This window comes from Crotalus tigris, unplaced genomic scaffold (genome assembly GCF_016545835.1).
Source record: "Crotalus tigris isolate CLP2741 ecotype Arizona unplaced genomic scaffold, ASM1654583v1 scf7180000024437.13266115, whole genome shotgun sequence".
Taxonomy (NCBI): domain Eukaryota; kingdom Metazoa; phylum Chordata; class Lepidosauria; order Squamata; family Viperidae; genus Crotalus; species Crotalus tigris.
This window is the reverse complement of record NW_024100606.1, coordinates 4,206,546-4,328,441: the sequence shown is the minus strand read 5'-3', so window position 1 is coordinate 4,328,441 and position 121,896 is coordinate 4,206,546. Positions and strand designations below refer to the sequence as shown.

Here is a 121,896-nt window from a genome sequence, read left to right as displayed (position 1 = left end):
GTGACAAGCACCCAGAAGCCCTGCATCCAGACTCTAGACAGCTACAACAAGCAGCGTCTACTCCTCCTTCAACCAAGGAGTCCCAGTATGGCGCCGAAAAGTGCCCAGAAGCGCCTGCCAAGGCCATCTGCACATCAGTGTGTACCTGCACATCAGTGTGTACCAGCCCACCATTCCCCAATGAACCCCCAAGCAAAGAATTGTGCTCTGTGCCACAAAGCACAGGGGTGGAGAAAGCCACTGGACTACACATCCAGCCATTAGATGGGAACTTACAGTCCCTAAATCCTGGGTCATCTCAGGAACGTTCTGTGTCGACCAGCTCCCCCCAATTGCCTTATGGTTCCTAAATCCTGAACCCAAAATCTTGTCTCCATTGAAAGTAGACTCCCCTGTCACCTTTGCCTACCACAGAATGGTCAGAGACCCAACAAGCTCCTCAATTGCCTTTAAGATAGAACCTGAATGGGTCATCCCAGGGACGGTTTGTGTTGATCAACCGCAAACTCCAACCCAGGTGAATATCTCAACAACCTCCATTCCCAGTAATGGAAGAGATTCCCACCTAAAATCACGCCAAGAACACTTCACGTTTGTGACAACCAAACCTGTTTTGGAAGCAACAGTGTTCCAGACCAGTAAGAATTACAACAACTTAGCTTTGTCCATAGAAGACAAACAATGTCTGCAGCTACGCGCGTTTTCCCTGAGCACCACACACTGGGATAAGCCACGTCTGCCAGAACAGAAACAAGACTGGGAGTCGTGGAGTGCACTCCCAAGATGTCTCCAAAGCATACAAGAAACATCTCTAAGCACTGAACAATGGCAACACATGCCAAACAGATAAGAACCTTGTGAACCAAGTTAAGTTAACCTTACCACACAGTTAACAGAATTGATCTGGCTAAAAGGTCCTGAGTTCTTGGCTTGTCCAGATAGCCTGATGCCACAGAGACCAAAACGTTATATGCTTCCAGTTCCAGATCAACATGCCAACATTCAACCTCAGGCACCCAGTAAATTTCAACCAATCAGATTCAAACCCTCCTCTAAGCGGAGACACCTGAGATTGGGCATAGTACTGATCGTCTTGATCACTTATCTTAGCATCCCAAGAACTAGCTTTGTAGAAGCCCGCAAAGACTTACAGACTATTGAAGGTATTTGTTATGACCCAGTGATAGACAAATGCCCGAAGGCCAAAAATTACCCTCCCCATGCATCTCTCATGGGCGAAGCGTGAGAGCGCATGATTGGTGTACCCTGCAAAATCATGGACTCTATGTCGACAAAGACACCCATGCCCACACATGAAGTCCTCACTACCCTCATGACAACAGTAGCAGCCATCTTCAATGCTCCACTGGTGGTTCCAGATCCTTTGGTTCCTGAGTGTTCTGCTCCTGTTGTTCCTGATTTTCCAGCTCCTGTTGTTCCTGATTTTCCAGCTCCTGCTGTTCCTGATTTTCCAGCTCCTGCTGTTTCTGAGTTTCCTGTAGTTCCAGGTTCTTTGGTTCCTGAGCATCCTGTGAATCCAGGTTCCTTTGTTCCTGAGAAATTTTGGGTTCCAGTTTTTCTGTTCCAGATTTCTTCAACAGGAAGAAGACCTTGTCTTGCTGAGAAACAAGAATGCATACCAGAACTATTGGCCCATGGGACCTGTGCACTGGGCCCCACCCAGTTTTGATGAACTAGTTCGCCAAGTTGAGGTCCTGATCATGAAGCCACATGAGTCAGATGCACAAAGACTCTTGCATCAGGCTGATCACCGATTTGGTTCTGTTGCTGACGAAGATCAAACTAGAAGATTGAACCTCAAACTATGTATTTGTGTTTATGCATTGTTTGATGTAACACTTGTTTATCTATGTTATAATTGTGCATGTTTTCTATTTACTTTATAGTTATGCATGTTTTGATGCTATGTTTTGCCTATTTTAGTCACTAGTTAGTTAGCAATAAGAATTGCATGCTTTAATGCTACGTTTTTTGCGTATTTCAGTTAGTTAGTAGTGGAAATTTATATTTCCAAGCAGGGAGTGTTCTGGACCCATCAGTTAGATAGATCTATATGTTAGAATGTTTGGCATTTATTGGGTTAAGCGCTGTCTCCTTAAGAGATGGCTTATGGGTAATGTAGTTTAGTTATTCAGTGAATCCCATTGTTAACAAGTCTGTAGGAGGAGCCACTAAAGTTCATCACAGGATATCCTGGCTACGTGCCAGCTCATGTTTAATTGTCTTTGTGCAAACCAACCATGCAGCATGCATGGACATAATCAGGCAAAAGTGAATATGGAGGAATTATTGACTTTACCGACATAATGGACACATCTTCAGGAATGTAAGTTTCTGTTAAGGATTCCCGGATTAAATATTTGTTTAAATCCATTTTGTTGCATTATCTATCTGGGTCTGAATTGGAAGGCAACTCAGTTCAAGATCCAGGATAGAAGGGAAAAAAAAATATCTAGTGGCATGGTAAATCAACTTCATTGTGGCAATGATGTATATATAGTTGGAAGACCTGAATGGCCCGGGTGAGGGCCCATCATCTTGGAGAATTTCTGTCTATGTGGTTGTAAGAAGTTGACATCAATTTGATGGCATATAATCTTAAAAATAGTGCTGGAATACAGAAAGTTAATAATTCACTAGTGACAAATAAAAAAAGAATAGTTCTCTTGTATGAGAACAGATTATAAACCTGTTACTAATTTAAGTTAAAGGAACAAATGTTAAGGTGATATTCCTGAGAAATATAATTATTAACTGGGGACAAAAGATATGCACAGGGATTTAATACCAGGGATAGTAATGAGTCTTCATATTTTTATATTCCAGTCTCATTTATAACTTCATAATATCTGGTAGTAAGAGATAGAAATTCATTTTTATAGGGAAAATATATTGTATGAAATATGTTATTTTTTGTGGTTTCCCCTTCAACAGGCAAATTTGTTATCTTATTAAAAGAAGAGGATGGAGCTGGGAATAAAGACTGAGATTACCACAAGCACAATGATATCCATCACAGTTGCTACAAGACTTAAACCAAATGAAGGGGAGAGGAATCTGCCCCTGCATTGTTGCCGGTAATATCTAATTAGATACATCCAGAAGCTTGCAACTACATAAGAAGATAATAAAGATACAGGCAAAGTTTTCTCCTGTCCCATTGTGTCTGACTCTAGGGGGTGGTACTTTTTCTTAGTCGAGGGAGCCAGCATTGTCCAAAGATGTTTCTGTAATCATGTGGCCAGCATGACTATATGCCAAGGTACACAGAACACTGTTACTTTCCCACTGAAATGGTAGCTATAGCTACTCATATTTGCATGCTTTTGATAGTCCTCTTCCATTCTTGAGCTGAGCAATTGATATTTAAGATATTATTGCCTTTAATTCAAGAGACAATGTGTGGTTATGAAGTATAGTAACCATTTATATCTCTGTTCTCCGCAGATTTGTTCAGTTTTCTTATTGTAAATGTATAGCCATCACCACATCTGATAACAATGTATAATGTTAATTAACAATGCATTATGCAAAGAATGCATTCTATAGGTTCTGAATATCCCTAAACAATGGATGATCCAAAATTCTAACACTTTGTGAAAAGAGGAAACATTTTTCTCTATCCATAGTTTCTATACCAGGCATAACTTTTATCAGACATATGTTTATTATGTTTCCCCTTTTCTCTAAGCAAAAAAACTCCAATCACACACTCTTTTACTATTCCAGAATTAATTCCAAAACTATGAATCTTTACAACATTATCTGTACTCAGGAGCCAAATCATTTGCGGTATATATAAAATTGGAAAAAAAGGGGGGGGGGTATTTGTTTCCAACATTGAAGCTCAGCATTGATTGTCTTGTCCCATCCTAGGTTAACTCAGTATAATCTTCCCATCACAATATATATCTCACCTCAATATAATCTGCTTAGAAATATGTTTGCAAAAAATCCTTAAGGAGGCCAAGTAGCTTGATTGTTCACAGATTTCTCAGCATTCACAGCACTGGTTCCTTATTTTCTTGCATACCACCCTCAAAGCTGACACCAGTCAGAGCATAGAAAAACTCAAAGAAGTAGTGCAATACTGGAAGATGTGAAGAGATCTGGCCCATAGTATCACCAAAAGTTGGACGTAACTGAATGGATAACATCATTTCTTGCAAAGAATCTGACAAATGTATTCATGCTGGTAATTTCAATTTATGAAAACAGCTAGGATTGATGTAGTTTTAGGGCTACCAGATATCCAGCAAAAGGAGGACATATTCTCATTTTGGTCTTCTGTCTGGCAAGCCTAGTCTTAAAATCAAATATTGCCCAGCTTGCTTTTTGAGTACTGCATCTCTTTCTGAACAATCCACACCCCCACAGCACTTCCCTAATAAGTGCTAACTACAAGTTAACAAGCTTAGCTCTGTGACCTTAATTAGGTCACAATGGTTGGCTTATCCTGCTATCTGGAATTGACAAAATCTTATCAATTACACAGGGAAGGCAAACCTAACCAGCTTTAGCACATTCCAATATCTGAAAAAAACCAATCTTACCAATGTTGTAAAAGTAATTTAATATATAAGTAGGCTTAAATATTCTACTTTTTTTTTTTTTGCAATTACTCCCTGTAATTTTTGTTGTGGATGCCAAGAATGTTAAACAGTTAATGTATCCTCTCCTCTTCCCCCTCTCTCCCCATTTCTTCTTCTTTCCCCTTTCAGATATCTGGTAGCTATCTATGTAGGCTGTTCAGACTTTTTGTACAGTATTGAAACTATTCTCTAGTAAAGTAGCTTGAGCAAATGGAGTAGAAATGAAGCTGATAAAACTTCTGTTTCTTCTTTCTTTGCAAAACATTAAGTTATTGCTTAAATTATGATTTCAAGATTTGCCTTGTGGATAGAAAGAGAAGTGTAACGATTTTTTTATTTCCTTTTTGCACAGGTGCACAGGTGGAGGGGTATGTTTCAGCTCTAGGGGCACCTCTCTCTATTTTGCACTATTTAGACCTCATGATGGTGGCCTATAAGCATTCTTATACTGTTTTTCTCTCCTCTTTTTCTCCAGCAATATGCAACCTAGGTCTTCAGCTACTGAGAAAACCTTGCAAAAAATGTTGGCAAGTTGCTTTTTTCATTTCATAATTAGCAATAGACTTTTAAATGCCACATAGGAACTGTGAGTTGTTAGTATCACAGTTACACTTTACAACAATCATTTGGACTTTTTGCATGGATTGGAGGAACAGTAGCATTAAAAAAAAAAACATTGTGCATGGAGATGGTAGATCCACTAAGTTTGGATCAGATTACTATCTAAATCATGTTTTTTGCATTTTCCTCTCAGTTGGGATGTAATCACTGAACGACTTTAGATATTCCATGCCTGTTCTCTGTATTCTGACACCTGCAAAATGAAAGTGATTACACAGCCAACCTTATGATTTGGATGGATTGGGGAACAGAAACTAAGAAAATACTGAGACTAAAGGCCTTTTTCCAGATGTATCTAATCAGGGCACAAAATGCCCTGACAATGTCTTCTTGTTGTTGTTCTATTTGATGCTGCTGCCTTGGTCCCCAATGTCTTGCATCTAAACATAGAACAAATGTGTATGGCGATCTTTTTCTGCTAAGTTATTTGCATGCTGCTGCCTTGGTCCCCAGCCCATGAGTGAAACAACCTTGCATCTAAACATAGAACAAATGTGTATGGCGATCTTTTTCTGCTAAGTTCTCATGATGTTACCTCTAACACCATTTTTACTCTCCTGATAGAACAAGCTGGGCATAGCTGCTTCTAGTCCTTCAACATACAGAACAGCCAGGTAAAGATGGAAACTTGGCATTCTTTGCTGAGTTTTGAGAATTAAGTTATTTCATTTCAGAACCTAAGCAGATTCTAAATTCTAGCACCTGAACAGCTGTCCAGCAGATTTGTAAAGTTGATAACTGGACCTATGTGTAATAAAACAGAAATGGGCACCTGTCCAAATTTACCCTTTTGATTTCTGCTGAACAACTGTTCAGTGAACACATGGAACTGGTGAGCTTTGACAGGTGTGTTATGTTGCTTTGACATGCATGCTAAAGCGAGAGATGTGGCTGGGCTGTCTGTCAAAACACCATCTTCCAAACCCATTCCTGTATTATTGTACTGACTGGTGGGTATTTTATTACTTATTTATCACTTGATTAGAAAAGGAGAATGTACCAAAGCTAGAGAGTTTAAACTTTCCTTAGCCAGTTTGTGAGTCTATGTATCTGTTTTTATCTGTGTGTGTTTGTATGTGCACCTTTGAGTCATTGTTGATTTCTGGAGACAGCCTGGACAAGTCCCTACAGAAGTCTTTAAGTCTTTGAAGACTTTCTTCTTCCTAGGACTGAGAGAGCATGACTGGACCAAAGTCTGGCTCAACTGATTTCATATCTAAGGCGGAACTAAAATTCCCTGCTGTAACCTCTACACCAGACATGTCAAACACAAGGCCCGGGGGCCGGATGCAGCCTGTGAAGTGGTTTCATGTGGCCCATGAAGCCATCCTGGAAACAGTGAGGGAACGGCCCCCTCTGCCTTGGCCCTGGCACAAGCCGGCCGGGAGCCAATGTACAATTTTGTGGTGGCCCTCTATACTGAAACGCATTCAGTCTTAGCTCCATAAGCTCCCCCCCCCGCATGGCCTCAGAGGGACAGTGAGGCTCCTCCAGTGGACCATGCCTTGGCACTTGCCCCAGCCCCACCCCTTTTACCAGAGACCCTCAGATCTATCACACTCCTACCCAGGCCCCCACAGTCACCCTTGACGCGAACGATATAGAGCTGGCCACAACCACCCAGTAGGCCACACCCACTCCATCCACATCTACCCAGTAGGCTGCACCCACCCTGGCCACACCCACCCGGCCCCCTGAGGGCAACCGCAATGCTGATGCAGCCCTCAATGAAATTGAGTTTGACACCCCTGCTCTATACCAAACTGGCTCTAAAATAGACTTAAATTGAGATTCTACAAGATAAAATGTTTCTTTGGGCTTGGTTATGTGTGTGTGTGCACACATGTCTTTGATTCAGTATTGACTCCAGGTAATTGCCTGGACAAGTCTCTACATTTTTCTTGGCAAGATTTCAGAAATGGTTTGCCCTTTTCTTTCCCAGGGCTGAGAGAGATTGACTGGAATGATAGAAAATATTTGTAGCTTGGGTGGTAAAATTTGACTAGCCCTAGGTCACCAAGCTGGCCTTGTCCCTAAGTCAGGCCCAGAACCTATGGTCTCCCAGCTTCTATTCCAGTGCACTCTGGCTCTCTAACATGTCTTACAATTGCAAAATCAGGACATCATCTTTAGGCAGTAAGCCAAAACAGAAGCAATGGAAACCAAATAGGATTGGCAAATAAGCACAATAACATTTACAGAAACACCATGTACTGAAAGACAAGTGATAGTCTTTCAACTCACCAATGGAGTAGGATAAAGTATTTTATGCCTTGCAAGACAACAGTTGTGAGACAGTGACAATAAGTCCCAAACAAAGGAGAAGAATCTTTATTGTTTATTCTCAAGACATGGCAGTTGGATTTGTTTTACTGTTTTTTTTTCTTATAGTATATACTAGGATTTACAGAATTTTGTAGGAATTCAGATTTGAAAATATTGGTCCTTATTGTACTGATTACCAGGATTCCAGGGTCAGGAGAAAATGTAAATTAGTCTTTTCATTTTAATAAATATTGGTAGGTAAGTAGGTGTGCGGATTTGCAAGAAACACAAAAGAAGAAGGCCTAGCATTCAGCTATTGCCATTTGCCCAAACCAAAGACCAAGAATTGTTCCTTATTGGCACATCCCTTGCTCAGCCTTCAGCATGAAGCATGTGCAGTGAAAGTACAATATATTTCTACAAGAATGCCCAGAAGTGGCATTTGAATTAGTCTTTGGACACGTTACAATAAATAGACAAGCCTATATATATATACACAATCCATGAGCAATAGCATTCTGAGTTCTAGGTGCCCACAAACTGGAGTACTAGGAGATGGCTGAGTCCAAAGTGAGCATGTTATAAGGTAAGCTTCTTCTGTAGTTGTGCTCTTTGTTGCAATGTTGCCTCGCTCCTCTTCTCTGATTTGCCTTGAAGTCTTAGGAGCCTTGATCCTTGCTACTGTGTGAATGTTAAAAGAAAAAGAAAAGATTCTGGTTGCCCATTGCACTAAGAGCACAGAGGTTTGTACACATTCACTCACACTGACAACAAACACAGGCATACAATTGCATTCACAGCAGTATGTGCACATACTGCAAAGGCAGCTACTGTCACCCTTAAGCTACATCATTCAAATGGGGCTAAAGTAACCAAACTTTCTGGATAATGTTAAAACTTGATTTTTTCTGAAATAAACTATCTCTGGTGCCATAAGAAAATCACCTTACCTGTTTCAAATGTCAGTTTGCCAGCTGCCTGTCCTCACTGTAGCCAAAGGAAACTACAAATCCCTAAATCATTTCTCTAGCTGTAACTTTAAGGATATGGGAGGAAGAAAAGACTTGCAACAAAAATAAGAAGGCAAGAAAGGTTGCAGTGTAATCCATTTGGTTCTTACCTGACCAGGAGACTTAATAGTATACTATGGAGCTCACATAAAAAGAAGGGGGAATGGAAAGAACAGTTCGGACAAATGGTTGAGAAAGCATGAAATGAAATACATTGCTTTGTTTTTTGTCTGAAAAGAATGTTTAAAAGAATCTGCTCACTATGACCAGCTATTGGCTATGAATGAATGAATGAATCCAACATTGTGCAAGTGGATTTCTGTCTACTGAGTGAGAGTTTCCCATCCCCTTTCCATTTGCAGAGAAGCCCTGGCAGCTATTCTCAGACAGGAAAATGATTGTGTCTGTTTTGCTGACAGAAATATATTACTAAATTATAATTCCTTATTTCTTATTAATTGAACCTTGTATCATATATTTAAGACTGAGGGTTTGAACTTTAGTCTCCCTTAGGAATATGTTCTTCACCTTGAGTTATTTGTAAGAATAATAAAAGATAGAAAGTTAATTAATTAATGTCCACCTTCTTCATATAATGAAATGATACTCATGTGGAAAACACTAGCACTGTCACTATACTATTGCAAGGAAAGGACAAGAAAGGGAAGGGGAAGGGAAGGGAAAAAGGAAAGGAAAACAAAAAGGAAAGGAAAAAATAAGGGATGGCTATAATTCATCACGCCAAAGGCAAGATGCTCTGTAATGAAACCACATGATTGAACAATAAAGGCTTTATATGCCTAGGACTGGAGAACGTGATAGGCAATACATTAGATAGTTTTCTACACAAAAGGTAACTCCTCTTGGAATCAAGCAAGTTGAGAACATAAGAAATCATTGAAACTTCTACATTTTCATGGGATCCTTATTCTAATTGTAAAGTATCATTGAATAAAGAGATATTTTATTTTTCCCATATTTCTCCATTCTAATGTACGGAGTCTCCCAAATGTATAGTTGCCCCATCTCAAAAAACATACAAATACTTATGGGGACTTGTAAATTTCTTTACACAGAAAAACATTTTAAAAGAGCAACTTAAAACAAAAAAGACTGTCTTGCTCAAATTCTTGAATTTGCACCATTCCTTTCCTCTGCTTTTAAAATTCCCCTAAAACATGTCTATTATCAAATTTTCCAGCATCATATTAAGAGGGATTCATATGAATCAAGACTCTAAAGAATTACAGCAGAACAGTGGCAACACCAAAGAGTAGAACAGTTGTATCTTGAACCTGTGAGTTCCTCATTAACAAAGATTATTTCTAGAAAAGTTTTCACTCCTATGAATAACCACCAGTAATGTGAAATGGTACAGTTAAGATAATATAATGAACATTATAGTCAGGATGAGAAATTTTGATTTGATTCACTTCCTATTTTTTCCGCTGTTGTTTGTTCTTCTTATTTCTAATAGCTAGAGATTTTTTTCCTGTTTCACCCAAGATTTCGTTGCATCACTGCATAACATTTTGTATTCAGAGTTGGGAGATGCAGATCTGAAGTGAATGAATTCCATTCCCCAATCCTACCCCTTGACCAGCCTAGAATTTCACTTTTTATTATCAAGTGGAAAGTAAAAATGTTATACATTGCATGTTAATATGCCATTATTTCTCCATTTTTTCTTTCCTTATTAAAAACAGGAGAACTGGGTTTTCTGGCTGTAGCTTGGGAGAGAAAAGATTTATGGTTTCGTGTATTTGAGACCCCCACACACAAACTTTCATATGCAGCCAGAAGATTTAAAGTAGGGGGGGGGGAGTGGTAGAAGAACTGTTTGGCACTTTGTCTGCAAATATTGGAGAGGGATGTTTGCAGAGAAGCCTCTGCAACTGATTATTAGCCATGCTAAGATACTAATTTATACTTAATAAGGCTGTAATTTTCACTCTGAAGATTTAAGCCTACCACTTTCTCTTTAGTTTTATAAATGGGGAATCATGGAAAAGTGTTACATGGCACAGCTGTGCTTACATTTTCCTGCTTGCCCAAAATGCCTTTGGCGTAAGGAATTATAATCTCACACATCTGGGAGACATTAAAGACACTTAATATCAACAATATCAGCTAATTCAAAATAATATGATCTCACAAATTAATATAAAACTGGTCTTAACAAATTCTAACATTTTAGAATACCAAGATATGATGATATTGGGCACTTTCAGTTCTTTGCAGTGTTTAAAGAAGACCGTTGTCAGTTATTATTCCTTCTTGGCCAACTGATAAAGTAATACATTTTAGTCCAGGAGTCTTCAAACTTGGCCCTTTTATGCCTTGTGAACTTCAACTCCCAGAATTCCTCAGCCAGGCACGGTGGCTGAGGAATTCTGGGAGTTGAAGTCCACAAGTCATAAAAGGGCCAAGTTTGAAGACCCCTGCTTTAATCAATTATCATTAAGAAGGACCTCAGTTTCCTATCAAAACACAATCCCTTGCCCTGTTCCCAGCAAAAGAAAAGAAACTACAAGCTTCTCATCTGGCATAGCCTATGGCATAAGTTGGCCTTCTTATATTGCCATGGTAGGGAACAGAATAGTTGCCTGTCCTCATATACTCAAGATGGGCAGCTATATACATGTTTTAAATAAATAAGTAAATAGCTATCATATTAGGGATCCTGCCAAATGAGAAGCTTGCAGATAATTTCCCTGCAGAATTGGATTGGAGAATTATCAGATGCTTAAATAAGGCTCCAATCCACATTTTCAGGGAAGCTCAATGCTTGCAAATGGTAATTTGCATAAAACTTTCCAATTTTCCTCAGGAAACATTTTGGACCAAGCATGATAGTCATAATCAATCAAATTTCCAAGAGCTTATCAATTACTCTGTGAGCAGTTCTGTACCTACATCTATTCAAGTGGTATGTTGAGAAAATTTTAAGACATTTCCCAATTTTCTGAGAACTGAGACTCACTTTATTGCAACTTTTCACCTACTCTTGAGAAACTTAAAGGATAAAATTTTCAAAGAATCCCCCCCTCTTGTATTACTGTTTGAATTATCAATGTGGACATGTGTCTTCACTGGAAGAAGGCAAACTCAAGGAGACAATTGACAGTACTCATTGAAATTAGAAATTCTGCTGCGGTTGCACTGGGGAAAGAGAACACAGTCACTTCAAACATAACATTTTGAAAAGGCACAAAAAAGCAGCAATGTGTAGTTCTAGAAGCTATTCCACATAGAAGTGTGCTGGGGGAGGGTATGTGTGTGTCTGGAAGAATCCAAGCTATAGTTGTTTTTAGAAATGCTGAAGGTCAAAATAGATGTGACAGTTTGAGCACTGCTCTCTTGAGAGCTTCTCTCTCTGAAGTTAAATAATCTGAGTTTAATCCTAGTTTATTGTGTGTAGCTAAGTGGATATGTAACTCTTCTCTCTGTAGAATCTGCTTACTGAGAATTTTCCTGCAACCTACCATGATGATGGTGGGATAGCTTTTATTTAGGGAGAAAAACTTTTGATCCAAGAGATGAAATATCATTCAATCCTCTGCTACTATAGGAGATCCACTATGATCCAAAGGGGACTTCAAATTTTTGGTTTAAAATCTCTACTTCAAAAAGACTCAGCACCTTCTGAGATGGGCTGGTTTTATGTTGACTAGCTGGTCCATGAAATGGACCATCCATTTAATATGGCGGGCTTTCTACCACAAAGGTAAAAAGGGACAACAAAATTCTTATAATCCATCTGGTTTTCCTTGACCCTCAAATTCTTTAAAACAAAATACCTGCCAGCAAACACCTGCTGTGCTATTGTAGTATGGCCTCCTAGCCAATTTCCTTATTGTACTGAAACATTATTGAAGAAATTTTATCTCATCACACACAACACTTCCCACTCCTTTTTTAAAATTTACCCATTGCTATTAACTTTTCTTCTTATGCCACTCTCTGAATTCTTTCATGTTTGGTTCAGCATAGAATTAGTTCCCATATAAATCTAATTGTTCTGAAAGACTGAAAATAAATTTAGAAGCACTTGCTCAACTACAGAAATTTCCTAGTACGCTACAGGCGTAGAGAATAGGGATGTGAGAGGAGGAGGAGGAGGAGGAGGAGGAGTCTTTAAAAATCACAGTTTTATGAATGATTGGCTTCTGGTTGACTGGTGACTCCACTTCTAAGGATGGTGTATTATTATTCCAGTTTTGGAACTTAGAAGCTGGCCTAATTCCCCTCCATTTGTGCTGATGAAAAAAAAGTTTCAAATGAAAGAAATAAAATAAGGGTGAGATCAACCATAAATAAATCAAAAGTGTCCATTCTCACTTTTGACAGGACTCTGATACACTTACGAAACTTGTGATATGAGATCTGCCCTCACTCCCCGACCAAGAAGCCACTTGCTGCATTTTGTTATGAGCTGTCACTATTTCCAACATTGGTTTGCCACTGTGGCACTATTAGCCATTACATTCAAAACAGAAAATATAACCTTTGGAAGTAGGAGGAGAGGGCAAAGGTAATAAGTCTGGTCTATTTAGAGTGCTACTTTAGCATGCTATCATCTTGTCTCTGTTACTTTCCCTTAAATCTAGAATGGCGCAAGCTCTTGCATTTAGGCTAGAGCAGTCAGCATGATAGAAAGGCTTAACTCACAAACTTTTACAAACAAAAATATGGAAATAAAGGGCATGGATATAATTGATGAATACATGTCATTTCTTCATCCCAATAATTTTATAAGCCTTAACTATGAACACACAATTCCCTGATTTGGAACCAATTTTAGCAGAATCTAAATATCCCAAATATCCACTTTTGCTCAAACTACTTTCATGGAAAGGAACAGGCTTGTATGTCTTCCAAGTAGCATCTTCCAGAAGTTGAAGAGTGTTGTTATACCCCTGAGCTGCATGTAGTATTTTGGTGGTTCCAAGATGGTACAGTCCTTGGTGGGATTAGTAAAGTGAGGCACATATGTAGACCTGCACAGGTAGAAAAAATGCTGTTTTGGGGCTCTCTTTTTTCCAGACAATGTTAGAAGGAGAGGAAAAAGTGCATCTGGCAAGATATAAAAGAGTTGGAGGTCCTTCATGAAGATCTTTTCCCATACAATGAAGCAGAGCAATGTGGTACCCCTTCAAAGGAGGGCTTCATTCCTGCCCTTGTCTATCCAGGAAGCAATGGAAGACTTGGTAGATTAGGGTGTTGGTTATTTGCTGGCCAGGAAAAGAAAAAGGAAGAAGGTGCTGTTTACCTTCTTTTCCACCCTATGGTGAGAATACTGACCCAGAAGCACAAAGATCAAGTTATGATTTGGGGCTATGCCCCTCCAGACCTGTAACACAGAAGCAAGGGGGTTGTTTAAGGTCAGAGTACCAAGAGGAATACAAGATGGTGTGGGAGGGGAGATGGGGGAGGATGAGGTTGTTGTGATGATTCTCTAGTGTGGTTAAAAGAGCCAGATGAATACTTCATTTCTCATTATCTTGTGAGCTCACTAAATCCAGAAGAAGCAAAACCTGGAATTGGTGATGTAAATTGGTGTTTTTTTTAACATGATTGGCTAGTGAATTCTGGAAATTGGAGTCCATGCATCTTAAAAGTTTCCAGGGTAAAAAAGCACAGCCACAGATAATGAAAAAATGTGTTTTGGAACATTGTACCCATGGCAGTTGTATGGCATCATTAGATGCTTGGTTGTTATCCTCCTCAAGATTATGCCACTGCTTTATAACAACCCAACCCAATGAAAGTGGTCTTTTATTATGAATACCAAGGTGGTGAGTGATAGTTAACATACTGTTTTCCCAATGTAAGAGCAAAATAGACACTGCATGTTTTATATTTTGAAAGAACATGTTTTCTCTTCCTACCACTGATATTAGGTCAGACATATAGCAGCCATTTCATAACTTTAAGTTTCTAGAAACTGTAAAGTTTCAAAAATAAATAAACGTAATGGAAACCCCATGAACTGTAAGATTTTTTAAAAAAAATATGAAGGCCAGGTAGTAATCTGTTCTCACATCTTTTGAGTTGAATGTCCATTTCTAAACGAAAGCAAGGGTGCACACAGGCTGCATTTTGCTCTCGCCTGGATTTTAGGGGCTCTATCTCTACTGCACCATCAAATTTTAACAACATTTCCTTGCTGGAATTCAGCCTCACACAATTTGAAAGGGGGGGATTTTAATAAGTATAATTCCTTGTCAGATGGTATGCCTAACTGGTTTTATCCCTGATTTTTATTTTCTTTTTTCTGAGCCTTTCTGATTGTTACGTCAAAATCTTCACTGATTAAGTGCAGCCATGTCAGAAAAAACAAAGCAAATTTGCACCAGGTTATTTGCTCTGTTTATACAGATTAACAAAAGCTACTGTGTGTTGTAAATAATATAGAAATATTCAATTATTTTTAACTCAAATTTGCTTCAAAAATCCAAATATTTTTCAGGATATAAAGAACTCAGTTTATGGTTATCACACTTTTCATTATTATTATTTTATTCCACAGACATTACTAAGTTGATGTTCCACCACCCGGTTACCACTGGTGATAAATTTAGGAATGAATTGGCTCATTTTTTTAAAAAAAAAAACTTTCTGAAACTAACATTTAAATATACTTCATATAAAATTATCCAAGCCTTTGTTCCAGATTTTTATTTATTGATTCCATATCTCCCAATATAACTAACATAAATCTCTTTATAATTGAATCTTACTACTTTCTGGCAGAAGAATGAATTTTGAGTTACTGGTAATATCAATTATAGAATTAATATTTGAAATATACTTTGGGAGAAGTTGAAGGATCTTATACAGTGAAAACTTGTTAACTTATAAAAAATAAAGGAATAATTAATGTTTAATCTTTTCCAACACAAAAGTTAAAAAGGTTTATTTAAATATCTGAATGTCTTAGGTCCTGTATTTCATAGGACTGTGTCCTTTTAATACATATTGGGGGAAAATCAAATATGTGCCATATGACTATTTCTTCTTTAAAAATAAATCTATTTGTTTCCTAAAAAGAACCCTTGGAAGATCTACCTTTAATACATGAATACTTTTATTATGTTGGGAAGATTTAGTTCATACTGAAAGGCACTTATCTACTGTACAATACAATCCATGACTAACAATGGAAACAGAAGTTATATTATTCCAATATAGAAAAAGAAATGCTTTTTAGATGTTTTTTCCTCCAGAAAACTGACTTGGTAGTATGCCAGTAATACAAACCTTTTCATTATATAAGTCACTAATGTTTAAATCAGTTAAATGTAGTTGACAATCTCTTTTGCCATCCCCAATATTCTGGCTCTTTTAAGCTTTCAAAGAAGAATGACACCATGGAATGGGAACAATGCCAAGCAAGCAAACAACCAAATGACATTCAAGAAAGTAATGCACATTACACAGAGCAGCAGAAAAGCATGGGTGTGTGTCGTATAGCATATACTGGGGCAGACCATCTTCCCCAAGTTCTTCAGAAAGGAGAATCTTCATAAGGCAAGATACACGATCTCCATTTATTCATTAGCATGATAAGGATATAATCACCCTACATGTAGACACATCAAAACGATTCTAGTCAATCTTCTGATGAGTCAAGTGATATTTTTCTCTTCTTAAGTAGGCTTTTATATGCACTGTTTCAACATGAAGAATATGGATATTTTGGTCCCCACCTCATAAACTGGGTGAACTGCAGCCAGTGAATGTTCATAAACCAAAGCCCTACCCTATTAGTGTCATACAATTGTTAAATGGGCCTTTTCTATTCTACAGAACTTAGACTAAAACTATGCAAAAGTATCATTATTGTTATTATTTTCATAATCATAGAATTAATTATGCTGTTTAATTCTTTTTTTGCTGGCCACTTTTCCTTTTAAAATTGCAAATGAACAGCATGTGCTTCATTAGCGGTGGGGAATCCCTAATTTCTAAATGCCACCATATAAACATGTATTTTGGAACTTTAAAGAACACAGGAAATGTAACCAAACATTTGTGAGTCTATGTATGCACTCCAAGAAGTTTTAGCATTTACACCAGGCTTTGTGCATCTATTTCAACTTAGAAGCAGATTCAATCAAGTGTATCTTCTTTTAGATTCCTTTCAGATTCCTGGGAGTCTTAATTATACCTCAGAACTGCAGCAACTCTTAGGGTTCCCCAACATGGTGAACTCCAGGTATCTTTGAACTATAGATTCCAAAGCTGGCTGGGAATTCTAAGAGTTAAAATGAATACACTCCTTAAGTTTTAGAAAGCTGTTTTATAATATAGCTTGATTCTTATTATTCAGCATTGTGCCTACCTTCTTCTGTAACAGAATGTGTGTAGGCCCAATTAAAATATACCCTCTCCTTGGCAATGTAAGTGTATATTATATTGTATACATGTGTAGGTGGAGAGGTCCTTGCAGAGATGTGTTGAGGTCTTTTGCATTTCAAAATCAACACAGTTCACTGCAAACTGTTTCCATCTGCAAAAAACGTCCCACTGTGAAAATGATATAGTAAAATCCTGTGTTGACTTTACCATAACATGAAATAAAGGATTGTTACTTGGGCCTTAAACTGGAGAAAAATTAATTCCCAGCCCTATCATCCACTGAGCAGAACCAGAGGTTCATTAGATGCCTGGATAGAACACCTGCTGCCATTTACTTATTCACTAGATATCTCCTCACGATAGCAACTGAAGAAATGGAGAATGAGGTGGATACTGATGGATGTGTGGAGAGAACTGATGGCACAGAGGAAATTCTCTCCGTTGAGACAGGCCTCCACGAGAGTTCTGGGCCTTCTGCACCAATGATCATTGCAAGCAGCAAGAGTGGGGAGAAGGCGGTGAGGAGGATGGGATGAAGGCGGTAGGTGATGGAGAGATGTGCTCAGGGAAGCTGTTACATGCTCTGCTGAGCTGGGTCGTACCTTCCTCTGCGAATGTTCCTTTGCAAGCCGAAGAGAGAAAAGGAAAGAGAGAGGAGGAGCAGGGGTTAGCAGATAACTTCAGCTGTACATCTTGGCCTGACTGCCTTCAGTCTTCGTGCCACATGCTATGGTTGGTAATGCAAACTAGCTTAACATGCAATTTCTTCTTACCATCCGGGACAACTTTTGTGCAGAGATCCAATTACCATCATCGTTGAAGAACTCCATTAGATCATGTAGCTCCTGTCAGAACTTAAAGGGAGGCTGGAAATATCACAAAGAAGAGCACCTTCATTTCACTCTCCCTTGCAGCACATTCTCCGAGGCAAGTGGGCCTCACGTTCCTAGTCTGTGTTAGCCTGCATTTCTTCTGGAAATACTACATGTCAGTGTTGTTTGCTTGTTTTAAAGAAAGTTTACTGCACACCAAGAATACCACATGTAGAACTAGAGGGAATGTAGAAGCTGCCAGGGAAAGGGGATTTTCTGCAGGGCAGAGGGCCTCCATTTTCCTTATCCTTCCATTAAGTTCCCTCTGCTACTTTTTTCATTCCTTGTATCACCTTTCTCAACAGATGATAAAAATAAACCAATGACGAAAGAACTCAAATTTTGCAACCAAAACAACATTCCAAATGCCTGGCACTCATGTGATTGGGGAAGCAAGAAAAGTTATTTGTGATTCCAGAACTGTTACAGACCTAAGAAACTAAAGTGATTATTCTGTCTTTGACAAAAATTGAAGGTGTTTTCCTCATCTTCATTCCTCAAATGTCTCCTTCCTTCCAGCCTCCCAAACTGTGATACTGATGAATTTATATTCCACCCCCCCCCCAGTGCAACAGACCAACCCATACAACATGTCATACCAGCAATAAACCCTGCAAGGAAGCAAGAGATCTTGGGTGGGGGGTCCAAGTGGGATATAGTTAACGTTATAGGATTACCTCAAACTTTTGTTATGAGCAGAGTACCCAAAGCAGCTTCTCCCACTTCTTATGCATTAAATATATTGGATGACACTCCTATCATCTTCCACCAATAAGCTGAGAATTGTGGAAGTATAGTTTAAGACTGAGTTTTACAAGGCTGTTTTGGGGGATGGAACAGATATTTAAGGACTATTGTTCCCCACTCCACCTCCATGCCAATGTCCCCATCACCATCAGTATCTGATTCATGCAATCCCAGGTCAGGCGCTCCTTCATTCATGCAAGTGTCAATCCATGCAAAACATAATAGGAAGCCTGATGTGGATCAGAGAGGAAAAATAGCCACCCCCAGTCAGTCTGCAGCTCTCCCCATTTCTCTCCTATTTCTGCTTTTCTTTCCCAAGGTGAACTGCTTCTCCTGCCAAATAGTTCTTCTTCTCACTAAGCCAAGAGTATTAACCAAACTTCATGAACTAAAAACTAAATAGCACTTTTACCAAGGCCAAAAAAAAACAAAAACCCCTCAAGATCCTTGGACCCATTTCTTTCACAGTGATTCTGCAACCAAATCACACAGATGAAACTGAAGGCAGTCCATTTATTAAACTGACAGTTTGAAAGAGGACATGTGTGGCCCAATTCAAAGCAATGTCAATTATAAATACGACAAGAATAGAAAAGGTTCTGGCTGAACTTTAATAAACCAGCAATATTAATATTTAGGAAACTGGTGTGTGGGTGTGGGGAGGGGGAAGTAACGAGAACACTTTGTAGTCCCCTTCCAGCTATACTTCTCAATCATATGTTCAAGCTGAGAAGGAGAAATCCTGTGTTGGACCAGAAAACTAGGAAAATCATCTTAAGAGGAGAAAAAATTATATGACAAAATTGCAACAATACTAGCCAATCCTTGCAAGTAGATTGCTATGAAATATTTCCAGTTGAATTTCTTGTTGCTCTCTCTAATCCCACTAGAAATATCCTAAAACTTACCATATTTTCTTTTTATTAGTGGAAAAACACTACAATGCAGTTTTAATATATCACACTTCTGAACTTTTTGTTCCAATATAACTTCTCATGATAAGGACTGGAATTTACCACCTTTAAGCAAATACCATGTTTGTATTTTCCTCACCTCTATCCTCAGATATGTTAAATACGGACACTCACCACAAGAGGGTGGCTTTGGTCTGTGTATCAAGCACCATGCATGCCTAGAAATACAACTAAATATCAATTTGGGTCTCCAAAATACTACATACCTTCTGTCTCTCTTCACTTTTTTCAGATATATATCTCAGCTTATCACATTATCCTAAAGCAGCCAATCCTTATTTTCTGAAGTGGATTCAGACTATTGATCAACACCTTATTTGCATATACTTTCCTTTGCCATCCTTCTCTATCCACTGATGGTTCCTTCCGGTGATTCTCAATACTAATTTCAAATTAAAATGCAGTAAAGACTCAATCCATCAGCCAAGCCTGCTCCCTGTTTTCAGTCCAGGCATGTAGTCAGACATAGATAGCTCAAGAATATCCATGCTTTTACTGTACTATCATGAGAAAGTTTTGCATCATGGAAACAAGCTTGCCAATACCATTTTTGTTGCATGATACCTTTAGTACAGGTAGTCCCTGATTTACAACTATAATTGAGCCTGGAATTTCAGCCAGAAGTCATTGCATTATCTGATCAGATCTGGTTGTTGTTGTTGTTTTACTCTTTTTGCATTGGTCATTAAGTGAATACTGTGATCATTAAGCAAATGTGGCTGTCACTAATCAAATCCATTTTCCCCAATGGGTGTTTTTTTGCTGGAAACTAGAAGTAAATGCCAGAAATCAGAAAAAAAAGGTCACAAATCATGGTCATGTGACTGGGGGATGGTGCAAACAGTCACAAAGGTGAACTGGTTGTCATGCACTCAAAACTGCAATCACATGACTGTGGGGATGAGTGTAGCTTTGTAAATTTTAAAATGAGTTATAAGTAGCTCCTGGAAAGCTCATTGAAACTTCAAATAGTCATTAAGTGAATAATTATAAGTCAAGGACTATCTGTGGAATACTCGTATGACTCCACTCTGAAGAGGATCCTCCCCTTCAGCCCAAAACTATATCTGGGCTCAATTCCCCTTTTCACAAATAAGTGCCAAAATGCAAAAGGCACCTGGAATACATGCAACAGAGAGAAAGTCCTCAAGACAAATTAGCCCAAGGGCACAGCGATTTGAGAAGCACAACATGTGCATATTGATGCTGCTTACTTAAATCCCCATCCGGTGCCACCAAGAACAATAGCAGCCACCAAGATGGCTCCAGCAATGGAGCCAATAATGATGTTGGTACCACTGGGACCTGTGGAGAAAGAGGGGACAAAAAATAAACTGTGTTACATTGGTTTGTATTCTTGATATGCAGCATAATGGGCAGAACCTAGTTGTACAACAGGACTATCCTAATTTAATAATTACAGTGAAAACATATAAAACTTCTGGAAATCAAAAAAAGGGATTGTTTTTAAATAGGAAAATAGGAACAGGGGAATATTAGAACAGTTCCCAAGAAGTGAAGAAGAAGGCAGAAAAGAAGGCTATTTGAATATTGCCACATCAAACTCATCTTGCAATAAATATTGCAAGTTTCTCCAGTCCTGGAAGATTCTTGAATTCTTCACTCCTTTTCTCAGAAAAATCAGGAAATACCAGGACAGATAAAGGAGTTGATCCAAAATGGAAAATGGCTGAAGGGCTTTTGGATAGACATAAGGTTTCTGCAAGAAACCTTTTTGATTACTTATTTAATTGGTTGAGTGTTCTGGCTGTCTGCAAAGTAGTTCCTTCCCACAAACTTACCCTTGTATTTTTCTGTTTCCCCAGTAGGCTTAGGCTCTGGGATAGGATCATAGACACTGCAGTCTTTTCCTGTCCAATCTGAATAGCAGATGCACTGGCCCTCATTGCTGCAGACCTGTAATTAAGCAAGAGGCTTTTTGTGGGGCTCCTCAAACCCATTCCTGTGATCTTTTTCCAGAAACTTTTATGTGTTCACTTTCTGCAATAAGTACTATTACACAATGAGATGACAAAAATGAAGCTTTCAAGAGAAAAATAGAAACTCCCACAATGCACCAAAAATAATTCAATATTATTTAATAATGCTGAAGAATGACTGTTTTGCAATGGAATAATCATTTTGTTTTATGTTGGCATCCCATATTACTGTAGATGAATGTTAACTGCATGTAATCATTAAATCATAATTGGCTTTTTCTATGACCCCTGATTACTTGCCAACTTTGGCAATATGGGTGGCTAACAAATAAATAAATAAACTTCAGGAATATTTAAGAAAGACATGCTCCTATTTTGAGTATTCCTATTTTTTCTTTAATATTTAATCCACAAGGAAATAAAGCCAAGAAACAAGTGCACAAGTGCACAAAGTTGGCATTTATATAGATCATACTTGGCAAATTAGTTGCTAAATGATAAATTTCTTTCTCTTTTTTGCATTATTATTAAATGGAAGCAGAAAACACAACTTTATTTATAATTTTTACCCCATGGTCGAAGCAGATCTGGCCACCCCAGCTGCCTGGGCAGATACTGAAGTTAAAGGCAGAGACAGGAAGGCATTTGTGATCAAGACACAACATGTTGGGTCCACAAGGTGTCCCATCTTCTACGTAGCTCAGATCTGTGCCATCCACTAGTTGCACATGGCCACCCCTGGAGGGGGGAGGAAGAAAAGCTCCATTGAGTGAAGAAATATTTCAATGTCCTTTAAAATCTTTTTGTTCATGCCTACATTGGTGAAACATTTGAGGAAGAAAAGATAACAGGCACTTTTTTAAAATAGCCCCCTTCATTCTATTGCCTTATATTTACATCCCTGATACTTTCAGGATTGTGATTGGCAGAAGGACATTCCCCAAAATTATTTGGAAACTTATTCTATGGTGAGAGGGGATCAATCTGCAGCCCAGAACATTCCTATTGTCATCTCTCCAATTCTCCAGCAAGTTGGCATGAATGAAGAAGCTGGGTCTTAAAGTGCAAGACCCTCCACTTACCGGCAATCAATATATTTCTTCTGGTGATAGAATGTCATTGTTGTGATCTCGCCTAGTAATTCACCAATACGTGGAGATCCTGTCGCATTGGCACAGAGAAGATATCCACACAATACATCCCTAATTGGAATGGGAGGAGAGAACCATAACATATTTTTAAAAAGACTGGCTTCTGCCTCAGCTTATAGTTTGTGGCTTTCTAGTAACTTCCCCATGTGGTGTGATTCAATATACTATGGGAAAGGATATTATGGAAAAGGGAGAAATCTCAGATTACTCACTGCTTGACACAGGGCATCCAGCGGCTCCCCTCATGCCCACAGTTCCCACGCTCAGTGCCTTCAACATTGAGCTTCTCATAGCAAAACCTTTCAGCTGAAGCTTGATTTACAGGAAGGAAAGTGAGAAAGAGAATAAGAGCAAGCCAAAGAGCATAATAGCCATGGATTTCACATATTGAATACAGAAGAATATTCTATATTTGATAATGAAAGAATAAATTCTATCACTAGATCAGCAATTATGCTGGTGCATGGAGAAGCTTAGGAAGGAACTTAGTTAATTAAATAATTTCTTTATTATACATCTGGATGTTTTCTACTTGCCTAGCTTTTTGATGTATAACATTGGTCAATTCCAAAAGTGTTTAAGATTTTTAAAACACTATTTTCAAGTAAAAGATTTCTATCCTTAAAAAGGGAAATGTGCAAACAATGCCAGAAAAAAAACCAGAATATTCATGCTATGCCTTGTGCAAACCTGGTCTATGGGGCTTTGTGTTAACATTTAAGGGTTTAAACTTTCAGAATTGAAAAGTCAGATTCGTTAGTTGGAATTATTTATAAGGTTCATTTTGCTATCTAAGATGAAAACATTTTGTTTTTTATTGCATTTCAAACTTCCCAAATCTTTTCAGTTTGAAGAACTGAATAAAAATTGCTTCGGTAAATAATGGATAAATGGTGCCAAATCAAGTTCCTATCTTTTTCTGCTAATTGGTGCTATGAAGACATCATCTTAGCTATAGCTATAGCCAGGAGAAAAGGCTGGATTATCTAGAATCATGAGGCAATCTGGGTGGATAAAAAGGCAGATTATCCAGTAATCCCTAAGGATTGGTGCTGATGTGGATGGAATGTATTTTGTCTCCTGTCCCCCCCCCCCTTTTCTTCCTATTCTTCTGTTCTGCTGTTTTTGTGTTCATGGTATGTACCCTCTTCTGTTTAAATCCATCTTCAACATTTCCAGATTCTCTAATTGCTATATTTTATTCAATCTATCATAATCTGAGACCCTCCAAATATTGTAAATCAAAACTAGTTCCTGTCCTCTCCTGACAAATGGTAGGAATTGGTATCCAATTCATCTGGAAGTTATTGGGTTCTGGAAGAAGCCTTATCAAGGCAAAGTAGACGTCACTGAAATAATCACATATTCTTCCCCTGCATATTTCAGTCCTTTCTTTGTATATGCATAGGTGTTTTAAATTAGATTATTGCTGGAATACGTAGAAATTCTAGTTTTCTATAAAGCACAACATACGTACACGATGTTAAATATGGTAAATACACAAATAGATTCATTTGTCTTCTTGGCTATGTTTGGCTATGTTTCTGTTTGTAGTTAAAATGGTTGGCAGAAGTTGAAATAAGCAAAGGTAATGGTGAATATCTCTGGTGCACGCAAAGAACAAGGCTAGGATCTTCCAAGATTACAGTTCAGTTGGGAATTTCTGTGTTAATTCAGAATAAAGCAACAATGCATAGCAGTGCCAATTTCAATTAGTAGCCAAACTGAGGGACCCAAATTGTTAACTTCAAATTAAGTCCATTAAAATTATATCTATAGCTGTGGTATGGTTATGGACTTTTTCTTTAATTACTTCCATAAGATTCATTAAGCAGCAAGGAAAATTTAGGACCTTTTCCTCTTGTATGTAACTGCAATATAAATAAGCTCTGACAACTCTTTTTATTGCTTTGTAGTCGTGCTATGGTCTTCATTTGATCCCCAGCCCCTATTCTAGGCAACATTCAATTTTCTTTAACACTTCTGGTATTTAAGCTGTACTTTCCATCATATCCTAATACTTTTTTTGCCATATATACAAACGACACACTTCACAATTAGGTGTGGAATCAGTGAAGCTCCTTTTGGTCACTTCAGAACTATGCATATACAACATATGCGCATGCACACAAACACACAAAATCCCTATTCCATTGACACTGTCCTCCTTATTCTGGTCTGAGCAGTCAGTATCTTTTCCTGTTATCACTAGATACAAAAGAACAAAATGGATTTTAATACACTCAATTAAATTATGTGGAATTCCACTGTAAGGGAAATTAATGGGAAAAGAAGCACCAAATGAACATATGTTCCTAAAAAGGATGTATTCAACACATAACTGCAAACAATTCTAGTAGTCTGGTACCCAAGAAAGTATGTTAGGAAAGCTAAAACTCAGAATATGCTGAGGTGAATGAAGAAGTCTGAGAATAAAAAAAAAGTTTCTTTAGCTATGATATTTTATATTTCGGTCCTGGGAGCACGCTCATCACCACCTTCAATGTTTAAAGCTTTGGAAGTGAAGGAGGGAGAGCAGTTGGCTGAAGATGCTGTATCAATGAAAGCTGGAAAATTACAGGCTGAGTGGTTACAGCAGTCTGTTGAGATGAAAGAACAGAGAATGACCCGAGCAGCTTATAGAAGAAAAGAAAAGGAGCAACAGAAGAAGGAAATTAAAGAAGTTACACAAGAATCTGCTTCTGAGCCTGTGGGAGGAGCAAGACCTAAGAGATCTTCATTGGTTCAATCTTCGATGGTAGATCTTCAAGCAGTCTTCTCCAGGCTAATGGATAGAGGAGATGGTAAAGCTCCTGACCTGGAATGTTAATGGCCTTAATTCTCCACAGAAAAGGAAGAAAATATTTCATTATTTGAAGCAATATAATAATGACATTGTTTGTTTGCAGGAAACCCATATTATTTTAAAGGATCAAAAATATTTGATTAATGCTCGATTGGGTTCTCATTTTGTATCTTCTGCTCCTGGGAAAAAAGGAGGTGTTGTCATTTATGTTAAGAAAAAATTGTCAGCTGTATTAATAGATCCTGATCCTCAAGGGAGATATGTTATGATTGAAGTGGGAATGTATGGCAAGAAATTGCTTATAGTGGGTTTGTATGCTCCTAATCAACAACAAGAACAGTTCCATAGATTTTTACATCAAAAATTGATTTCATTGGATTATAGATCTGTTATTTTGATGGGGGATTGGAATGGAGTTTTGGATACACATAGAGATAAGAAAGGATTTTCTACTTCTTTCAAGCAAGCTAAACTACCTAAGGCCTTTTTTGATTTGAAAGATGATTTGGAACTGAGAGATATTTGGAGGGAACATAATATGGAAGAGAGAGACTTCACTTTTTTTTCTGACAGACATCAATCGTTTTCAAGAATTGATTTTTTTTCTGATTACAACGGATTTATATTTTAGGGTTAAAAATGTAAAGATTTTTCCAAGGTCATTGACAGATCATAGTCCTGTATGGATGGAATTGGTTGCTGAGAAAGAGGAGAGAAGATCTTGGAGGTTGAATGAAAATTTATTTAGACAAGAGGCGAATGTTCAGAAACTTAGAGAGTATTTAAAGGAATATTTTATTTTAAATATGCATAAGGGAACCTCAATGGCAATGGTTTGGGATGCTAGTAAGGCTTATATGCGTGGGGTTCTGATTCAAATGAATAAGGCTTCATAGACAAAAACAGATGCAAAACGTAAGGAATTGGAAGATGAGATTAAAATAAAAGAAAAAGTATTAATTTTGAATCCTTTGGATAAGAATGTAAAGGCTTCTATAAATTTGCTTAAAACACAGTTTAATATGTTAATGGCTGATCAGGCTGCAACTAATTTACTTTATATGAAACATAATACATTTTGTAATGCAAATAAGCCAGGTAGGTGGTTGGCTTATCAATTAAGGAAGAAACAGAGGTCGAGAATTATAGATAAAATAAATTATAATGGTAAAGTGGTTTTTCAGAAGGAATTGATTAAAAAATCTTTTTTAGATTTTTATACAAAATTATATATGGGTAAGAAGGTACAGAGTTTAGATATAGATAAATATTTACAAGATGCTCATTTTCCCAAGTTATCAGATGATCAAAGAAATGAGATCAATGGATTGATTACTTCACAGGAAATTATTATGGCAATTAAACAATTAAAAGCTGGTAAAGCACCTGGCACTGATGGATTGACATCAATTTATTACAAGACTTTAAGTGATGAGATGATAGAGCCCTTAAAGGAACTTTTTAATAATATATTATTGGGCTTAGAGACTCCCCCATCTTGGTGAAGGGCTTTTATATCTCTGATTCCAAAAGAGGATCAAGATTTTACTTTACCTAAAAATTACAGACCTATATCTCTTTTGAATGTAGATTATAAAATTTTTTCAAAAATTCTAGCCAATAGACTTATGATAGTATTGAATCAAGTGATACATACTGATCAAACAGGTTTTATATCTGGGAGATATATGAAAATAATGTTAGACAAATTATTAATTTAATAGAATATTTGGATAAAAATAATCAGATTTCTGCAGGACTGATTTTTTTAGATGCTGAGAAAGCCTTTGATCAGTTAAATTGGCAATTTATGTTAAGGTTGGTTGAAGAGATGAATTTTGGAGATAAAATTTTGCAAGCTCTTCGAGGCATTTATCAAAAACAATCGGCACAAATTATAATTAATGGAGGTTTATCTGAGGTTTTTCAAATTGGAAAGGGCACAAGGCAGGGTTGTCCATTGTCTCCTTTGTTGTTTGTTTTAATGTTGGAAATTTTGTTGATTAAAATTTGTGAATCATCTAAAATAAAGGGAATAATGATTAATAAGAATGATTATAAATTAAAAGCTTTTGCAGATGATTTGGTTGTTACCTTGTCTCAACCAACTTATTCTGTATTGGAGTTGTTACAGTTGATAAATCAATTTGGACAAGTTTCCGGTTTTAAAGTTAATAATAATAAAACTAAAATACTATCTAAAAATATGATGGTTAGAATTTTTGTTTTTATATATTGGAGTTAATGTATTTAAAATCTTGTTTCTTGGATGTATGTATAATTGTTTGATGTTCATTTAAGTTGTATGTTTTTTTTAACCCTGTATTCAGCTCTGGGAAGGAGGGGGAAGGGTGATGGGGGGGGTGAGAGGGGGGAGTATTTTATTGTAAAACTTTAAAAATTTTCAATAAAAAAAAAGAAAAAAGAATTAACAGACGAGTTGCCCATCTGACTTCATCTTCTCCACCAAGAAGGTACATTTTGACCCAGAAAATTGTGAAGAGCAGAATGAAGAGGCAGGACTGAGGCATGAGACTGATGAAAGCACAGTCTGGCATTATTTGTTACTTTGCATTAAATCTCCAGGACCAGATGAATTGTATCCTAGGATATTAAAGAAATTTACTGAGGGTCTGGCCAATGCATTATCTTTGAGAGATCTTGGAGAATAGGTGAAGTGCCGTATGGCTGGAAAAGAGCATGTTTTACTCCAAGGAGGAGGGGAAAGATTACATAAAAGTTATTTGGACACTAATATAGGAGAGTTTAAAGCAGACAATAAAATAATGAATTTTGTGAGCACTTTTAAAACAGTCTGATAATTACTTATTTTTCTTGCCAGATACAGTAAATCTCACTTTTATTGGATAAATTCGTAAGTGTTTTGGGGACTGCTGCAGAATTAATTTATTTTTATTTCAGAAAAGTACTTGACAAAATACTCCATGGCATTTAATTAACTATCTAGTAAACCACAGTATGGATGACATGGCAATTAAGTACATAGAAGAGTGCTCATCAATGATATCTCATGAAAATAGAAAGATGTATGTTGTAAGACCAGTCTTGGGCCCTTACTATATTTTTATTTATCAAGGGATGAAGAGGAGATGCTGATCAAATTTGCACAAAACTGGGAAACTGCCATAGAAGACAGAAATAAAATTCAAAATAATCTTGATAGCATAAAGAAATTGCTGAAAATAAGAATACGAGACTTAATGCATATTAAGTTAGGAAACAAAACTTCTTTAAGTTAGGAAGCATAGCTATAGAATGTTGAATATTAGTATTTACTGGAGTGATAGCTGATTGTAATTCAAATATGAATATGCAGTATAATGTTAGTGCCGCCCACCAAAAAGAAAAAATTAAATGCAGTTTTAGATTGCATTTACTAACGTATAGTTTCCAAGTAATAACAATCAAAGCTCCACTTTATTCTGCAACATTGGCCAAACTCCACCTTAAATGTTATGTTTGATTCTGGATACCATACTTTAAGAAGGCTTCAGATAAACAGAAACAGGTTCATAAAAGCAGGGAGAGGATTAAAAGGGGACTAAAATTAACTCTTATGAAATGAAATTGAAGGAACTGTACATGGTTAATCCTGAAAAGTGAAGATGGGAGAACATAAGATATTTCCTTTCAAATATTTAAAAGTATGTCAGCAGAAGGGGGAAATTTGTTCTCTGTTCTTTCAGAATGCAGGACATGAAATAATGAATTAAAACCAGATGCTGATTAAATGTTAGGGGAGGGGGAAAGTAAGGAACAGTTTGATAGTGAAGCCAATTATCCAGAGAGGTGATGAGTTCTCATTCATTCCATCTGCTAGTATGAAAGTGAGCCATATGGTAGGGATGTTTTAATTTGGATACCTGCCCCGAGTAGGGAGTTGGCCTAAGTGGCCCTTCCCACACTATGATTTTCTAATCCCTTGAAATAATGCAAACTTCACACCTCTGGCTTCTTCATTTGGCACTGGAAAAATCAGAAAATGGATACAAGAAAGAGTAAAAGTCAAGCATAGCTACTCAGAATGAAATTGCCTGGTGTTACTGAAAACTAGGTCTACGGATGGATGAATTTTGAAGACAATGGATTTCATCTCACCCCAAACCTACCTCTCTTTCTCTAGATTAAATAGTTTGTGCTGTGCAAACAGTGATGGAAAAACAAACAAAAATGCTGGTGTTTTCTGATAAGTGATCTGCTAGTAATGGGTGATTACAATTAGCATAGAAATGGCTATAGGGGCATCTCCTGTTCCCCTCACTCATTCAAGCAATTAACTATCTCCAAAGAAAGCTGCTAGCAAAAAGCCTCCAGAACAGAGTTCAAGCAGTCTGCTTAGCAAACTGCTATATATAAAAGAAGAGAATCAAACTGTACCTCAGTTAAGGAATAACAGAATAAATAAATTTTCCTTAACCTGAGGACAATTCTGTCTCCAGAATATTGAAGTGCCACTATATTTTATAGTCTCGTCTATTAAGGTTTGCATTACTATTAGATGGCTGCAAAGAGATTCAAAAAATCTTTTCTGCAGTGTACTGGCTACTTACATTTTGCAAATCAGTTATGATGATTATTTTCTAAGAGTAAATAGCTACTTACCTCGCCCCCACAATGCATTGCACTGGCGGTCCCTGGTTTTACAACGGCCTCCATAACACCGGCCCTATGGAGCCGAAAATGGGACTTGTTAGAGGCTTATGCAAGAACCACTCAGCTTGCATGTTTTATTACCCATTGGGACTTGACAATTCAGATGTGTCTTTAAAACTCTGCATTAACCTTTACTTATTTGTTTGTTTAAATAACCATTGAGAAACTTGCTCCTTGTTCAGTCTGATTTAATTAGACTTTTCCAAGGGTATTTCTTTTATTGGAATTGACAGATGGGTCCAACTGCAATTAATCTTTCCTCCCATACTTCCTGCAATTCCAGGAATTCTAGTTATGAAACTGACATACCAACTATACCTGTTCATTGTCACAAAAGTAGCCATCCTGTTTGTGTACATTAGGTGGACACTACAGGGGAAAAAAAGAGAATTATATCAGAAAGGACAAAATATAGATAAATACAACTCAAGAAAACAGGTAAAAGGCTTTTTTCCCTAACTTACTACTCTCCAGATGTACTAGCTATCATTCCATAATCCTCAGTCAACATGATACATATTTAGAGCATCAAGTTAGGAAGACTAGAAAAGGTAGGGACCCATTTTAAACGAACATGCTTTCAAGCCAATATTATCCACATTTCTTTTTTAGAAATTTAAATTCTAGATAAAAAAAATTTTCAATAATGAAGACTACATGCAATCAGATGTTGTGCACAGAAACCAGCAAAACATGGGTATCTTGACTAGTAGATTAAAATGCTTCCCCCCCCCCAATCTACTTGTAAATCACATTCCTTATAATTTCCCCAACTTACCTGACTGGAGTCCCCAGTACAAGTTTCTGGGATATCACATTCATTCACAGCTTCTCGGCAAGTTACACCCCGTGGCTCATACTTCATGGTAGAAAATGGGAGAAAAATAAAAATGGAGTTTAATATTAGTTGGCAAGGGAAAAACAAAACAATACATCATGTGAAGTCTTTCTCTAACTTTATCTTTTTTTCTACTCTCAGTGCAGGAAAAGAGGAGAACCAAATTATCCCTAGCACCATGGAAGGAGCAGCAGGGTTTGCTGCTCTTCATAATCCTAATTTTTCTCCTTGCAACAAAAGGGAAAAGAAAGCATGTCTCAGCATTTTACCAAATCCATCCACAAATTTGTGCTTTAAATATTAAATGTGCGCAGACATACATGCACAGGGTTCCATCCATGAGTTGGGAATATGTGACATTGTGAGGCTGCTGAAATTAGGCAGGCGAAGATTTGGTTAAGGGGGAGATTGAACCCAATTTACCCCCTCACCCCCATGATTTATGTAAACTATAATGCTTTTAGCTGTTCAGAAATATTTTGTAGGAAATCTTGCACATCTGAGCCATTTCAAAATATGTGCACTGACACCGAGTATCAAATTGTGGCCTAGCCTGATTACAATTTGCTTTATGTAGGGAGCATTGACATGCAAGCACAGATGATGCCCTGCTGTATAACTCCCAAGAAAGGAAGCTTTGCTTAAAACTGGTGAGAGATGGACACAGAATCAAGGGATAAAGGTCCCATTCCAACTTGTTTACCTTGCACTCTCGACAACACAACCCATCACTGCACATGGCATCGTGCGTAAGGGTACATTTCTTGCAGCAGTTTCCTCCACCTTTGGAACACTCCTTTGAGAAAAGAAAAACAATAGATTTAATATTGCTTGGAATTTCGGATCAAAGTTGAAATAAGAAAAGTACAGCTTCAATTTTTTTATATCTTAACTAACATTGTTTTAGAGATTTTGGTTTTATTTTCAAACTCACCACCACCATTTGAATACAGCAGGAAGATGAAGTTTCCAATATGAAAACTTGAATTTGCAAGTTTTCTTAACATATGTTGCTTTATTTTGCAAATTATGCAGATTTAATCAATTCTCAAAAAAGCTCTTTTTTCCTTTTACCAGTTGAAATAGCTATATTGTTTATAATTTCCCTAATGTTGGTTGCTAGTTTTTACTGACATTTTCTTTTGGGACACATATCTCATGAACAGATGATGTTTGTTCTTGTGGATTTTGAACAACACTAAAGCAAAACAAAAAGATGCTGGTTGAATCTATCCAGCATTAATGTCGGGGTTATCCCAACTTTTATGGATCATGACATTCTGAAGAAAAAGAAAAATTGCCCTTTGATAAGAGAGCTGTCTGATTCTGAACTACTCCAATCTCTGATAAAATAAAAGACATTCTCCAGCATGCATAAAACAGAATTCAGAATTCAAAGCCTGGCAGAATTCAAAATAATGTTACTAGTAGTAATATTACTTTGAGTCAGATGGCACCTTTTTTTAGCCCCAGTTGTTGCTTACCGCAAAGGACCCACAGTCACATTCTTCTCCTGTTTCAACAAATCCATTACCACATTCAGGAGGGTCAAGGAGCTGTGTTAATGAGATATTGTTAAAGGAAATGGAATCATTAGAAGGTTCCATGACATCATTTAATAACATTTTCTTCTACTCATTTGCAGTTGAAAATGGAGATGAAGAAGCTCTCTTGTAATTTCTTCTTTTTATGTTTCCATTTTGGGACAGGGTAGATTTGAGAAATCAACAATGAAAGTGAAAGTAATTTTTTTTTAAAGGTAAACATCAATTTCTTAAGAAAAATTCCTCTGTTGTTTTACCAATTGACATCTGATATGGGACCATAATTTAAGCAAACTGAACTCAGAATGACACTATACTGTTTATGATAAAATGCTATTCAGAATTATGACATAATAGCAAGGCGAAGGAATTTTGGGAGTTAACGTGCCATATATTCTTTGGGAACCAATTTGTTATAGTACTTCATAAACGCCTAAAATTATTATATCCTTCCTGAAGTGGAGCAGAAGTTAAGATAAATGGCTTCTCCTTCAATATCTATATACGCCGGATAGTTCTCTTCCAAGAGATGTATTAATTTATTGGCTTATTCAGGGCAAGGTAGGTACAATACCATTCAAGCAAAGCCATTGCACCAATGAGGTTTTAAAAGTTGGGGATCTTGGTCTTTGGAATATAAAACTGTCAACATTTCACCTATTTAGTTTTGCTACAACCTTGATCTTAATCTACGGGATTATTCTATCCTGATTGAAAATATAGGAAACAGTACAAACTATTTGCATCTAACAGGAACAGCAAAAGGTGTCGAAATGACTTTGAATTCTGGGGACTTTGATTAATTAAGAAAGAGCTCATACCTTCATTATGAATCTGACCTAATATTTAGTACTATTACCCTAATTTAAAGATCTTTATGGAATAAAAAATACTGGAGTTACATTTTGATTATGTTTGGGAAGGAAGTCAACCCTGTATTTTTATGAAAGTCTCTCAAGCTTACTTACAGCAGAGACGTATAAAATGCATTGGCTGAAGCCTATGAAACACATGTTGATGACAAGTCTTCAAAAAATAAATGAGGCTTAAATGGGAGACTGCCCCCCAAAAATCACAAAACTGAAGAGCAGTATGGGAAAGTGAAAAAAACTCCAAATTGCAAATTACTTTCATATTGTTGTCAAGAAAACAATTATGAAGTGCAATATCATTTGATTGTTGCCTTTTTTCTAAAAAAATGATCTTTTCAATAATTCCACGAGGTCTGCTGAGAAGTAGTATCACCTATTAAAGTTCCATAATTAGATATGGTCCTACCTTATTATATTCTGATCACAAAACAAGAATTTTGTTTGACTATAGTTCCAGGAAGTGCAAAGAAAGAAGATATGAAAAATGTTGTCTGGAAGTAATTCTTATTTACAATTGTGATCAAGTGAAAGTGTTTTAATATTACCTTCAAAGGCTTGTTAAAGAGACAGCTTCCTCCTCCTTCAGCCAGAAACTGATTGAATTCATCAACACTGCAGCGTGAAAATTTCCGTGGCAAGTAGTATCTGTGTTGTTAGGAAGAGAGCCAATAGAAGATCAAAACCCAATGAAATGTCAAAGAAGGTAAAAGATTTTCTTGGTATGGAGACTTCCAATGAAAAATGGATGTTCCTGAACAGGGGGATAACATTACAGCTGAATTGGCAGCTGAAAACTGGATCTGAGTTACTGAAAACTCTCCAGAGAAAGAAGAGATTGCGAGATTGCCCTTACATACTCCAGATAGCTGTTACTGGTGTATGGACGGCAGGAACAAATGTTTCTGTGGCCACTTGTGTGTTATGCAATTAGAAGTCAAGGGAGTTCATCAGGCTCACAATATTGCCTTTAAGGACTTTAAGTTTGACTAGTTTCATTTTTTAATCTGTTCTGGATTTTTTTTACTGTTTTTTAAATATTGAGAACTATTGGAATGGCACAGAGGTTTCATGGAATTCATTTGGTGGTCTCTTTCAATCCAAAGAATTTTAAAATATGAATTTAAAGACTCAGAAAAATTCCTTTTTGGAGTAGATAGGAAAAGGGTGATTAGAGCGTTGATTTTGGAAAGTTATAAACATATTGAAGATCCAGATAAAGGTGAAATAAGACTCTAAATGTATCCACTACTAAAACTCTTGTGTCTGTGAATTTTAATTGGGCAAAATGATGCATCACAGGGCCAAACTTTTTCAACCTATTTACAAAGCTAACATACAAAATGCCAGGACATATTATTCCCACGGGAATTAAATTTTGGCAAGTTCTTGCAATTTCAGCACATTGGCACTGTACTGCTGTACAGTCACGATACTCATTCGTAACATTCTCTGACACTTTCCCACAAGTCAATGGGGAAGGCTGGGAAGTTTGCAAGGAGAAAGTCAAAGAGGATCATGTGACTGTGGCTGATGGTAGAAATGTGGCAGCAGATTTGGTCTTGCAACTTTCTTCCTGGGAAGTTTGCAGAGAGAAAGCCAATAAGGAATCTCTCTATCTTGTCTCCTATACCTACCCAATATCTATCAATCCCTCTGCACTCATGATTATATCTGAAAGAATGATCCAACAGGTCACAGATTGTCTAGTTAATTATATGAATCCTTTCCACGACAAACTGCTGATTTTTAAAAAAGATTCTAATATAAACATGGTAAGATGGGACTTTGAACTTTGAACATTAAAGGGATCAGAAGGTATTAAAGATTGCATGTAAAGGAGAAATATTTAAATTACTCACCAAGAATGGAACAAAATATTTTAACATCAGATTAATTTACCCTAAGATATTTGGGAATAATGGACTCAAATTACTTTAAAAATATTGACTATTATAGATAAACAGATTGTAAATGATATTGTGGAAGAGGAACGAGTTTTACTAGATAAGATTGAAACTGATTTAAATATAAATCTGGAAATGACAAATTACAACAATGATAGGGAAGGAGATAAAATACAAATGTACAAATGAAAGTAAATTCTGTGATAAAAGAGAAAGCAAAAATGAAAAAAATCAAACTGTTAAGAAAGAGATCTAATAAAGTTTCAAAGTTTTCTAAGAAGAGACAAAAATAATGAAACCCCCCCCCCCAAGTTCTAGGACATTATTTGAGGGGATTAAAAACTAAAATTGTACAAAATAAGGGGAAGGAATATTGTCATGGGCCAGGATTCAGATTCAGACTCTGACAACGTTGCTCCAGCTGAGTCTATGGATTGTTAGCCTCAGAAATCTTCAAGTCAAAATTCAACTGAAGAGGCTGAGCAATCATATGAATCTCCTCATCAGTTGGAGCAGTCAGATGATGAGGCATGACCCCCAAGCCCCAAGGCTTGACATAAGCAATGGCCAGTGGACCAAAGCCAGTGAATGAGGCTTTTCACTAGATAAAGGACAAAAACTGAGTAATTGCAGCCAACTGCAGATAGATTTATGTATCTACTTTCCCTTTAATTTTTGTTGTAAACAACCATTTGGATTCTTAGTTTGTGATAATTATTCCCCTGTAACTTATTTTTGAACCTTTGACTTTTGGACTGGCTATCTACCTGACTCAGTACTCTGATTCTTGGAATGATTTTGGATCACTCTATTGCTGCTTGAACTTCAGAGTGATTTATTCAGGCAAGCTCTCTTTGCATAGACCCTGATTTGCAATCTGGTCAACTATTAACTGCTTATCTCCATAGCAACTGCCTGCATGTGTCTGTCTGCAAACAGAAACAGAACAAATATGAAGTAGGTTTATTGATCATGGTTAAAATAGATGCATTGTCTGAAAATCATTAATTGACTTTTGCTAACTAGAGGTTTTAAGGTTCTATTTTCAGATAAGAGATATGGAAAAAATAATTTATTTTGTATTTTATGTAATTTAAGCAATATTAATATAACATGTATTTTAAGTAATATTAATATAAAGATGTGGTCTTTTCCTGCATCCAGGAAAAGCATGAGAGCTGGCTGGGTGATTTTGGGTAAGTTATTCTCTCTCAACCCAACTCACCTCACAACGTGGCTGTCGGGAAAATATGAGGAAGAAATATTATATGTTTGTCACCTTAACAAGATAAAATAAACCTAATAGATTTTTCACTTATTATGATTGGATAATGAGGTTTATGGGATTTCTTTATAGATAAAACATGAGATACAGAAGGAAAACGGGTATTATAAAGTGTGTTTTTGGATTAAATTTAAAACAGATATACTGGTATTTTGGGTAACTCTCAATAGACTTTTGCTGATTAGGATCTCATCTCTTAATAATTTCTGGAACTATTTTTTTTACTATTTTTTAAATATTAAGAACCCTTGGAACACCAAGTTTCATGATATTCATAGGGTGAGTTCCCTTCAATCCATAGTGAAATAATTTTTTAATTCAACAGAATCAGAAAAAAATTTTTTGAAGAGATTTTGAAGAGATGAAGTAATACCATTCTGGATAAATGGCTGCTCAATCTCTTTTAAAAAGTGGTGGAGTACCCATAACTTCTGGAGGCAAGCCATTCTGATTAATTGCTCTCACAGTTAGGAAATTACTCCTTAGTTCTAGGTTGCTGCTCCCCTTGATTAGTTTCATCCATTGTTTCTTGTCTTGCTTTCAGGTGCTTTGGAAAATAGGTTGACCTCCTCTTCTCTGTGACAATCCTTCAAATATTGGAAGACTGCTATTGCTTCATTCATAGTCCTTCTCTTCGTTAAATTAGACAAATCTAGATCCTGTAACCATTCATCGTACATTTAGCTTCCAGTCCCCTAATCATCTTTGTTGCTCTTCTCTGCACTTTTTCTAGAATCTCATCCTTTTTGCCTCGTGATGACTAAAACAGGAGGCATTATTCCAAGTGTGGTCTTACCAAGGCAGTATAAAACAGTACTAACATTTCATGTGATCCTGATTTGTTGATGCAGTCTAGGACTGCATTGGATTTTTTTAGAAGCTGCAGCAATGCTGGCTTATATTTCAGTGGTTGTGCACTAGGAATCCTAGTTTCTTTTTACAGTTATTTACAGTTAAAAGAAGATGATGATTTGTTAAAAACATTTTTATTTACTTTATATTTTTATATTTATATTTTATATTTTTTCTGCTCTATATTTTTTTCTTTTCTCTTACACTTTCTTTATTTTTTATTTTTATTTTTTGTAGTTTCTATTAGTTTTTATCTGCATGGTTGTAATATCTAGTAAAAATTATTTTAAAAGTTTTCTAAGCTCAGTTAGATGCAAGATCATTTATATAACTGTACATTTGCATCTTGAATTTGTTTTCAGTTGATGCCAGAGGCTTAAGTGGGATGTTTTCTGGCCCATGCGAGGGTCTATTAGTGACACAAGTTTCCTTTCCTTTCTTTGAGAAAGAGAGCAGGGGTGGATAGGGGGAAGGCTGATAAGAGAACTGAATTTAAAAACTGACAAGATAACCAGATGTAGCAGATGTCAGATTACTAAAAAAGGAAAATTGAACAGATGTATCTTTCTTTTTCCTGTGCATAAAGTGCTACCTGCTTTCTTCTGAAGCCAGCTTGAAAGGGAAATAGATGAACTTAACAATAATCAATCAAAGTGAGTTTTATGATGCCAGCAAGATGTAAAGTTAAGGTCTAAACAGTTTGGGGGATACTTTAATAAATCCTTGGTTCCTGATTTCAAATATTAATCCAACACCTTGCCCTTATGTGATCTTCACTTCTTCTACAACTTACCCAGTATCTTCCATAATACAACCCAGCCATAAGTCAGGACAGCGACAATCCCCTATAGAGAAAAGGAACAACAAAAAAGATAGAGATATCTTTTAAAGAATTATGGGAAATATACATTCTCTATTGCTGGTTCACATTTTTTGTCTGAATCCATTATTTCAAATTATAACTCAGAACTGTATATTCCTAAAGCTGAAATCATCAAGTACCATTTATTTTCTCCCTGTCTGTAATAAAACATCCCATTCTAAGATTAAGCCTTAAACCATTTTTTTCTATAAAATCTGAACTAGATGTTGTTAGAAGATGACCATGTTAATTTTGGAAATGTTAATGTTGGAAAAAATATCAAGAAAAATCTGGTAGCAATCTTTCCTAACAAAGGTTGACAACTCTCTTCTGATGATTGCATCATGGTTGGTACTACATAACCTAGATAGCATTTCAACTTGATGAATTTTTATTTCAAGTGTTTTTCTCGCCAAGTTTTGTCTCCCAAAATTTTTAAAGCAGTTCTAAATAACGAGAAAGTAAACACGCTTACCCAATGGCTTTACTTGTGGAAAAATTGCAGTAATCTTTGCAGCTTGTTGTTGGTATGTTATTCACCCAATTTTTAAATTCTTGTCTTGGATTCATTTTTTTTTAAAAAAGCCAAATAAAAAGGCCACTCCAACTTGTCAAAGGCTTTTTTTTTGGATGTACAAATATTAGTGCTCTCCTTTTTTTTTTTTTTAGTAATGTTGTATTCTAATACATTTATTTTTAATACATTGTTCTCCTTCATTTTCCTCTTGAGGATGTAACCTGTTGTCTATATGTATTATTTCGCAAATAACACTTCTTCAAATATCCAGCTAATATTATTAATAGCTTATAATGTCCAGTAAAGAAAATGCTGCAAATGACTTAATAATATCTATTAATAGTTAGTCCAATGTAGTTTTAAACTGAAATGAGGAGGGGAGGAAGGCAGGTTCAATATGCAGATGAAGGTTACATACCAGACAGATCAGAGAATGTTTCAGTCAATTTCAGGAGGTCTCCAAAAATGTAATATTTGTAATACTTGTAATCTGTCATATATCACACACATTTGCATAACCTGTTAATTAGTTGAAAAACTTGAACTAGGAATCTCCAAGAAGTTCATCTGCAATTTTTTTTGCAGTAACATTTTATTCTTTAGCCAGGTTCCTATCTTATTAACCTCAAAAGAACTGGCTTGGCTCACCCATTCTACTATTATGATCATGACCTTAAGAAGCAGCCAATACACTGGCAAAGAGGATGTGGAAGAAAAGCAAATTTAGATCTGGAGGACTGACAATGTAAACCACAGCCTAATGAACCCAGAGTCAGGCCCCAATTTCAGTTTCAGCTTATCCACTCAGAACCTTTTAAAGTAGAGATTGCCAAATTGGAAACCAGAACAAAGTAATCCCTAATCTGAGACTGTTACCCTTAAAGAAACAATCTCAACTTACACTAAAATGTTCATGATGCATGAAAAATATCATGCAGAGCCAATATAGACAACGGAGCAGAGCCAACATTGATAATGGAGTACTAAACTGGAAACCTAAAAATTATCTTTTCAAGTTTCTCCAGAACAGGAGACAAAGCTTGAGAATGGAATAGTTCTTCAATCTAGTATAATAAAAATGCCTGTTGGGTTCCAGATCTCTTTAAAATAAATTCTTTTAGGCAAACCATAGCCTCATAATTATTGTTGGCTCAATCAGTGGTTCGCAATCTATGGTCTACGGTCCACTAGGGGGGCTGTGATGTCATCATAGGCTTGAAGAAATGTTATGATTTAAATCTTGAATTAAGTCTTGGAAGTCTGTGGCCATGGTCCGTAGCCACAAAACATATTTAAAGTGGGTTTGTGATGTAAAAAAGGTTGAGAACCACTGGACTAAGCACTTTTCAGGTTCTCGTTATTCAGGTCACTTTCTCCACTTGGCTCATCACACAGTTACTTACCTGCAGAAGCACGGTGCTTGTTCCACATCATACCAATGTTTTGACCCAAGGTCTGGGCTAATGTTACTGCCATGGCTCCAACAGTACCATACTTTGGGAAGGAGGATAACAAGTTATTGGGTAAGCTGAATATGAAGTGATCAGCTATCATAAAAATGTTAAAATTTTTGAGGGCAGATCTTTCCCAGATTATTCACAGGCTCCATGGTAACTACTCCACCCCACCCTTCCTCTCTCTGCAAAGAACAATGAAATCCTGGCTAAGACTGACATGTAAAGCGCCCTATTAGTACATCGGCTTCTTTGTAGAAGCATGTAAAGAAACAAGAGAGGTACTACCCAAGGATCTTACAATATAAATTTAGTTGACTGAAGGCAAAAAAGAGGGGGAAGCAGAAAGCATAAGGGGTATATGTCAGCAAATGTAGTGACAAAAATCACAGGTATTAGTTCAGTTAGGGTATGGAGACTGAGATCTTCAAGGCTTCACTGAAAGTAGATATTCTGAAAGGGTTTTAAAGGGCAGAAGAGTAGTATCTCACAAGCTTTGGAAATGGATCTTCAAAGCCTCAGGAGTTGCAAGATGAGAAGAGAAATCTAAATGAGCTTGAGATCTTTAAACAGACAAATTTGATAGGGTTGGAAGAGCATGCAGGCTTTAATTCTGTATCTTTAAACTCCAGTCCCAGTCATCATAATCCAACTCACCTCATTCACACCTCCGCCTCTAGCCACTGAGCAGATCCCTCCAACATAAGCTGTACCACTGCGGCTGCTTCTAAACGTGTGCCCTCTGGGAAAGTAAGAAGGAAAATTCACTATGCGGATGAAGGAAAAGCTAGATAGCCTTGACCTACTAGATGTTTTTGTCCTCTTGGCATTCACTTACTAAACCTAGAACAATGAAAACTATCAAAACAGGGCAAGAGTATAGATTGGTTAGGGAATTCATTTCTTTGCATCAGCCTGTTACCTTTGTTCCTCACTATGATAAATATGTGCTCATTAATTCTAGTTAACTACAGAGGAGAGAGGAGGTATGTTCATGTATGAAGAATTCCTAGCAATATTCCAGGACAAAGCTATTTCCATTTCAGTTAGAAACTCTGATTTTAGCACTAAGTCCAAATAGATATTGCTGTGCCATATTTTATATGCTAGAATAGAATAGAATAGAATAGAATAGAATAGAATAGAATAGAATAGAATAGAATAGAATAGAATAGGAGCTGGAGCTGGAGCTGGAGCTGGAGCTGGAGCAGAAGAGTCGGAAGGGACCTTGGAGATTTTCTGGTCCAACCCCCTGCTCAGGCAGAAAACCCTATATCATTTCAGGCAAATGGTTGTCCAATCTCTTCTTAAAAACTTCCGGGTTGAGTCATTCATAACTTCTGGAGGCAAGGTGCTCCACTCATTAATTGTTCTAACTGTCAGGAAATTTCTTCTAGGTTGTTTCTCTCCTTGATTATTTTCCATCCATTGCTTCTTGTCCTGCCATCAGGTGTTTTGGAAAATAGCTTGACTCCCTCTTCTTTGTGGCAATCCCTGAGATATTGGAACACTGCTATCATGTCCCCCCTTGTCCTTCTCTTCATTGAACTAGACCTACCCAATTCCAGCAACCGTTCTTTATATGTTTAGCCTTCAGGCCCCTGATCATCTTTGTTGCTCTTCTCTGTATTCTTTCTAAAGTCTCAACAACTGTTTTACATCATGGTGACCAAAATTGGATGCAGTGTTCCAAATGTGGCCTTATCAAGGCATTTTAAAGTGGTATTAATACTTCACATGATTTTGATTCTATCCCTCTGTTAATGCAACCTAGCACTGTGTTGGTTTTTTGGCAGTTGCAGCTGACCCATATTTAAGTGATTGTATCTTAATTCTTAATTCTGTACCTATATTAATTCAAACTTGTTGTTGAATCTATACATTTTAATCACAAGTCAAAAGTAACTGTTATTTTGAAAACCATGCTTGCTAGAACTGGAATTAACTTTAGTGGTAAACTAATTAGATATATCAGGGTGCCTCTTATGTAATTTTAACAGGTAATACAGTTATTATCTAGTACAGGTAGTCCTTATTTACCTCAAACGGGACCAGCAACTCAGTCATTAGGTGAAGTGAGTGTTAAGTGAAAGCACACCTGTGTGCTTTCCTTTGCTTTATGTAACTGCAAAGGCTGCAAATGCAAATTATTGGTCATAATGTCCCTTTTTCATTACCATTCTTCCATCCTTCCAAGATTAGTAAAATGAGGGCCCAGATAGTTGGGGGCAATATTCTGACTCTGTAAACCACTTAGGGAATGCTGTAAAGTATCATAAAGCAGTATATAAGTCTAAGTGCTAAGTGTTAACTTTGAACAGTTACTAAACAAAGCAGTCACTGAATGAAGACTACTTAAATAACAAAATCTGGCAAAGTTTTCTTTTTGTGCCAACATCTTATTTCTACTATATTAGTGAATATTCTTCAACAGCAAAGAATGTCTCTATGTTATCCTAAATGTCTAAAAAGAAATATAAATAGAAGTGAACATATAATAGAAAGCTGTATTTCATTTGCTATAATACCAGAAGATCTATTAAATAGGCTTACCAGAAAAGCAGACTCCTGGGCAACTTGTTCAGTAAAATAAAAGTTTCATTACATATATAGATTTTCTTAACATCCCTTATGAACATCTCTAACATCCCTACTTCAGCCTATTCTTACTATCAGAACTATAATAGTTAATTTTGCATCTTTCTAGCATAAAAGTGACCACATTCCCATTTAAAACTCACGAGAAAAGATGAGCAGCATCACTGTATTCAGGAAGAGACTCTTGGCGATATTTCATAAACTCTCTCAATGTCTCTAGGGACTCTTCATCAGTCTGGATCTTATCCCCCGATGCCCATGTCTCCATGGCAACCAACACAATACGAGTGTTCAACTGCTCCTTAAAAATCTGTGACCAAACATAGATTTTTTATAAAGGTGGGGGCCTTCCACCTTCCATACATGAGATATGCTTCCTATTTGCCAAAGTACCACAGTTTTCCAAATGTACCCTTTAAGTCAAATGAAAACTAAAATAGTTTATTTCCTTCCCACAATTTATTTTCATATGTACTTTTAGTGGAAAAAGATTAAAATTAGTCTGAATATTATAACATTATAATTGTTGTTTTATTATTGACATATTATTTCTCTCTTGGTTATTAAAATAAGATGAAAATAAGATGAGGTTGAAGTATTGTTTCATATTTGACAGTAATACTGAAAACTCAACATTTTTGGAAAATAATTCCCATTAAAATTACACAAATTATAAAAGTTGAATTCCTATTGCAACTTGAGACATTTGTATTAAATTTTACTAAATCATATAATCCTTCAAAGCATACCAAATTAGTTTTGTATATGTTAGCTGCTGCAAGGAAATTATATGCTTCTCTTTGGAAACAGAGAAAGAAGAAATATTGAATAACATTGTTAAGAGTAAGTCTAAATATTTAAATTTTAAGAAATAAATTTTAATATTTTTTTTAATACAAAGCTATTCTAGACATCAAAGCACACTCTCGCAATTTGGCTAGCCATTCTTTCATACAAGGAAAGATCTTTTCCAACAAAAAGCATATAAAATGTGGGTTTTTCTATGCAGAGTGTTTATATTTGGGAAATTAGATTAAACCTATTATAGCTTATAATTTTAATTAGTGATTTATGCTGTACCATTATTGTTAGCTTAAAGCTTAAAAGTTATTCTTAATTTTTTCTTTAAAATGTAATTACAAAATTTTGTAATTTAATAATTAATATTTTATGGAAGAACTGTAGTCTCCAAGACAATTTAGATCTTGTTTACTTATTTGTATCTTACTATTTTGCTTACATATCCTTTGACTCATTTAATGCGTTTTGTCTCTCCTTGTCTACAATTCTTTCTTTAAACTGTTCACTAATTTTAAAAAAAAGATGAGTGAGTGTAGAATATAAAAATAAGTGAAAAACTTTGCTCTATATATTGGACTGATTAAATTTGCATTTCTTAAGCTAATTATGAAAATTAAGACAGTTGTCCTTTAGCATGTCATCATCATCATCATTAGGTCCTGTGCAAAACACCTTGTGTTTTCCAGTGGTTTTCAATCATTCACAGCCTCTTTGGCATCTCTCTAGGGACCTTAAAAATCTTAAGATCTTCTTTAAGTTTTCTGAGGCCAGCCTCATTTTCTCTTTCCTCCAGGAATTATCCAACATAGTACAATATTTGAATGCTGGTCTTTAGGCATACATAAGATGTCACCAACAAGCTGCATTCAATGTTCATTCACAGTTCTCAATAGATGTTCTAAATCTAATCTTTGTAGTTTACTTCATTAGACATGTGGTCACAATATAAGACATGGAGAATTTTTCCCAAGCAGCATTATTGGGAAATATTTAACTGTTTAATCGTCTTGGTTGTACATTTCCATGTTTCACAAGTATATATTGGCATGTACTTAGTATGAAAACATCTGTCAGGAAACATTATCTAAAAATAATTGTGGATACTTGAAAGACAATATGTTTATGTGTGTTTACACATTTACCTGCAGAGTGCTGTGGAAATGAGAAGCTAGGATTTAAGATCAAATATATGTGAAAATGATCTAGAACTCAATAGACTGGGTCACTTATTTGTATCTGATGATGGCCTGTAGAAGGGACCCACCATGAAATCCTTTGCATAGGGCCAGATTTTCCCTTGTTTCATCCTCACCTTATTTTTGCATGTAATGTTTGCAGGAAACTGCAATGTACTCCACACTCACCACATCAGCAAGATTTACCACAGACTTTGCAAAGTTGCTGGTAAGGCTGACTGAGCGGCGCATTTGCTCAAACTGGAACAGAATAGATACAGAAAAAAATAGTTTCAGGAAATTCACTCATCATCTGATTAAACCTGAGGCTGAAGCAGTCTAGTGAGGGACTTCCCCTCCTCTGCCTCTTTGACTTCTCCCAACTTAAAAAAATTGCCATAAGGTCAATTTCACTTTTAACACATCAGTACATTTTTGAAATGCCTATCTTCTTAGCCATAAACTTTTATCAGGTTTGCACAGAAATAAGTCCATGTAAATAATATTTCCTGAAACATGTACTGAATTTATTATTTATTTATTAAATTCATATGCCACCCATTTCACTGCTACTGCAACTCTAGGAAACTTACAAAATGTTAAAAAGATAATATTAAATGATTAAAATTAAGAAAAAATAAATGAAGGTTAAAAATCAAAAGGACAGGCAACACAGGAATGGAGATTTTCAGGCATTCCTATCAGGCCGACTTCAACTCTGGCAGGAGAATATTCCAAAGGACAGAGATCACAAAAGGCTTTTTTCCTGGATCCCATCAACCGTAAATTCTTTAGCAGGTAGGGACTGAAGTAGGCTTCTTCTGCTGGAGTAAGTGGGATAGGCCAATCCCATTGGGAGAGACCCAGGCCATAAAGTAAGGTGACCAACCGTCCTCCTTTAGGGAGGACAGTCCTCCTTTTGTAAGTTCTGTCCTCCCTCGAAAAGTGTCCTCCTACATGTCCTCCTTTTTGATATTTGGAGACTAATCTGCAGGGCTTTTTTTTCTCATAGAACGCTCAGAATGGTGTTCTGGCACCTTTTTTTGATGTTTTTTTTTTCAACTTTTGCGTGAGCTGTGCTACTCCCCCTATTGGCTTTCGAAAGCCAATAGGAATTGCTGCTGAGCGCCCCAAAACACCCGGCCGGCACATGTAAGTTGTCTGCAGCAAAGGCGAATTGGCAGGAACTTTGCACCCCTCCCTGCTACCCAACTACACCATCTCCTAGTTAGTCCCGAAGATACCTGGAGGAGATTGGAGCGGCGACGCCACAGTAACTTTTTCTTGATCTTTGGCCCTGCTAGGGCAATAATGGCTGAGGGCGCAAGAGGCAGGGGCAGCGGGGCTGCTTCGGGCAGGGATGTGAGGGGTGGCAGTGGCCGGCTGCCCCCCGTGCTGTGGGAGCTGCGGGGCCTGCTCTACACAAGGCTGTGCAGGGTGGGCGATGGTGCTGGCAGGGTGGCTGCAGGCGGGGTGTGTTGACAGCAGGCTGCCCCCTGAGGCCGGAGCCGGCGCAGCTGGTGCTTTGGGAGCTGCGGGGCCCACTCTACACGGTGGGGCAGCAGTGCTGGTGGGACGGCTGCGGGCAGGGGCATGGCATATAAGCATAATTACAATATAAAATGTTATTGTTACAAATGTTTTTATTATGCATTTATCATATTATATTCTGTATTATTGTTGCAATGAATAAAATGTTTCCTTTATTTACGATATTTTTTTCTTCAATTTATTTGTGCCCTCCTTTTCATTGTAAAAAAGTTGGTCACCTTACATAAAGGGCTTTAAAAATGATAACCAACTCCTTGAACTGGATTCAAAAGCAGACTGCAACCAGTGCAGCTTGCAAATGGTGGTGTTAGATGGTCCACCCAAGAACTTCTAGAACTGTCTGTGCCGTTCTGTTCAGTATCAGTTATAGCTTCTGAATATATTTCAAGGGTAGCCCCCTGTAGAGAATCAGGTTACTGACTCCCTTTAACTCAGTAATTCCAAGATTTTCTAGCCAAATCACCTTCTCTAACAAAGCAGTACTCTTTGGTCACATCTTTAGCTGAGCAAGTGTTCAAGCACTGATCCAAAGTTTCAGACTGGTTTTGCGGTTTGCAGAAACTTCTTGCTCAAAATAAAAAAGGTTTGTTTGAGTCAAGTTCAACTGATGTTAATAAAAAACCAAATCATGCTTGGATGTTGATAATTTTGGGGACATATCAATGTTGTTTTCAAGGCAAAGGTAGAGAAATATTTTCTTTCAGATATTTTTAAATTTTTCAGTTTAGTTTTCAAGTATTTTCTGGTAGTATAATTATTTAATTAATTACTAATAAATTCAGTAAGATAAGCTAGACTAGATTGGGTGGTCATAATAATAACTTGGAAGAAGGCAATGTCAAACCATTTGAACTGAATCACTTTGATAGTGACGTCGAAGCATATATATTTAATAAATAAATATTTTATCGTTGTCTATATGGGGGATCCATAAAGTCATTAAGAATTCAGACTAATAACATTATTGATGAATTATCTCTTAATAGTCTTCAATTTGTCAGTCTCTGTTAAATATTGAGAAAGAACCTTTCATTATACATGTTATTTCATTACTGTTATTTGAACAGGATAGGGAAGTATAACATCATTTTGCATTTTAAAAATGAAAAGACAATAATTAAATCATAAATTAAAGACCTCTAGCCCAATTTTGAATTGTCTATTTAAGAGCAATTACCAGGGATTCATTAGTAACTCTGTTCTGAATGCAAAGCACTAAACAAGAGTAAGAACTGCAACAAAACAAACAAACAAATTACCAATGCAAGACACAATAGGCTTGGAAAGCTTTGAGCGTATTTTATCAATCTGCACTGGTCATTATATTGACAATGTAATTATATTGATCCAGCAAGCTCAGTTGATGGACAGTTTATCTGAATTGAAAAAGGCATTGTGGAAGAGATCTTGACAGAGGATACACTGACCAATTTAAAAAAAAGAAAAGAAATCACACTTAAGAGACTGAAAGGAAAAATGCTCTGATCATTGTTTGCCAAATTGCTCAAAGAAACAGTCTTGGCAGGCAATTCATTTGCTTCTCTCCACAAAGAATTTTTAAAAGAGCTGCAACAGCAAACCCATCCATATTTGTCTTTCTAGGCCATTATCAGTACTCACCAGTTGGTGGTCATTAACAATTATCAATTCAATGAATTTGGTCTCACTGTGGACAGTCCGATGACCTCGGTGAACCTGGGATGGGAAAAAGAAGAAGACACATTTACACTGGTAACTCTCCTGCTCTAAGAAGGGCCTTCCCATTCATACCCAGGAACATATTTTATATACAGGCCTCTGTAAGTTCCATATTCCTTCTCCTTACATTTTATAGTACAGAAGCTCAATCAGAAGTTTGGAATTCATCAATCTTCCACAGCCTAGAGCTAGTTAGGCACAGCTTCCTTAATTCTTGCAAATTGTTAAGAATTAAGAGAAGGGCAGTTGGAAAAAATTGATATATATTATACAAAAAGCAGCTTTCTAAGCTGTGAAATGCTATAAAACTTCAAGACGTTGTATATAATCAGTCAAAGCTAACCCAAACATGATTTTAATCTTACAGTAGTTTCATACCTTTCTTTTCAATAACAATTATGCAATATCCAGTGTAATTAATATTTTTATTACATTGTTTCTGTTCTATCTTTCCTCTAAGAACTTAAGCATACATTTTATCCACAGAATAACTCTTGTGAGACAGATTGAGTTAAACTGGGACTAACTTCATATACTTAATGACCTGAGAGTGGATTTGTACCTAGATCAGTGATGGCGAACCTTTTAGAGACCGAGTGCCCAAACTGCAACCCAAAACCCACTTATGTATCGTTGGGTACTGGGTGGTAACAGCAGACTGGGTGGGACTAAAAAGTTCAATCAATCAATTCCAACTTTGCAAGATCTTTTTTTCCCGTACGAGAAGTTGAAATTGACTGATAGATTGAACCTTTTTTTTTTTTTGTACATGGTGGCAGAGGCCTAAAGCGAAAAGGTTTTATAAAACCCAGCGACAGCGCACGTGCCCACAGAGAGGGCTCTGAGTGCCGCCTCTGGCACCCGTGCCATAGGTTTGCCACTACTGACCCAGATTTTAATCCAACACAGTAAACATGGAGCTATAGTGCACCTGCAAGCCTTGCTGCTTGGAATGTGAGAACTTATCTAGCTGCCATTTGTTATTCTAAAATAAAATTTTAACTACAATCCCAAAGTAGTAAAGCGATTTTTTTTCAATAATGTTTTCAAGTGAAATAAACAAAGATCTAATTTGTTTATCTTATTAGATGTTTATCTTGCCATAATAATAATAATAATATTCAAATTGCTAACTGGTGTGGTTGTACAACAGCATCTAATTGAAAATAATCTCTTTCCACCTGAGCAGAAAGGAAACCGTCCCAATAGCAGAGGAACAAAAGATCAACTCCTAATAGACAAAATGATTTTGGAAAACTGCAAGAAAAGGAAGACTAACCTCAATGTGGCATGGATTGACTACAAAAAGGCATTTGACTCTCTGCCACATCACTGGATAATCAAGTGCCTAGAAATAACAGGAGTCAGTAGAAACATCAGAAAATTTGTGGAAAGATTGATGCACAATGGAAGACACAGTTGCAAGTCAATGGTGAGAGACTGGGAGAGGTTAACATCAAGAGAGAATATTTCAAGGAGATTCATTATCACCATTACTATTTGTTATTCCACTGTTTCCTCTGTCAACAATACTGAATAACTCAAGACATGACTATCAAACATCAAAAACATCTGCCAGACTATTCCACCTCCTTTAAATGGATGATCTGAAGCTGTATGGAAAAACATCATCTGAAATAGAATCGCTGCTCAACACTGTCCGTATATATAGCCAAGATATTGCAATGGAGTTTGGCTTGGACAAGTGTGCCACACTTGCTATCAAACAAGGAAAAATAGTGAAAACTGAAGGAATCAAGATGCCCCACGAAAATAACATTAAGAGTCTGGATAAAGAAATTACTTTAAATATTTGGGTATCCTTCAAGCTGACAACATCAAGCACACTGAAGTCAAGAAAAAGATTAGAGGTGAATACATCAAGAGAGCGAAGAAAATCTTAAAGTCCAAACTCAATGGAGGAAATACCATAAAGGCAATCAACTTCTGGGCAATTCCAGTTATTAGATGCACAGCTGGAATAGTGGACTGGACTCAAGCAGAACTAAAAGCAATGGATAGAAAGACCAGAAAAATAATGACAATGAATCATGCCCTTCATCCACGCAGTGACATTGACAGACTTTATCTATCAAGGCAAATAGGTGGGTGTGGAATGTTGCAAGTACATCAGATGGTTGAAGAAAAAAAATGGCTTTGGAAGAATATCTGAAGGACAGTGATGAAGATGCACTGAAATTAGTATATCAGGAAGGATTACTGACTACTGAGTACTGATTACTGAGACCAAACTGGCCTACAAGAAAGACCAAATAAAGAACAGAATAGAGACATGGGAAGACAAAGCACTAGATGGCTGTACATTAAAAAAAATAGCTAGGAAAGCAAATAATAATAAAACCTGGCAATGGTTAAGAGCAGGAAAATTGAAGAAAGAGACTGAGGGATTAATTCTGGCTGCACAAGACCAAGCCTTAAGGACAAATGCATATAAAGTCAAAATTGAGAAGACAGCAACAGACAGTAAGTGCCGCCTATGCAAAGAAGCTGAAGAAACAGTGGACCACTTGGTAAGCTGTTGCAAGAAGATTGCACAAACTGATTACAAGCAGCGGCATGACAAAGTAGCAACAATAGTGCATTGGAAGATCTGCAAAAAATATCATTTGCCTGTAAGCAAAAACTGGTGGGATCATAAAATAGAGAAAGTCATAGAAAATGATAAAATTAAACTGCTCTGGGACTTCAGAATTCAAACAGACAAGCACCTGCAACATAACACCCCGGACTTAACAATTGTCGATAAGAAAGACAAAAAAGTCTGGATAGTGGATGTGGCAGTGCCTGGAGACAGCAGAATAGACGAGAAAGAACTGGAGAAGATAACAAGATACAAAGACCTACAAATAGAAATAGAAACACTGTGGCAAAAGCAAGCAAGGGTAGTACCAATAGTAATAGGTGCCTTAGGTGCAATCCCAAAACAACTGGAGCACCACTTGAACACCATTGGCATTGACAAACTCGCCATTAGTCAATTGCAAAAGGCAGCCTTACTAGGAACTGCTTCCATCCTGCGATGATATCTGTAATACCATCAAACATCCACATCTGCCTATCCCAGGTCCTTGGTAAGGACTCGATAGGTAGACAAAATGCCAAATCCAGTCTGAACATCTGGCTGACTATGCGATGATTGATAGTAATAAAGTTGGAAGAGACTGTGGAGGTCATCTAGTACAACCCCCTGCTCAGGCAGGAAACCATACCATTTCAGACAAATAGCTGTCCAGTCTCTTCTTAAAAACTTCCAGTGTTGGAGCATTCACCACTTCTGGAGGCAGGTTGTTCCACTGGTTAATTGTTCTAACTGTCAGGAAGTTTCTCCTTAGTTCTAGGTTGCTTCTCTCCTTGATTTAGTTTCCACCCATTGCTTCTTGTCCTGCCTTCAGGCGCTTTGGAGAATATCTTGACTCTTCTTTGTGGCAGCCCCTGAGATATTGGAACATTGCTATCATGTCCCCCCTCGTCCTTCTCTTCATACCCAATTCCAGCAACCGTTCCTTATATGTTTTAGCCTCCAGTCCCTTAATCTTCTCTGCACTCTAGAAAGAGTCTCAACATCTTTTTTACATCGTGGTGACCAAAACTGGATGCAGTATTCCAAGTGTGGCCTTACCAAGGCATTGTAAAGTGGTATTAATACTTCATGTGATCTTGATTCTATCCCTCTGTTAATGCAACCTGGCACTGTGTTGACTTTTTTGGCAGCTGCAACACACTGCTGGCTCATATTTAAGTGATTGTCCTCTAGGACTCTGAGATCCCTCTCACAGTTACAACTATTGAACAAGGTACCCCCTATACTAGGCATGTCAAACTTGCGATGTCACATGATGTCGCACAATGTATCGGAGCTTTTTCTCCATTGCCGGCAATCGGGTGGGCGCGGTTTTGGGATGATGCGTCCGGCCTGTGGGCCGGCAGTTTGACACCCCTGTCCTATACTATACCTGTACGTTTGGTTTTTCTTGCCTAAATGTAGAACCTTACTTTTTTCACCATTGAATTTCATTTTGTTACATAGTGCCCAGTGTTCAAATCTGTCCAGATCCTCCTGTATCTTAAGCCTATCTTCTGGAGTGTTGGCTATTCCTGCCAGTTACTTTATAAGTAACTCAAAGCAATCACCCAGCTGTTTTTTCATGGCTAAAACAGGGCTAGAACTTAGAGATTCCTGGTTTCTAGACCAGCACCCTTAAAAATATACAAAAATGTAGGGGAAGAGAAGATAACCTGCTTTGGACTATCCATTTAAAAGAATAGATAAATGAAGTAAACTGGGCTAAGTTAGACAACTGAAGACTTTTGCAATTAACAGTGCTTAGTTTAGATAGGCATTATTTATCAGTCCCTATAAAACTTGAAGGTAAATAAGCAACTTCTATTCTTATGAAACATTTCCTCTTTCTTTGAAATGCATATATGGCCACTAATAGACTGCTTAGCATAGTATTGCCTCCACGGGAGAAAGAGAACAAAATGGTTTCTTCCCTATATTTTGAAAAATTCCCAGAATGTCATGACAGTTCATTGCATATGGGGGACTCTGAAATGTTTAAATTGACATGTATGTAAAGTATTAATGCTACTTATGTCTGATCTATATTGAATGGGAAGCAAATTCATGAAGATAACAGAATAACAGAATTGGAAGGAATCTTAGAAGACTTCTAATCCAGGGGTTCCCAAACCCCAGGCCATGGTCCACTACCAGGCTGCAGCCTCTTTCAAACTGGGCCACGTGAGTGATGGACAAGAACATGCACACAAAGCTCCATTGGTGTGAGTGGTGAACAAGCACTCATGCATGAAGCTCTACTTGTGCAACTGAAGGGAGCTGATGCTTATGGACGAAGCTCCACTTGCATGACCAGAGGGCACTTGTGTGCAAAGCTCCATTCACAGGAATGGAGCTTTGCATGCAAGCACTTTCCACACGCATGAGTGGAGTTTCGTGTGCAAACGCAAGCACCCTCACTCACATGCAAAGCTCTATTCACTCGAGTGGAAGGTGCAGGTGCCCCCTGCTCACACCAATGAAGTTGTGCATGCACGTATGCCTGCCACTCATATGCCAGTGGAAAGGTTGGGGACCACTATTTTAGACCAACCCTCTGCTCAAGCAGGAGACCCTATACCATTCTGGACAAATGGCTGTCCAATCTCTTCTTAAAACCTTAGTGATGGGACACCCACAATTTCTGGAGGCAAATAGTTGCATTGATTAATTGTTCTAACTTTCAGGAAATTTCTCCTTAGTTCTAGGTTGCTTCTCTCTTTGATTTGTTTCCATCCATTGCTTCTTGTCCTGCTTTCTGATACTTTGGAGAATAGGTTGACCCCCTCTTCTTTGTGACAACTCTTCAGATATTAAAAGACTTGCTTTCATGTCACCTCTAGTCCTTTTAATTAGACTAGACAGACCCAATTCCTGAAAGTATTCTTCATAAGTTTTAGCCTTCAGCCCCCTAATCATCTTTGATGCTCTTCTCTGCACTCCTTCCAGTTTTGGCAACCAAAACTGGACTCAGTATTCCAAGTGTGGCCTTACCAAGGCATTATAAAGTGATACTAACACTTCACATGATCTTGATTCTTTTTTTTTTAATAAAAAGTTTTTTATTTTCCATTTATTCATACAAAATACAATTCAATTAAAATAAATTCCTAACCATTGGTACCGCCTGCCCATTCACCTCAGGGCGCGTTCACCCTCTCTAATCCTTCCCTACTTCCCTCCTCTTTCTCTCCTCCCCTCCTACTCTCTTCCCCTCCCCTTCTCCTCTAACCATCCTACTTCCTCCCTGCTCCTTCCTCCCCTCTCATCCCTCTCACACACATGAACGCAGCATAGGGGAAATGCCCAAGCATTTACCACGACTATATTATCATTACCCACCCACTCACCCACCCACCCACCCTCAACCCTCCCCCCCTCACTTCCCAGAGTACAGAGTTATTAATAAGAAAGTTAACAATAATAAAAAAAGAAAAGAAGAAAAAAGAAATAAAACATCATACTTAACCTTTAACTCCCCTTAAATTAAATCATATAAACAAATCTCTACAACAGTTACTATAAAATTTACTCATAAAGTAAATGAAACTTTATAGTCCCATATTTTTTCTGAATATAATCTATCCGTCTTCTCCATACAATAATATATCTTTCTTGTGTATGATCCTTCAAATAAGCAGAAATTTTTGCCATTTCTGCAAAGTTAGAAACTTTAAATATCCATTCTTCTAAAGTAGGCAACGAATCTTTCTTCCAATATAAGCCTACTAGTAACCTTGCTGCAGTTAATAAATTCAACATTAAAGTAGTTTCTTTGTCATTTAAATCCACAAAGATACCCAACAGGAATAATTGAGGGGTGAACTTTATCTTCCTTTTAAAAATCTTTTGAATGTTCCACCAAATCATAATCCAAAAAGCCTTTACCTTTTTACAATTCCACAAAAACATGAAAATATGTTGCATCCATATTACCACATCTCCAACATTTGGGTTTTAAATTTGGATACATACAAGATAATTTTTTAGGATCTAAATGCCATCTGTAAAACATTTTATAAAAATTTCCTCTCAAATTTTGAGTTTGTGTAAATTTAACATTTCTAATCCAAATTGTCTCCCATAAGTCCAATGGGATCGGTTCCTGGATATTCTGAGCCCATTTAATCATACAGTCTTTAACCACATGATCTTGATTCTTGATTGCAGAAAAAGATTGTAGAGAAAGGTCTGGACTATTCCAACATAATAGGTGATGCTAGGAATTTATGCATAAAAAAATTGTGTTCTGTTTTTCAGGTACAGTAAATTTATAAGACTTCTTTGGACTTCTGTTTTTAAAATTGATTATTACTAGCATGTAGTAAATTTACCTGTCTTCGTCGACGCAGTTTAGGAAGCCCAGGAGGAATGTTGTAGTTCAGTGCAGAAAATAAACACCCTGAAAGAAAAAAAATACATATTACATAATGGAGAAGGATATCATATATGAAAAAATAGGTAATCATATTTTCAGTTATTTAAACTGGGACAAAAGATGTGATCAGGCACAGTATAGCAATCTATATACATATACTGACTTATAATCTTATGTTACCATCTTGATACAATTATACTGAAATATCTAGCATAACTACCTGATATCAATCTATGATATGATTTCTTCCAATGCATATCAGTTGAGATGCCTGAAAGAAGAAATCATCTGAATGCTCACCACCTATTGGAAGAAATATTTTTGTTGCATTCTATTCAAAACTCAAGATAGTTGTCATCTTCCTTTCAGAAAACACGTCTTAAGAATTACAGCTCACCATCAGAGCTGTAATTTATATTACACCATCATTTATATCAGGTCTATACCCATCTCCCTTCCTTGGTAAGAAAAAATCCTGCCAACAAATAATCAGCTATTTCCTTTCATGGAACCTCAGTGTATGCAAAGCAGAGCTTCATTTCAATTAACAGAAATCTTCTAGAAGAGTCTGTCCCTAAAGTTTTCCAAATTCCAGAGAGAAATCTCTATCACTGTACACTCAAAGACATTTCAGACTAAATCTATTTATTGTCAAGGTCAAAGCACTCTGGCTACTGAAACACTACAGAGTCACAAATGTGAAATGGATGTTTACATAAATTGAATAAAATTAAAAATAAATAATAAAATAAAATAAAATAAATAAAATATATTCTCCACTTTAAATGCAGAAGACCTTCTTTCAGACTATGAAACACACTCTTTTGAAAATTTTATCATTTCCTTAAACAGGTTTTCAATTGTTATATGATCATGCTATCTATTTTATTAGGAAGTTTAATCTAGATTTTTTATGTTTTTTTAATTACCAAGGGAGTAATTAAAGTACACTCCAGAGGAAAAAAAGAAGGTGAAAATAAAACACACCAAGGAACAAATAAATAAACCAGGGGGAAAGACTGGCAATGAAATATTGAGGTATCTCAGTACTCAACAGAAATTAAATCCCGCAGATTTGCATTATTATAGGTATAATTTATTGAGACTATAGTTAAGAACAGAATTCCAAAAAAATTAAAGGAATACAGAGATAAAAGCTGGAAACTCATTTCCTCCAATTCCCAAATTACAAGATACAACATCTCTTGGTTGAAAGGCCTGTTTACCTGGTTCTGTGCAACCACGGGACATGCGAGGTACTGGTGTCTGGTAGATTTGGTGAGGAAGTGGCTCCTGCTGTAGGGGATTTAAAAAAGAAAAATATTGCCACAAGAAACATGTATTTCCACACATTGTATCAGGCAATACTTAATTCAGTTCAGTTTAATTAAAATGATCTGTTCATAGTATCCTGTTATTTAAATAAAGTCCTTTATGTTTGTACGAATGGATAGGAAGGCTGCCTATATCCAGTGGTGGGATTCAAATATGTGAATAACTGGTTCTCTGTGTGGCTGCTGCTTCTGGAAGTCCATTCTGGGCCTGGGCAACAAAAAAATTAGCTACCAGTTCTGCCAAAGTGGTGCGAACCAGTTGAATCCCACCACTGCCTATATCCTTATGTCATAATTGTACAATTTCATTCACTAAACTCCCTTTTCATAACCCTATAATTCCTTAATTAGAGTTTAGGTGACTGGATGAAGCTGAGCTTTTTTTCTTTGCACCCTAGAGAGAAACATCTGCTGCTACCTAGGACTGAACTTTCAACCTTCTGAATGCTAGGCAGAAGTTTCTACTAATAGGCCACCACCCCAGTCATTGCAATTTTATTCACTCTTGAGTCTCAATGAAGGAGAATATTTGTAGCTTGGAGCTGAAATGAAGGGTTCTTGTTGCTCTCTGAGCTTGCTTGTTTTCTTGCAGACATTTCATTACCCTAACTAGGTAACATCATCAGTGCTAGTAAGGAGTGCTGTTTGTTGTCTGTTTATATTCTTGCCTGTCTGGGTGGTGGGAGCAGTCTTAGGGATTCTTTGATTAGGCTGTTCACTAATGCCTCTGTAGCAGTTTCTTGATTGGAAAATTGCTTACTTGATTGTTGATCTGAACAACAGAGTTAGAGTTAATCTGCGCTGATCTGAGTGCTGATTACTGGAGGAGAAGTGCTGGAGTCTTTTTCTCTTTTGGGCTAGTTGATTGTCTCTTTTGCATAGTCTATAGATGTTGCTAATGTTTATGTATCAATTGATGGCTGATTTGTCAGAGTGCCAGTCTTCTAGAAATTCCCTGGCATTTTTGGATTTGGCCTGGCCTAGGATTGTCACATTTTCCCAGCTGAAATTATGGTTAAATCTGTCTATATGTTGTGAAATTAAAGAATTTTCGTCATGCCTTTTGACTGCCAGTTGGTGTTCATGGATACGTTCTGCCAGTCTTCTGCCTGTTTGTCCTACATAGCGGTTGTTGCAGTTCTTACATTGTATGTTGTTGATGACTCTTGTTTTCCTTCTGGGGTTGCTGGATCTTTGGGTTTACTTAGGACGTTTTGAAGGGCTTTAGTTGGCTTATGTGCTATGATGATTCCATGTGGTTGTATAGTCTATTTGCGGTTTCTGAGATATTCTTGATGTATGGCAGTGTAATTCTTTTTAGAGTTTGGGTTGGTTGTGCTATATTGGGTTGAGTGGTTAGGAACTTTTTGATGAAGTTGTGTAGGTATCCATTTTTTTGGAATGTGTTGTATAGATGCTCCATTTCCTTTTTCTGCTGTTCTGGATTGCTGCATTGAGTTTGGGCTCATTTAAATAAAGTCCTTACACAGCTTCTATTCTATAGAATTAAAATATAAACAGACAGCAAACAGCACTCCTTACTAGCATTAATGATGTTACCTAGTTAGGGTAATGAAATGTCTGCAAGAAAACAAGAAAGTTCAGAGAGCACCAAGGACCCCTCATTCTTGGGTCTATATTAAGATAATTTTTCAGACATTCTGTGAAGGTAGAATAAATTAATCACAGAATAGGAAGGATCATGATAGCAAGCTTCTTCCTTTACATATGTCTATCTAAAGAAAATATTCTTACGTGTAAATATATTCATACTACTGAATATATATTCATACAAACAGGAATTTAAAATCACACCAAAGGATTCTTTGTTTTTAAAGTGCCTTTAATTCTTCAAATTTATGTTGTTTGGAAAGATAACATAAATTGCTACCACAGTACCAATCTCTACACTGATATGTTCATTGTACTCTAATGTTGAGCTGAAAAGCCAAACATGAGGGTCAATTCTAGTGTCCCATATAGCCATGGTAACAATGAAAGACTTTTTTTGTAATCTGTGTTCCACATAGTATCTTTGGCTTGCTTCAGAAGATGTCTCCAGAGGTATACTCTCATGCTGTATGCAGCAGCTAAGCCGATTTATTTTTGGGTCAATTGCTATCCTATCTAGAATTGGTCAAAGGCAATTTTTTCATTTGCACTGATAGAACTCTGAAGAATTCATAGGCATGCCATTTTCCATCAGTGAGAATGTACCTCACCTTGACTCTAAGGTCCTGAGCAAAAACCAAATTGTCCCTGCTTCACTCAGAGGTTCTCATAGAGTAAAAGGAGCTTTATATCCTCCACTCTAATAGCAACAATTTTTTTTCTTTACATCACCAAGCTTATGAGTGCAACCTGCTTGTATTGTACTGATTGAATGCAATTAACCCAAGCCTTCTAGTGCAGGGTTTTTCAATCAGTGGTGCGCATATCACAGGTGGTACTTTGGCACCTGGCAGATGGTATGCAACCATTCTAGAGAAATGATAGCGGGGAGGAGAGGAATGAGCTGAAGTGGCAGCAGTGCCACACAAGCCTGAAGGACAGACAGATGGAGTTGCAGCTGTTGGGGCTCAGCAGAAGCCCCAGGGTCAGTGCTGGGCTCCAGCTGATCGGTGCTTCTGGAAGCTGGAGGTGCCCTGAAGTGAAAAGGAGGAGGAGGGGGGAGAGAGGAGAGGATATAAAAAGAGGTTTTGGCAGGAAAGGGCCAGCCAGGGACTGCTCCCCCTGGGTGTGCGAAGAGAAGGCAGCGAGCACCTGGCATCCATGTTGACCATCCCTGCTGACCACTGAGAAAGAAAAAAGGCAAGAGAAGTGCTTCCTTTTCCCCCAAGGTGGGAGCTGAGAGGCACAGGGCACGATGCAATCGGCGGCACGTTGAGAAAAAGAAACAAGTACTCCAAAAAAACCCAGCTTTCATTAGTTTGCACCCTGCCATCGCAGAAGGTCTCTGTTGAGGGCATGGGGACCCCCTCCAGCCCATGCGCATGCACACACACACACACACACACACACACACACACACACACACACAAACAAATGCACAGGTCTGGGAAAGGTGAGCTGAGAGCCATACAGAGGCAATGACAGGGGGAAGGGGTCAAAATGTGAAGCCTCTCCCCACCACTGCCTGCCTGCTGCCACCTCTGCCCAGAGCCTCCGGCAATTTAAAAAAAAAAGCAGGGGAAGAAGGAAGGAAGGAAGGAAGGAAGGAAGGAAGGAAGGAAGGAAGGAAGGAAGGAAGGAAGGAAGGAAGGAAGGAAGGAGAGGCAACTTGGTTGGAAATGCCCCAGTTCGAAGGAGAACGCAATTTTGTGTTCTGTTTTGTCACAGACAGAACTTTGTTGGCAATCCAAATTAACATTAGTATTCTTGAATTGTGAGCTCTTCAAGTATCCCCTCCTTGCATGTTGCTAACAGCCATTTCCAGTGGGGAAAATAGGACAAAGCAGAGTGGGGGGAAACATTTTCCTTTGCTATATTTCCAGTCTCAGTTAGACCAAGGCAGGATCCCTACAAGAGAGCCCTTTTAAGAATTATGTATTAATAGAAAAGCAACTAAGCTACCTCTGTTCCTAAATGCTAATGCTGTGGCACATAAAAAACGGAGGAGCTCTGATCAACGATCATAGCCACTATTTTGACAGTTTTGATGTACTGTTGTCTATGGACGCCCCCACTAAATGCAAGCATGGATAAACTGAGCCTGGTTTGTTCTCAATCTTTTAAGTAGCCCCAAACTACTAGCAAAAATGGCATTTAATCACAAGGCAGGAGGCATTGAGAAATGTTTCCCTTTTTGCATTTGAGCATCCAAGAAGGGAGAGGAAAGGAGAAAGGGAAAGAGGAAAGACAAAGAAAAAAGAAGGAAAGAGGGGAAGAGGGGAAGAGAGCAAGGAAGGAAAAAGGAAGAAAGAGGGGAAGGAAGAAAAAGGAAAGGAGAATGAAGAAGAAAGGAAAAAGAAGAAAAGTGGAAGGAAGGAAGGAAGGAAGGAAGGAAGGAAGGAAGGAAGGAAGGAAGGAAGGAAGGAAGGAGATTATAATGAGAGGGAGGGGTCTGAGGGAAGTCCTGATTTAGCACTTGGCCACAACCAGCCCTGCTGCCGTTTTGCCATCCTCTTGTCCCCTCCTCCTGACTCTCCTGGTGGTCTCCCATCCTATCGCTGAGGATGCTTTGGTTACAAAGCATGGAGAGGAGTGGGCCTCCCTCTGATCCACACATTTTGTCCTCCCGCACACACCATGAGCAACCTGGCCAAGGAGAGCAAGTTAAGCAGCAACAGCCTCAGGAGAAGGTAAGCCCAGCCGGGCACCCCCTTGGGGAAGGCTGGGCTGAGCTGGGCGCTTGCCCTCCACTGCCCAGGGCTCTGGGCAGCCTGCACCGCCAGGGGTCCCCCACATGGCCAGAGAGCAAAGGAACCGCCACTGAAGAAATTAAAACCGGTATTTTCCTTTTTTTTCCAGTTTGTAACATTTTATTAGATTATGGAATAAAATACAAAAGCAAATAGTAGGACACAGTAGGGAGAAAGAAGGGGGGGAAAGTGAGGGGGAGAAGGGAAAAAGAAAAGGCATTGACTTCCGACTTCCTCTGTTGCAGTAGAAGGAAGCATTAACATTGAACCTCAACTTTTTACTTTTCCATAATAGTATAAATTAGCCATTTCTATAACAACAAATGAATCCAATCAGTAAAACCCAAAATCCCCCCCCCTTTTTTTTTTTAGTCATCAAATTTTTGACACCTTGCTAAGCACTGGTGGTACTTGAATATTGTTATGTCCTAAAAGTGATACAATCTGTGAAAAGGTTGAAAAGCCCTGACCTACAGGATAATTGGTAGGAAGAACTGATTGGCTCATGCTGTGTTCAGCATTTTGAATTCAGTAGAAGTGAAAATTACTGCAAATCAGCTCCAGGCTGCTTTTGAAGGATTGGGGAATAGAATCCATGGTGGTGTAGAAAGGTCCCTATTAGCAATTAATCACCTCTTTCTCTGGCCATCTCCTCTTAGTCTGCTCTCTGAATTTCTCCACTTTAGACAGCACTTGTTTTTTTTAATCACATAGTGGAAAACTGCTTTTTTTCCCCCCCCTTTTCATGTTTCTCTGTGTACAAGAAAGATTGCTACTGCCTCATTTTTCTACAATCCCATTTTTCGGACTTCCCCTCTATGTATGACATACTTTTCAATTTTCAGTATTCCATCCCTTAGCTAATTTCTTCCTCCCCCCCCCCACCACATTGGTCTCTGCCTGCCACGCTAGTCCATTACATCTATACTACATAGCATTATTTTATTTTTCAGAACCTCATAGATCCAAACTGCATCAAATTACAACTACTGTCACATATTCTGACAGCTCTTCAAGGTCTTAAATCTTCCTGATCATTCATAAATCTTTTAACATGGGTGACAGGGAAAGAACGTGGAATATCCACATATAAAGCAAATGTTCTGCTACAAAGCTCTCTTTGATTGTTCTCTTGTCTTTTTTTCAACTATGCATTTCCATCCACCAGTCTCTAATTTTTCTAGCTTTATAGTTAGTCCTCGATTTAGGACGATAATTGAGCCCAACATTTCTGTTGCTACGTGAGACATTTGTAAAATAATTTTTGCCACTTTTTACAACTATTCTTGCCACAGTTGTTAAGTGAATCACTGCAATTGCTAAGATAGTAACATGATTGTTAAGTGAATGTGGTGAGCTGCCAAAAGTCTGGATTTTGATAATGTGGCCATTAAAATGCTGCAATGGTCGTAAGTGTGAAAATGGTCTTTTTTTTCAGTGATGTTGTAAATTCTAATGGTCACTAAATGAACTGTTGAAGACTATCTGTATTTTTCTTTGGCTCTTTTTTCTTTCTCTGTCATGTCTCTCAGTTACAATATTTACTATTCCCTTCCCTTCTACATTCCTTATTGGCGAGTGGCTTGAAGCCAGCCTGCCTACCTCAGAATCCTAAACGCATCCCAAGATGAATTTTTTATTCCAAATGGCACCATTTCTAACCTCAGACCAAGGAACTGGATTACTTATCATTTCCCAATTGTCTCTACCATCCTGTTTGATCCAGCAAGAGGGGCATGCTCTGGATACTGTCAGCTAGGATGTTGCCTAACGGGGTTCAGAAGGAGAGCCTTTTCTACTATGGGTCTCGCCCTTTGAAATACCTTTCCCCTTGAGATTAGATTGGCCTCCATCCTTGTGCCCTTCCATAAGGACTTGAAAACTTAGTTTTGTGCCCAGGACCAGGACCCTACACATGTGACATTTTTCATTTTTATTTTTTCATATGTATTTTATTGCAAAGGTATTTTATTACCTTGAGTTACCTATGTTAGATGGGCAGTTATATAAATTGAATAAATAAATTCAAGCAGGAATGGCTCCATTATAAAAATCACAGCCAAGGTAAATTCAGACATGTGGAATGTTTTCTGGGAAAAGAGTTAAAGGATAAATTTAAAATAGTAACTTAAATGTCTTAGGTACTAATAATAACCTCCACCGTTTTATGTTCAAGTTTATAGCAAAATATCTAGGTAGTGGTTAGCAGTTGGAAAATAAGTGGAAAAGAATGAGGGAATGCATTACTAAAAGTTGTTTTTGTTGTTGTTGTTGTTGTTGTTATATTTTTGCTTATGTTTATCTTCTACTTTGCTTTTTGTATTCTTTATTCTTTTGTTATTTCTCTTTATATTATCTGGAAAAGCTTATATAATAAAAAAAAACTTTCAAAAATTATAAGGGTATGGGTAGAGACAAACAAAAACACCCCTAGAAGTCAATCAGGGCTTTATCCTGAACTACCACTGATCCATTTAAAATCCTTTCACCTCTACTCCACACAAAGGAGAAAGGAAATAACTGTTAGCATCACTACTCATGTTCTTGCTCTTGTTTTATGTTCAATATGTGCAAAACTACCCCTGTGATGTGTTATGAAAGCCACAAAGCTACTAAGCCATCTTCTCTCTTAAAGGACCTGTGAATTAATTGCATCCACATATAGCGCAGGAATAATCAAAGGGTGGAAGCAAAAATACCATTATGAGAGATCAAAGTATTTACATGTTCTAGATATCTGAAACTTTGCAGAAGAAAACATCAGCTTTGCCCCAATTTTGGATAAACTGGTATAAAGCCAAAAGAAGCATGAGTCAGTTCTCTCTTAGCCAATATTGTGAGATCTCACAGTTTTTGAACTGTTTCTAGACTGATGAAAAGATTCTCCATGTGCCATGTGCATCAAAGTGTTACTGTTATTCAAGACTGAATAACACCCTGTTCATGCTTAAAAATTGTTTCTTTCTTATTGGTTCATCTATTACAATATTAAAACATCCTAAGCTGAAAATCAGTTTCTTCCTCCTATGTTAAGCTGAAGTTTATGTTTATGTTATCTCAATTTCTTTTTCCTCTAATACTTTTTGAGCAAAATATTGTAAGTTTCCCCAACCATGTTTTTCATCTAGCAATCTCTAAAATGATTGTTTGGAATAAAGCAATAGTAAAACATCTATGCAAATTGGGGCAGATAAGAAGTAAAAAGGTAGAGGAAGCAGTTTCTCTGGGGGAAAAAAAAACATGGAATCTTCTTTCCTTTGCTGCTATGGTAACAACATTCAAAAGAAGCACCCTGGGAAACTCCTTATCCAGGCTTTTACAAAAGAATGGATGCTGGAAATACATTAGGCCAACTTGTGGGGAGAAGCAGATTTAGAAGTTACCTAAGCCATTTAGCACCATAGAAAATGATCCCAATTTCTTTGGAACCTGATATGATATGCTCTGTATTGGAGAATTTTTAGAATCTGAATATGATATTTTCTTTAGCAATTTCTGGAAGATTTGCAGCCATAATAGCCTCCCTATCCCTTAGGGAGAAAGAAAGGCACATTTTGAAATCAATACATTGATTGTAGTATAGTATTTTTCTCAACAAAAGTGTTGAGAAAAATAAAACACACGACAATTTCTTGATAAAGGTTGGAGTTAATTAGCCCTGCATGGGTCTGGCCTTGCAGTTTTAAAGGTGGCATTTTTCTTTCTTTCTGTTACCATGCCAAGAAAGCCTAAATAGAATGTATGTGTATTATTCTTATATGTCACTACTGATCAAAGCAACTGTGCATCTTGTAATGGTTATCTTTTATCCTAGGAACAACCTAGTGATGTTGGTTGGTCAAGTGAGCTTTCTAGCTGAAGAGAAATTTGAATCCAGGCCTCTGCAATTCAGTGCCAGTAATTTTGCCCGGACACCTCACTTTGACACTGATCCTGTCTTAGAACAGACTCCCAATATCTACAGAAGTTTACAGGAGGGAAGGAAGCCAATACGAACTTCCTTTCACCTCTGGGGATGAAACACAAGTGAGGTATCTCCATGGCAGTGATGGAATTACAGCCCGGGCCAGGCTTTCCTTACCGCTTGATGTTCAAGTGAATCATGAGGCTTCAGGAGGTACGCATCTTTTCCATCAGAGAAAACACCACTGAAGAAGTGCAAAGAAATACGAAGAGGTTACATAAAACACTAAAGCAACTATATTTACATTAGGAGGAAAAAATTAAGAAACAATATTCAGGCAGACATCAGTAACTTCCTTAGGACAAAGTTACAGGTTTCTAAACAGTTGCATGTTAAGCATTTCCATGAAGCAATCATAATAGACATTTCTTACTCTCACTCAAGAAAATAAAACAGAATATGGACCAAGAAATGTCTATGTGCAGATTACAACCCCTTAAGAATTATTAGGAAATATGATTACCAGGTGCTAAACTGGCCTTCAATGTCACAGAAACCAGTTACAGCATCCCCAAACCCACTCAGCAATGGAGTAGCAACTTTAATCTAGTTTCTGATTGATCAGAATTATTATTTTAAAAATATTTATGATCAGAATTATTATTTTTAAATGTCTAAATTAATTCTTCATCTATAAAGGATATCGACACAGCCAATTAAAAAAAATACAACACAACCACAGTGACTTTGCCTTGATGGAAACCTGGCTTTCTTTGCCATGTTTCCTTTTCCTATTTCACAGTTCCTTACTCACTGTAGGCCATGGCAGGTAGATAAAGCCACAAAAGAGTTTGCTTCTCCACGGAGATTGCCTTGATAGTAACAGTGCTCACTTGTTCCCTAAAAGAGATGTAAAAACATCATGTTTTCTTTTATCTGCTTAAATTCTTCTAATGCAAATTGGCTTGTTCTTCAATACAAGAAGCAAAAATAAGCAATCAACCAGCAAGGATAAATCAAACCTTCCCTACCACAGCACTATCATTCAGATTCTTTATGCTACTCCAGAAACAAGAAGGGAGTCTGTAGAAAATAGTCGTTGATATTATCACTCATTCAAAAGATGGGTAGAAGAAAGTATGTGTAGTCAGTTTATTGGAGGATGAGAGAAACAGAGTATCCGACAGAGCAGGAAAAATGGGAACATTTTTTTGAGAAAAAATAAAGAAAGAAGTTTAATTACAAGTTTAAGGACTTAAAAACTATAGGAAACAAGGAGCCAAAGCATTATTTAGAAACTTACAAATGAACTAAGAGTCCAGATAAATTTGAAATAAGAGTTTGGAATTAATTATTAAAAAAAATTCCCCTAGGAAAATATTTTTGTTTTTATTTTATTTTTTAAACGTAAGATTTTAAAAAATAGGCACTAAACAAACTAGAAGCAAATAAGATTACAATTAAAGGAGAAGAATACTTAAATTTGACTTACAAATACAGTAGAATAGAGCAAAATATTTTAACATTGGACATTTTGAAGGATATTTTTAAACAATGGACCCAGAAGTTAATTTAACAATGACTGCCTCTATAAATAGACTTTATTTACAAGATGTTATAGAAGAGGAACAAGTTTTATCAGACAATACTGAGATCAATTTGAAAGTGGGTTTAAAAATAACAGGCTATAAGAATGAATGGAAAAAAGATGTTACATGGACATATAAAAGAAACTAGTTGATGTCTTCATAATTAAAAGGGATATACAAATAACAAACCAAGAGAGTAAGCAAGATAAATATTTTATGAAGGTTTGAAAAATTTTATGAGAGAGAACAAAGAAAAAAATGAAAAGAAATAAACTTCTAGGGCACTATTTGAAGTGACTAAACATCAGAAAGATAGAAATAAAAGTTATTGGGGGTGCTAGACGTATACGACCTGGGTTCGAGACCTGAGTCCTGCATGACAGGTGACTCCCATTATTTGCCCCAGCTCCTGCCCATCTATCAGTTTGAAAGCATGCAAATGCAAGTAGATAAATAGATACCACTTTGTTGGGAAGGTAACAGCGTTCTGTGCGCCTCAGTATATAGTCATGATCACAGAAATCTTTTAAGATAACACTGGTTCCCTCAGCTAAGAAACAGAGATAAGCACTGCCCCCCCCCCAATAATCAGATCTGACTGGGACAGGAGAAATCTTTACCTTTACCTTTAATAAGTTATTAAAATTGTTTATGCTTGTGATAAAGAAGGAAGTCATTCCCTTCTATATATTTTTTTCTTTAATATATTCTTATTTTTTTCTTTTCTGTTTTTCTATTTTTTTGTATCTAATTTTTTTTCCTTTTTTAGTTTGCAGTTTTTCTGTTACTATAATTTTTAATAAAATTACTATGAAAATAAGCAATAAACTGAACTTGAGGCCTTCCAAATGCAAATGGGTACGCTTTGCTATTGGATAATGGCTCCTCCTGGGGATAAAGTAAACAAATGTATTGACTTACATTTTGTTATATCAGAGTTGTGTGAGTGTTCAGTTGTATTTTTCTGGCATTAGGTTTAGTTTTTTAAAATTATTTTTAAAAGATCACACCCTTTGCTTTTTTGCATGCTACTATTTTAGATAGCTTTTTTTTCAGAACTTGCTCTAACATAATTAAAAGAAATTGTTTTTTAAAAAATTAAATTATCATTATTTGGATGTAACATTATTACAGCAGTAGAAGTGTAGATGTAATGTGTGGTTTGTCTTTTAGTACAGGGCTTTTCAACCTTTTCACCCATTGTACCACTTTTAGGCTATGGCAACATCCGAGTACCACCAGTCGCCTAGCAAGGTGTCAAAAACTTGATGACCAAAAAAAAAAGGGGGGGGGAAGTGATAAAGTACAGGTAGTCCTCGACTTACAACAGTTCGCTTAGTGACTGTTCTAGGTTACAATGGCACTGAAAAAAGTGCCCCCCAAGCCACAGCCAAGCAAGACACCTGCCTGCCCGCCTGGCCGCGGCTCTTCCTCCTGTCCGAGGTTTTCATTGTTGTGAGCATTTCTGTTGAGGATTGGCAGTGGGGGTGGGGTGGGGGGTGTTTGGTTTTTATTCCCCCTGTCTGCTGGATGGTTGCAGCAGGTTTTGATCACTTCACATGATCCTGGGACACTGTAACCATCATAAATATGAATCAGTTGCCAAGCATCTGAATGTAAATCACAAGACCCTGGAGATGCTGCAACATTCCAGCTGATCGGCGCTTCTTCTGGTTTCAGCACAAGTGCCAGGATCAGCGCTGAGTTCCATCTGGAGCCTGGCGCTGATCCTGGCACTTCCACAGAGCCCTGACAGCCCCGAAGAAGTGCCAATCAGCTGGAAAGCGGCACTGATCCTGGCGTTTCTGCTGAGCCCTGACAGCCCTGCAATTCCAGCCATCTCTCGCTCAGGCTTGTGCAGTGCTGCCACCGGTTCAGCTCATTCCCGTCTCCCGCTACCACTTTTCTAGGATAGTCATGTACCACCTGCCAGGTGCCAATGTATCACAGGTGATACCCGTATCACTGGTTAAAAAGCCCTGTTTTAGTATATGCTAAATAAACTTCAAATTAAATTTAATTTGTTTCATTTTGTAATTGCTATTTTAAATTAGTTAATCATTAACCAAATAAATAAATACTACTACTGCTCTAATATAAAAAGTAAACAGGCATGGAAAAAGTGACAACAAAACAGCAAGGTAAAGTTGAAGAAGAGTCTTGAAATTCGATTTCTTTGTTGTATTTTACACAGTTATACTTACATATCTTTGTAAAACCAAAAAGAGAACAAAATTTTCAAAGTTGCCTAAAATTCGCATATGATAATTTGCACATTTAATACAAACTTGAAAGCATACTACTTCTCATCATAGCAGAAAAAACTATGATCAGGTTATCATAATGTCTGCTCAGTCAGGTATGCTGTTGAACGATCACTTCAAATTCCTTGAACACCTTTCTTATGTTCATGGCCTCTAAAGTATCATAAAATCTGATCCTGACATCCATTAAAGAAAACATTTTCACATGTTCTCTATATGTGTGGATTGCATGACCATCTCAAATGAATGTGAACTGTTTTCCCCCGTCCTGGATAATTCAGATCTTGATATTTCAGCTTTTGCGGAGATAACAGAAGAAAGGATTATCATATGTAGAGGTACAAACTACACAGACCTCAGGCAGAGGACTAAGGAAATTAGCTAGTCTTCTGAAATTATGGTGAAAAAGCTGAAAGGAGAAAATTAAAGAAACCAAGGCAAGAGATGACCAGAGAATAAATCAGAATGTATGCACACAGACAGACTCTCATAAGACTTTCCACCACTTTCCACTCTCCAAATATGGATTCCAGATGTTCTAGCTTTCTACCATTCAGTACCCTCCAGGTATGTTGGACTATGACTGCTATCATACTCAGCATTACTTAATTTTAATAGGAACAATAGTTCAACATAGTTGGAGAGTGACAGAGGGCCGAGTGTTATCTTTCAGGAATAACTTGGTGATTTGGAATGTACAGCTCAAAGAAGCATGGCATTTAAAATGTAAAGTCGGTGTGGATAATCCTGCACTTGAACAATAACAGCAACGAACACTAAACAATACTTGAAATGACATTGGCACATCAATACCTAGCTATACCCTCTGTGTAGAGGCATGCCTGTCTGCTGACCTTCTTTCGCCTGCTTATGTCTTTCTGTGAAACAATTCACAAGTGTCCCTGCACTGCCTATTGTGTTCAAGGTTGTTGCAGAATGATAGGCATGAGCAAGCAGCCACCTCCCTCTCGTGTCTATTTATAGAAAACAGCATGGTTCAGGTTAGCTCAGAGAAGAATGGGGAAAGCCATCGCTCCTGGCAAAGCAGGGAAATAAAATGGATGGACTCGAGGATTGGCTGCAGCTGCTTGGGAGGCTGTGTGTGACCAACCACTTAGCAAGCACTTAGTATTATTGATGCTCTACTTATGAGGCTTCCTTTTGTAGGGAGAACAGGGCTATTTCTGGATCATCCATTCATTCTTTTTCAGACTCAGCATCTCCAATCTACATCTTTGCTCTGGCAGCTGCAAAATACAACCAGCATTCCTCCCATCCACAATCTTCCCGCTGCCCCACCCAGCTAGTTTTTTCATGTTTAACAGATCAGAGAATTAGCCTGAAATAAATACAGGTCAAGGTCTTGTGACAAGGTTCTCTCTCAATCATTCAATCAATCTCTCAATCTCTCTCTCTCCTGATGCGCTCTACACTTATTTAAATATTAAGTCAAACAATATAGATATAGATCTTTAGTTTCCTTACCATGGTGTGGCTGGCATTTCCATCATGTTCAAAATGACGTTCTACATAATTTAAGGACAGCAGATGGCTGATGGGAGAAAAAAAATATTGAAAGTTATATAAACACTTTCATCCATGTTTGACATCAAATCTGCTTCATATTCTCCTGTTTTCCTAATCCATTCTTATAAAATTAACAGGATTGAGGACACCAAAACCTTTGTCATTTCTTCTGTGTGACTGATCCTATCCCTGTTTACTCACTCTCCTTTGCTTAGTATGACTGCTCTAAACTACCCTCTAGTTGACAGTCATGTCAGTTGTATGGGTTCATGTGATGAGAAATTTCTTGAATGACTATTGTGTTGGGGGCTTTATCATACAAAGAATGTGCTACATTGTGAGCTCTCTGGATGTGCATGAACAAACTCTTGCTGTTGGTCTAAATCAGCGGTTCTCAACCTATGGGTCGCGACCCCATTTGGGGTCGATCGACCATTTCATGGGGGTCGCCAAGCAAGGCTGTCTGCCATTTTTTTTCCCCTTTTCCGGTGGGTGCCTTACCTCCCTTGGGCTGGGTCAGCTGGTGGCCCAGCCGGTGGTCGGCCTGCTCCGTCTCTGCCGCTTGCCAGCTACACCTCAGCCGGCGCAGGGGGCGGCACCACACATGCACGGCACTCCCAGTTGGTTAGTCCTCGACTTATGACCAGTTTAGTCCTCGACTTATGACCTGTTTAGTCCTCGACTTACGACCGGTTGGGGGTCGCGGCATTAAAAAGGTTGAGAACTACTAGTCCAAATGATTCCTACATTGTGTTACTTCTAGGATCTCGTAGCTTAGTTTCTGAAGACAGACCTTCTCTGCAAAGACTTGCCACAGAAGATTCCTTGGGTGAAAAAGCAATGGATGCCAACAACCAGGATTCATTGCTTGGTCAATCTAGATTGGGAAATAGCAAAGCTTGCCTTTCCTCAATACAGATATGTGGATCTCATGATTGAAATCCATCCATTCGCAGCATTCTAGAAACATTCTTCCCAGATGCACTATAATTATTTATCCTAGACTTGTTCAAGCTTTTTAACTATTGTATTTGGAAGAGCTGTACACTCATAAAAAGGGTCTTCAAACTCCCTAGAAAAGGGGAGGAAAGGCTCAATGTAACCCAGCAGCTGTTAGTCCCTGGCAAATACCTCTGCATACTTCTCTTCAGTTCTGTGGTACCCAGGCAAATTCCAACACTGAAAATGAACACTGAGCTTTGCTCAGGTCATTTTTCAGGACATCTGGACTCCTGGGTAAAAGCAGGCACAGTCTAAGGGTGAAACTCAGTTACCTAACCTGCTCATTTACCACATCATATCTAGTTACAGACTAAAACTCATCATCAGCAACCTCATCTTACAGTGATCTAGTGCCTAACCTCAACTTAATTTATTTTCAGGATAGAGCAGAAATGTTTCCAGATGCCTTATTAAATATTCAAAGGCACTCACCTAATCATACCTTTCAGACATAGTGCTTCAAACTATATTCACCCCAGATATATATTTACACATAATTTAGGAGCTAGTATGAAAAAAGCCAAATATCTTTACAATATTGTATGATTCATATAATAATAATAAATCACTGCGTGAAAAAAAACTCTGGTTTCTCATAGCCACACCTTATTTATGTTCTATTTAAACTTGCAATATGTACATAGAAGCTCATATATTGATATACATTATGCACATAATCATACTTTCAGGAGCCCCCTGAAGTTAGTTAGTAAATTTAAACTAGTAATAATAAATGTACAAACACTGGGAACTGAGTGGAATTAATTATGACTATAATCACATGCCCAAAATGAGCAAATTTATGCCAAATATGGTGTCATAGTCAATCATTTGCTTGCATTGTTTCACATGTGTGCACCTGCAACCACATATTAAAAAAAACCTCTGACAATTACTAATGGAATACTGTAAAATAGTTTCTGAGATAGAGGGAACTGAAATTTGACTACAGCATAAACAATAAAACTGTTTTTCATTGACAAGACAGCTCTGGAAGTTATAAATAATAAGTGTAATGTCACTAAGCAAGTACAGAGTGACTTTCTCTCATCGTTATATAATTATAATGTCTCTGAATTCATCAGAGACAAAGAGCAAGGCATATGCAGGAGATACATACTTTAGTACCGAAACTCCTTTTTAGAAATTAAACTCAGTGTTGCCCCTTCCATATCTCAATATTTTAATTAGCACAATTATCAATATATATAAATTAAAACAATTCTCTATTACAGCCATAGACCAGCATAATCAATACATATAGAACATTGCCTGGAACTAAAATCTCCATTTTCATTTTTTTAGCTATGTTCATAATTGTTTAATAAAAGCAGATGGGATAGAGCTGGTATGACTGCAGTGGCCTTTTCCACTCATAACAAGCATTTAGTCTTATCACGTAAACATAGGCATACCCACCTACATAAACAAACAGGAAGACAAGCACATCTCCTTACACATTTGCTGCACATATTTTGGCTTGCCATCAGAAATACAAAATCAACACACTATAACTCCTATCCTGTCACACTCTGTCACAACCATATGTAAAGAAAAAGTACGCACCCACATACATGCTTGTGAATTTGCCTATTACTACCTTAGCTTTTGCCAATAGAGTAGCCCTAAATTTCAGTTCTAATAACTCCCACCCAATATGCCCACAAGATATTTGAGAATTAAGAGTGTTGGAAATCTACACACTGGAAGACACCACATTGGGAGAGATTGATATATACAAGAACTCCCATGTTGAAAATTTCACATCTCCCATACTGCAATCCATTCATGAGATCTTGGTCTCTTTTTTTGGGAGAGAAGAACATGATGTATAATCTAAGTTAACACTGCTTCTTCCATATGCAGTTTTTTAAAACAAATATTTGAACTGAGATAACAATGTCATTCAATCTCATTATTGTTTATTAACAAATTAAAACAAATTATTGCACTCTAAATGGTCACTATGAGATAGAGTCTGTAATAATTTAACATATTTGTAGATAATTACAGACTATCTCCTGCCTGAAAAGGAGATTACATTTTTCTATTATTTTGTCTACTCTTATATATGTAAATCTGCTACTTGACATAATATCTCACAGCTGATGAAAATTTATACCTTAATACATTAATTCCTCTTTAAGGTATCATGGGATTAAAATATTCAAAAAATTACCCAAATAACTATTGTTCCATTATCTATCTATCTATATCTATCTGTCTGTCTGTCTGTCCATTTCTCTATCATGTATCTATCATTAAAAGTTTTGCAAAGAACTTAAAAGCTAACACAAACTAATAAAGAGTAAAAGAAGCAGAAAGAAAAAGAATTAAAAAGAGGAAAATGTGCATAAAGAGAAAACCAAAAGAAATAGAAAGAAGCATCCAATTTCCTCTGCAGCTGATATAAATATAGTAACAATATTCTCTTACTCTATGATTCCAAAAAAGCTAATGTTTTTCTATTATCCAGTTCTTTCTAATCATCAAAACCACAAATCATGAATGCATTTTTTCTGTTTCATGCAAAAAGTCTCTAAGGGGTTTCCAGACAGTCATTAATATAGGTATTTTTTGGGTAATCAAAGAGGTTAATTTATCCATTTCTGCTTATTTATATGCCTGAAGAATTATTTGAATGAAACATATTTTGTATGATTAGATCCAGCTAATTCAATTTACTGTTTATACATTTGGGGAAGGACAGGTTCACAAGAATTTCTTGCAATTTGCCCCAGAATTTGCCCCAGCAGAGATATACTTCTCCTGAATATTTTGCTATTAGAACTAAGACTCATTGATGAACTTATCCATTATAAATTGGCTGTCACTTTTTAATAGACATTAGATATAGTGAATCTCACAGGTGATTCTCCTTGGCTTACAGAATTAAAAAAAACCCACAGCAAAATAAACAAATGGATCAGATTAAACTATAAAAACATACATAACCTGCAGCTTTTACAATAATTGTTTACTATTTCAATTTGATGAAAATTGCTGACAGTATATTTTTTGTTATCTTACTTAATTGGTTGTTACACTGGACATGTGGAATGGACAATTTGATAACAATTTACTAAACATGCCACAATGGCTTATGCTATAATCCATGATTTATAAATCACAACAGCTGGGACCACCTATATTTGAAACCTGACCCTAACAAAATATTTAGGGTTTAGCATGGTGTATTAACCCAGTTACTCAGTTTTCCATAACAGAGTTCCTAAGAGTCTATTTTCTCTGTGATCAGAATTCATTTTTTTTTAAAAAAAAAAAGATGTTGAGACCATTATGGTAATGAACAAATGCACCTTACAGAATGACAAGATTTCCTATGTGACTCTAAGCAATCTGGGGCTCTGGCCACTATAAGTCCTGCTATCACATATAAACTAACATATACTAGCTAGCCAGCATTATTTATTATATTCTGATAGCAAATCTCTAACATTTCAAGTTTTTTACAATTCTGCTGTTCAATATTCTTAATCCTTTTACATGAAAGCATTTTATGGTGTATGTTGAAAATATACACTGAAATATTCTCTATTGTACTGTAAAAAGCAGTTTATCATAAAGAAGAATCCTAGTTTAGTATTGAAATAACTTTCTATGGACAAGATTTATTTCTTTTTAAAATGTGGACATCTTTTACTACTTCCTTATTTATTCTTTGTAATTTTCTATTTCCTCAAGATTTAGAGTTCTATATATAATTTTGCTGAATATATTTTTTGTCTCCAATTATCAGAGAGGCTCCAACCAACCACTCTTTCCCCTTCCTTTATCATCCAATCAAAATGGAATCTTACATTTGAATCACAAGAACAATCATTTTGGCAGTAAATACTTACTGGTTCAGTTCAAGGTCCAAAGTGAAGGTTAAACCAAAGGCAGGGATGAGGAAACTCACTTGGGCCAGATGGATAACCTAAAAGGACAAAAACAAATTAAGGCAGAGCCTTCTTTGACTTTTGCCTTCATTTGCAGTGATATCAAATAAGCACATTGCGCCCTAAGTGTGACAGAGTTGTTCTGTAACTGTTTATGCAACCAACTGTGATCACACATATTTCCTCTTAAACTTAATTCTCCTCTCCTTTCTATCCTTTCATGTGCATACAGTGAGAAATTAATTTATTGCAATCATCACATATATAGGACAAAAGACACAAATGCCTTTATAAAAATACAGAATGCCCCATCATTTAATTTAAATTCACAACCATAATACCCAGAACATCTGATATTAAAGAGAAGAATATTGAATTAATACTTATTAGGAACTACCTTACTTGCTCAAAATTATTCTGCCTGTCCTGTGAGGTCAACTAAAGAAAGACTCCTTTGGCTCCTGTTCTGTTGTGAGATATGTGGGCAAGAAGATGGTCTCTATAGCAGTGGCCTCCCTGATGTACAATATGTGGCCCCCAGAAGTGACTGCTCCTGGCATTGAAAAGGCACTGAAGAATGGCATTCTCAGCAGGATTTGTTTACTGAGGGTCATTGGGAACCATCTGTGGTTTTGTTCTGAGGGCTAAGAGCTGTGGTTTGGAGTACATTTCATGCTCAATGTTTTTATTTTGTCAAGTGCCCAGAATCTATATGAGGGAGTGATATAAAAACTTTGAAGGGAGGGAAGGAGAAAGAATCCCATAGGGCAGCTTTTCCTCAGATATGCCTTTCATTATGGTTTTTCAGTTGTGTCATGCTCCAGCCTGAGGATGAACTAGGAACAAGGAACCACTGGGGTAGCTGCAGTCCCAAGAGTCGATGCTGTGTGCCTGTACAGTAGAGAAAATGGATCGTGATGGAACAAAGCAAAATGAATCTTGCCCTGGTTAAAATCACACCTTAACCTATGGCAAAGATGGCATGAGGACAATCAGAAATTGCATGTTGCCCTGATTAATTGTAGATTGCCCTGGTTTCACAGGCTCAGGGAGTATAAGTGAGAGTCAAAAGAGCACACAGCTCCAAGCTCTTCAAACTTCAGGAGCCTGGAAAAAAGGTGTCTCCACCTGTTTTACCTCTGGAGTGGGAAAAATCTGGAGACCTCAAAGCCCCAAAGATTAGCAAAATGCACAGCTCTGATTTCTCAGGTACATCCTTCCTGCTTCTGGAATCCCAAACAAGCCTGAATAAAATAGTAATAGCAGAATAGTGAGAGAAAATATTCCCTTCTTACTAGTTAGGGTATAGCAGTCCCTCCCCCCACCCCAAAAAATCCCTAGCTTTTAGTCCTGATGGGCCTGAATTCTATGCTGCTAAATAGGTTCCAGTTAATTCTGACTTACTATTTGCAGGATACAATACCCAACGCCAAGCAGAACAAATTATTAATGTCTTGCTTGTTACTTGTTTGTTTGTTAAGCTATTCCCTTCTCTTGATAGGAATATTCAAGTTGGCTTAAAATAAAAATTAAAGTCAAATTTTAAAACAGCATAATGAAATCAATCCAATTAAATCAAGCCACAGTTAAAAACTTGGTAAGACTAGCTCTCCTCCCTGAGGAAAGCATTCAACAACTGAGAGCTCAACAGGATAAGACTTTCTCTTGAGTATCAGGTAACTAAACATCTTGCAGTGGGATCGCCTTCAAAAAGCCTCTCTTACTGATGTAAGTAATAATTCTATCCACAATGCAGAAAGAAATAGCCAAACCCTGCATTTGGCTTAGAGCTCAACTCAATATTTTAGTGGAGCCAAGCATAGCTTCTTCAGCTAGTTTAGATTGCGTGTGACTCTGATCTTCGTACAGTACACATCTTTTTGCACGAAAGTTTCATTCAACCATCTTGGTTAACCAATGAGTTCACTACTCAACTTTCAAATCCTGCTTTTACAATCAGCTTGGATAAGAGTCAACTCACAACTGCCTATGATATATTAAAAGATGAGAATAGGATTTCACCTCCCCATCATCACCTGATAAATCTCATGTTTTTTTTCCCCTTGAATCTTATAAGAATTCAAATGAATATAGTATACAGATAGTTTCTGTTTAACAAATGCCCTATGAAGCAATTATTTGAAGTCCTGAAAAATAACTTTACAACTGGTCCTTGCAGCATCCATTGCACCATTCGTGCATCCAAGATCTGGGCAGTTCGCAACTGATGGTGCTTACAACCATTGTAGAGTGCCAAAGTCACATGATTATTATTTGCACACTTCAGAGATGACTTCCAACAAGTAGACTCAATGGAGAAGCCAGCTGTAAAATTGCAAGTTGTGTTCATCTGATTTCTTGATTAATAACCACAGTGATTTGTTTAACTTAATAACCTAACAACCACAGAAAAAAAATAGATCATAAGGCATTGAAGTTGCATGATGTCCCATTTAATAATGATAGATTTGCTGATCCCAAATTTAGTCATTAAGGAGGACTAACTGTATTTGGGGGAAATTGGGGAAAAAAACAGAATGATATGAAATTCTGGGAATAAGAGTGTGAATATTTGGCAATTTTTGACTAGAGAAAGAGATGCAGATAGTTTTTGAATTACTACAGGAAATGGGACCAGAATTTCCGTTGCTAAATGATGGGGGCATAAAGCACAATGTCCTTGACTGCATTGCGTAGCAACAGCAATCCCTGCATTTCTGTTGCTGTGGTTAAATGAGGACTGTGTGTCATCAGGCAAGCACTTCCTTGCTATTTCCTGCCAGCTTCTGACAACCAAAGTCAAAGTCCCAGAGGACTTGCAAGTAGGCCAGTAAGTGACTGCAGCTGGAGAGGATGCACAAGTCACCAGCTTGGCATGATACAAGCACGAGACTCAAGGAGGGTGCCAGGTGGGGGAGACTTACCAGAGCAGCTTGTGATCTTCTCTGTTGGCTTCCCTACCACGTTTGTTTGTGGGAAGCTGGTAAGGAAGGTCACAAATTGCAATCCACATGACCACATCATGTTGCAACTATCATAAATAGTTACTATCATAAACTATCATAAATACTTAACATTCAGGGAGCCGGGGAGCCCTTACAGGGTAGGGCGGAAGAATTTGTGCAGTTTCTGTCAGACAAAATCGCTCGGATTCGGACAGACCTAGACTCCGATTGGGCAGGGCCTTCTGAGATGACCGGGGCAGGTCTTAGCCCAGTTTTATGGGATGAATTTGAGTCTGTGACTGCTGAGGATGTTGACAGAGCGATGGGAGCGATGAGCACCTCCACTTGTTTATTGGACCCATGTCCTTCCTGGTTGGTCTCGGCCGCCAAGGAGGTGACACGAGGCTGGCTCCAGGTGTTGATCAATGCTTCGTTGAGGGAGGGGTCTTTCCCGCAACCCTTGAAGGAAGCGGTTGTGAGGCCCCTTCTCAAGAAGCCTAGCCTGGACCCGGCTGATTTAAATAACTTCCGCCCAGTCTCCAATCTCCCCTTTTGGGGGAAGGTTGTAGAGAGAGTGGTGGCGCTCCAGCTCTGACGGTCTCTGGATGAAGCGGATTACCTAGACCCTTTTCAATCTGGCTTCAGGCCCGGCTTCAGCACAGAAACTGCTTTGGTCGCGCTGATGGATGATCTCTGGCGGGCCCGAGACAGGAGTTATTCCTCTGTCTTGGTGCTACTTGACCTCTCAGCAGCTTTTGATACCATTGATCATGGTATCCTTTTGCAACGACTTGGAGGGGTGGGAGTGGGAAGCACCATTTTATGGTGGTTCTCCTCCTACCTCTCTGGCCGGTAGCAATCGGTACTGGTGGGGGGGCAGAGGTCAACCCCGAGGCCCCTTGAATGTGGGGTGCTGCAGGGGTCGGTCCTCTCCCCCCTCCTATTTAACATTTACATGAAGCCGCTGGATGAGATCATCAGACAGCACGGGGTGAGGTTTCATCAGTATGCTGATGATACCCAGCTATTTATCTCTTCCCCGAGCTCTCTCAGTGAAGTGGCTGATGTGATGGGCCGTTGCCTTGAAGCCGTGAGGGTCTGGATGGGGGTTAACAGACTCAGGCTCAATCCCGACAAGACTGAGTGGCTTTGGATGTTGCCTCCCAAGGATCATGTTAACTGTCCAGTGTTGACTCTAGCAGGGGAAAATATACCCCCTTCGGAGCGGGTTCGCAACTTGGGTGTCCTCCTTGATCCACAGCTGAAATTGGAACATCATTTGATGGCTGTGGCTGGGAGGACCTTTGCACAAGTTCGTCTGTTGCACCAGTTACGACCCTACCTGGACCGGGAGGGTCTCCTTACAGTCACTCATGCCCTTGTCACTTCACGTCTGGACAACTGCAACGTGCTCTACATGGGGCTACCCTTGAAAAGTATTTGGAGACTACAGTTGGTCCAGAATGCAGCCGCGCGAGTGATAGTGGGTGCTCCTCAGTACACCCACGTTACACCTATCTCCGTGAGCTGCACTGGCTGCCTATTGGTCTCCGGGTCCAATTCAAGGTGTTGGTTATTACCTTTAAAGCTCTATATGGCTCAGGGCCAGATTATTTGCGAGACTGCCTACTACCTCATAGTTCCCTTCGTCCGGTTAGATCCCACAGGCTGGGCCTCCTTCAGGTCCCGTCGGCCAAGCAGTGCCATTTGGCGGGGCCGTGGGGGAGGGCTTTCTCTGTGATGGTGCCCACGTCTTGGAATCAGCTCCCCCCAGAGATTAGGACCGCTCCCACCCTGTTGGTTTTCCGCAAGCTGCTTAAGGCCTGGCTTTTCTGGCAGGCCTGGGGTTTATAAAATCTGACCCCTGGATGAATGTTATTGTATTGTTTGTTTTGTTATGTAATGTTGTGTTTTTATTGTTAACCGCCTGGAGTTTGCGGGAGTAGGGCGGTCTATAAATTTTAATAAATAAATAAATGTCATCTGCACAACTCTGAATTTCATTAACTTTTAAAAATTAAAGGATGATAGACATAGAAGGTGATTTCTGGATACCACAACCAATTTATATAAAGGCCCAGTGTAGCTCATGCCTTCCCTGGAACTGCAGGAAACTACAGATCATTTGTCAGATACCCCAAAATGTGGATCTTTAGGAAACAGAAAGCTCAATGAATGAAGTTGAACTAAGTTGCTACAGCTGACCACCTGCAAGGACTAACCAAAGCAGGTTCAGAATAATGTTGACACAATCAATATTATGATTGCTTTTTTTTCCAAAGATTTTTGCAGTATGAGTTCTGGTGTCAGATCAGAGGATGAATACAGTATTTACTATATTCTATGCAGTAGTGCAGCTGAAACACTGATTTATAGGGACAGCTACTTAGCATCTGGATCTTTCCACCATTTTGCACTCTAGCACTCTGATTTCACTTTTGCTTGAACATTAATAAGACAAATATCAATATCTTATGTGCTTATTGGAATGTACTAGAACTGCAAGATCTGCAATGTAATGGCTTAGGGAACTGCACTTTGCAAATATATACAGTATTTAGAACAGCAGGTCTAGCCAAAGGAGATGTTTGCTTCCCTTCCAGCTTTTATTAGGTTTTTTTTTAAGTTTCTTCCACAGTCTGTATATACCCCAAACTTTTGCGTATATATTTCCCACCCAGTTCCCTGAAAATGTTCGTGTTCATAATCATAGTTTCACAGCAGCCTGGTCAGGAAAAGGAAACTGGCAGGAATTCAGTGGCACTTTTAGTCAACAACACACATATGTTCCTACTGCACAAAAATTGAATTCAGAAATATAGGAACATGAGTGACCTGCTGAATTGGACCCATGGCCCATCTAGTTCATCAGTCTGTTCTCACAGTTGCCAACCAGTGGCTAACCGGTAGGCAACCAACTATATAAGGAAGCCCACTAGTCTCCCAGATGGATGGTCATTAATGCTAATGGCCATTGAGCCTTATGATTTCTGTGAATCAGTTCCAACCCTGTTTTGAACCCATTCAAGATGATAGCCAATAGTAGTTGTGGGAGTAAATTCCAAAGTTCCAATTATATGTGGTGTAAAGGTTTTCACTATGCTAAAGCTCAATATAAAATTCATGAAATCATAAATTGGAATACCACTTTAAGCTTTTAATGTTCTGTTGCATTTCTCACTGAGTATAGCCTTCCATGTCAGAAGGCAGCTTCATTTCTTCTTTCTCTCTCCTCACCTTTTTAAATTAGCATTCATCTTAAAATAACATAAAATTAAAAGTTCCTTTGATGATATAAAGCTAAAAGTTCCTTTATAAAAGCCTGCAAATATGGCTGGAAGCTGATTGCTGATAGAGTATCCTCAATAAATGAGTCCACTCCCTTTTAAAGCATTCTGTCAGCAGTTATCAATACAGCTTGTGACAAAGAGTTCCATAAGCAAACAATGTTATTTTTCCCTTCAGTCCATATTAGCACTGATTGCATGCGTTCTGAGGACAAGTTCTTTACTATTGGGATTTGAAATGATATCAGAGAATGCCCATAAACAAGCAGAGCAGCAGCATGCTAAGGGCAGGGAGGTTTGGTAATGGAATGTGGAATCAAATGGTTCATTAGAGCGATTGGAACAATGGCAGAAATGTAGACAACAGACAAAAAGCTTCTGGGACTGAATCTTAGGTCGGATTTAATCCTGCTAAAATGCTGCTGCAGCATATTGAACTAATGCAATGTTTGGCTTTATAATAGAGAAGGGCTAAGGCTAAAAATAAGAACTAAAAAAAAGAATGTTACTCAAATATGAGGGTTAGTTCTGACTTGTGGTTTGCTCATTCCTTTTCCTGAAGAAGACAGGATAATTGCAGCATGAAGTGATGAGAATATTTCAAGGGCTGAAAAACGTGATTTCTAAGAAAACTCTATAGAAGGTTCAACACAAAAGAAGGATAAGACAAGTTCAGAATATATTGCAATGAGAAAGAACAAATTTAACACTTCCTTTTGATTGGTATTTACAATATATTTAGACAGAGGAAAAAGGTCACTCCAACTTTCAATTTACATAGTGACTCTTTTTGCTATTGAGTCATGATAAGGAGTTGATATAAAGACTACAGTAGGAGAAGAACTTGAAACAGTCTCCCTTTCTTTTTCTCCAAAGCATATACAATCATATAAACAAATTGGATGGTTAAAGTATATTCAATATTTTCAAAAAATATTTGGAGAAAGTCTGATGCAAAGCTCATGAAAAGCCTCAGTACTCATAGGACGACAGCATAGATTACCAACTGATAGGACATCCATGGGAGGGGTGTGGAAAATGTTAATATTGTAGTTGCAAGATGTAATCAAAGCCCTATTCCCCCACTTTTTATGTTTGTTGCATATCCCACAGACATGAGACAAACATAATGAAATAAAATAGCCCAGGATTTTACTGCTCAGAAAAAGAAAAAAAAAGGTAAGTTGGGAGCATAAAAGAATTTCAAGGATTGGTATTGACAGTTCTCTTACTAATGAATTATTTGTCATTTGATTTCACAAACTGATATGTCATGAACTTTTGGATTATTCTGGGAAGCTTAAAAAAAATAAATGTTAAAATAGCACTTGAGTTCAGGAGTTTAATACTGGGGTTATACATAGTCCAGCAGGAATATTAGAAATAAATTCATCATGCATATTTTAACCAACATTTTTGAATATACATTATAAACAATGATATCTTTCAACCCTTGGGGAAGAAATGGATAACCAAGGCAGGTTGAAGACCTGGCAAGTACTGGATCTCTGGACAAAAACTGCCCACAAGTGCTCCAGATAGTTGCTTCTCATGAGAAGACTGCAAAACAGCAATCTATAATGGGTTTAAGGCTCTGAAAGGATATCTTGCTCAAAATGTGTTTGGTTTCTTTAAAAGGAGATTGGTTTTGCATACTTCTTTTTCTAAGCACTTTCAAGAATTGCTTAATAACCTCTTTTCAGTGATTAGGAATCTTTGGATCAATAAGTCTGAAAACACTAGGTGAGTTTCCTTCAATTCTTAGAGAAAAAGGTTTTCATGTACAAGTTTAAGGACTTAAAAATGTGTGTTTGGGGTGGGAAAGAAATAAACAGCAAAATGGTAATTAGAACTTTGATTTTGAAAACTTATAAATGGACTAAGAGTCCAGTTAAATTTGAAATACGATTTTGGAATTAATTATAATAATCCTTCCATGGGTAAATGTTGTTGTTTGAATTACCTAAAGAAAAACATGATAGGGTGGGATTTTGAAGGTTGGACACTAGAAGGAACTAAAGGTTTATTAAAAGAGAACGGTGCAAAATATTTTAACACTGGACATATTGAAGGGTAGTTTTGAACAATGGACATATAAATTAATTTTAAGAATGTCTGCCTCTGTAGATAGACTATGTTTAAAAGACATTATGAAAGAGGAACAATTTACTGGAGAAGGCTGAGACTGATTGAAAGAGAATTCAGAAATAAAACGCTACAAGAATGAAATGAAAGAAGATGTTACACAGGGCACATAAAAGAAACTGGCTGATGTCTTAATAATAAAAAGGGATATACAAATAATAAACCAAGAAAGTGACCTGGAAGGTTTCTTGCATTTTAGAAGGAGATGATGTTATTAAAATTATTTAAACTTGAAGGGGGAAGTCATGTTTATATATATGTACTGAACATAGCATTTAGTTTGCTATATTCATCTTTATTATGTTTCTGCTTCGATCTTCACATAGAAAAAGAAAAATGATATAAAATTACAAACCTTGAAATTTCCACTTTAAAATAAAACATATTTACCTGCAGAAATATAATAGTTTATTATCATAAGCTATAAAAATAATCTGGAATGGATATTCTACTATTCCTTCCACATTTCAGTCTTTTATCACAGCCAAAGCTCTGCTTTTCATTGACTGATTTAGAATTAAATGGTAGATCCATATAGTAGTTAATGTAATGCTACATAATCCTGCAATTCCATTTTTCCATAACTAAGTTTATTCTATAATGATTATTAAACCACAAGCTCTTTTCCTTACATTGATGAAATTAGTAGTTTACTTCAGTTTCCACCTCTTCACTTTTTGTTTTGTTTAGTTGTTTTTTTATTCAGAGCACTGAATTATTTCTTAATTGATCAGTTTCTGTTCCTATGAAGAAGACTTTAATTACTGATCTCATTTTATTTATTTTGTAGAAATTAATTGATCAGCTCCATGTTCATACAAAAAAACAGTACCTGACTAAGGCTTTGGATAGGGAAGCTTATTTTGGGGAGGGTATATTTTTTGCCATAAGAAAATAATTCCAGAATGAGATTTTCAGAATGAAATAGAATGGGAACTGTTATGTCCCGAGCCTTGCAAACGGCTCGGGCGTTTGCAGGCAGTCCCGGGCAGGTGCAAAGCTGCCCGGGACCAGACAGGCTGTCGCCAGCGCCGTGCGCATGCGCGGGTGCTGGCGCGGGAAAAGTAACCCATTTACCCGGGAGTTGCCTATATAAAGGCTGCGAGGCGTTTGGGCGAGGCTGAAGCCATCTTCCTGTAAGCTGAACGCTGAATAATGAAACTGAGAACTCCAGCTGCTTCTCGTGTCTGTTTTCCCGCCATGGACTCAACACTGGCGACGAAGGTGGGATGCCTTGCACTACCTGGAAAGGAAGAAGTGTAAGCTTACCCAAGGAGTCCTGAGCGGCGAAAGAGGAACGGCGTCGACTCGGCAGCTGCCCGCCAATCTGGTGCGCATTCGGGGGTAGGCTGGCTGATAGACCCGTCTCCTGAAGATCCGAAGATGGCGAACATCGGAAGGCTTTCGGAATTCGACGTCTCACATCCAGAGCGGTGGGAGTCCTACGTATCCAGAATGGAGAACTACTTCAAGGCAAACCAAGTGAGGGAAGATAGCTTGAAGGCGGCCACCCTGCTTTGCGTTTGCGGCCAAGACGCCTTCGAAATCGCAGAAAACCTTGCAGCACCTGTTCCAGTAGAGTCTGTAAGCTACGCAGACCTGAAGAAGCTGCTGAAGGAGCACTTCAACCCCAAGGTGTCCGTTATCTCATGGCGCCACATCTTCGAACAGAGGGATCAACGGTCCGGTGAGTCAGCCAGGAATACATCGCCGCGTTACGGAAGGCCGCCAAGCCCTGCGAGTTCAAGGACCTCGAGGAACGACTGAGGGACCGATTCGTTCCTCGAGGGTTAAGGCATCGAGAGCTACAAAAGAGACTTTTTGCAAAGGAAGAATTATCCTTCCAAGACGCCTTAAGGGAAGTCACCGCAGAAGAAGCAGCAGGCGGCGCCGTCAAAAACATGCGGCCGATCAGAAACAGTGCAGAGGGTGCGTCCGTGCACCAGGAAGACGTCCGACGAAACTCCGAGGAGGATCCGGACGAGGAAGTCGACCGTCTACACCCCGCGAAGGAAGAGAACCAGAAGGGAAGCTCTTCGGCTCCGCTCAAGTGCATCGGCTGTGGAGGTCGCCACAGGAGAACCGACTGCAAGTTCCGCTCCGCTACCTGCCGGGCATGCGGTAAACAAGGGCACATTGCAGCTGTGTGCCTGGGCCGACGAAAGGCACAACCCCAAGAAGAACGCCTGAAGGGTACCAGATTCCCCAGCCAGAATAGGGTAGGTTTTTGCGCTTCGCGAAGAAGCATCTGTAGAACAGGCACACACAAGCCCATGAAGAAAAAGCTGTCACTCAACGTGAAGCTACAAGGGGTTCCATTATCTATGGAACTAGACACAGGGTCTGCCCTGTCCATCATTTCATTGCATACATTTAGGAAGATTTGTTCCAGAAGTGGGTCTAAGGCCAAGTTAAGGCCTTCTGATATTGTATTAACAGATTTTCAGAACTCAAGAGTGTGTGTTAAGGGGGAGGCCACCCTTAACGTGCAATACAAGAGTTTTGAAGGTCCACTAGACTTATTAGTAGTAGGGGGTGAACGAACGAGTCTCATAGGACTCGATTGGTTTGAGGCCCTGGGGATACACGTCACAGGACTCAACAGCTTACAAACACTCGACCTACAGGAAGTCTGCAAAGAATTTGCAGATGTTTTCAGCCCCCAGCTGGGCACATTCAAAGGACCACCTGTGTCCTTAAAGCTAGACCCCACTGTCACTCCCATTAGGATTAAAGCAAGAAGGGTCCCTTTTGCTTTAAAAAGTAAGATTGACACTGACTAGACAAACTGATTCAACAGGGAATCCTAGAACCTGTTGATTCCAGTCCTTGGGAGACCCCCATTGTCACGCCTCTAAAGGCAAATGGGGACATTCGCATTTGTGCTGATTACAAATGCACACTCAATAAGGCATTGCAGCAACATGCCTATCCTGTTCCTGTGGTCAGTCACATCCTGGCCTCTCTCAAGGGGGGGCGTGTTTTTGCAAAGCTTGACCTAGCTCAAGCATATCAACAGCTGCCTGTTGATGATGATGCTGCCATAGCTCAGACCATTGTGACCCACAGGGGAGCCTTTAAAGTAAAAAGGCTACAGTTTGGAGTGAATGTCGCTCCTGGGATTTTCCAAAGCGTAATGGAAAACACACTACGAGGTATACCAGGGGTCTGCCCCTACTTTGACGATGTCAGGAGACTCCACACACATTCTAGCTGAAAGGCTTAGGGCTGTCCTGTTAAGATTCAGGAAATCAGGCCTCAAGCTCAGAAAAGACAAATGCCAGATTGGGGTGCCTTCTACTGAATTTCTGGGATTCAAAATTGATGCTGCGGGGATTCATCCTGCTGAATCCAAACTAACTGCTATTTTAGATGCACCCAGGCCAAAGTCTAAGGCCGAACTTCAGGCCTTTCTAGGCCTCCTGAATTGCTACAATTCTTTTCTTCCACATAAGCTAGTGTAGCTGAGCCTCTTCACAGGCTACTAGGACAAACAGGCTGTGTGGCTGTGGTCACAAAGCGCATGAGGCTTGCTTTAAAGAGTCAAGGCCTTGCTCAGCTTTCTAACAGTGTTCTTGCACACATTCAACGAGTCTCTCCTGTGTGCATCGCTTGTGATGCGTCTTCCCCCTGGGGTTGGAGCTGTCCTGAGTCACCTCAGGTCTGAGTGGAACTCAGTTCCTTATGCATACTACTCCAGAACACGTCTCTGCGAGCGCAAACTACGCTCAGATAGACAGGGAGGCTTGGCTGTTGTTGCGGGAATTTAAAAATTCCACGATTTTCTATTATGGGCAGCATTTCACGGTCTTCACGACATAAGCCTCTGATGGGACTGTTTACCACACGTAAGGCAGGGGGGGGGGGGGGGGGGGGGGGGGGGGTGGGGGGTGGGGGGGGGGGGGGGGGGGGAATTCCCCAGATCATTTCCCCCAGAATGCTTAGGTGGTCTATTTTTTTGTCTGCATATGATTTTTCTTTACTCCACAAGCCTGGGAAAGAAAGGGGCCATGCTGATGGCCTCAGTAGATTGCCTCTGCCAGTAGTAGAAGCTGACCCTGCGCCAGCTGTCAACATTCTATCGATCCAAGCCTTGCCCGGGCTCCCTCTTAGTGCCAGGGATGTTGCCGCTGAAACAGGTACAGATCACACACTTTCACGTGTCCGTTCCTGGGTTTTGTCTGGTTGGCCTGAGCACTGCCCTATTCCTGAGTTTCAGAGTTTCTGGTCCAAAAGGAACGAGCTGTCCCTTTCTCAGGGTTGTCTGCTTTGGGGAAACAGAGTTGTCATTCCCACCTCAATGAGGACTAGGGTCTTAGAATCCCTCCACGAGGGTCATCCTGGCATTGTTCGTATGAAGGCTCTTGCACGCAGCCACTTGTGTGGCCTGTTTTAGATAAGGATATTGAGGCTAAGGTGCATGCATGCCACCTGTGCCAACGATCTCGCCCAGAGATGCCCCAAGCTCCCGTGCATAGATGGGAGGAAACACAGTCCCCATGGTCTAGGGTGCACATTGACTACGCTGGGCCCTTTCAGGGCCAGTTCTCTTGGTCCTTGTTGACAGCCATTCAAAATGGCTTGAGGTTGTGCCTGTCTCATCACCACCACTGCAAAGACTATTCAGGTACTGAGGGGGATTTTTGCTGCACACGGGCTGCCAGATGTCATTGTGTCGACAACGGCCCTCAATTTCACCTCCTCCGAATTCCAAGCTTTCTTACAGGCAAACCTGATTCGTCATGCCACGTCTGCGCCTTTTCACCGTCCACCAACGGTATGGCTGAACGCATGGTGCGCATCGCAAAGGACGCCTTGAAGAGACTCACCTACGGGGACTGGCATCACAGGTTGGCTGACTTTCTCCTTTCTTATCGCACCACACCGTCCACTTCTACAGGGAGAAGTCCAGCTGAACTTCGTTGGGGGCGCCAACTTACTACTAGACTTGACCGGTTGCATCCGGACAGACTGCCTTCATCTACCTCACATCCTAGGGCACCTAGACAACTACTTGTGGGTGCCCGGTTTGGGCTCGCAATTACGGGCCTGGTCATACATGGGTCCCCGCTTCTGTGTCCAGGATCACAGGTCCTCTCTCCTACGAGGTTGCCCTGGACAACGGTCGTGTCCTGCGTCGGCACATCGACCAACTTCGCTCTAGGCGAGACTTTTCTGCTGAGACTCCTGGGTCTTTTCCAGGGGGGAGGGGGACCCTTTGGAGCAAAGGGAAGGGCAAGAGCTACTGCCCATCTCCACTGAGAGAGCCACAAACGGCTCGTCCCAAGGTTCTGCAATTGCTCCGAAAAGAAAGTCATGGAGCTTACCCACACAACAGGCACTCACGCCTACTCCAGCCAGGGAGTCACCCCGGGGGCATACTCACTTTCCACACACATCACACAGCACTCCAGTCACGGAGGATACCCGGGGGCATCCCAACAAATCATTCCCCGCAAGACAGCTGGCACACAATTCCCAAGGTTGGCCTGACCTTACCCCAAATCCTACAGGGGGTCAAACATACACAGAGCTAGTCGAGGAACCAAGTCCCGACTACAACACCCCTAGCACAAATCAGGGAACACCTGAGTTTTGGGAAAGTACAGAAACCCACACGAGCCCGAACACAGAATGGGGTTCAGGGAATGGACAGCCTCCTGACAGGTCTTGGACTGACCTAGGAGGTTCTACAGAGACGCCCAGCAGTGGCTATCACTTCAAGGGGCCTGAGGGTCTACAGCTAGGTAGGTCAACCAGGTCACAAAGCAACAGAAGCCCTGGCCTGACGAGCCCGGTGGGCAAGCAAGCAGGCCAGGCATCAGGGCACAGTCCTTGGAAGACACCAGGGCACAATAGAGAGAACAGGCTCACGCCTCCCTCCAGTCAGGGGACTTATGCCAGTAACCCAGAGCTAAGAAGGTCACAGAGAGCAAAGAAATCTCCTAAGTATCTAGAAGATTACATAACATTGCTGGCAAGGCAAAAGCCAGTAATCAGTGGGAGCACTGGGGAGCAAAATGTCATATAAAATAAATGTTGTATGTTGGTAGTAGTTTTAGCCCGGGGGAAAGGGGTGTTATGTCCCGAGCCTTGCAAACGGCTCGGGCGTTTGCAGGCAGTCCCGGGCAGGTGCAAAGCTGCCCGGGACCAGACAGGCTGTCGCCAGCGCCGTGCGCATGCGCGGGTGCTGGCGCGGGAAAAGTAACCCATTTACCCGGGAGTTGCCTATATAAGAGGCTGCGAGGCGTTTGGGCGAGGCTGAAGCCATCTTCCTGTAAGCTGAACACTGAATAAATGAAACTGAGAACTCCAGCTGCTTCTCGTGTCTGTTTTCCCGCCACGGACTCAACAGGAACCTTCTAAAACAGGGGTCCCCAATTTCCAGCCTGTTGGGAACCAAGCTGCACAAGCAGCAGGTGAGTACATAAAGCTCCATTTGCGCAAGCAGTGGGCACATGCGAGAAACCATCCCCTTCCTCCCCCAAACTACCAGTGCCATGAAGCTGGAAAAGTTGGGGACCATTGTTCTAAAACCTGGGTGTTCTTGCTTTTTTACATTGACAGTGTTGGGTCCAAATTAAGATAACTGTTTATTGTAGGGTTTTTGTGCCTTTTAGTCAGTGTTGCCTCCTGGCGAATGGTGTAGTTCCTGCAATTTTCCAAGTGATTTGTCACTGCCTTCTCCCTAGGGCTGAGAAAAGTGACTGGCCTAAAATCACCCACCTGGCTTTGTGTTCAGGAAGGACTAGAACTCTGGTCTCCTAATTTTAGCCTGGTGCTTTAACAACGCTCTCAAACTGGCTCACAAACTAAGTTTAGCTAAATATATGTTACAAGGAAATCAGTGGCAAGTCTGTCACACTGAATTAATTGGAAACTGGACTCAATAGGATGCATTTAATACTGAAGCATGGTAAATGTTATTTTATCTTTTAAAGACGGACTCAAGTTACATTCATGGGTTTGAAGGAAATAACTTTTCCACTCTGAGACTACCTCTTCAGTAGCCTTACAAGTGTTTCTTGACAAAGCTTTCACTGCACAGTCATCCTGTCTCTTGTATTACAGCCCTCCTTTTCTTTTCTTTTTTATTTTTACCACTGATAGACTACCTCTGTGATGCTTTTCGATTAGCAGCACATTGAGCAGTCCATCTGGAAGCACTCTAATTTTGCAAGTGGGTCTTTTTGCATAGGGAAGTTCAGCCAGTTCTGCAAGTCCTGCCAGAAAATACTTCATTGCCCATCTCTAATATTCTTCTCTGAAATTAAAGTCCCAGAATGCCGCCGTTAATTCCTATCAGTGGTTACAACCAGAAGTAAAATGCAACAAAACAAAATAACCTGTGTGACCAATGATTTTAATTCTATTTCTTCCTGCTTAAGGAAGGCAGAGCCAAACCCATTCCAGGTAACAAAAATTCTCTAAAACTACCCTATACTTGGGGAATAGAGCAATCCTATACCCTATCTAACAAAGCTATCATCTTGGAACAGCTGCCATAGAAGAAGACATGATATAAAAGACACTGAGATCCTAGAATAGCATAGAAATAATATTTTGCAAATTAAATCTAGGAAGTAATCAAAATAGGAAATATATCTTTTGAGATTAAAAATGGCCAGGCGTCAATTTCTTAAATGTGTGAATTTGAGTGAGAATTTCTTCTGTCCACCTAACTTTGGCGTAATAGTTAAGATGCTGGCTTAAAAAGCCAGGAGACTGTGAGTTCTAAGTCTTTCTTAAGCATGAAAGGCAACTGGGTAATTTGGGGGCAGTCACTTTCTCTCAGCCCTCACAGGGTTGTTGTTGTTGTACGGAAAACAGAGCCAAGCTATTAAGTCTGTTCACTTTCTTGAGTTATACAGACATTCGTCATTATATTATGCTTCGCTTTATTGCATTTCACAGATACTGCATTTTTTTATAAGATCCTCCATCAAAAAAAGATTACAACTTGCTAAAGCTCAGATGATTAGCATTTTTAGCAATAAAGCATTTTTAAATTAAGGTTAGGTATATTTTCAGACATAATGCTATTGCACACTTAATAGTACAGTAGGGTACGGTATGGAGTAATTATATAAGCACTTGAAAACAAAAAAAAATTATCTGACTCTGTTGAGATATCTGCCTTACTGTAATGGTCTGAAATCAAATCGATACTATGTCTGAGATAGGCCTATATATATTCCCTCCCTAACACAGCTGGCAAAAGTGAGACAATGCCTGTGGCCTAGAGGTTAATACAACTGCCTAACATGCAGACAGCCCAGGTTCGAATCTCAGAAGGGTATGTCTGGTTGAAAAGAACTAAAGAGTTCGAAACAGCTATTCCAGTTCTCCCTTAATTCTTTGCTAGCAATCCAAATATTTCTAAAACTATTTGGATTGCTAGCAAAGAATTAAGGGAGAATAACAACAACAGCTTTCATTTACCTAGAATATCTAACAAGATACATTAAAGCAGACCCTATCTATTAACATATCTTTACTCTGTGGGCAAAGAAGAACTTCTGTTTCTTTACTGAACTGTGAATGCTCAGTTAAAAAAACAATTCCCTGTGTATAACAATTTGCCTCCCCTCTGAAATTATTAAGAGTACAGCAACCTTCTTAACTTTGTAGTTGAAGTAGATATTATCTGGAATTTTATAATTAATTTATTTTTTATTTTTAAAGAGAAGAAAAACTGTCAAAAATATCCATCCCATGGCCTCTTATGTTTGGCAGGACTTTTAAAACAAAGGCAGCTTTGCAAATAAGCCTTCCCTCAATTGCTTTAAGGTAGATATTTAATTTTATCTATGTAATTGGCATATTGAGGTAAGTAAAACAAGAAAAAGATGAAAATATGAGCGGATGAGATCCAATAGGAATGCTCAAGTTTCCCACAAATATTTAACTAATGATGTTTTATGTTTTGAGACATTGTAGAAATCTACCACTGTATTACACTATAAATAGCTATGCAAGTATCCTTACAAAGGTCAAGCGTATCTTTTCTGAAGAAACTATGACAGCCATACATGTCCATATCTGGCTCCGTGCATCAGAATATTGGCTTGTGCATCATCACCTCCACACACAAATGAAACATTCATGATGCAAGAATGTAAGTCACACCATTTGCATCATGGCAACATAATACAGATATTACAATCTTATCTACGCTCCCACCTTTCTGAATCCAAAATCAGCAAAGTCATTATTCTTACTGGCTGAATTTGTATGGCACAATTAATTGCAATTTATCAACCTTCCTTTTTTTCTTAGTAAACCCAATGTGAGTTCACTTGGGCTGGGTATACATGCAAAGCTAAAATGTGGTCTGATGGGGTCTCAGGGTTCTATGTGGACACAGCCTTTTAGAAAAGAACAGAAAGGAGAGACAGCAGAATACAAAAGGATGAAAAATGAACTGACATCAGGAAGTATATGACATATCTACTCAGTTGGACTACTCAGACTAATTTTTCCTAACCTGATGCTTTTCAGATATGAGGCACAATACAATTAGCTAGGTATGATAAGAGTTGTAATCCAACAATGATAGTAAAGGTATGAGCAAGAGAGTGAAGGTAAATGTGAGTGTGAAATTTTTCATTTTTTAAAAAAGTTCTCATTTCAGAGGTGAGCATCAAAAATGGGAGAACAATCTAGAAAGACTTAAGACTGCAACACAACGTATTATTGCATTGCTGCAAATGTTCTATGAGCTCTATCTGTTTTTCTTTCTATAGTCCAGAGATTGGATTTGCACATTAAAAAATGTTTGGCTAGCTTTTGGTTCCATGCATAATGCAATCATAGAGAGTTGGGCAAATTCAGTAAACTATGGTTCAGTTAACTGGATAGTGCGCCTCAAGCACATCCAGCAATCAAGATGGCTGTATTGATATTAAGCATTAAATGATCTAATGTCTACATGAATGCTAAGTCAGAAATGCATCTGTAAAGTTTGTAATGCTCCTATATGCAAAGCTGATCAGCTTTGAGCAAGATTTTATTCACTTAATATGCTCCTTCATAAATGATGACCTCAAAATACCTGCCTGTAAATCTGGGAATCCAGCTATCTAGAAACTCAGATTTAAAGAGTTTTTGGAAAGGAATATGGATGGCTGAGACGTCTTGCAATTACAATAGTTCTTCTATGTTCTAGCAGTTTTAGCCTTTTATCATTTCTTTTTATCATGGACACAAATTGAGAACAAACTGTGTAATATTTTGCTTTTATATTGGGCTCAGTATGTAAAGCTCATCTTTAATTACAAACAGTACTACTTCAGGAAACATTGACAAAGATGAAATTGGAAAATAAAGAAAACAGGAAAGTGGAAATCATCCTAGGCTACTGATACTTGCTATTTGAAAGGTGAGAGAGTTGCAGTTTTAGCTTCCTTAGATATTATACTGTTCCATGACCTCCATAACTTTGAATTCTTTAGATTGGATCCTAGAGCACTATCTATCACAGTGATGGCGAACCTATGGCATGGGTGCCAGAGGCGGCACTCAGAGCCCTCTCTGTGGGCACATGTGCCATTGCCCCAGCCTTGCCTCCCCCCCATGACCCCCTCCTCACCAGCAGCCTCCCTGGAGGAGAGTCGCCTCCGAGCATGGCCCATGCAGAGCAGCGCAGCCAAGAACATGGCAGCCAGGCAGCGTAGACAAGAATCTGGCCTCACACCCCATTGTGCACAGTTGATGCTGCAGGATGTGGACAGAGGGCGTAGCCACCATGGTGCTGCTGGGCTGCCTGGGCGATCTCCGGCGGGTCCTGGAGGTGGTGAGTGGCCCTGCGGGCAGACAGGGTGGGGGCAGGGCAGGGGGTGGAGTGGGGGTGGGGCCAGTTTTTGGGCACTCGGTCTCTAAAAGGTTCGCCATCACTGATCTATCATCTACCCCAAAGAGTGGAGAAAAAATCCTGGATCCCATTATCCAGACCATATTATTTTCTTTTGGGGTGATGACCTTAGCTATAGGGCACGACCTATATCCCAGGTAATAATGACTAAACAGTTAAGTTCACATAGCGTATTAGACTAGATTAAAACAGATTGGCAAGTTTGTGCTTCAGCAGGTTACAGAAATATAGTCATCGCCATCAGCCATGATTCAGTTTTTTGGAGGAGATACAGCTTGTTATGGGAATATAGCAATTGTGTTCGTTTATTTATTTTTTATCCACCACAATTTAAACCATACTGGCTGGGGAATTCTGGAAGTTGAAGTCCACACATCTTCAAATAATCAAGGTTGAGAAACACTGATCTAAACTGATACATGGCAGCTTACAAAGAGGAATAAAACACAAATATATAGTAATACAGAAAAAAAATACTGAAAAATCTACTGACCACTGTCAAGTGGGCTCATGTTCTAAATGCCCTCTGAAAAGAGTTCCATCTTCATCTTCTGCAAAGTGGGAAAAGTTGGGTGGGAAAAGTCTTCCTGAAGGCTGTCTCTACCATGGAAAAGCAACGCTTCCAGCTTTCATCCTGTTTGACCTCACCCAACTGGGAGACAATCGACTGCTTTTCCAGGCACAATCAAATCAGTTGAGCAACTTCTAACAGAGCAATGCAAGTCTTGCAAGTAAATTTTTGTTAGCTTGGATTTAGAATTTGCATGTGAATACAACAATTATGCTTTTTAAACCATAATTGATTGTCAGGGATCAGTCTATAATTTGGGGCCATAGGTGAGCCAAGCAGATAGTAATTGAAAGTCTTAGTATGTTTATTAATTATGGTCCATTAGTAATTCCTGAATAAGTTGTTGTTGTTGTTAACTGCGAAGTCATGTCCGACCCATCACGACCCCATGGACAACGTTCCTCCAGGTCTTCCTGTCCTCTACCATCTTCTGGAGTCCCTTTAAGTTCACACCTACTGCTTCAGTGATTCCATCCAGCCATCTCATTCACTGTTGTCCCCTTCTTCTATTGCCCTCAATCTTTCCCAGCATTAGGCCCTTCTCCAGTGAGTCCTTCCTTCTCATTAGGTGGCCAAAGTATTTGAGTTTCAACTTCAGGATCTGGCCTTCTAAAGAGAAGTTGGGGTTGATCTCTTCTAGGACTGACCGGCTTGAACGCCTTGCAGTCCAAGGGACTCGCAGGAGTCTTCTCCAGCACAATAGTTTAAAGGCCTCAATTCTTTTGCGCTCAGCTTTTCTTATGGTCCAACTTTCACAGCCATACATTGCAACTGGGAAAACCATGGCCTGGACTATACGCACTTTTGTTGGCAGGGTGATGTCTCTGCTTTTTAGTATGCTGTCCAGATTTGCCATAGCTTTCCTCCCCAGGAGCAAGCGTCTTTTAATTTCTTGGCTGCAGTCCCACTAATAAACTACAGAGATACACAAAAGCATCTGCAACTAGCAATGACATCAAATTGACAAAATATGAGTTGTGAGATCATGACACATTGCACTGCTTAAAAATACACAAGGAGCAGGATTTGTGCCAGAACATTGCAGTGTATATCACTTACCCCCCATCCATGATCTTTTGCATAGTTATACACCATCAGTCTCAAGAGATTATCAAGAGTGTGGTAGTTTTGGCAAATTTCTTATGGTATTTTAGGTGAGAACACCAAAATATCATCAGAAATGGCCCTTCGTTCTTTGATTAATTTTACTTAATTTGGGCTCCTAGGGATCCCATCTGGGGAACGTATATGCCACAGAGCCCAAAGTCAGTATATTGCCAGTCCTTGGCATATGTACTGTGTTTCCCCAAAATTAAGACCCGGTCGTATATTTTTCTTGCCTCCAAAAGAGGCATTAGGTCTTAATTTCGGAGAATGTCTCACCATGGGACTACAGCAGCCAGGCCTCCCATGCCCCACCACTTGTCGCACCACTCCTTGACTTCTTCTGCAGCTGCTTGCCACCACTTGTGGCCGGGTGCCATGTGGCGCATTGCACCATTGCCACTCCTCCCGGCAGGATGCCGCATAGTGCTTTGTGACATTTCTGCTGCTCACGGCAGGACACTGTGTGGCTCTTTGGGCCATTTACACAGAGGAAACGGCCCAAAGCGCCATGTAGCCTCCTGCCACAAGCAACAGAACTGGGCCAAAGCACATGAGCAACAGAAGCATTCCAAAGCATTGTGCAAGCAGCAGAAGCGGCCCGAAGCGCTATGCGGCGTCCTGCCAGGAGGAGTGGCAACAGTGCAATGCGCCACATGGTGTCCAGCCACAAGTGGTGGCAAGCTGCCACAGAAGTCAAGTAGCGGTGCGACAGATGTCAGGGTGTGGGAAGCTTGGCTGTGGTGGTCCCACTGGTGAGGTAAGTGGGTGCACGTGCATGGGGCAGCTTCACCCCCCTACCCCTACCCTAACTTGCTTTTTAGGGATACGCCTCACCCCAAAATTAGGGCTTAGCTTTGGAGTAGGGCTTATATTAGTCCCACCCCCAAAAACCAAGCTAGGGCTTACTATCGGGCTGGGTCTAACTTTCGGGGAAACACGGTAGTAGTTTCAGTATTTTTTATGACAGTTTAGTGGTCTGCAGAAAGGAAAGCCATTGGTTTATAGTACACTCTGCCATGTAAATTCAAACAATAGTACTTTATTTAATAAGTTATGATTCAGTAAATCATAGCTTAGCAAGATATATGAGCTTAGCCATTATTGCTACTGATTCCATAGGAAAGATAAATATAGGTGATGTTTTGGGGTGAAAACATCTTTTGCTTGCTGAACAAGGATAACTTGTCCAAGGTCCCTTCTCATAGACATATCTAACTCAGAATGCTGGCAAGAATTGGCTTTAGCAACAGGGGACAGGAGATGGAATCCCGGCTGAGATATTTTACTTCTTATCCTGGAAAAATGCTTGAATTGTCTAAAACGGCTGGGTAAACAGCTGCACCAGTGAATATTAGTATCCAATTAAAAAGTTGGAAGTAACTCTTGCCACCCAGCCAGTACATGTGTATACCATCTGGCTTCACAGAACAGCTTGGAGTCTGCTCTCTCCTCCCACAGCCACCTGTGCCTTAGTGGTAGGAATCTTAGTATAAAGCTGAGAGAAGAAAAAGAAAACCAGCTTATGAAATGGGGGAGAAGCTTCTTGGGATCACTTACAGGGCTTCCTCCTTTTCTGTCGCCTCCTCTGCTGCCACCAGTCTCTTTTCTCACTCTTGTGTCCAGCTGATACCTCTGGATCTCTCCCCCAGAATTATGTTTCATCAGCCTGGTGGGATATATGATTTCTGAAATACCCCAACTTTTGCGCCAATTGGAATTTGGAACCCACCTCCGCAAATCACCAGGTTGTGGATCTGCCTTCACAAAACCTCCAAGAAGAAAAACAGAACAAAATCAACAATGCATTCTCAATCAAGCTAAGCCAAACCTTGATGTATACTAAAAGAAGTCAATGCTTGGCAGTAACATTTGAACATAGCTAGTGTAAAGAAAAGCCAATCCACATTCAAAACGGCCATCTCCATGCCCTTTCACACAACCTTAAGCCTGATTCACTTTTTGGGGGGCATGCTCACTACTTTACATTCTAAAAATGACAGGTGCTGAGGTTAAAGTTTTCCTGGAATCCACACCTACTACCTCTCAATCCTTGATATACTCTAGGCCACTGGACAACAATGAAGTGAATGCACTCTGCATGTACTCAAGGACTGTTTCTCCTTTTGTTTGTTATAATCACATGTATTTTTGGACTGGCCCCAGCAGCATCTAAAATACTTAGGCTGAACCCTCGGTTACTCCATTCCCAAGCATTTCAGTCTTTTTCTCATTTCCCCAGATTCTTTCATCCAATTCATTCATATTTATCAAAAAAATCTATGAGCACAGGTGTCACCCATATAAGCTTGAATGGCAAATGCCAGAAGAACCTCCATCCCCTGCCCCAATCCCAGGTAAACCTGACAGGAGATTACACCCACCCTCCCCAGCTGTTGCTTAAACATCTCCACCTCAGAAAGGAACTGCAGAAAATGTGTTGATGCAGCAGAAAAGACTGCAGTCCTAGCACTGATGGAATGTAAAAATGTGTCTATAAAGAAGGGATGGATTTTAAATAAGAGATATATTTACAATCAGTAAATTGCTGTATCCCCCTCCCCATGTGCCCCATTCCAAAAGGTGAGTAGTGAAACCCATTGTTGGGGGGGGGAAAGGAGGCAGTATTGGAATATGGTGCTCCCTGTCACTTTGAGAAATGTATGCAATGTAACTCCGACTGCTTGATTGGTAGTCCAGTGCCTGTACCCAGCTTCCTACCTCATGTAGCACTCACTACTCCAAAGCAATACAAAGAAAAATGCGGGAGGGGGATAAGAGGGGGGGAAAGTTGGGAGGCTAAAACAAAGAGTTTTTTTCCCTCACCTGAATGACAAAGCAGCAAGCAGCAGAAAGCTGTCAACACCCAGTTCTGGAGCAAGCAGCTCATAATGCCTTCATAATCAGAGCCAGAGTCGGCACCAGCTGGTCTGGCATGCAAGGGAGGCAGATTGTGGTGCCCTTTCTTCGTTTTCTTTTGCTTTGCATTGAAAGTCTGAGGTTCTTACTGGTCCTTGCCTTACCTCTTCTTGCTTCTCCTCTTTGCTCTTCCTTCTGGATTACTGCTGAGAAAGATAAGGGTGGAAAAAGAGGAGTGGAAGAAAAGCAGTTCAGGGCAGGCAATGAGAATCTTTTGCAGAGGCAAATCAGAACCAGTGAATAGTTGGAAACGGGCAGGAGAAAGACAAAAATTTCTTCCTCTTGATTAGGCAGAGATAGATAGAAGAGCCTAACGTGATGTGAGGGAGAACCGTGGAGAATTGAAGCGGGGGGGGGGGGGAGCAAGGGAGAAAAGGACACGTGAGCTACAAAGATCCCTCCTCCTTCCTTTTTAGCATGGAAGAGCTGTCTGGTGCTCGCTTGCTCTCCAGCTCCATACACAGACTTTGTGTATAGACAAGCCTGAGAGAAGGCAGTAAAACTCACAAAGGAGGAAGGTGTCTGTTGAGTCCTCGGTTAATGGCAATGACGGCGCGAGACATTCTGTGGTTTCAGGAACTCTTTATTGGTCTTCAGTAGCCCCCGTTACAACTCTGAGCAGAACAAACCTCTCAGCCTCTCTTAAAGACGATCCCCGGGCCAAAAAGCAACATTTAGGTGCGCAAGCGCTGGCGCCAGCCAGTCTGGTCCCGGGCAGCTTGCAACTGCCCGGGACCATTGCAACGTCCCGAGCCTGCCTTTGCAGGCTCAGGACACAACACCCCTTCCCCCCCAGCTAAGACTACATGAATAATTACACGCGATCTCAACACAAGCGTGGTGTGCCCACCCTTGCTCAATGGTACCATGCTATTGTTCTGGGGATTAATTCCCAGTGTCCCCTTTTCCGGCTTCCACAGAAACACCCTCTTACTGTTTCTGCTTTGCCAGCAGAGTTATAAAATCTTCAAGATATTTGGGAGACCTCTTATCTCTCTGTGATCTCCATAGGCCCTGATAATTCCCAGGTACACCTTGTCCAGAGGAGGCTATAGGTTCACCCCCTTTCTCAGACCCTGGTGGCCCCCGTGAACCATGCTCCGTTGCCTGGCCTGCTTGCTTGCCCACCGGGCTCGTCAGACCAGGACTTTGCTCTCTCTCTAACCTGGTTGACCTGCCTAGTTGCAGGCGTTCTGGCCCCTCTAGAAGGCTGCCACTGTTGGGCAACTCTGAAGAGCCTCTCGAGCCCACACTGGACCTAGCATGAGGCTGCCTTCCTCCACTCCCCAGTTCCATAGTAGGACTGTCTTTAATTTCAGTACTGTCCCAAAACTCAGTTGCCCCCTCCGTTGAACCAAAGGGTTCAGGATCTGGATTTGGCCCTTCTATCACTTCCCTGTGGAAGTGTCCTTTTCTGGGGACGGTGGCGAAGTTGGGCCAATTGCATTGATTGTGTGCCAGCTCTCTTGCAATGTTTGAGTTATTAAGATGCTCTCGGTTATTCTCCCTGACTGGAGTGCTGAAAGGTGTAAGTGTGTAATGGTTATGCCCCGGGGTGACTCCCTGGCTGGAGTATGCACTGTAGCCTGTGTGCTAGCTGGTTCCCCTGAATTCCTGTTCGGAACACTCGCGGAATCTTGTGATAGGCCGTCTGTGGCCTCTCTGTTGGGGCCTGGTTGCTGCCAACACTCCTCCCTTTGCCCATAGGGGTCCCCCTCCCCTCTGGAAAGGAACCAGGAATCTCTGAAGGTAAGTCCAGTCTTGTATGCAGCTGGTCGATATGCCGTCGCAGGATACAACCGTCATCCAAGGAGACCTCGTAGGACAAAGGACCTGTAACCTTGCAAACTACAGCAGGAACCCACAAGTGACCTGGCCCGTAGTTACGGGTCCATACTGGGGCACCCACTTGTAATTGCCTCGGTGCCCTGGGTTGTATACCCCTAGGAGGCAATCTGTCCGGGTACAACCGGTCAAGTTTAGTAGTCAGTTTGCGCTCCCAGCGAAGTTCAGCTGGGCTTCTCCCCATAGAAGTGGAAGGTGTAGTGCGGTAAGCAAGGAGGAAGTCAGCCAACCTGTGATGCCAGTCCCCATAGGTCAGTTTCTTTAAAGCATCCTTGGTGATGTGGACCATCCGTTCAGCCATCCCGTTGGTGGAAGGGTGGAAGGGCGCAGAGGTGGCTTGACGAATCATGTTGGCCTGTAAGAAAGCTTGGAATTCGGAAGAAGTGAATTGAGGGCCATTGTCAGACACCAAAACATCCGGAAGCCCATGTGCAGCAAAAATCCCCCTCAGTACTTGAATAGTCTTTGCAGTGATGGTGGAAGAGACAGGTACAACCTCAAGCCATTTTGAATAGCTATCAACCAGGACCAAGAAGAATTGATCCTGAAAGGGCCCAGCGTAATCGATGTGCACCCTAGACCATGGAGACTGTGTTTCTTCCCATCTATGCACAGGAGCCTGAGGCATTTCTGGGCGTGAGCGCTGACAAAGGTGGCAAGCGTGCACCTTAGCCTCAATTTCCTTGTCTAACCCAGGCCATCACAAATGGCTGCGCACAAGCGCCTTCATTCGTACAATGCCAGGATGACCCTCGTGAAGGGAACCTAAGACCCTAGACCTCATTGAGGTAGGAATGACAACTCTGCTGCCCCACAGCAGACAACCCTGGAAAGTGGATAACTCATTCCTTTTCAGCCAGAAACTCTGAAACTCAGTGCCTGGACAACTCTCTGGCCATCCAGACAAAACCCAGGATAAGACACGAGAGAGTGTGAGATCTGTGGCTGATTCAGCAGCCACATCCCTGGCATTTAGAGGTGATTCAGGCAGTGCCTGAATTGAAAGGATGTTGATTGCCGGGGCCGGATCAGCCTCTACTACTTGTAAGGGTAATCTACTGAGGCCATCAGCATGACCCATTTCTTTGCCAGGTTTGTGAATTAAAGAAAAGTCATAGGCTGACAGGAATATTGACCATCTGAGCATCCTGGGGGAGATGATGTGGGGGGTCTGTTTGTTAGTGGTAAACAACCCCAACAAAGGCTTATGATCAGTGTAGACTGTGAAATGTCTGCCATATAAAAAATAATGGAATTTTTTAATTCCAGCAACAACAGCTAAGGCCTCCCTGTCTATCTGGGCATAATTCCTTTCAGCAGAAGACAAGGTTCTGGAGTAATATGCAACACGAACCTGAGTTCCATCTGGTCTGAGGTGACTGAGTACTGCTCCTACTCCATAAGGAGAAGCATCACAAGCGATGCACACAGGAAGAGTTTCATTGAAGTGTGCAAGCACATTGTTGGATGTTAGTAAGGCCTTAACCTCATTGAAGCTTGCTTCATGTGCCTGTGACCACTGCCACACTGCCTGTTTGTCCAGAACCCTATGAAGTGGTTCAGCTACATTAGCCTTGTTAGGAATGAATGAATTATAAAAATTCAAGAGTCCCAGAAAAGCTTGCAGTTCAGCTTTGGACTTAGGTCTAGGAGCTTGCATGATAGCTTTTAATTTGGACTCAGCAGGATGAATCCCATTGGCATCAATTTTGAATCCCAGGAAATCTGTAGAAGGCACCCCAATTTTACATTTGTCCTTTTTAAGCTTGAGTCCTGTTTTCCGGAACCGCAGCAGGACAGCCCTCAATCTCTCAGCTAGATTTTGGGTGGAGTCTCCAGCAATTAAGACATCATCAAAATAGGGGCAAACCCCTGGTATACCCCTCAAAGTATTTTCCATTACACTTTGGAAAATTCCAGGAGCCACGTTTACTCCAAATTGTAGTCTCTTGACTTTGAATGCCCCCCTATGAGTTACAATGGTTTGTGCTACAGCAGCAGCTTCATCAACAGGCAGCTGTTGATAAGCCTGTGCTAAGTCAAGCTTTGCAAAAACACGCCCCCCCCCCTTGAGGGAGGCCAGAATATGGCTGACTACAGGTACAGGATAGCCATGTTGTTGCAATGCCTTATTGAGAGTGCATTTGTAATCTGCACAGATGCGAATGTCCCCATTAGCCTTAAGAGGCGTGACTATGGGAGTTTCCCAAGGACTGGAGTCAACAGGTTCTAAGATTCCTTGCTGAATTAATTTGTCCAATTCAGCATCAATTTTCCCTTTTAAAGCAAAAGGTACCCTTCTTGCCTTTACTCTGATAGGAGTGACAGTGGGGTCCAACTTCAAAGAGACTGGGGGCTCTTTGTATGTGCCCAGCTGTGGGCTGAAAACATCTGCAAATTCTTTGCAGACTTCCTGTAAATCTACTGTTTGCATGCTATTGAGCCCTGTAACTTGTATTCCCAAGGCCTCAAACCAATCAAGTCCTATGAGACTCGTGCGCTCACCCCCCACTATCAATACATCTAATGGACCTTCAAAATCCTTATACTGCACATTAAGGGTGGCCTCCCCCTTAACACACACTTTGGAGTTTTGAAAGTCTGTTAGCACTATATTAGAGGGCCTAAGCTTGTCCTGAAAACCACTACCAGAACAAATCTTTCTGAATGTGTGAATGGAGATGATTGAAAGTGCAGACCCAGTGTCTAGTTCCATGACCAATGGAACCCCTTGCAACTTCACCTTAAGTGACAGTTTCTTTTTGAGTGGCTTGTGTGTGCCTGTCCTATAAATGCTTCTTCGTGAAGCACAGAAACCCACCCTGTTTTGGCTGGGGACCCTGATACCTTTCGGGCGCAATTCTTCTCGGGGTTGTACCTTCTGACGGCCCAGACACACAGCTGCTATGTGGCCTTGCTTCCCACATGCTCTACAGATTGCAGAACGGAACTTGCAGTCGGTCCTCTTGTGGCGACCTCCACACCCGAAGCACTTGGGTACAGGTGAAGCCTTTTCTTTGACTTCCCTCTGCTTCCCTTCTTTGGTTGGGTAGAGATGATCTACTTCTTCATCAGGTTCCTCTTCCGAGCTTCCTTGGACTCCCTCGTGGTGCACGAAAACAGCTTCTGGAGTACTTCTGATAGGCCTCATATTCTTGATTGCCCCACTTGCTGCCTCTTCTGCAGTAACCTCTCTCAAGGCATTTTGGAACGATATATCCTCTTTAGCAAAAAGTCTTTGCTGCACATCTCTGTTTCTCAGCCCACATACAAATCTGTCTCTTAGTCTTTCCTCTAAGTCTTTAAACTCACAATGTTTAGCTGCTCTTCTTAATAAAACAATGTACTCTTTAGCTGACTCACCAGCCCATTGATCCCTCTGTTCAAAAGTATGTTTCCATGCAATAACAGACAACTTGGGCTGAAAATGCTCTTTTAATAATTTCTTTAAATCTGTGTAGGTAACAGATTCAAGAGGTGCAGGGGCCACTAAGTTTTCAGCAATTTCAAACGCATCTTGACCACAAACACACAGCAGGGTGGCAGCCTTTAAGCCCTATTCTCTCACTTGATTTACTCTGAAATAGTTTTCTGCTCGGGCCACATAAGATTCCCATCTTTCTGGATGTGTAACATCAAACTCAGAAAGTTTCCCTTCAGTAAAGCAGGAAGGGTCTATCAGCCAGCTTACCTCCAACAAAGCTGTATTGGCAGGCAGTTGCTGAATTTAACGCCGTTTCCTCGCTGTCTCAGGACTCCAGGGTAAGCTTACAATCTTTTGTGTAATTGTAAGGCAATCCCACCTTCGTCGTCAGTGTTGAGTCCTCGGTTAATGGCAATGATGGCGCGAGACATTCTGTGGTTTCAGGAACTCTTTATTGGTCTTCAGTAGCCCCCGTTACAACTCTGAGCAGAACAAACCTCTCAGCCTCTCTTAAAGATGATCCCCGGGCCAAAAAGCAACATTTAGGCACGCAGCGCGCCTCGCGCATGCGCGCAAGTGCTGGAGCCAGCCAGTCTGGTCCCGGGCAGCTTGCAACTGCCCGGGACCATTGCAACGTCCCGAGCCTGCCTTTGCAGGCTCAGGACACAACAGTGTCATATACATATATATTAGCCTCCTGCATACACACATAAAGGTAAATCAGGCCTTTATGTTGACAACCAATCAAGTCACAATAAAATTTACTAGTAAGCCATAGGCACAAACATTGATCATTTATATAATAAGGAGCTGCTACCTTTGGAGATTGATCAGATTCTTGATTTTATTGAAGCTTTTGAGTTTAATGTCAAAGATTTCGGCTTCCAAAAGGTTCAGAATGCTTCCCACTATTACCAGGGAGCTTGTAGATTATGCTTAATTCCATCCCCTTTACTCAGCCGAAAAGAGTACGCCTGAACTATTTACATGAAATTAAATCTTATTTAGTAAGTCATTCCAAGTCAGTCAGCAATGTGGAATTTTGTACAGATATTACTTCTATACAGAAGCCAACACTAAAATAAACATGTACTTCCATTAACAAGTGTGAGTCACACCAACAACTATCGGGTAGCCCTCAGTTTACAACCATTTGCTTAGCAACCAAAGTTACGGTATCACTGAAAAAAAATGGACATAAAACTGATGCTCCAAGTTACAGCTGTAGTAGCATCCCCGCAGGTCATATGATCACTATCAGGGCATTTGTATGTCCAGCGCCTAATTATTGTATGTTGCAAAGAGCCATAGTCATGTGATTGCCATTTCTTCCCTTCCAGTTTCTCATAAGCAAACTCAATGAGGAAGCTGGCAAGCAAGGATGTGAATCGGCTCCAGTTAACTTGTTCCTGCTTTTTTTTCCTGATCTCAGAACTCTCTCCCCCTCTCTCCCCCTCACCAGCCCTCCTTCTAGTTTCCCAAAATGTGCATGTGGTTTGCGCCAGCCCTCTCCCAGCACTCATAGTAACTTTGCGGTTTATCTGGGACTCCCACCTCTTCCTGCTAAACAGCCCTCACATCTTTGGGTTACAGTAGCAACAGGACTGCCTGGGATTGCCATCACTAAATGGTGTGGCCCTGTGAGACACACTTTAAGACTCCATTACTTGGCGGCTGCAGTCCCAGTTCCAATTGCCAACATAACCTAAGAACTACCTGCATTTGCCATTTACAAGAGGTAACATTCCCTGGTCAAGATTTTGGAAGATGGGAATGTATGGAGCTTTGCAGGGATGGGGCAAGATTTTAAAACATGCTACAAAATGGTATTAAGTACTTTTCTGATATAATTCAGTATTTATAAAACTTATTTTAGTAGTCAATTGATATAGACAAACTATGGCTATGAGGAGGTGATAAGCCACCTGGGAAAGCCAAGGGAAATCATCAAAACAATTAAAAAATGAAAGTTAGAATATTTTGAACATGTGATGCGACACCCAGAAAAATATGGCATACTCCACTTAATCCTCCAGGGAACGATTGAAGGCAAACGAGGTCCAGGCAGAAGAAGAACATTGTGGCTTCAAAATCTAAGGGACTGGTTTGGACAAAACTCAGCAGCACTTTTTCATGCGGCTGCTGATAAAAACAGGATCGTCAACATGATCGCCAACGTCCGATAACGGATATGGCACAAGAAGAAGAAGAGAAACTATGGCTATGTTCCCAAACTGTCCTCCAGCCTTTTAATAGGAGACAAGCTATAAAATAATTGTTGCAATTTGTTCATTTTTTTAAATACCCTGCCCTACCTTTCAATTATATGAGTGACTTCTTATTTAAGAACAAGGATTTTGATCATGCTTAGAGATGCAAATTTACATTTGCAAGATACAGTTTTTTGAGATCACTTATTGCCTAAATACCAAGAGGACCACCTTTTTGTTCTTTAATGGGTTATCCCTTAGGCTTTCTAAATTCTCTCTATAACCATCTCCAGGCCTTTTTATCATACAATATTAGTACCCAAACATACTAGATTGTTTTATGATTACTATAATTAAGATAGAGGTCACATATTTTTAAGTTATGACTCTCAAGTTCTTTATAACTTTTCTCTCACTTCTGGTTAAAACCAGAATATGGTTGCTTCTACACTAGTCTGTTCTTTTATTAGCATAATGTTTGTAAAGGACACAAGCACTGACCATCTGTTAGATTATAATGATTTCTGTATCATCACCCCATTTTAAAAAGCCTTTTAGGATAATTCCTCCATGTGTATGTTGCTGTATCAACCTGTTTAAGGTGAATCAAGAAATTATAGAGAATGTCCAAGTCTCCTAGTTTTAATTAGAATCTTTTCCCTGTAGTTGTTTTAGTATAGAAACTAGATTTAATTATCTTTCACTATGTACATTCCTGGTCTTTGGAAAAGAGTGAAAGTTGCTTCCATTCATTAATAGTACTATTGCATTCTTGTCATTTTTATTATTTATGCCACCAATTTCATTAGAAAATTAATATTCGTGGGAGAAAAGTCTTTACGGTGAAGAACACAAATGAATAAAGACAGACCGTGTCAATGACCATGGCATTATTTAGAATGCAAATAGTAGCAGAAACTAATGGAACTTCTGGTAAAAGTTGCTGAATATTTCCAGGGTCTAAAACAGAAGTGTCCTGCATCTCAAATGTATGCTTTCAGAGAAGAGAGGGTTTGGGGTGTCATCATTAAGCTGAAAAAGAAACACGGGAGGGGGCAAGAAATTAGCTTCTTTCATTTAACCAAGTTATTATTTTAGAGTGATGTGTGGACCCAGTCATTATATATAACATGGAATTACCATGTAAATTTCTCACACAACTGGGAGTCAAAAAGCAATGCCTCTGCCATGCCAAAGCTTCTGTGTTGAAGCAAGTGCAACCTGAGTCTTCAGTAGCAGAAGAGGTTTCCAGAATACAAACTGCCAATTCTGTATATTTATAATTCTGTACCTCTCATAAGAAAAAAATGGAGCTTAAAAAAAAGGAAAAAGAAATATTTTTAAGCATTGATAACTGATGTAATTGTACTACAAGGAGATGTGTTTTTCCAAAAAATGTTAGGTTCTTTATTACCAACATTACTTGTATTAGTCTTCTGTGCATACACATTTTCTTTTTATGTTAGACTGGTTGTAGTGGATACACAGAGCAAGCAGCAAAAAACAAACATTCTAATAATCTCTTCAACTCTACACATCAAGTATAGCGATATACATAAATTTAGTTTATAAAAGAGAATATGTTCAGTTACATTTAAAGAAGCTGAAGAAGAAGAAAATCATTAATTAAAAAACACTTTGATACGCAGGCACAAAAAAACTTGTAGGACTTGAAAAGGATGGGCAACTGAAATTAGATCACTGCAAAATGTACTAGCAGCTTCCCTACTCCCACTTCCCTCTATTAAAAGGCCCGGAGACATAGCTGTCTGCAAAGAGGGACAGGAGAGAACATAAATGTACCCTATTCCAACCTGGTTGATTAGTGAAAGCGAGCACTCAACGCTTGCTATCCTTTACTGCTGTTTACAAGCTCTTGTGCTAGTTTGACCTCCTTAACATCAAGTTAAGTCAAAGCTGAGGAGAGGGAAGAATATCACTGTAATTACTTTGCCCCCCCTCCCCAATAAGTGAACAAGGCAATACTCCATTTTTTCCTATCAGGACATCCAATTACAGTAGGACTGTTGTAACAATTCAAACAGAGGCACCTACATAGATAAATATTCTTGCTTGAATTCTGAAAAGGCTCAAATATGTCATTTCTACCTCTCTCTCTTACACACAAAGATATTTTGGAGTCTTTGAAGAAATACAGCATGCAATCAAATGAGCCCACACAAAATGGAAGATGGCTTCTTCCTGCAACAAAGGTATAGAAACTCAGGATTTTACATGGAAATTTTATATATGTATAGAAAAACAGGCAGCCAGAAGTTGATGAGAAAAGTCTAACTAGGGGTCATTTTTCAGGTAATTCTCAACTCTAGTAAAGGAAGTCCTTTCTATCCCCAGAAGGTTGCTCTGCTCATTTAACCTACCGTAGTTACTATCTTGCAAGTTAACACAGATTCTGGGCAATGTAGCATCAGTCGGACTCACAAAAGAGAGATGGGAGGCACCTGCCAGATGAAGTGGTTCATTTCGTTCAGACATGGAAGAAGAGTCCTTTGCTTCTGCAGAAAGACTATTCAGCGGGTAAGAAAGGAAAGGTAGGCAGGGGCTGGGCCCTGAACCTGGTTGCCATAGCAACATATTCTGTGCTAACTCAGATACATCCATGTAAGGTGAACAGTGCTTGAGCTCATAGTGAACCTGTTTTGTGGCTACTTGTTTGTCCTCATAGAATCTAGATAGGCTGCTCAATGAACTATTAATGCTGGAAAAGTTGCAAGAATTGAGCATTTCCCATTCCTTACAGGAAGACATTGCAGCCACCTCCTTCTGGTCTAGCTGTTGCATTGGATTTTTGAGATAGCTCGTGTCTATAGCAACAGGCTTGCAAGACTGACAGTGGAGGACTTTCTGAGATAACTGTGGGGGAACACAATAAGAGCTGGGGGCGTATGATGGAATTGCAGGCAAATTTAATTGACTAGGAAATAAGTGTCCTGTTGTTTTAACTTGTTGGTCTATAGAACAAATTCTTTTCAGACAGGCTTTTATCTAATATCAATGTTTGTCCTTTTTTCATCTGTCCATATTGCCCATAAGGATGCTTCGTTTGCTAGGTAATCTGCCAGCTTGTGTTGGGAACTTCCCCTTCTGAGGAGAAACACCAAATTTGCATTCAACGGGGTCTGCAAGTGTTTGCAGCCATTCTGTCTTTTTCACGGGTGTCAGAGGCAAATGGTACCAATATCTGGTCATCTCCATGGATGTTACTGTCAAGTGAAAGCATTATCATGGAGTAAAACCTAGCAATGTGGTCAGTAGGAATAAAAAATGACTTAGCAGCACATAATCAATTGATCGCTCAATCAATTATCAAATTCCTCTAGTCCTGTTTTACAATTCTGTCCATACAAGCTTGTGTCTACTAAGAGAGAGAGAGAATGAGAGAGAGATGCAGAATTTTGGCTTTGTTTGGGCTTTGTGTGGGCACCTTGCATTGATTTGAAGAATTAGAATCTTTAATTTGCTTTCAAAACCAGGATAAAATTTGGACATAAGTTCTCACTAAAGTTCTACTCTTGTCTGTCTCTCTATCTACATGTTTTGCTGAAGAAAGCAGGAGTAAACCGAATCTTCAATGAGCAAAAGGAAATCAGAAATTCTCATTCTTTGAAACAGTATCTTTGTTTGATACTCTTCTTTCCTTCCTGTGGATCATACTTATAACTCAGCAGTGGAGTGCAGGAAGGCACAAAGTCATTGCTCAGTTGGGAGATGATGCTATATAAGAGAGCATAGTGGCTGAAATCCAGGACAAATTCCTAATGTTTGAAGATGCTGTGAAAAGAATACCATCAGAAAGTTAACACAATGAGCAAAATTTGTAGATGGAAAAGAAAACAAGAATACTAAACCAAAAGATGAAAAAATACCTTGTTCTATCTCATTAGATCTACCACCCAGCAAAGAAAGGAAAATTCTCTTGTGAAAAGACAGGTAGAAGGCCTTGAGCTCTGGAACTTAGCTCCGACAAAGCAAAATAATTAAACAGGCTATTTTTAAAAAGGCAAGAGCTGAATCAAGTTAGGTTTAAATTACCCAATGGCATTCATTCAAAACAATATTTCAAAATGGATCTGGTTTTCATGGTTTCATTCTGTTAACAGGATATCCAGCAGCTCATTCTGCTTGAGGAATGTGAAGTGAAAAGATACCAAGGAAACTACCAGATTTCAAAATTTCTGGAACAATAAACATAGAGATAGGCTCCCACCAGTCTCAACAGCACTCAATTTAGTTCTACCTCAGATAGAACTGTACTATTGAGCAAGGGACCAGTAAAACTCCCCACCTCAGGCATGTCCCCTGCCATCCTTTGATGGCTTTTCACCAATTAATTGAACATTTGGGTAGGAAAAAGAATAATTTTATCCAACATTTTAGTTTAGCTACTATATTTGACTTATTTCATGATGTTCTGTAATGGAATTCTATGCATAGATATTTGTAATATATTGCTATGTATAAGTCTTAATAGCTGTTAGTGGTGACACTTTTAACTACATGAAATTCAGTTTTTACGTATCTGATCCAGGAATGACAGATACAGGGCATCTCAATGAAGCCTAGAAACATCTATGGCAATTATAGTGACAAGGTGCTTTCTTACCATCTGTAAGTCTGTGAAATCTTCTCCACAACACTTTCTGTGTTTTGGGCACAACGGAGAGAGAGTTCATGGTTTACTGGGTGACTTTTCTGTTTCTGCAGAGACAGAAAGAGTCATGTATAAGAACTTCCATTTTCCCTCACATAAATCCAAAAATATTTATAAAGATTTGTACAAACCAGTGAATGAAATCAACTAAAATAAGGAAACATCAATATATAGGACATAGCCAACTCAAATTCACTTTTTGGCTAATTTAGGTGAGACAGTAAAGGGTTTAAATTAGTTTCTGACTACAGAATTAGCTGGATGAAGTCAAAATGACTGGGGCTCACTCTAGGCAAAATGTCTATGGAGATTCTCAATCATCCAGGTCATAACTATCCCAAAGATGCTTTTTCACGAGGCAACTGGACTTCCTTGTTTTTCTTTGAAAATGTTTCACTTCTCATCCAAGAAGTTTCTTCAGCTCTGACTGGAAGGTGGGGAATGGAAAGATTTATATTCCTTGCAGACAGTTACAAGACAGCACCCTAGGTGATAGAATCAACCTCAGCCCAGACCACATATCTGCCATGCTGGATCTTTGCCTGACCACTACCTATTTTCAATGCAGTGAAGGTTTCTACAGACAAAAACATGGCTGAGCCATGGGCTCACCTGTGTCTCCCATTATGGTCAATCTCTACATGGAAGAGATAGAAACCAAAGCCCTAAACTCCTTCACAGGAATTTCACCCACTCACTGGTATAGGTATGTGGACGATACTTGGGTCAAGATCAAAACACAGGAATTGGAAGCCTTCACCAAACATATCAACTCGGTGGACAGATACATCAAATTCACACGTGAAGATGTTAAGGAAAATAGCCTAGCATTCCTGGACAGTCCTGTATACATTAAGGAAGACAGAAGCCTTAACATTGAAATTTACAGAAAACCATTCACATGGAGCAATATTTACATCTAGTTTTTTTTTAAATATATTTTATTAATTTTTTACAATAACAATCTTTAGTGCTTTGTGAACAGTGTGTTGTCTGGGTTCATATATTTAAAATAGTCAATGATAATTAATTTCTACAAGTAATCAATATGTTGATAATATATTTCTTGATCCTCTCATCTTCCTGTAATATCTTCTTTTGTCTACATTAAACAAATATAATTTTTAATAGTTTCAGTATAAACCAAGTTGAATATAAACATTTTTAGTATTTATGCATATAATAATCACATCAACATATAACATGTTTTTAATCAGCTTGTTTCCATTGTATTTATAAAAGTCATCTTATTAAATCATTATGTCTCCTGTTTTCAAGATTCTTATTGAAGTTTAGTTTCCCCTCAGTATTCAGACCACTCTTATCAGTCATAATTTTCTCAAAATTCATTACCTTTAAATATCCAAACTTTTCATTTAAATAGACACTCTCAATGTTTTAACATTTGATATATTCTAAAAATATTATACTACTTATATATCTTATTTCTCTTACTATAGGGTCCCTTTACAAACTTTATTTATTCTTTTGGCCATATTCCAACAATATTTAATTCTATAATACACCATCTAATAATCTTTCTCTTTAATCCATTTTGCTAGTTCTTCTTTTTTATCCTCAAATTTGTTTTGAAGTCCTGGAGGATAAAGCATCTTTTTTGTCTTTTTTATTATAGTGAGGTTTCGCAGATTTTTTTTGTATTAAATTGTAGTTTTCTTCATTTGTAGTTTTTCTATTTAAGTCACTTTTGTTGTGTCCTGAGCCTGCAAAGGCAGGCTCGGGACATTGCAATGGTCCTGGGCTGTTGCAAGTTGCCCGGGACCAGACGGAATGGCGCCGGCCTTGTGCACATGCGCGAGGCGCGGAAGCGCACCAGATTGTTACCTTTTTGCCCGGAGATTCTGTTAAAGGAGACAGAGGCCTGCGAGCCTCTGAGTTGTGTCGGAGAGAGCTGCTGAGAATAAAAGGCTTTTGGAATTAGCAGAATGTGTGCTCTTTTTTCACCGTTGACTCGAGGACTCAACAACTTTCATTTAATTTATGTTCTGTTGTCTGATTTGTTTGTTCTTTGTTGTCATTTTTTGAGTGTTATTTAGTTGTAGGTTTAAGTTAGAGATGTGTTCATTTATATTGTCAAACTTATTTCTAATCTCATCGTGGTTTGAAACAATTATCGTTTGAATCTGTCGCAGCATTCTGTATATTTTCTCCTGGAATGTATTTGTTTTGTCTTGAGTCATTGTTCCTGCAGATCTTTGAAACTCCAAACTGGGGTCTTCAGGAGAAGGTATTGGGTATGGTTTTCTATCACTTTTAGATAAGTATATAATATCCATTTTATCTCTCCCCTCTAAGTAGTTTTTCATCAGTGTCATAATCTTTTTAATTAGCTTCATCAAGCCAACCCATCTTAAAATCCAAACAGCCAAATCTTATATAGTTCTTATCTTTCTATAATCCTTTTATAATCCAATACGTTTCCAATTGTCAAGGCACCACTGAAAACAATATTTTGTGACAGTTCTTTTTTTTCAAAGTTCTTGTAATTATCAACCAGTCAGGATCCAGTCCAAAGTATTTGACCATCTAAACGTTTTCCAGTAATTTCTCCTTTAGAAGATTAGCCAAAGGCGAAAATTTTTCACAGCTGTTTTTTGAATTTTTTAAAACAGAGTTATTTTTGTTCATATGTGTGTGTGTGTGTGTGTGTGTGTGTGTGTGTGTTTTCTGAGGTTTTTGCGGGAGTTTGTATGTAGGTCTTTGGCTATTCGGGTTTTCTCCCACATCAAATTGGAAATGTCTTGGTGACGTTTTGACGAAGTCCCATTTGTCATCTTTAGGCTGGTGTTTTCGGCTTCATGCTTCTAGGAACAATGTGTGATTGTAGCTGTTTCTTCCTTTTAACTGCCAGTGGGGGTATGAACTGATTGGATGGGAGCTCTGTGCTCTGATTGGATTGTCCCCCACCCAATCAGAACACAGCCAAGCTCCCATCCAATCAATTCATACCCCCACTGGCAGTTAAAAGGAAGAAACAGCTACGATCACACATTGTTCCTAGAAGCACAAAGCCGAAAACACCAGCCTGAAGATGACGAATGGGACTTTGTCAAAACGTCGCCAAAACACTTCCAATTTGACACGGGAGAAAACCCGAATAACCAAAGATATATATATATATATAAAGTTTTAACAATTTTCTTAGCTTTCAAATTTATCCAAACTGTAGTATTTTATATTTTTATTCCACATAAGGGTTTAATTCGCTGTTTCCGTCTATAGAAGGGTGAGGTAATCCCCTCCCTTCTCACTTTGGAAGGCTTTTTGCTTCTTGTGGAACTTTTCCAGGAAATCAGATATAAAATAGGAAAGAGCAGATCAAATTCCTCACCCAGTTTCAAATACACTGTTCCCTGATGTACTATTAGTACCTTTGGACTTCAGCTGCAAGTAGCTTGGGCGGAATGACTGCTATCATTCCAGAATCATTGGGGCACCCTTCTTTTCTTCGCCACCCCTCTAGGGTGACTTAGACCCATTTAGGGTCCCCTGGCAGGGCGAAACTAGCCATGGGGTGCGGAGGTCTACCGTCCCGCAACCGTACAATATTTATATTTTAATTCACACCACCAACTAGAGCACAAAATGGGAATTATCAGAACCCTACGCCACAGAACTGAAGGCTTGCCTACTAGCAAAGAAGGAAAAGAAAAAGAAATAAAACACATCAAGGAAGCCCTTAGAACATGTAGCCTTCATCAAATCTCAAAAAAGATCTAGCAGAGCTCCTCTGTAACAGATGAAGAAAACAATAAACAAAGCAATGCAGTCATTCCATATGTTGCAGGAATATTGGAAAAGCTCAGGAGGATCTTCAACCAACACAACATACGTGCACACTTCAAACTTAAGAATACACTAAGGCAAAAGCTTGTCCACCCCAAGGATAAAACACCCAGACACAAACTGAGCAATGTGGTACATGCAATACAATGCAGTGAGACATGTGCAAATCTGTACAATGGAAAATGAAACAATCACTTCATAAACTCATGGCACAATATAGGAGAACAAACCCATCAGGACAAGATTTAGCAATCCATCTGCATTTAAAAGACAAAGGCCATTCTTTCAAAGACAGCAAAGTCTACATTTTGGACAGAGAAGACTGCTAGTTTGAAAGAGGGGTCAAAGAGGCCATCTATGTCAAAATTGAACAGCCCTCTCTCAACAGAGGGAGTGGGATCCAATATCATCTATCTCCAGTCTATAACACAGTCCTTTCAACAGTTCCAAGAAGGCTCCACATCCCTTTTCAGGTGACCCTGAAGACACAGATAAGCCTCCAGGTAGCTTTAATGACTTGTTAAAAGAATGCAAATGAACAGTTGTCTGCAAGGAATATAAATCCTTCCATTCTCCACCATCCAGTCAGAGCTGAAGAAGCTTCTTGGATGAGAAGTGAAACATCTTCAAAGAAAAACAAGAAAGTCCAGTTGCCTCATGAAAAAGCATATTTGGGGTCATTCTAGGCAAGTTGGAGTGTCTTTAAAAGATGGTATATCTATCCAAATGACTACGGCCACTCTGTTTTGGTTGAACATCCATTATGAAAATATATGTTAGGTTTAGTAATCCAAACTAACTATATAGCCAGCTTGCAATGGTTAAGGTGCTGGCCTATAAACTCATAGGAGATTGTGAGTTCTAGTCTCACCTTAAGCATGAAAGCAGGCTAGGTAACTTTGGCCAGTCATTCTCTCTCAACCATCTCACAAGGTTCTTGTTATGGAGAAAAGGAGGAAGAGATGGGAATTTTATATATGTTAAGCACCTTAAATTACTTATAAAAGTAATAAAGGTGGGATAAAAATTTAATAAACAAATAAATTTCCTGTAATCTCTAGTTTAAATTACCGTATGTAATGCATTATATGTAGGATAGCCTTTGATAAAAAAAATTAAAAACTATGGCTAAATAAAGCTATAGCAACAGAATGACTACATGTAACAGGGTTTGGATTTTTATGATCATGTTTCACTGAAGCTTCACTACTCAATTATTCCTTCTCTGTTTCAAGGGGTTGTTTTTTGCACTAAAGGTCCTTCATCAGTTTCTGCCCCAATTCTTAAGATGACATTTAAAAATCTTCCAGAAGATTTCTATCTCTTCAAATGTCTATTAGACTAAATAAAAGGAAGGATAAAAATGTCTATAACTTGTCCATAAATTACAAAACCAATTGTAATTCCAGAGTTATTGTCATTAAAGAGAATTGTGCTTTTAATTTTAGGAGATAATCATAATTATCTCAAAATAACAGATGATGAAAGGAGTGGACAATTTCAGCCTATAAGTCGGATATGGCCCTATTAATCGTCCCTATCTAGTCTGCTGAAACCTGGAAAGAACCTTTCACCACCCTTTGCTTTGTGCCCTTATAGACTTGCAAAAAATGGACTGGGGATTAGCTATGAGAAATGAAGTTCCAGAGAGGAGCAAAGGCCTCTTTGAACTTTCAAAAAATCAGATGAAAATCTTAGGCTGCATCTGAATCACTTTAGATACAGCATTCCCTAAAGGTGGATGAACTTGTGTGTTAGGGTGCACCAAAACCTTATGTATTCAACTTTAAAAAGCCAGAAAATCAAATTCTACTATGCTCCCCCTTACCTGCTATAGTCTTCAATTTTTGCAAATGGTGGTCTCAGCCTTGCTGCAAGAAATAAAAGATAGAATAAAGAGAAAGAAACAACTTTTGACAGCTATCAAAATAATAGAAACAAATAATAGAAATATCAATTTCCAGTTTTAGACTGAAAGAAGATTAGAGGAAATCAGAAAATCTGAGCTCTACCACTTTTCTTTAAATTTAAATAGTGAGCTGTCTCAGGTTGGGGGTTATTGCTAAAGCAGCCAACTGTGCAAGAAACAGCTGAGCAAGCTAGTGCAGGTGACTGTTACTTAAACGCTGTGCAACAAGACAATTATTATATTAAAACAACAGTCTGCCTCATGAGTAGGCATAGTGCCAGCACTATGCCAATACAGCATTGTTAGTGAATGGGACACTGTCCAGGGCTGGCAGCCACGATAGTACATCTCCAGAAAACAGGAGATGTTAGTCATACAATGAAAATCCATCAGCAGATTCAGATATCAAGAAACACTTAAACTTTTTCCAGAAGAGGTAGCCAGTATGGTAAGGAGAAGTTGAATAGGCAAAGCCTAAGCTAAAATTTCCAATAGTAAAAATTCCAGATTCTCACTGGCATTAAGAGAGGACTTAAAAACATACAAGTCTCAGGTGAATCAACTATGGTAGATCTATTTGGCATTTTTTCTCACAAAAATTATCCAATCATTTTTCCTGCTTGTTGTCACCAAATCTTCTTTGGTTATTATCCCTTAACTGAATTGGTGTTTTTTACTTCATCCACCCACCTTTTTTGCTCTGGTGCCAAGGCAGACTGCTGTTTGTTCGGGACACATTGTCACTGTACAGTTACATTTCACTACCAGCCAGTTACTGTGATAGGTCAAAACGATCTGCAAAAGTGATGTTTTCCATCAGAAAAAACAATACAACTGCCTAGACAAACATTCTGGTTGGCAGGGAGGATGAGCCTGACAAGGAATTGCAATCTGATTGGTTCCACTTGGCCTGCTCCTGGAGCAACTGCTCCCATCCAGTTATGGAGTTCTATGCCTCGGCAGCTGTTTTGGGAAAGAACAGAATCTGCCTGGCAATTACCCTCCCCCTTCACACACACACACACACACACACACACACACACACACACACACTTTTGAAGGAAGAATATCAACCTCCTGGAAGGTATTCCTCAAGGTTGATATTTTTCTCTGTAACCTTCATCCCATTGTGTTTTTCGTCTTTCCAGCAGCTGTGTAGATTTGTTAGAAGGAAAAAAAAATATGGCATAGTATTTCAGTTCTCCAGCAAATATGGAGAGAAAGCAGGTGGCTTTTCGTATTCTAGAACAGGGATCCCCAACCCCTGATCTATGGACTGGTATCAGGCCGCGGCATGCCAGCAACCAGGCCGCACAAACAAGCAAAGCCCCATCCGCGAGATGCAGGCAGCACACAAAACCACGTACCCTTTGGTCTGTGGAAAAACCTCTCCACAGAACCGGTCCCTAGTGCCCAAAGGGTTGGGGACCTCTGTTCTAGGAGACATAGAACTTTGTTGGACAGGAAAAAAAAACCCTAGGGAGACAATGATTTTTCACTCTCCCCCTTTCTGTGCTCCCACAGTCACAGTCTCATCTTCACGCATTCCATGGATGAGAATCCTCCAAGGGAAAACAAGTCAAGAAGCTTGGGAAATTTTGAAAAGTGAGATAATAAAAGCCCAGTCTAGCACAATACCAACAAAGAGGAAAAATAACAGCTTTCAAAAGAAACCAGTATGGCTGCATAAAGAACTCTCTGATCAATTGAAAGATAAAAAGGACAAGTATAGAAAGTGGAAAGAGGGACACATAACTAAATCACAATATCAGCAAATAGCCCGAGCCTGCAAAGATGAAGCGAAGAAAGCCAAGGCTCAAAATGAACTAAGGCTTGCGACCAAAGTCAAAAATAACAAAAAAAACCTTCTTTCAACATGTAAAAAACAAGACAAAAGTGAAGGAAATGATTGGTCCATTAGTGAGTGAAAGTGGCAAGAAGGTGACAAGCAACAGGGAGAAAGCAGAACTATTTAACTCATTTTTCGCATCTGTCTTTACACAAAGGGAAAAAAAGACCAACCTATCAAAAATAGTGCCATAAAAAACAGAATAGAAACACAAGTTAAGATAGACAAGAAAATGGTAAGTGAGCACCTGTCCAGCCTAGACAAGTTCAAATCACCAGGACCAGATGGATTACACCCCAAGGTTCTCAAGGAACTGGCAGATGTGATCTCAGAACCACTGGACTATATTTTTCAAAGATCTTGGAGCACTGGGAAACTACCAGAGGACTTGAAAAGAGCTGGTGTAGTTCCCATCTTCAAAAAAGGAAAACAAAATGGACCCAGGAAATTACAGACCTATCAGCCTGACCTCAATACTTGGGAAGATCCTGGAAAAGATACTCAAACAACGAATCAGCGAATACCTACAGTTATTACTAAAAGTCAAAAACAGATCATGCCAGACAAATCTTATTGCATTCTTTGACCAAGTGACAAAATTAGTGGACCAGAGGAATGCTGTGGATATAATTTACTTGGGCTTCAGTAAGGCATTTGACAAAGTAGATCACAACTTACTACTTGATAAGATAGAAAAATGCGGGTTAGATAGCATCACCACCAGATGGATCCGTAGCTGGCTGACCGGCCATACTCAGTTTGTGGTCCTCAATGGAAACACATCTACATGGAGGGAAGAGTGTAGTGCGGTGCCCAGGGCTCTGTTCTGGGCCCAGTGCTCTTCAACATCTTCATCAACGATCTGGACAAGGGGATAGATGGGGAACTCATCAAATTTGCAGATGACACCAAGCTGGCAGGAATAGCCAACACTCCAGAAGACAGGGTTAGGATACAGGAGGATCTGGACAGACTTGAACACTGGGCACTATCTAACAAAGTAAAATTCAATGGTGCAAAAAGTAAGGTTCTACATTTAGGCAAGAAAAAACGAATGTACAGGTATAATATAGGGAGTACCTTGCTCAATAGTAGTAACTATGAGAGGGATTTTGGAATCCTAGTGGACTATTACTTAAATATGAGCCAGCAGTGTGCTGCAGCTGCCAAAAAGGCCAACACAGTGCTAGGCTGCATTAACAGAGGGACAGAATCAAGATTACGTGAAGTATTGATACCACTCTACAATGCCTTGGTAAGGCCACACTTTGAATACTGCATCCAGTTTTGGTCACCACGATGTAAAAAAGATGTTGAGACTCTAGAAAGAGTACAGAGAAGAGCAACAAAGATGATTAGGGGACTGGAGGCTAAAACATATAAGGAACGGTTGCTGGAATTGGGTATGTCTAGTTTAATGAAGAGAAGGATGAAGGGGGGACATGATAGCAGTGTTCCAATATCTCAGGGGCTGCCACAAAGAAGAGGGAGTCAAGCTATTCTCCAAAGCGCCTGAAGGCAGGACAAGAAGCAATGGATGGAAACTAATCAAGGAGAGAAGCAACCTAGAACTAAGGAGAAACTTTCTGACAGTTAGAACAATTAACCAGTGGAACAACCTGCCTCCAGAAGCGGTGAATGCTCCAACACTGGAAGTTTTTAAGAAGAAACTGGACAGCCATTTGTCCGAAATGGTATAGGGTTATCTGCCTGAACAGGAGGTTGGACTTGATGACCTCCAAAGTCCCTTCCAACTTTATTATTATTATGGATCATCACACAGTCAGCCAGATGTTCAGACTGGATTTGGCATTTTGTCTACCTATCGAGTCCTTACCCAGGACCTGGGATAGGCAGATGTGGATGTTTGATGGTATTACAGATATCGTCGCAGGATGGAAGCAGTTCCTAATAAGGCCGCCTTTTGCAATTTACTAATAGCGAATTTGTCAATGGCAATGGTGTTCAAGTGGTGCTCCAGTTGTTTTGGGATTGCACCAAAGGAGCCTATGACTATTGGTACTACCCTTGCTTGCTTTTGCCACAGTCTTTCTATTTTCTATTTGTAGGTCTTTGTATTTTGTTATCTTCTCCAGTTCTTTCTCTTCTATTCTGCTGTCTCCAGGCACTGCCACGTCCACTATCCAGACTTTTTTGTCTTTCTTATTGACAATTGTTAAGTCTGGGGTGTTATGTTGCAGGTGCTTGTCTGTTTGAATTCTGAAGTCCCAGAGCAGTTTAATTTTATCATTTTCTATGACTTTCTCTATTTTATGATCCCACAAATGATATTTTTTGCAGATCTTCCAATGCACCATTGTTGCTACTTTGTCTTGCCGCTGCTTGTAGTCAGTCTGTGCAATCTTCTTGCAACAGCTAACCAGGTGGTCCACTGTTTCTTCAGCTTCTTTGCATAGGCGGCACTTACTGTCAATTTTGACTTTGTATGCATTTGTCCTTAAGGCTTGATCTTGTGCAGCGAGAATTAGTCCCTCGGTCTCTTTCTTCAATTTTCCTGCTCTTAGCCATTATTATTATTATTATTATTATTATTATTATTATTGTTGTTGTTGTTGTTGTTGTTGTTGTTGTTATCTGACAGGGATAGAGCTTAAACATTCAAGATTTATGCTCTATTTTTACACCCCACCAAAGATGTCCCCACAGCAGAGAGCTCTTTCAACTAGTGCTCAGAGAGAAGGGGGAATCTTTTTAGCAGACAGCAGCAGTTTGCAATCATTTCCTGCTGATTTCCCCACTGTCTTTGTGGGGAAGTAGGCACGGATTACAAATGCAATCACATGATCACAGGGCACTTGGCAACCAGTCCTAAATGCAAATAGGTTACCAAGCACCCAGATCACAATTATGTGACCACAGGAATGGTGGTGCAATATTTTAGAACAGCTGGAAGTGTTTTATAGGCTATAAAATACCTTTTCTAAGGCTGCATAATTCCAGATCATCATTAAATAGGCAGACATAAGTCAAGAATTATTTGTGGTATGAGTCTAACATTATTGGTCTATACCAGTGATTCTCAACTTTGACAACCAAGGATGCAGGGATTTAAATTCCCAGGACTGAATAGGATAATGAAGCATAGTATAATGTATTTTACCTACATGTACGTATAGTATATAACCGAAATAACAGGCAAGTTTGGCCTTGGAGTACAAAATGAAGAAGGGCACAGGCTGATAGAATTTTGTCAAGAGAATACGATGGTCATAACAAACACTCTTTTCCAACAACCCAAGAGACGGCTCTACACATGGACATCACCAGATGGTCAACATAGAAATCAGATTGACTATGTGCTCTGCAGCCAAAGATGGAGAAGCTCTATACAGTCAGTAAAAACAAGACCAGGAGCTGACTGTGGCTCAGATCATGAGCTTCTTGTTGCAAAATTTAGGCTTAAATTGAAAAAAGTAGGAAAAGCACTAGGCCACTCAGGTATGAACTAAATCATATTCCTGATGAATATACAGTAGAGGTGACAA

General features: G+C 39.2%; 1 protein-coding gene across 10 annotated transcripts; it reads right to left on the bottom strand.

The window, feature by feature from the left end:
• Nucleotides 1–7,979: 7,979 nt before the first annotated feature.
• On the bottom strand, nt 7,980–116,494 carry ADAM11 (ADAM metallopeptidase domain 11). Of its 10 annotated transcripts, XM_039331564.1 has the most exons (28): nt 116,461–116,494; nt 110,778–110,872; nt 98,582–98,820; nt 97,316–97,527; nt 74,792–74,868; nt 69,885–69,951; nt 65,361–65,446; nt 64,724–64,790; nt 56,174–56,243; nt 54,904–54,971; nt 47,911–47,985; nt 44,929–45,000; nt 42,907–43,073; nt 40,823–40,907; nt 40,115–40,205; nt 38,126–38,177; nt 33,837–33,936; nt 32,360–32,431; nt 31,579–31,671; nt 30,816–30,896; nt 30,356–30,406; nt 29,987–30,050; nt 22,770–22,869; nt 22,489–22,608; nt 21,976–22,144; nt 21,269–21,383; nt 20,681–20,771; nt 15,582–17,493 (listed from the first exon to the last, which is right to left on the bottom strand). In XM_039331564.1, exons 3-28 carry the CDS (start codon nt 98,643–98,645, stop codon nt 17,448–17,450), a joined length of 2,355 nt encoding a protein of 784 aa, XP_039187498.1. In that variant the 5' UTR covers nt 98,646–98,820; nt 110,778–110,872; nt 116,461–116,494; the 3' UTR covers nt 15,582–17,447. The 10 variants fall into 10 exon arrangements, 8 of the variants coding, with proteins under 8 accessions (XP_039187502.1, XP_039187503.1, XP_039187501.1 ...); XM_039331567.1 differs by lacking the exons at nt 110,778–110,872; nt 116,461–116,494 and adding an exon at nt 10,918–13,862 and having other exon boundaries at nt 17,476–17,493; nt 98,582–99,015; XM_039331565.1 differs by lacking the exons at nt 110,778–110,872; nt 116,461–116,494 and adding an exon at nt 108,535–108,753 and having other exon boundaries at nt 98,582–98,817.
• Between the last annotated feature and the right edge of the window lie 5,402 nt (nt 116,495–121,896).

Coding starts and splice junctions, on each gene's coding strand:
- ADAM11 (XM_039331564.1), bottom strand. CDS start 98,645: ATGAGCTGCTTGCTCCAGAACTGGGTGTTGACAGCTTTCTGCTGCTTG. Junction 31,672..32,359: donor GTGACTGTGGGTCCTTTGCG/GTAAGCAACAAC, acceptor CTTTTCTCAAAG/GAGTGTTCCAAAGGTGGAGG. Junction 21,384..21,975: donor AGATCTGCTTCGACCATGGG/GTAAAAATTATA, acceptor GCTTAATTACAG/GTCTGCAGCAATGAGGGCCA.